Source organism: Protopterus annectens, chromosome 14.part0, assembly GCF_019279795.1.
Source record: "Protopterus annectens isolate FY-2018-M chromosome 14.part0, PAN1.0, whole genome shotgun sequence".
Lineage (NCBI taxonomy): Eukaryota > Metazoa > Chordata > Ceratodontiformes > Protopteridae > Protopterus > Protopterus annectens.
In genome coordinates, this window is record NC_056748.1 from 678322761 (window position 1) to 678466939 (window position 144179).

The following is a 144179-nucleotide window of genomic DNA, read 5'->3' on the forward strand; positions in this document are numbered from 1 at the left end:
TGTGTGCAGTATATTAGTTTTTAACCCAGAAATAGACAATTCATGTTAATATTTAAAAGGTAACTGTTGTTAGCAGTGGATACCATTAGAAGGTCAACAAAAGAAACATCAGCTTTCAAATTGGTAAAAGCAATATGCTCAACCCAATAAATGAATACTTCACTAAGAAATAAAGAAACAAAGAATTATAAAAGCAAAGTTTTCAGCAGGTAAACAAATCTTCCACCTTGTCTACTTACTTTAACTCCAAATTTGTACATAACCAGTAGAGAAAATGTGCTCTTTTTAAAAAGTCATATGAGCTCTTGAGATAAAATTTGCTGAAGGAATGTAACAATTACTTTCCATCATTTAAAAGCCACAATGTTGGGCAATGACTTTCTGCATGGAAACGACTCATAATTATTAATATAATTCTATCCTTAACAGATCACTATTTAATAAGAATTTATATAAATAACATAACTGACAATTATTCTAAAAGTGTATTAGTTCTGGTTTAAGCACTTGGGTTTCAGGCCAGTTATTTTACATTAAGAAGGTTCGTGGCCTGCACTCTTGTGGGAGGAGAGGCTGGACTCTGCCCATCTGAGCTGGGAATTTCTGGTTAAAGGCTTATAGTGCCTGCATATTTGAACTGTTTCTTACTGAAATTGGTACACCTTGTTTGCTGTAGCATAGACTAGATCCAGGCCTGCTGAATTTAGCTTTGTTTGTATGCTTGTTGTTTGTTTGCTTGTTATTTCCCTGAAATGCTAATTCCACTTAAAACGTGACTTTTCAGCACTTCTGTGGATCCCTAGTGATATCTGCATTGCTTACTGTACTTATTTCCTTGTTTCACTTTAAAGAAAGTTACTGTTTGTCGTTTTTGCATTTAAGTTACCTGTAACACATTGCATTTAAGTTACCTGGCACTTGCTCACTAAGTCAGCACTAAAAAATTAAAAGCACTACACCCTCACAAACTCCCCTTGAGTACCTTGTTTCCCATTGGCCCTTTTTTCAATTATAAAGGAATTCCCAGTACTATTCTAGCATGTCCAAAGGTCAGTTGTCAATCTCCTCTCCAGTCCAGCTGGTGAATCTGGGAATCTTGAGGCAATGTTACAACTGCCTCATGTACACAGACAACCCTCTCCTCATTCCAACACATGTGAGAGATGTAACCATATAGCCAAACTGGAGGCTAAGCTCTCTCAACTCAGTACTGGCATAACAAGTCAGGAAGAGAAGGAAACCACACTCACTACAATTCCAGTCTCACATAGACCTATCACGACAGCAAAGCAAACACATAAACACACAAAAACATACTCGGAGGCTCTAAATAAAAATCTGCCTAAGCAGCAGAGACCTCCAAAGCAGACACCCAAGCAAACACTACCGCAAAACAAAACACGTGCAACACATAGCTCACAAAGCCAGTGTGCCGAACAGTCACAGCCCTTAAGGCTAAACAGCACACCTGATACATTTGTAATAGGTGACTCTATCGTCAGGCACACTGACGTCCCGCTCACCAGGCTGAACAAGGAGAAGGTCACGGTGAGCTGCCTGTCGGGCACTAGGATCCGCCACATAACACAAGCACTCAGGTCACTCCAAGGCAAGTACAAATATGACTCAGTCATTGTCCATGCTGGTGTGAATGACCTGAGATGTACCTCCCTGGACTACATGAAAAGAGACATAGAGAAGCTCTATGTAGCCCAGGCCGGTATGACCCTGACCTTAATTAGCATCTTACCCTCACCAAGAATGATGCCACAATATGAAGACAAGATGATCAATTTCAACAATTGGCTTAAGTATTGGTGTCATTCAAAGGGGATCCAATGCCTGTCAGCCTGGAATAATATGCTCAACAAGCCACGATGCTTCGCTAGGGACAGCTTGCACCTGTCACCCCTGTGCTTTTGGATATTGGCAAAGGCTCTTGCTACCCCATAGTGCCTTTTTTAGGCAAGGCTCAAAAGACAAACCCACCTCCATAGGTATCACAAGGGATAAGAAACTAAGAGTAATAACCACAACCACAACTCCTTCACGTCAGAAAAATAGACAAGTTAAACACCTCCGCTAGCTTTACCATAAAGGGTATTCTCCCATACAAATCAGTAATACGAGTCGCCACAAATGCTATAAATGGATATTGCCACAAAAGTATCAGCCTCTCCAAAGGTAAAAATCGATGAATTTAATAAACAACAAAGGACATGTACACAAAACTGGGATTGAGCGCGCTTTCATCTATAATTACAAGACTTCATCAGAATCCCTCTAAGAGTAATGCTACTCAATGCCAGAAGTCTAAACCTCAAGATGCATGCACTCAAAACTCTCCTTAGCATGGACAACATCGATATCTGTGTAGCAATAGAAACCTGGTTCAAGGCTCCCGAGAGCACCCCAGCACTACCAGGTTACACCTCATACCATGCTTTTCGGCCCCAAAACTTGGACCGAACCACAAAAGGAGGGAGAGTATCAATATTCGTCAAAGATACCCACACCTCCAGGTTGGTGGCACAGCACAAAGCAACAGAGACTATCCATGTGCAACTAACAGTGGGTAAAACTGCCTTCCAGTTTATAGCCTGCTACAGTCCACCCCCCAAATCTAGGAATCCCACATGGCCTTCCTGAGAACACTGAAAAATATGAAGGTCTCTCCAAACACCATTATATTGGGCGACTTCAACTACCCAAACATAGACTGGGAGTATTACTCTAGCTCCAACACCCTAGCCCAAAGGTTCCTAGAATTTATAAACTGAAATGCTATTGAACAACTTGTTACCACTCCCACAAGAGGGGAAAACATACTGGACCTGATCATCACCAACATGGGGACTCTATGCTCCAGACCAGAAGTGTATCCCTCACTGGTAAGATCAGACCATAAACTAATCTCACTGGATATTCACATCCCGACCCCACCCCCTGCCCAGAAAATCACAGTGAAAAACTTATCTAAAGCAAATTTCACACTCCTCAAAACCGAGGTGGAATCTTTCAAAGCCCCTGGGCCTGTGGAAAATATAACCCAGACTGCAGAATCCTTTATAAATGCATTCTATGAACACCTTCAGGAATGCATGGATCATGCAATCCCAAATAAAACCAAGACCCAATCCTCTAAAGGCAGACGTCCTGTCTGGTGGACCCCAGCCATAAACAAACTATACAATAGAAGGAGGAAGCTACTACATGATAGAGCAAAATCCCAAAAAGGGAAGGCATCTCTGATCAGTATTATCAAAAAACTACGGGCACTCATAAAATCGTCTAAGGCCAGCTTCGAGAGAAAAATTGCACAGGACACTAAGGATAATCACAAGGCTTTCTTTAGTTATGTTAGGAACCTGGGTGGGAATTCCCAGACATGCTCAGAATTAGTCCAAAATGACAAAAAATACACCGAACCCACAGACATTGCCAACATCCTAGCTGACAGGTTCAGCGCAAACTTCTCCCCCCCTCCCCACCAAAAGGGCAAATATCTATCCCAGCAGAGTGCTTCCCCCCTGACATCTCAGATGCTCAGGTAAGAGCCGCCCTCTCCAAAGCAAAAAACACAGCATCAAAGGGACCAGACGGTTTCCTGGGCTGCGTCCTACATGAACTCCAAGAAGAGCTACACCCAAACATAAAACTACTGTTCAATCTCAGCCTTACTACAGGATATGTACCCAAAGAGTGGTGTACAGCAACAGTGGTCCCTCTCCACAAAGGTCCCAGTTCGGCTTTGTTAAGGGCAGATCCTGCCTCTTAAACCTGGTCGATTTCTTTGAAACAGTCACCAAGGACATTGATGAGGAGAAGGTGGTCCACACAGCCTACCTGGACCTCGCAAAAGCCTTCGATACAATACCCCACTCGGGCATTATAGATAAGCTCACCAGCTTAAATATAAACCCCTATGTCACTAGATGGGTTGCAAACTGGCTCAAGGACAGCACCCACATGGTTAGAATTGCTGGAGCCATGTCAGATTCCAAACCAGTTACAAGTGGCGTCACACAAGGCTCAGTCCTGGGACCTCTCTTGTTCATTATATATTTCTCGGAGGTACAGGCCAACACGGAAGGACTGTGGCTGACCAAGTTCGCAGATGACTGCAAACTGGATCCATAATCGACTCTCCAGCCAACACAAGCATCCTCCAAAAGGGCCTCATAGAAACAGACAACTGGTGCCAGAGCCATGGCCTCAAGCTAAACGCCAAAAAGTGTATAGTCATCCCCTTTGGCAAAAACAAAGTGACCACGAAATACTGCATAGGTGGTAATCCATTAAGTACAGAAGAAGTAATTAGGGACCTGGGGACCCAAGTTGATAGCAATCTCTCATTTGACAACCACATGGCCAAAGTGGTTAGAAAAACATTTTATATAGCCCACCTAATCATGAAGGGATTCACATCTAGATCAGGGGAGGTCATCGTGCCTCTTTACTCATCCCTCATCAGGCCCATAACTGAGTACAATGCCCCTTTTGGGATGTACATTACCAGACACCTGCAGCAACTGGAAAGACCCCAAAAGTACCTCACCAAGAGGATCAAAGGGCTCAAACAGATGCCATATGCTGCCCAGTTAAAGAAACTCCAGCTCTGCTCAGTGGCATACCGCCTGCTCAGACATCTTTATACGTCTGTGCCTGACGTATAAAGCCATGTCCAACCTGGAATTAATGGACATGCTGCACCTCAGAAAATCCAAATCCCACTGAGCTACGCGCTCGAGAGACTTGAAACTCAGCACTGAAATAAATAGGACATGCTGCAGGGACAGAGTCATAACCCAGAGGCTCCCTTCACTCTGGAATAAAATCCCAGTCCAGGTTAGGCAGAGTCCCTCATCAACACTCTTCAAGAGGAATCTTGATGAGTGGATGGGAGATTGTAGGTTTACCCCGGGTATCACTTCTGTGTCACTGTTAGACAGAGGCACAGTATACTAACCTCGAAAAAGGGCATAGCAAAATTAATTTAAAATGGGTGGCGAAAGCCAAACACACTCTGGCTAGGCTTATAAATGCCCTAGGGCAGATAGCCTAGTATGAACCTATGAGAAAAAATTGGTATAGCAACAAAATATACATCATCTGTTTCAAAGAGAGAGAGAGAGAGAGAGAGAGATCTGCTTTTCAAATGCCACACCTACATAATGTAAAACATAATAGTAAGAGCACAAACATGTTGTTTGAAGAGTATATCTGAACTATCAATTCTAATGGAAATCATCAGCCATGCACTGAATCCTCTGTTTATCAGTGTACCTACGAAAAGGAGAACGTCATTGCGATGTTTCATTTTCAGGGTTAGTATGTATGCCTTATTCGGTTTTCCAGTTCTGAGTTGGCTAGTAGCAGTTAAATTCTATGGCTTTTTTGTTTGCTTTTTGAGGTGAGGGGTGAGGACATCGGCCACCATATATTAGCCTCGGTTCTTGTCCTAATAGCCTTGGTAAAGGAGACACATTTCTGATTGCTATAAAGAATCATGTTTCCTCCCTTTCCTCTTTCTTTCCAGAGAAGGTTCCAAAATACCTTTTTAACTTAGATGTGTTATCAATGTACAGTTTATCAAACAGTAAATATAGATGTGCACTTTTCAGTCCTTGGGAAGTACCTTTTCCTTTTCTACATTCCCTACTTCTATTTCAAGTGGTTCCTAATATTGTCCAAGTACCCCCTAAATGCCAGATGACATAAGGCATGTCTACGCTGTAGGTATTTCTTCTTGTCCCCAGATGGTAACATAGAGTCTTCCCATAAATGTCAATTTGAAGGGAGTTTGTAGTTTCATATACGGGGTGTGGGGAAATTGTCTTACCACAGCTAAGTAATAAACTCTCCATAACAAGAGGTGGTGTATCTAAGCTTCTTGATGACTCATTGTCCATAAGCTTAGCAAGAACATATGAACCTATAAGATAACCCTACCCCTTTGTGTAAAAGTAAAAAGCCATAGAATTTAACTGCTACTTGCCAAATGAGAAATGTAAAACCAATTAAGGCATACATAGTAATCCTGAGACTGAAATATCTCACTGACTTCCCCTACTGCCAGGTCCTCTGATGTAGTTAAATTGCAGGATATTTCTAAATTAAATACTCCCATTATCCAGTTTCATGGTTCAAATATGGACTTAACTTTCCATGCCTTAACCTGACATACCTGTATCTTTCAGCTGTTGATTGGTAATCGTGTTACCTTACCTAGTAAGTAAAACTAGGCAAGATGACTTGCCTACTAGGTAAGGCTGTCCCAGTTCACAAAGCTCCTCAGTCCCTAGTAGAATGGAAAACAGTACAGCATATAAATGTGGTAGTGAGATGTTTCTAGCATATGCAAATGAATTTCACAAACATCCCAGCACGTTGCTGTGCAGGAAGCATTACCTAATAAAGTGATTAAAAACTGGAAAACATTAATTTATATGCATCATCGTAAAGACCTGGCTCAAGACCATTTAAAGCAATCCATCAGTGCAAGGTTTCAATGCCTATCACACATTCAGGCCCACTACATAAGATGCAGGCACTAATGGTGGTAGTATCTCCATATTTTTATAAAAAACATTTCACTTCCACACTATTTAAACAAGATGATGAGCTGGATTCTTCCACATCCAGCTTAATATTAACAAAACCCATTATCATAACTAAATGTTAGGATCATTTTTATTCCCCCTTTAGCCCATACCTTTTACCTAAGCCAAAAATCCCTCTACTTCATGAATTTAACTACCCATCCATAATTTGGGAGACTTCTATTTCTTCAAAAAAGTATGCCCTGAAATGTTTGGACTTTATCAAGACATACTCTATGGACAAGTTAATCCATACCCCAAAGAGGACAATATAGTCCTGGGCTTGATCCTTAACAATATGGGGTAGCTATGATTCCCTGCAACTGTAACTTTCTCCTTGGCCAAATCAATCACAAACCAGTCACATTTGGCATAAGAATAAAGCCTGAAGCATATTTCAATACCTTGATATTCAGACATTATGTAAAGGCTAATCTGCTAAAACCGAGTGATGACCTGGATAAATTCAAAAGCCCCTTACACCATGATAACCCAAGTGTTTCTTCACTACCAAACTTTATTCACACGTACATAGCTGCACAAATGCATCCATCCTACTCAGAAATAAATAGAATGCCAAATTCAAAAATAAACACCTTTGGTCTAACCCAAACATAATCAGGCTCTGTAGTAAAAAAGATATATATACCAAACAAATATTCATCTAACTCTCAAGATACCAAAAATGCACTTGCAAACCTAAACAAGGAACTCTGGACCCTGATCAAATCAGCCAAAGCCAGATATGAAGCAAAATAGCCACTCCGGTGAAGGTAACTGCAAAGTCTTCTTTAATTGTGTTGCAAATGTCAGAAACATCAACCAGCACTGTAAGGAGAATTGTAAATCATATCATAGACTCAATCCCACAGGATAGAATGAATTCATTACCAGAAAAAATTATCTCAGACTTCACCCCACACTCTCCTCCAATATTCTCAGATAATATACCCAGACATACACCCCACCATTCAAGCCACCATACAACAAGTTTTCAATGCACTAAGGCCAAGAACAATATGATTACGTACCCAACAAATCAATCTTCCTACTGTTTAGCTTGAAATATGACTTGTCTGATCCCCTACATAAGCAATTCAATATCAGCCTCATAATAGGCCTTTTACTCATTTAAAATAAGACAGCAACAGTCATTACCTTGCAAAAAGGTGAAATTTAATTTGACCTGGTTAATTTTAGACCCATAACCCTGACCAGTCTCATCTGTAAGACTATTGAACAGATCAGGATGGAGTTAATATATAAGGATATAGGTAACCTACAGACTCTCAACCCAACTCAGTTTGGACTCATCTAGGGAAGGTCCTGACTACTATGAGAGCAAATCAGTTCAGGCTGCATATCTAGACCTTAATTAGGTATTCAGCTCCATCCCACATCCTGGTATTATAGATAATCTATCCCAGCTAAATATCAATCCCTATGTAACTCACAGGATAGCAAATTGTCTCCAAGACAAAACCCAGGACATTAGGGTGAACAGCTATGCCTCCCTCAAAAGACTAGTGACTAGTAGTGTACCCAAAGATTCAAACTTGGAACACTCTTCTTTGGCATTTCCTTTGTGGAGGTCAAAGCTAATGGTAAGGCTTTATGGCTGGCCAAGTTCACAGATTAGTGCAAACTTAGTGGCATCATAAACTCCTCTGAAGACAGAAAAATGCTACAACAGGAACTGTCTAAAACATTTATCTTGTATAAAAAACATAGGCTATAATTAAATACCAAAAAGTATAAAATCATATCCTTCTGCAAGCATGACTCCTCTTTCAACTATTACAGTGACAAAACATCCCTTAAAATTGATCCCACTGTCATGAATCTCGGAACCTATGTCAACAATGAACTGTCCTTTGATCATCACACATCCAGTATTGTAAGGACATTCTTTTTCATTGCAGAGCTTATATCTAAAGGAATTGCAATGTCTTTGTATATACATGTCCAAACACTTTTCATAAATGGTCTGACTACAATACTTTCTCAGTAAAAAAAAAAATCATAAAAACTATTCAGACCATCTCAAACCTCATCAGTCTTCTTAATATCATACAAGCTACTGAGAAGCAACTACTGCCTTATATACAGAGCATCACTTGACCCTATTTGCAATTACAGTGGCATCATAAACATCCACTTTAGGAATCTCAATTTCTTTTGCAAAATAAATATAACATGATGGAGGGATGGGTTTCCATCAAATAGAATACTGCTTTAATGGAACAGTCTTCTATGTCACGTAAAGCAAATTATTTCTCTTACGCCATTTAAATGTAATTTGGATGATTGGAAGGGTAACCATAAATTCACTATGGTTTAGCACGCATGTCCTTATGAGTAGAGGAAACACGAAAATATTCCAACATATATCCTTGTGTACCCCATCTAAGGTTATTTGTATGCAAAACTTGAGGGCTAATGGGAATAAATGGTTAGGCTTGTTAGATCCTCACAAATCAATAGCCATTGGCAGCACCTATGAAGTAATACTCATGCCACCTAAGTTTCACTATGACATCCCCTCTCTCTTACAGCATTTCCATCAAGCAAAAATGCCTCTAGCTGTGCAGCACACTGTCACTATACTTCAGGCTTTTAAATCAGATTTGACCATTCCCATTCCAGCTTATACAAGTGTTATGCTGCCTAAAAGCTAAAGATGTCCTGTCGGAGTATCTGTAGCGTCAGTGTATGTAGAACAGCAAAGCCCAAGGCTTAATTGCATCGTGAACAGGAATGTTATAAGCTACCATCTACTAACCTGAAGTCTGACTGCAAATGCAGGATGAGTTTACTGAACAAATCAAGACAACCCCTGATAAACCGAGGCAGTGTTGAAATGACTGTGCCATTCCTGAAACAATGGCCACTCTATTAGTATGCTTTCTGTGACACTGAATTACTACAATATCTCCACAGAGAAATCAGCCAGCATAAATTATATGAATTTATCTGTGTAATTTTACCACAACACATGCGCCACCAGTCTGGACTGCATTTAATCACATTTTAATGGAAATGTTAAATGAGTCTTTGACTTACATCCAGGCCCTTTGTGTATTACATGTTCATTTCTAGTTAGAGCTTACAATTCAGATGCTGATGCATTAGCACCATACACAACACAATAATTCACGTGTCACTCATTTAAACTCATTTGAGTAAAAACCTTCTATGTACTATACTCTAAAATAAGCCAAATTTAAAAAAAAATCAGTTTCAGCTTTATTTTACCCATAACTGTCATTTGTAAGCACGATTTATTTCCATAGTGTAGATTCTTATAAGCCAAAAATTGTTGACACATCTGTGAGAATTTTGAAACTGTATGATGTCTCAAAGAAAATAGCATTCCAATAAAATATGATTGAAATCCCCTGACATGGTGCACTATCAGAATGTCTTACTGTTATGTCTACATATTACAGTAACAAAAGATGTGCCTTCTCCTTTCATCATTTATCAATACAGAACAGTAAATGTGTTTGCTTAATGTACATTTCCTTCAGTCATGTCAGATTTCTGGAGAGAGCGCAGTGTCTGTAATGTTCATTTCTGAAATGTATTACTTTGACATTTCAGCTAAATCTTTGCCTTTTGCTAAGTGTCTTTTTGAAAGGGTTGGGTAAGTTAATTTGCAGCTGAGTAATACTTTTTATTGATCATTTCATTTCTAGAATGGCAGTCTTATGAATTTTGCAAACAGAAAATGGAATTTATAAAACAAGCTCAGGTGGGGCAACATGGATATTTTCAATATTAAAGCCAGAGTCTGAATGACTCACTCTTCAATTTAATTCCAGAAAATTAGCCATACAAAACTGTAGGCCCATATTTTAGAGTTTGCATATTATTTCCCGTAGAATAATATGATCTTGAAAAACAATGAAATCATGACTAAACCAGGACTCAGGGTAAAGTGTTTCATCACTGCTGGCAAATAAAGACAGCAGTAACAAGGGCAGAGAAGTAAGCAAAGGAGAAAAGATAAAGATATGGTAGGTTAGGTGTTGAAGCATCCAGGAATATTAACCATCCTTAGTTTCTTTGAGGGTGGTTGTCATAATGGCTAAGGAGATTGCCTCATAGGGCTTAATTCTCACTTATGGTCGTTGTCTTGTTACTGGCTAGGCATGTGATAGTCTGCAGACTTATTGCCTAGTATAAACCTATGAATTACATGAGCGAGCACACATACACACACACACACACACACACACACACACACACACACACACACATACACATATATATATATTGTGTGTGTTTGTGTGTGCACACATGTTGGAACAGTCACCGTGTACCTTATGTGCACTTCAAAAATTATCTGGTTGCAAAGTAATCAGTAAAGTTGGCAATCAAAAATTATATTTATTATTATAATTATTATTATTGTCATTCTTGTTGCTACCTAGTTCTGCAGTTTTCTGTCCAAAGAGTTCTTGGAAGTTTTACTGCATTGCTGTAACCTACCCCTTGTGGAAGATTACTGTTTGAAGGGAATCTGATCCAAAAGAGTTTGTATGCGTCATTTCATATCAATTTGATTTGTGCAACTATAACACTGGCCTAGTTAACATAGATAGATTATTGCAGTTTTGGGGATTTGGGCTGGGTTCAGTAATAATACTTAGGTTAGTGTTAGATTCTTATCAGAAAAAAAAGGTTTAGGAGACATCTGTTATCTGTATGACAGATGTGGTAGCTTTTTCTTTTCACAAGAGATGTGCACGACTTGTTTTTGATGGAGTATTGTTATAGCAAAGCAGTTTTCATTTATATTGATTTTTTACTATGTTGCCTCTGTTGAAAATAACAGATTTATCTGAGAGGAAATGGACAAGTCTCTTTTCATGTAAAATATTAATTGCAAGGAAAATTAACAGAATTTGAGATTGATTTATTTGTTTATCTTTTGGTTTAGTTACCCCCATTCACATTTTGAATCTATTCCAGATTTGGAAGTCTAAATTCTTCTCTTTGGCAGCCTTTGGTTATTCCGTGCTCAAACTAATTTAGGACACTTCAAAGTCTTCTCTCAAGGCTTTCTCCAGCTCATATGTCCATACACATAAGAGGAGCAAATTATGTTGTTCATTTCTAAATGAAAGATTGTATCATACAATTGTTGCCATTCCAAGCACCTTATCAAAAGACTAATGAAATGGTACAACATGAAAATGGACACAGAAAAGCAGTACTTAAAATGTTGAAGTAGATATTTGCTGATATAGAAAATGGCTGTCCTTATAAACAGTATATTGGGACTTCAGTATATATGACCTTTTTAAATAAGATCAAAAGAAAAGGGGTTGTAATTCAGCACTGCAAAAGACATTGGAATGTTTTTCCTTTACATGTATGTAAAATTTTCAGTGCAAACAATCTGAATAATCTGCAAGAGATCTACATGGAAGGGGTTCCTAATGGAGAGATAAGTCAGCAAGAGAGTTAGGAAACAAGGTAAAAGGAATTGAAAGACCACAAAAAAAAAGAAGAAATAGATGTATTTTGGAGAAGCATTTATGAAGATCCTGTGGAACATAACAAACATGCTAAATGTGAAAGAATAAGACGTTTAAACTTACAGGGTATAAAATGGAATGAAGTAACAACCAGAGAGAAGTTAAGAAAAGCATCTAATTGGAAACCCAAGGCCCAGATGCAGTACCTAACTTTTAGTTAAAAGTACTAATATCGTTTCATGAAGATTTAGCCATGAGTAAGAACTATTTATATGCACACCCTGAACAGACACCAGACTGGGTAACAGCAGGTAAAACAATGCTCCTACTTAAGAGGGAAACCAAAAGCTACTCCAAAAAATTATAGACTGACAACCTGTCTTCCGACGACATATAAACTATACACTGGAATTGATGCCGACAGATTTTATAGTCATTTAGAAGAAAGCTCAATTATAGCAGTAGAACAAAAGGGCAATAAAAGAGAGTCATATGGAACAGAGGATCATTTTTTGTTAAATAAAGTCATAGTGGAGAACTATAAAAAGGGGAAGAATCTAAGTATGGCGTGGATTGACCACAAAAAAGCATTTGATAGTATCCCACATTCATGGATAAAAGTGTGCTTAAAATGTATAAGATATACCCTACAGTGATTAACTATATTGCAGTGACAATAAAACAGTGGCAGACCACTTTGCAATTAAGCCGTGATAAAGGAAAAATTATTATCCCAGGGATAAAAATTCAAAGGGAGATGTTCCAGGGTGACTCTCTGTCACCGGTGCTATTTTGCCTTGCCCTTAACCCATTAAGCTACTTAAAAGCTTAGGCCATGGCTATAATTTGGCTCCTAGAAAATAAAGTCTAAAGACTTGTCATCTTCTCTTTGTTGAAGATTTAAAACTGCATAGCTCATCAGATGAGGAGATGAAAGTACAGCTGCAGGTTGCCAAAACTTTTCAGATGATATTAGAATGTCATCTGGCCTTGACAATGTGCAAAAGCAACCTTTAAAGCAGGAAAACTGCAGTATCAGGAAAACATCAGTTTGGGACAAGCACGTGATATAAAAGGACTTGAGCAAGAGAGAGTATATAAATATTTGGGAATTGATGAAGGATCAGCAACAAAACATGAACAAATGTGAATAAAACTTAGTAAGGAATACTTTTTAAGACATAAATTAATCCTGAAAACAGCATTGACATCTAGGAACAAAGTTCAAGCTATAAACCAATTTGCTCATCCTGTCCTAACTTATAGTTTCGGAGTGATTGACCCCAAAACATGTTGGATAGATTAGACAAGGAAAACAAGAAGAATGCTTCATGCTCACCAAATAATTTATAAAAATCACTGCATGCCAAGTTTATATATCCCCCATTCCGAAGGAAGGACGAGCCTCCTTGAAACTGATTACATGTATAGATCTGTAATTGTGGTACTACATAAATATCTGCTGACCTCACAAGGCCTAAACATAGTGAAAGTTTTGAAACATGAGGAGAATAAATCTAAGATGACTTCCATGCTTAGTCTAGCAGATGCATATTAGCTTCAAGTGGAAACGGAAATCAATGCAGATGTAGATAAAAACTGGGCAGTAACTGAATGTGACAAAAAAACAAAAGAAAGAATATATGGTGATGGATCAGATGAGAAGGCAAGAAATGTGGAAATGCATAAATATAGTTGCAAGTATAGAAAACTCCTGGAACAACCTCATGTTGATCAGGATTGAATGCAGGAATGGTTAAGGACTGGTGAAGTCACATCAAAAATGAAAAGTTAATATTGGCAGCCCAAGATATTAGACTACATACATGTTGATTTGCAAAATCCATTGAACATGTGGGAGAAACAGACAAATGTTTTTGTAAAACAAAACTGGAAACAGTTGCACACCTTGCTGCTGGTTGCAACATACTAATGGCAGAAGGACTGTATACTGAAAGGTATAATAATGTGGCGAGACTGTTGCACTGGGGATTGTGCAAACATTGTAACATTGAAGTAGCTGAAAAATTCTGGAAACATGAGCAAGAAAGCGTCATAGAAAATGATGAAGTCTATATTACCTGGGATCACCCATTACCAACAGTTCAAAAGACAGATGCAAGAAAACCAGATATAGTGGTCGATGAAAAGAGGACAAAATTGATCACTGATCATTCAACTGATCATTGAAATTGCTACATCCAGTGACTACAGTGTCTTACATGGAAGAAAGATACCCAGACAGTTCTGATAGTAGTAGGAGTAATGAGTGTTGTAAAAAAATAATCTATAGTCGTACTTAGATGTGTTACCAATACATGTGACTTTGTAGGAATTGCAGGAGGAGTCATTACTGGACACATTGCGGGTGCTGTAAAGAGCACTTCTGGCTGACATCAAAGATTGAAACAATGCTAATTTCATGAACTTTAATCATACTTTGACTTAGGAATGGGGTCCATTCCTGACATGGTATTAGAAACCAAAACGATTTGGAGAAATTAAAAAGGGGGTCACAATACAACACAGACTCACCGATTCAGGATTCAAGACAAGTCATAAAGCATGGCAACATGCAATAAGTCAAAACATTTCATTTTGTTTCAGGTGAGTGTTGTCATTGTTATTTTATGTTACAGAAGTAGACTTACTAGAACAAATGCAATTATGCCAGGGGAAATGTGACACACAGACTGGTATTCATGGTTATTAAGCAGATATATTAAATGCTAGTCACACTGTCTGAGAATGACGTCACCTAAGCTAAGATTCTTAGAGGCCACTTATGTTAATACACAATGGCTGTGAAAAAGCAAATGAGGTGTTAATGAGATGTAAATGAGGACATATGTGAAACAGAATATGCTAATGTATCATTCTCTCAATTATCAGTGATTCGTAGTGCAGTTTTCCCATTTTTTGCACACCGTCTGCAGATAAATATATAAAGTAATGTCTTGTCAATCTTATTTACTCTGCAATCCACAAAAATGCTGCTACTTGCTAATCTTGCTATTTCTTAGTGTAAGCTGCTTGTCTTGGCAGTGCTAGAATCACTCAGGCTCAACAGCATTTGATGGCCAAGAAGCTGAGATATAGGCTGAGGCTAACTCACTATAACGCTGATAACCAGGAGATACTTGATAGATTCAGAGTGAACAGATACATCATAAGAGTCTCAGTATGTATAACTCCATAGGGTACTGGAGAAAGCACAGATTTCCTATCCTATCCTGTGAGCACCAAGGTATGTATAGCCCTAACTATACTTTTCAAAGAGACCTTTCAGAGACAAACTGGGGACATGTTGGCCATCTCACAGGCTTCTGCCTTGAGGATACTGCAGCAGTTCCTAGATGTACTCTTGGCATGTGTGAATCAGTAGATCTACTTCCTGGTGTTACCTCAGGATTGGGCTTAGACTGTGCATGCCTTTTATGGGGTGGCATGTTTCCCTAAGGTACTTAGTGCAATAGACTGCACCCATATTGCAATTAGGGACCCATCTGGTACACAGGGGAGCAGTACCACAATAGGAAGAGCTACCATTGCATCAATTGCCAGTTAGTGTGTGATGCATGAGGGTGCTTCACCAACAAGTCTGCCCAACATCCTGGCTGTGCACACAATTCCCATATCTGGTACACTAGCATACTCTACCACCTATTCCTGCATGGTAAGATGCCCAGTCCTCATCCTGTTGGTAAGTAGAGAAATATCTCTCTTTTCTATAGTATTTAAGTGGTTATTTATTTTAAAATATATTGCTGAGTATTAAATCACTTTTTCTTTGTTTTCTTCCCCCCTTTCTCTCTCTCAGTCTCTATCTCTCTCATGTGATGATGGATAGCCACTCAAGCCATGGCTCAAGACATCAGTTCTAAATCTAAGTGGAGGTGTAAAAAATACCTGTAATGCATTCCTTTCCCTGACCTGTATTGTCACTGAGAGGGTTCTTTGGCCACCTGTAGAGACATTTTAGGTGCCTGGAATGTGTCTGGGGTGCACTTCAGTGGGATCCAGTTGCTGAATACAGGATGCTCACTGTCTGTTGCATTCTGCATATCATCATGCACTGGTCTGGTGGTGAATTGACCCATGCTTTCACTGCAGCTTCCAGTTCCAGTCCCACTATGGCTAATGTTGATCAACCAACAATAGTAAGGGACCCCATGAGGCAGGCTTGTGCATGGCATATTGCTGCACAGATAAAGAGGTGGCATCTATTTTAGAACTATGGAATACAACATTTTGGTTAATATTTCCTTTCTATTAAAAAAAAAACAGAGTATAATTGATGCATGCAGTGATAACTCTTGGCTAGGCTGAGGGGTGCATAGTCTGTTGCCACTGTTAATCTGAAATTCTGTCTCTTTTTAAAATTATTTATTTATTTTATGTTTTATTATTTAAAACAGTTACTGACATTAATGTTTGTAGAAGTCATGCCTGAGTGCTCACTGACTCCTTGCCAGTGACATAGCTGGCCTTAGGCATAGGCCAACTAGATCACCGCCTAGGGTGCCACTGTAGTAGGAGTGCTTTTCCAGTATTTATTTGGTATAGGTAGACCAGGATGGGGGCACCGGGTGGTGTGTTGGGGGGGTGCCGTGGATCCCTTTTGCCTAGGGCACCAGTTGACCTAAGGCCGCCCCTGGTCAGTGATGCCATAAGAACACATATAGGGAATAATCACAATTAACTGTTTTGCACAATACATTCTATTGAGTTGTTTTACTCAAGCATGAACATACTGAATGTATTTAAGTGATATAATTAGTATATAAAAAAAGAAAAGATAATTCAATGCTTAACATGATTTCATACCTTGGGTTTGAATGAAAAAAAAAAAAAATTATATATATATATATATATATATATATATATATATATATATATGTATATATATATATATATATATATATATATATATTTTTTTTTTTTTTTTTTTTTTTAATTATGCAATGTTTTCTAAGCTTATGTGGTCTGCACACCACATTATTTTAGTTTGTCATACACAATTGGCCAGATTCAATAAAGCCTACATGGTCCATGTACACCATTTGTGCTCATGACATGACACTCACACGGAAGCAAACTGTTTTAGATTCAGTAAGCTGTTTTACATGGTATGTATAGCCACACAAACAAGTAAACACTCTGCCATGCTAATTACAGCATAAGCAGCTGAACTGTCTGCTAATCAACCAATCAAAGATGGAGGAGCTATTCAGAAAGCTATAAAGCAAATGTGAAGACTCAGTTGTGGTTTTCCCTGCAAATTCATAAACATATAGGAATGCAGCCACAGAAATAAGTCTACACAGAAACAATGTTAGGGGCTGCTATTACTTTAATTCATGTGTATGTGCAACAGGATGAAGTCTATGTCTCTGTTGCTGACCACGATCAAGATCAAGAAGAAGAGTTTTCAGACCCTTGTTAACTTACAACAATCTATATAATATAGAAATTGTAGAGCACTACAGGGTGAAAACAGACACTCTACAGGAACTCTGCAAACTCTGTTATCCTCAACTCAGAGCCAGGGAAAAATGAGGGGAATCCATTGGAGACAAAGGTATGTGTAGCACTTAGAATTTTAACTACAGGCAACTTTCAGAGACCAACAGGGTACATGATAGGGGTGTTACCCTGTAGCACACTACCCTGAATTACTGGGTGCCATAGATTGCATACATGTAGAAATTAAGGCACTACCCAGGCAAAAGGGAAGGCTCTACATAAATAGAAAGGGCTTCCATTCTTTTAACTGCCAAGTCAAGTGTAATGCCAAGGGGATTGTCTTGAATGTGCCCGCTAGCAACCCAGGCAGTTACCATGACTCACATATCTGATACATCTCCCAACTGTATCAGATGTTCACTAGGGGGGATGCACTGGAACCTTGGCTGATGACACCCATCAGAAATGCACAGAGACCTGCGGAAGAACATCATAATGAGGCACATACTCAAAACAGAAATATCACAGAGCTTGTGTTTGGGCTGCTGAAGTTGAGTTTCTGGTACCCAAATACATCTGGGGGAGCCCTGCAGTACAGTTCACTTACATGCACTGAAATTTTCTCTGTATGTCCCACGCTACTCATCATCATCCTGAGTAAACAGCTTCACCAGGATCAACAAGAAAAAGAGGCACACATCGTACCACCAATAGCAAGGTCACCACAGTCACACACAAGTTAGAAGTCAGAGGGGGAACCAGCAGCTGCTGTTGGTGTAGGGCAGGCAGATGTAGGCATGATCAATATGCCCTCGCATTGGCTAAGAGACAATGCATAGCACACTCACTGACCAACTAAGGGGCTAAAAGCTTCCTCCTATGCACATACATATAGCAACATTGATGCCAGGCAACACTTAAAACCTTTACCTACCTATGTAATAGCTGTGTACTGCTAGCATCAGACAGAGTCAGCCCTGAACTGGAACTGAAACTGTTGCAACTGCTGTATTTACAAGGTAAGTGTTGAACCTGGAGTGTATTGTGTAATACTATGAATGACTGGAATAACCTTGCATGTTGTTACATGGTAATATAAACAAGTAAAAGGTGGGTAATTTGTACAGAAAGGACCTTAACATGTGACAGCAGAGACTTATTTAACATAAATGCATCCATTATTAAGAAGTAAGCCTCAGGCATCAAAGATTCACAAAGTCATACCTCTCAAAAGTACTGGTCACCACATGCCCTCAGTTTAGCAGCATATGTTTGTACTGGAAAATCATCACAGAGAGAAGTTAGAAAGTAATGAGACATTTCAGTTTCAGACTTAACAACCCTCACAAAATCATTAACAATACTGATGCAAAAAAAGTATGATGCTATCAGCCATTTAACTTTCTTACACCAATATAAGTATACACAATTAACAATTCAACATCACAGATGCAGATATACTAAGTACTACATCAACTATGCACCACAAGCATCAGACAAAAAGCTTGGGTATACCTGAATCCAAAAGATAGCAAAAAGGGATATGGCACTTATCGTCACTTGCACAGGGTGCTGTGTGAGGGGGCACTAAGCCTAGGCTAACATAAAAGGTTGGCAAGTGTGTGTGATTAAGAAAGTGAAGCAGGCAGACATTTGCATAAAGTAACAAATGGCCAGGGAGACAATATGAGTTTTAAGCTTCACTGCTGAACCATGTAACTGCTGTGTGTATGTATGGGTCATCCAGGTGTGTGTGTGTGTGTGTGTGTGTGTGTGTGTGTGTGTGTGTGTGTGTCTGCATGAACATAGGCAAGCTCTGTGCTGGCTGTACATCTGGTATCCTGGACAGGTGGAAGCCATGCATGGTAGAGGTGGCAGTTCATTGTTGTCATACCAAACCACAAGAAATGGCTCTGTCAGGAGTTGCACTGGCATGTCCATTCCCATGGTCAAGTAAACTGCTGCTACCTGAATGCGTCTGATGTCTGCTGGATAAGTACCCCTCACAATGATGCCTAGGACCTCGAGCTCATGGTCTGCCACGTCTGGGTGTGGACAGCTCAACCACTGTCAGAGCAGTGGAAGTACTGCCACTATGGCAGCATGATCAGGCATGGCCATGTTGGCTAACAGCAGATGATGTGGCTCACCTACATTTACAAGGATTCCGTCCCCCTCGCAGCAGATGTTCCATCACAGACACTACCCATTCCAATGTGTCATTCATCCGATCCATTGAATCATCAAGATGGTGCAGGCAGTCATGCATGTCAGCCTATGCCACATGTAAAACCCTAAGCATTTCTTTGGATGACATATAGGAATGTGACTATGCCTCCATGACAGCCCTAAACATATGTGGAGTGGCATGGGAAGAGACACCTGGATCAGGTGGAAAATGGACAGCAGGCTTCCTCCGAGCACCCTTAACAACCCCCCTGCATGGCACCTCACCCGCAATTTGGCTATGGCCAGAGTCAAGAAGCACTGAAGCCACAGTAACCACATTTCCCTGACTGCCTCACCCTCCACCTCTCCAATATCTAAGGGCTTACTGGAATGGTTAGATGTAGGCCTACTTGCTGTGTCCAATGGAATTACAGGGGATGGATGTCAATCTCAGTGTCAGATTCAACACCTGCATCACCACCCCGACTGTGCCTCTGTTTGGCCATCATCAACATCAGAGTCTGCTGATACTCTGACATCAGGCGGCAGATGTCCAACACTTCCACTGTCAGGAACACCTGTAATAATAAGCAACAAACACAGAAAAAAATTAATATCTACACTACTATATTTCAATATATGCTTAAAAACTAATAGTGGTGCCACTATTACAGACAGTACAGCAATACACGTAACAGTCCTGACATGAACATCACACACTAAATATTTCTTTGAACTACTAATCATTGCTGACATAAAAGTGTTTGGCTTACTATGTGCAGATGATAGTCTGCTCGCAATGCTGGATGGTCCAGGAAGAGGTTAAGCAAAAGATAAGGACATCATCACAATTAACAGTAACACGGGGGTAAAACTTTTTGCCCTTTATATGTCCATTAACTATACTTTCAACAAGAACTTGGAAGACAAGCCCAACCTAAGCCACATATGTTATCACTCAGAATGTGTCATTAACTGCAGCAATTTTCAGTCCCCCTCCCCAACAAATATCTTCTTAAACAGAACTAACTTAGTGATGTAAATATTTTACTATACAAGTATATTTAACAATGGAGATACATAAGCCAACCTGGAAGATCCTCCTGGGACATACTTGCTGTCCCTGAAACAGTAGGACTAATGTCAAGGAAATGCTGTTCTGCACTTTCCTGGGAGCTGTCTTGATCTCTAACAGTGGACAGCAACTCTTTATTTGCTGTTAGTAGTGGCTCTGTAGCAGGCCCCACCTCGGTACCCATCCACTCACAGACAACTGCATCTTCTTTCCTTTGTTGAGATGAGATCATGTCAGTTGTCCAATGGTCCACCTTATCATGTATCCTGCTGTGCCCACCTACTGCATTCATATCTGCAAATATTTGCTGCCAAATTTACAATCTGCCTGATGTATCTTTATGTCCCCTCTAAAGCAGAAAGGGACCTTGTTCCCTAAGAGCTTCCACAATGACTTGATTCTCAGGGTCACTGAAGGATGGTTTTGGGGATTTAGATGCCTAGGTGCCATAGTTATAAGTGTCCTAAATACAACAGAAGGATAATACACATAAATATCACATAACTAAAATAATATCTGTTCCCATATAAAACATAAATGGTAACATTTCAGTTTTACCCACTGGAGAAACATAAAACAGTCTAGACATTTGAAATATGAACAGCAAGAATTGTGAGTTTGTAACATATTACATTCACATACAACACAAGGCTGGATGCAAAATAAGGGAGAGTAACAACAGCAACAGATCCTCGTTTGTGCCAAATCATAAATGCAGCTTTGATCCCCCACCCCCAAAGAACAGGCAAATGACTTATTTTGCTAACAAACCATCAGTGAAATGCTAAAAGTTCTATCAAATTAACTGTCCCTGAAACGTGTATAGATTTAGTACAGACCATTCCATGTTAAGCTATTGCCAATAATATATATCTGTGAAATGCCCTGACAAACATGCCCGTGCCATCAGTACACTTCTAAGTAATGCATACAGATAACAGTAATTTGCTAATAAATATATTTATATAAGTATTAAACAGCTTTTCTTAAATGACATTTCAGCATCTGCAGTATTATAGCTGAAAAATTCAAGCATACCTTGTCAAGTTCAGTTGTCTTCTGTGCAGATATAACCCAAAGTAATAGCCTGTTCTGTGTTCTCCACATTAGCAAGCTTCCTCACCATCAATTTCTCTAGCTACATGGCTGCCTTTTTATAATGTAAATTCAGGGTTGTTAGCATGATGAAGATGTAAATGAAATGTGAACTCACTGTAATTGCTGAATCTCAAACTTTTAGCTCTATGTAGCAGATGTAAACATAGTGCAGACACTCCCTCAGTATTCTTTACTAATGGATTGCAACTGTGAATAATTACTGTTAGGGAGAAGGAAAACACAACAGCAATGCAGTCTGCCCTACCTCCAGTGGGTGTGTCATGTCAGACTTACAAAGTGTGTATAACTCATTTTATCAAGGTTGGAAATGTAAGTAAGCAGCACGCAGTTCACAGGCTCTGTTCATTAACATCCAATTTCCCCTTTATTTCTTGACAACTGTATATTATTGCCATTTAATATCCTCACACATTTTAAGGACAAGGATATACAATCCCATACAGACTGGATGCCTCAGATTACTGGTCAGATAAAGGATGAGCAACAAACAGAGAGAGTAAGACAAGAGTTATATTTTTTGCAAGCAACAGTCATAAATGGACGGTGCAGTGCTTTGTGTTATGGCCTCACAGCAAGAGGTTCTCCAGTTTGATTCTTGGCTGTGGTGATTTCTGTGCGGAGTCTGCATATCCTTCCTGCATACTTGTGGGATTCCACCGGGTGCTCGAGTTTTCTCCCACGTTATAAAAACGTGTGTCTGGAGCATTTCTCCCTGTGGCCTCTGCTGAAACTTAGCTCATTCCAAGTCAGACTTTCCCAGTAAACAAATGTTAAATAAATAAAAATAAATGGTTGTGTGATCACTCAGTGCACTACATCTAAAATGTCTACATGTACAAATAACTGTTATGTGGTCTCCTAGTACTGCGGATGATGTTGCAGCTGATTTTACACAGAATGAATTCAGTTTCCTGTTGTAAAGTTGTTTGTGTGGCAAAAAGGGATAAGGCACCCTTACTTTGTTCTGAAAGTTTATTGGAGTGAGAGTTCAAATCCAGACCTATATAGAAATATTTCATGTGTACTAACAAACAATTTCTATTACTTATATCATAGATTGTTTTTATCATTTCAACTACTTTCCCTTTTATTTTAATTTTTTCAGACATTGTTTATGCAGTGCGCAGCTCAGTGCGAACAATGGAAATAGTGAAAATGAATGTCATGTTTCGCTGTGCTTATCTTGTTTGCATGACACTGAGCAATATGCAAAGTAGTCTGCTGGCCCGCACAGTGGAAGCAGACAGAACACCTGTGGACAGGGTATCTGTAAAAGCTTTGAAGGTCAAAAAGAACACATTTTTGCAATTGTTGCCTTCCATCACGAACTGCTAAGCAGTGTTGCATGGTGTATAGCAAGGATCCCTAACAGCTGCAGTTATTGAAAACATGCAAGCAGGGTGCAGACAACCAACAGCTGAAAAAGGATGCATTCAATTCATTCTGTTGGGCACCGAGCAAACATGCAAAGCGGATTTGAGAGTCAGTTAACACAGAGAATTTAAGAAGGAAATGATGGAACTGTCTCAACAGGTGTAAGTGTAGGGCTGGTTCTTTGTTCTAGTACAGGGTGTGCAACCTATTTTTATTGTTGTGACAGTGCAGCATATACCAATGAACTGTAAAATAGGGTATGCAACCTATTTTTATTGTTGTGACAATGCAGTTTATAGCAATGAACTATAAAACAGACCAGTATTATTTTAACATTCTTGTGGAAACAGGTGCAAATACAGTATTGCCATACACACGGTCCTGAGTTCTAATACAGGACATTCCAGACATTTTACTGTTGTTTCATTTCCCATTATACTCACTCTCACTTACAGCATCTCAGATAGTGGAGCTGATATGAATTATATGTATGAGGGATAAGACACCCTTAATGTGTTTTCAGATGTATGACTGAGGTTAGACTGTCTAATATATTTCTGGAAGTATAATTCTGCTATCTGGACTTGTATGACCTTTGCAGTTAAATAAGACACATACACATCTGGATCTATATACAAGTACCTTGTCAGGTCACACACACACACACACAGTTGTGTATCACTTTAAACTGTCAGCTGTACTATGTCTGAGCATCACTTCTTCTTGGCAAAGATGGAAAATCAGTGCTGTGGAAGAAAATGTTTTGTCCCTTATACCTATGTTTAAATTACCCATTTTAAAAATCAATTTTATCATTATATAAATCCAAAACAAATGTGGCAAGTCATGACATTTATGCCCCAGTGCATGTCTGAAAACATAACTCACCTAACAGTTACCTTCCACTTTTCAATACATATTTCCAAGCTACATCACCAGACATTCCTCAAACTAAGGTCAAGTGTCAGATTAACCTTCCCATTTCAAACCTTTATGTCATCCTTGCTTATCACTGCTGTGCTCCACTTAACATCCAGCAAATGCAGTTGGCACTGTTGTTCAGGTTTGCGCACTACCAGTAAATGTGATAAATGGAACTGGTAAGAAAGCATCATTTTCTATTGCTCTAGGTCAGGTGTTAGACATGGTTGGAGTTAGTGGGGAAGCTGCCCAGATTAGGGCGCAGAGCTGGGGTGTCCAGGATATTTATTGGACTCCTGGTAAAGTGCCACATCCAAAGGCTTCTGAAGAGTGACTTCTCTGGCTCACAGTACAAGTCTGAGGGGGGGGGAGTAGTTTGGCTTAGGCTATATCAAGTGCTACTGGCATCATGCAAACTGGAGAACAATGCCGACATCATTTTAATGACCTATACATGCAAAAAGGATACCCTTTACCATAAGTTGACTGAATTTGAGACTGCAGACATCCTACAGTTGTGTAAGTATGTCAATAAGAGTATTTCTAATAATTAGAAAGCTAAACATAGGCAAGACTGGTATGCATAATGCTCTTCTGTTCTTTTCTATTTTTTTCCACAACTAATGCCAACATAAAGTTCAATCGACATGCTCATGCTGCTTGAATGGAGAGACTGAAGGAAGCAAGTGGTATGTATGCAGCACAAGAGATGTATTATTGTATCTTTAAAATTTAAAGATGCATGCATATCCTAAATGTAAAAGCAAGCATGCATGCATTAGTCTGTAACACAAACCAACTTTAGGAGTCAAATATAAGACAGTAGTCAGAGGTTCTGTGTTCAAATACCATGAATCAAAACTATACAGTACTGCATGTCTTTAATAATATTTACATTTAATTAAAATCTATACAAGTGGCATAAATGCCATGCTGTTAATTGTAATCTGTATAACTGGAATACGCATATGTGCAATAAATGCATATTTCAAGGATTACTTTCAGCAGTCTGTAGCTGTAGTGTGAATTTGGTAGGACATATATTTAAATGTAATACTTCAGCTAAAGTAGTTGTATAACTGTGTTAATGCATTGTATGCCACATATGATGGTACAAATTTGATCTTTTTTTTCTCTCACCCCAACCCTTAACTCTCTTATTTTCTATTGTGTGTTGCCAAAATGTCTTCATATAATCAATGTGTGCTAAAACAATAAATGCTGCACAGCACAGCAGGGTAGGCAAGCCACAGTGAATCAGCCTGTCACTGCTCTACAAGCTCCAACACCAATGCCCAGCATGTCTGGGACACAAATTGCTGCAGTGCCTCTGCTGCCCCTGCACAACCTGCACCCTCAGGTAGTATTGCCACAGAAGGTGGTGTAGTGGTACTATGTGGGATTAGTGGCAGAGGTCAAGATTTTATCATCCACTCTTCATGCCAGTGGAGGGTGCATAGGGTTGTGCACAGCACCACTGGTGTATGCCTATGCTGAATAGAGATGCTGCTCTCCATCATGACATGCAGGAGGAGAAGATATCAAGCACTCCAGCTACCTGCAGAATAAGGGAACAGTGATGACTGTCCAGTGGGTGTGGACTCTATTCTCACTGTCTCGTGTTTGATGGCCATGAGAGTGTGTTGGCCCCTCCCTCACTGCAATCATGGTGTCCCCCAACCTTTTGTGTCCCTCATCAGTCTTGTCTCTTGTCTTGTTTGCATATTCTTCCTCACCTACCCAACTTGCCTGACCCAGAAATACCTACATCCCTTACCCAGCATTCCTTTCTTACCGAATTAAAAAAAATGGGCACCTGTCCTACAAAAAAAATATTGTCTCATACATAGCTCTCCATTTTGCACGTGTCATCTCAACAAACTTGATTAGGTCCAGTTGGCTATATAACAAGATTCCATTGTTGTTACCTTCTCTGTGTAGGTGACAGTCCAAATTCTGCTAATATTCTGCACATAGTATCACTTTTTACTGTTGAAGAATTGGATCACAACGGTTCTTCTTTAACTCTCACCAGCACATTTGTGTATTGATTTCTCTTTGTTTTTGACCATGCTTGCTCCCTGTTTCACCACTTTCCTATCTACCCCCATTTTAACACCTATAATCTGGTCAAAATGTACAATCATACACAGCATGCCTAAGTACCAGAATAAGCAATGGATCCCTTCTCTTTTTGGCCCCTATGTTTGAGCGATTTTGGCAATGTGCACCAACATCAAGCAACAGTAAGCAGTTGTTGAATGTTGTGGTTACCTCCATGCAATGGCACTTAACCCTACTCAGCTATGCCAACAAACAGCAACACATGTACTATAGAGAATTCCGATAATTGTATTATCACTGTTTATTTAAAAGTATAAGATACACCTGGATTTGAACCCAGTATCATTTCAAAATAAATGTGTTAATGCATTTATACCTGCTGCCACAGAATCACCTAAGCAGCAGGTGTGTTTCATAGACTCAGTACTAACTCTCAGACTTTTAGCAATGTGGTTCAGTTTTGTGCACTGAAGTGTATATCTCGCATGTGCTAATACTTTGCCAACCATTGTGCAAACCCACTGCTCACTGCTGTGCTATGCTAAGTCACTATTAGTATGTATTAGTGCTGATTACTGTCCATTTACTCTTTATGGCATGAAACTAAATATGGAAACATAACAAATTGAAAGCCCTATCTAACAATATGTCACTTATTTACAATGCATCCATGTGTTGCCTCTCCCCGTGCAATGCAACCCAGGTGTCTCACTACTTTTTCCCATATATATCAACTACACTATGAGTTAATATCAAATGGTGTGTGATATGCTATGCACATCAAGTCTGGTAACATGCAGATCAAGAACTATCTTCAAAGTTGAACATCCATCAGCTGAAACTGGGAACTATTGACATACAAGCCTAACCAGCCTTATCTGCAAGGCTATGGAAATAATCACTATGAAGCCTACCCACAGGATAATAAGTGACCTTCAACACTCTTTACCTGACCCATTCTGGTTTTGTCAAGGGTAGATATTGCTCATGAAACATAGTGGACTTATTTGATAATGTACCCAAAGCTCTGAATGAAGGAAAACAGGATATACTGCCTATGTTTATTAAGACAAGGGTTTTGCCACAATCCCCCATTCAGGTATCATTGAGAAAATATCCAATCTGGGGACTAACCCATACATTACTAGATGGGTAGCTAACTAGCTCACTGACAGAACTCACACTGTCAACATTGGAAAGTCCACCTCCACCAGTAGACCATTTTCCAGTGGAGTACCATAAGGATCTGTGCTGAGCCATCTACTGTTTGCAAACAATTTATCTGAAGTCCAAGTGAATGTAGATGGTCTGTGGCTTACCAAGTTTGCAAATGACTGTCAACTGGGCAGAATTATCTACAGTCCCCCAAAGATGTAAACATATTACAGAAAAGGCTAACACAGACCAATGCTTAGTGCCAAAGTCATGGACTGAAAATTAAAGCAAAAAATACCTTATTGTCACTTTGGCAAAGAAGTACCCATGCTAATTATGATATAATTAGCACATCTCTAAGCTCAAACTTAGTGGTGCAAGACTTGGAAACATAGGTTGTTTGCAAGCTAAACTTTGGTTACTATGTGTCCATAGTGGTAAGACATGCATTCTATATTTCCACAGTTAATGACCGTAACCTTATGTTATGTCATACAGATTTCTTCTATATATACCTAAGGTTTTAAGCAGTACCACTACATGAATGAAATGCATACAGTTAAGTGTTGTAAACCCCTCCCCTTTCCGCTGATTATTCCCTTTCAAGTTAAACATTGACCTGTGTTTGTGAAGGTGAAATTGTGAATAGCATAAATGCCGAACATCTCCTTAATACTGGCTAAGTGATAGTGGAAGTGACTTCGAAGAGGGGATCTCAAGGAACTGGATGGTGAGTTTGTCCAATGTTGTGAACTATTCGATGAAGCTGATCCTACAGACACTAATCTGACTGTGCAGCAGGAACATGATTGGGACGTTGAATGCTAGGTGTAAATCAATGCTTATGTGACCTAAATGAAATCTGATTTTCTTTTCCCTGCCAACAAAGTATAGTAATTTCTTCAGAAACACATGCAGACTCATGTGATCTGCCCCCACATGTACAGAAAGTACCCTGTCTTCTTCCACTTATAAGACTGAACCCAGCTTGGTCTGATAAGTCCTAACCCATATACAAATGGGGGCAGCTATGGTTGTTTGGTGTGCCACCATGCTACCCATCTGTGTAAACATGGCATTATCCCTTCTCTGTGCCATTTCCAAGTAGTGCTGGAAATCCTCACATGTACCCTGGAAGACTCTGACCATTTCCTATGGCAATGTTGTGAGCCATAGCAGTGTCATGGAACAGTTACTGCTGTGCAGCTAATGGCAATGTCATGGCACATTTACTGCCTTGCAGCTAATGATTTCTGTGTTTTCTGAGGTAGCTACACCAAATTTCTGCACCAAGCTCTACTCTGTAAAGGTATAACTGTGGAAACTGTTGCCTCTCAATCTCTGTCATCATCCTAAAAGTGTTCATCTGGGTTTGGAGATACTGCCATAGAGGTGGATGGGTTCCCCTCCTGTACATGCATTCATATAATGTCAACGTGCGCTTGATTTTCTGATACATTGTCACTTCCTGCAGAGTTACTAACATGTTATAAGGTGAGGCATCCTACCATTAAACTCAGGACTTTCTTTTTAGGCAGTGTTCCAAAGACTAAAATTTCACCATAACAGCTACAAACAAATGCCATCTGAGGGTCATACTGCTCAATGTTAGAAGTCTAAATCTCAAGATGATTTTGCTCAAAGCTCTCCTCAAAATGGAGAATGTTGACATCTGTGCTGTAATGGAGACCTGGATTAAGGAGACAGAAAGCACCCCTGCACTTTCAGGCTACAATTCATTCCATACCTTTCAGACACCAGAATATGGTAGGAAGCTCCAAAGGCAGAGGTGTCTCCATATTCATAAAGAATATGCACACCTCTAGACTTGTAGCTCAGCATAATGCATCTGATATATTTCAGATACAACTAACACTGAGTAAGATGGCAATATAAGTCATAGCCTGCTACAGAACCCCAGCCATGTCCCTAGACTCTCACTCCATGTTCCTAAGCACCCTGGAATCTATCAAGGTCCACCCCAATACTCTCATACTGGGTGACGTCAACTACAGTTCCATCAACTGGGAAAACTATTCAAGTACCAATGTTTAGGACCAACACTTCCTGGAATTCATCTATTCCAATGCCCTGGATGAGCTCATTCTGACCCCCACTAGAGGAAGCAACATCCTCAACCTGTTATCGCCAACATGGGAGACTGTTGCTCCGCACCTATAGTCGATTCCTCCCTTGTTAAATCTGACCACAAAGTGATCACCATGGAAATCACCATGTCACCTACACCTCCCACTAAAGTGGCCACCCGGAAAAAAACTTCTCCAAAGCTGACTTTGGCCTCCTGAAAACAGAGCTGGCTAACTTCTCAGCATCCATGCCAATGGAAAATAGCTGCATGACTGTCAAATCATACACCTATGCACAGTATGAGCATATACACAAATACATGGATCTTGCCATACCAAATAGGATCAAGATGCTCTCCTTCAAAATAAAGGAAGCCAATCTGGTGGTCCCTAGCCATCAATAAACACTACAACAGAAGGAAGAAATTGATGCAGAAGAAAATGAAATCACAAAACTGGAAAAAACACCCTTACAGGCCTCAAAAAAAATTTGAGATCCCTTATCAAATTTTCTAAAGCCAGCTATGAAGGAAGAATTACGGCTGACACAAAAAACAACCACAAAGCCTTCTATAGCTATATCAAGAACCTCCAAGGCAATACCCAGAATTGTTCTGAGTTACTGCACAATGGTACCATTTATACTGACCCAACATACTGGCTGACAGATGCAGTGCCAACTTTACCCCCCAAAGGCCCTAACACAATACCAGAAGAAATCCCGGTACCCAACATTTCTGTGGTACAGGTAAAAGCTGCATTGTCCAAAGCCAAGAATACAGCATCCATGGGACCTGATAATATCCCTGGCTGCATCCTACATGAGCTACAAAATGAACTGGCACCATATCTGTATGTCCTGTTCAACCACAGCCTTAGCTCAGGCTTTGTCCTTAATGAATGGCACACTGCTACACTCATCCCTCTCCATAAAGGGGGAGTGACTACAGATCCTGGGTACTATTGCCACATTAGCCTGATGAGTCTGGTATTAAAAGCTGTGCAGGCATCATCATGGACCTGCTTAGCAAAGATATAGGCAATTTCCAAATTCTTGATGCCACACAGTCTGGCTCTGTCAAGGGGAGATCCTGCCTTCTGAACCTGGTTGACTTTTTCTAGGCAGTCACCAAGGCTGTGGATGAGGGTATAGCGGTGCATACAGCCTACCTCAACCTGGCCAAAGGCGTTGATAGCATTCTCCACTCGGGTATCAATGATAAAGTCTCCAAACAAGGCATCAATCCTTATATCACTAGGTGGGTCGCAAACTGGCTCAAAGACAAGACCCAAAGAGTGAAAGTTGCAGATTCAAAGTCAGACTGTCAAACAGTCATGAGTGGAGTCCCACATGGCTCAGTCATGGGCCCTCTCCTGTTTGACATCTACTTATCAGATGTCCAGGCCAACACAGAGGGACTATGGATGACCAAGTTTGCTGATGACTGCAAGGTAGGAGTCATTATCAACTCCCCAAGTGATGCGGACATCCTACAAAAGGGCATCTCTGAGATCAAAGACTGGACTTGGATCCATGGCTTTAAGCTTAATGCCAAAAATGCGTTATCATTCCCTTTGGAAAAAAAATCAGTTCCCATGAATTACCAGATGGGATATGGGATCCCACTGAACACTGAAGGGGCCATAAGAGATCTGGGCACCCAGGTCGACAGCCAACTCATCTTTGACCACCACATTGCCACTGTGGTCAGAAGGTCCGGTGCACATCTTATAACCAAAGGTTTCACATTCAGGAAGCAAGAGGTCATCATCCCTCTCTACTCATCCCTCATTAGACCAATCATTGAATAGAATACTTAGAGGTGATCTCTGCTTGACTTACAAAGCCATGTCCTACCCAGCCCTATTTGAAATGCTACACCTAAACAAATCCCAATCCCCCCCATGCCAGACACTCGAGAGATCACAACCTTATTACCACAACCAACAGAACATGTTGGAAGGATAGGTTCATCTCCCAAAGACTGCCCATACTCTGGAATAAGCTTCCCATTCATATCAAGCAGTGCACCTCGCTGGTCATCTTCAAGAGAAATCTTGACGAATGGATGGGTAACAAAGTTTACCCCATGGATCACTCCAGGTGCCCTAGTGGATAAAGGCACTGTGAGCTAACATCAAGTGGCATGGTTCCATGGCAATTTTTGGGGGACTAGGCTTGTAAAGGCTCCAGGGCCATTAGCCTAGTACACACCTATGAACCTATAAATATGTCACCATCATCAACAGTCATTTTGCTGATGATATACTCAAACTTTATTGATATGGGGAACGGTTTGCTTCTGCTGCTGTCCCTTGAAAAAAGATTTAAAAAGATTGCTAATAAAGAAATAGTATACACTGTTAAATGTTTATTAGGAAGGTATAGGGTACTGCATACTGTCTTCATTGTCATTCTGTACTGATATAGAAAGTTCACCTATTAATATTAAATGCCATATGTTAAGGTAGTCATTCAATGTCAGCATTCACATCTCTACATAAATATATGTTGCTGTTTTAAACCAACTTTCCTGAGCAGATAAGTGTTGCTGCTACAGACGTTGGTAATGGCCAGAGACCACACCACCCTTGATTATTCCAATGATGACATCTTCTGTGTCATAGTCATCCCCACTTATGGACAGGAGGTATTCCTCATCTGGTGTTAATAGGATAATTATTGGAAACACCCCCCAGTAGTGACATGGTAGCACGTCCTGCCATATCCTTTGTCCTCTTTTTGCACTGTATTCATGTACAGTTTCTGCTTGCATTAATGAGCAGGACAACTTGAGTCTAGGCATTTGTCCTCTCAGCCTGTCTGGGCCCCCCTTAATGAAACCAGTGCTTCCTTTATGTCCTAAAGGTTGCCATGATGATACTATTTTACTCATAGCTGAGGCTGTCATTTCTCTGGCTTGATCCCTTGTTTTGCATTATTTACTGCACATGAAAAAAAGCCACCTTCATATATAACATTTTTTATTGTAATTATTAGTCAAAAACACAATGACTACATGTGCCTGTCATCGTCCTATAAAAAAGTTAAGTAACACAAGTCTGATAATTATATGTGCATGCAAATCTCAGTTCAGGCAGGTAAAGTTGTGCTATACTAATAGCTGCAGTATTATAAATATATTCAGAATAGTAACAAAATCATTTTTTTAAAAAGATTCATTCTTTCCCTAGCCCCTATCATTTTCATGTATTCATTATACTCTCGTTTTTTATTCTTCAGTGACACTCAGACATCTTCAAGTAAGGACACATGCATATTCGGCCAACAACACACCATTACTACTTAAATATTTCACAATTAAAATAAACGTATATTCACAACCATTACATAACACCAAAGTAAATGAGTTTACCAGTGATCATAGTCATTTTCCCACTGCTGCTGTGATGATTTTCCACTTACAATATAGTAATAATATTCCATATCAGTAAAATAAACATTTCTTTAAGTACCTCACTATTTTTTTCATCATTCTGAACTGTTTGATTTTGCATTTATACATTGTTATTATTGTTTTCCTTAGTTTAAGAAGTCCCCAGTTTCCTAAAACATGTACTACCTAACTCAAGTAATTGCAAGTTAATATTGTGGTGTTCAACTATTTCATCTAAATTCAAGTCCATTTATACATTTTGTATGCAAATTAGGCCCTTGTACATTTATCTCTATGAAATGCAGGAATGTGAAAAGTGTGTATAGCCTCTTATGAATCTAAGTAACTTTTGGCTGCTCATAAATGTGGTTTTGGGTTTTCATGAGCTTGCTGTAAACAACAGTGGAATCCACAGTAGTCCTCAGTTGTCTTCAGCATGCCACAGGAATGTGCAGAGAGCTGCAGATATGCTCAAATGTGAATATATTTAGAAAAGAAAACAAAATATTGTAATTTGTATTACAATTTGTATAAACAGGAAGTGTAATCTCTGCCCATATGACATCATCTGGCACGCCTTCTGACTAGAGTTACCACCTGTCCCTCTTTGCGAGGGACAGTCTCACTTTTGGCAGTTTTGTCCTGTGAAAAAACCTAAAAAATGGCAAATGTCCTGAGATTTTACGACAAAATGTATTTCTTAAGGTTTCTTTAATAGCTGCATAAACAGTTATTTTTTATCTGAAACACATAAATATTATATGAAATAGCATAAGCACTCAAATCCTACAAAAATAAGCTTTTATTTTGGCAAAAAAAGTGAAGTTCTATCCTTTTTTGTCCTTCAAAATCTCACATTTTTTTATGAAAAATGCCTCACTTTGGGCATTTCAAAAGGTGGCAACCCTACTTCTGACCTAAAACCACTTAATAAAAGTCAGTAACTCACACATAGGTATATCTATTTATGCAGCCCCATACAGTAAGAAAGTAAGTAAATAAATAAATATTAATACTGCAGCAATGCCGGAATAAATGATATTGAAGTGTAATAAGATAGCGAAGGCAATGTACAGCAACAGTAGTAATTATAAGTAATACAAAAGAAAAGTGATGCTTGAATACTGTTTTTATGCACCATAAAAATGAAAAGGGGAATATATTCCTTTAAGAAAAACATTCATCTGACAAAGCTCGATTCAAATTTTTTATTAAACGAAACTGGCTAAGAATAACAGCTCCTGCTCTGATGTCCCTGCTAGTTAACTGAATTTGGTTAAAGTGGAGTCGCACCTCAAAGGGAGTGGTTCTTCATCTTTTGTTGCACATTCTAATTCTGGCATTTTTAGTGATGACAGCACCTGGCCTGTAAAGGCATGAAGCTGCATTCCAAGCTTGTCAGATAAGGAGACCAAAATTATGTTCTACCATCTCAGGGAGTCATATCTGGAAAAGATTGAGGCATGCACAAGAGGTTCAGAAAAAAATGTGTTGTCCCTATTACTGGCTGATCATATCTCATTGGTGTGGGACTTATACTGTGTAAAATCCAGAGAAGAATCATAATGTTAATTGCAATTATTGTATCCACAGTGGCAATATTTTCAAGGATCTTGCACAAGGTTAGAAGAAAATATATGAGGTGAGACGGGTAGGTTTTTGTTTTGGAAGTGGTTTTACTATGCCAAATTTCCAGATATTAGCTGTGGTACTGGTACTGAAAAAGAAGTTAAAAGGTATATTGTGGAGGTTTTCAGTGCAGGCTCAACAGTGATAAATGAACCAAGGATGGAGGTTGTCTACACCAGGATGTCCATCCAGTTGTATTTCTTGTCATAATGGTATAATTCATTTGATAACATCCATCTGAAATGGAAGAGAGGAATATATTTAGGAGGGTGGAGCTATTTGACACACTTGGTGTGGCAAGTGAATTATAGTTTGACATCAGTTGATGATAGCAAAAAGGCAGGATCTTCAAGTGGGATGGTTGCCTCCAGTGAAGTTATTGAGTTCTTATTAAACTTTCCTTGAACTGTACCTAGGAGAGTATAAACCTTAATCCTGGGTTAGCTAGTTTTATCCTTTAATGTTATTTTTTTGGATATGTTCTTTAGATAAATACACTGTTCCCTATTTTATGGGGATGCAGTGGGCTTCCAGAAGTATCAGGATTCATCCCTGAGTTGAGGAGGGATTATAATTCATGAGCTAACCACTTTGTTTTAGTATTGGGGAGTCTAGAAATTGAAGTAAAGTAAAAGTTGTGTTAGGAGTGTCTTTCTTTGGGTTAGAGGTATTTAAAACTGGTGTCCAGCAGTAAGATGTTAGACAAGTAATACATTTGTGTATATTATGTTCATGTTCCTGTACTGATAACATACATTCTACAGTCTTGAGGAACAATCTATCTGATAATGTATTAAACTGTTGTCCATATGCCTATGTTGTTGGCAGTTTATGTGATTACAAAATATCCAGTTTAAATTACTGGAAAAATAATATGGGAATTCCCTCTTGTCTTGAATTTTCCCTAATCCATGGAAAAAACACCTTGTCATTCCATTGGAAATATGCCACAGTCCTATTATGACTAACCATTTCTAGTGAATAAGTAAACAAATAACTCCAGCATCTTTAACCAACTGGAAAATAAGTAGATTATAGACATTTAAACATGTAGTACCATGCAGCACAACAATGCCGCTGATGTCACTGGTCCAAACATAACTACATTACGGGTGTTAGTCTTTTCAACAGTTGATTTTTATTTTTCATTTTAAAATCTCTTTTTACATAGAAGACGTAGCTACATAGTTACCACAAATGAAATAACAACATACAATCTCAACATAGTAGCAGATCATACCTAGTGAAGTAAAACAGTTTTATTTGCGGAGGTTATACTAAATACAATAATCTGACTAATGCCCAGACATGATTTATGTGTCCTCTTCATTACTGATTAAATTAAATTCTACAGCACTTTATAACTATCCTCTTTTTAAAACAGCAAATAATTAGACAACAATAATACTCTTTAGGATAGTAGAGGCTTTGTTTATGATCAGTTAATTATAGGAAAGAATATTAGCTTGATATATTTCATCAAAACTGCATTTTCTCAAAAAGAATAAAAACACACACTATGAGATGAATTTGATTATATGGTAACAATAGTTGGCTAATTCCTGCACAGATGTGACTAGAGTGAATTATCTAAGTAAAAATCATTTTTTATACAAAGACGTACTGAACATGAAATCATTTATAGTTTAAATTAAATTTATCAAGTAACTGCTTTGACACGAGTTTGTCAACCATCATACAAATTAATTTGCTTTTGCTATTTATTTTAGAACTGCTTGAGTATTGCTGTACACTTTCTTCTGCTCTGATATGCTGTAAGTAATGCAAAACATTTTATATTTACAACTGAATGCAGATGCATGTATTTACATTTAAAGCACAGGAACTTTACATATTTTTGAACGTTTAAAGAAAATGCAAGTTTATTTGTGTCATTAAAATAACATCCAAACAAAATTATTCCACCCTCAAGAAACTGAATGATGACCAAGGACTGCTACTGATAATCTCAAAAAGAATATTACCTGGGATATAACAACAGATGATACGATTATTAAAAATATATTCCATAAAGCAAAAGAGATGTAGTATTAGTGTGGAATGGATGAGCATATTAAAGTTGGAGGCACATTACTTTAGGTTCAGACACACTATGTGAGAACAGTAGCCACTCAGGGGATATGGTAAATGTAAATTATAAGTACAGCCTTGACAGACAGTCTCAAAAACCAGATCCATTGAACATTTTATGGAAAATATCAGAAAGTATGTGGAAACTTTGGGACTGTACCTGGCATCTTGCAAACTCTTTGAAATGGTCTATTTTTCTTCATTAAGTAGTGTATCTGTAAATCTCTTTTATTTTCACTGCTATTGTCTAAACATATAAAACTGTAATGCTCACTGTGAAGGTCAGTAGACTATACAATTTTTAATTGAGCTTATTATTTACACCTTATATGTCTACAAAAATCCAGATGGCTAACTGCTTGATAGCCTACCTGTATACAAAACGTATACGGGAATTCTCCATATTCACCTTGAATCTGACCTACTCACCTGGCATATAGAAAGCCACCATTAAAAGGAGACCCTCCCCTACAAGATTAAGTTAACGTATGTGCTTAGAAAACAATTTACTGTTACCTTGCTATGCTACCTTTTAGTCTGACCTCCTTGTGTGTGTGCCAGCACCCCACCGCTGACCGGTTTCCCCCCTCCCCATTCCAGTACTCCTATTTGTACTCAAACCTATAATGGGTTTGGTTATCTTTGCTACTTAACCTTTCTACCACTAGGTGGCAGTATCTACCTATGTAACTCCCAGCCTTGCAATAGGTTTTTAATTTTCCACTAAGAGCTGGCTGAGATTTAACATAGGTTCATAGAATGGTACTAGGCTATCAGCCCTAGGGCCTATACATGCCTAGCCATAACAATTCCCTGGCTATTTCTTCCCACACTATTTACTTCCCTGGACCCCTGTCTAGCAGAACAACTGACGTGATCCCTGGGGTGAATTTCTTTTCTCCCATCCAATCGTCAAGGTTCCTTTTTAAGAGGGCCAAAGAGGCACTCTGCTTGACATGTATGGGTTCATAGGTTCATAGGTTGGTACTAGGCTATCAGCCCTAGGGCCTATACAATCCTAGCCATAACAATTCCCTGGCTATTTCTTGCCACACTATTTACTTCCCTGGACCCCTGTCTAGCAGGGTGACTGACATGATCCCCAGGGTGAATTTCCTTTCTCCCATCCAATCCTCAAGGTTCTTTTTGAAGAGGGCCAAAGAGACACTCTGCTTGACATGTATGGGTAATCTATTCCAGAGTCTGGGGAGTCTCTGGGTCAGGAACCTATCTCTCCAGCATGTTTTGTTTATTGCGATGACAAGGTTTAGATCCCTGGAGCATGTGGCTCTGAGGGATTGGGATTTCTTTAAGTGTAGCATGTCCAACAGCTCTGGGTTTGACATGGCCTTGTATGTTAAGCAGAGATCGCCTCTGAGTAGACGATATGTGACAGAGTATAGCTGGAGTTTTTTAAGGCAGTCAGCGTAGGACATCTGCTTTAGGCCTGTGATTCTTTTAGTGAGGTATTTCTGTGGTCTTTCAAGTTGTTGCAGATGTCTTGAGAGGTACATACCAAATGGGGCATTGTATTCCATAATGGGTCTAATGAGGGATGAGTGCAGTGGGACAATGACCTCCTTTTTTCTGGATGAAAAGCCCTTAGTGATGAGGTGTGCCACATAGAAGAATTTCCTGACTATTGTGGCAATGTGGTCTGCCACCTGTGTCCCTAAGTCTCTTATCACACTTTCAGTGTTTAGTGTACTGTCACCTATATGGTAATTCATGGGTACATGTGTTTTCCCAAAGGGGATAACTATATATTTCTTGGCATTGAGCTTGAGCCCATGGCTCTGGCACCAAGCATCTGATTCTGTAAGGCCCTTTTGTAGAGCATCCACATCATTTGGGGATTCAATAATGGCTCCCAGTTTGTAGTAATCTGTGAACTTTGTTAGCCAGTCCCTTAGTGTTGGCCTGTACTTCAGAGAAGTAGATGCCAAATAAGAGCGGTCCCAGGACTGAACCCTGAGGTACTCCAGTTGTCACTTGTCTGGTGCTGGATTTGGAGTTGGCTACTTTTATAGTGTGGGTTCTATCAGTAAGCCAGTTAGCAACCCATTGGGTGATGTAGGGATTAATGCTCAGCTTAGTAAGTTTATCTATGACTCCAGAGTGGGGGATGGTGTCAAAGGCTTTAGCAAGGTCTAGATAGGCTGTGTGAACCACCTTACCCTTGTCCATGACTCTGGAGACAGATTCGAAGAAGTCAATCAGGTTCAGGAGACAAGATCCGCCCTTCACGAACCCAAACTGGGTGGGGTCCAGTGTTTGAAGGTTGCCAATGTCTTTGTTTATAAGTTCCATGATAATACGCTACATGGCCTTGCAGATAAGGCTCGTCAGACTGATGGGACGGTAGTTTCCAGGATCCAAGGTGGATTCCCCCCTTGTGGAGTAGGATAACTGTAGCTCTGCACCACTCAGTGGGCACGAAACCTGAGGTGAGGCTATGATTATTTTATTTTATTTTATTTTTTATTTTACATTTGTTGACCGGGCTAGTCTAGCTGGATATATGTCCATTTTCAGTAGAGGCCCGGGGAGAAAAGCTCCACTAGTTGAAACAGGTATCATCATAAAAAAGGCATTTAATGTTACATTATAAACATAAAAAAATTATAACAAGTTAAACAGATAATATTCAGAGATCAAGAAAATAATGTTTTTTTTTTTGTGCAGTGAAAGTTAACAAGGGAAAGGGTGAAGGAAAGAAAAAATAAGGTTAATCTGGATTAAACATGACACTTAGGTGAGGTGCCAGTTCATTTTGTAGTTCATGTAGTACACAGCCCGGGATGTCATCTGGTCCCATGTATGCTATATTCTTAGATTTGGAGAGTGTGTTTTTTACCTGTGTGACCATTATTACCAGAGTTTGGCAATCTTCCGATATTGAGATGGGCTATTTAGGGGGTGAGAGGGGGGTGACGTTGGCACTGAATCGATCTGCCAGGATACTGGCAATATCCTTTGGATCAGTATATTTAATGCCATTCTGTTTTAGCTCAGAGCAGATCTGAGCATTGCCATTTAGATTCTTGACATAGTTATAGAATGCCTTGTGGTTGTCTTTGGAATCTTTGGCAATTTTATTTTTGTAGCTAGCTTTGGAGGATTTTATGAGGGATCTCATTTTCTTACTGAGGCTGGTAAGAGAGTTTTTTGCATCCTGGGATTTTCCTCTTTTCTGCAACAGTTTCTTCCTTTTGTTGTAAAGTTTGTTTATGGCAGGGGAACACCAGATTGGCTTCCTTTATTTGGATGAGAGCATCTTGGTTCTATTTGGGATGGCACGATTCATGCATTAGTGGATGTGCTCGTACAGTGCCTTAGAGTAGGATTCAGCAGTTAAACTTTCAGTTCCCGTCTGCATGGGTGTCATGAAGCTTGTCACTTCTGACTTGAGTAGCATGAAGTTGGCTTTGGAGAAGTTTTTTATAGAGGTTTCCTTACTGGGGGGGGGGGCAGAGGTGGGATGTGGATGTTAAGGGTGATTAGTTTATGGTCAGCCCTGACTAATGAGGGGGTGACCATAGGTGTGGAGCATTGATTTCCCATGTTGGTAATGACCAGGTCTAGGATACTGGAGCCTCTGGTGGGACTATGGATTAGTTGATCCAGGGTGTTGGAATTTATGAATTCCAAGAATCGTTGGGTAAAGGTCTTGGTACATGAGTAGTTTTCCCAGATAATGGCAGGGTAGTTAAAATCACCCAGTAATAGGGTGTTTGGATCTATCTTAATATTTTCTAGTATGTTTAGAAAGGTGTAGTGAGAATCTTGGGGCATGGTGGTGGGTCTGTAGCAAGCTACAATTTGGATTGCAGTCTTACCTAGTGTTAGTTGCACCTGGAGAATTTCAGATGCATTGTGTTGGGCAATTATCCTGGTGGTGTGAATATCCTTGGAGAATATTGACACTCCTCCACCTTTAGTGTTTCGGTCCTGGTTTGGTGACCAAAACGTATGGTAAGAGTTGCAGCCTGGTATTGCAGGGGTGCTCTCTGGAGCCTTGAACCAGGTCTCAGTTACTGCACAGATATCGATGTTCTCCATTTTTAGGAGTGCCTCGAGAGAGTGCATTTTGAGGTTTAGACTTCTAGCATTGAGTAGCATTACCTTCAGATTTTGCATGCTTGTACCTGTTACCTGTTAACATCCTAAAACTGCAATTATCTTCTCTCACCTTGCCCAAACTTTCTAGAAAAGTCAACCTACTCAACCTTGCCTAACAATAGTAGTACAAAACTTTCTACAATAGCTATTAAACTACACTTTGCTGATACTTTTTCTGCTGCACTCACCTTCTTTTGCTCTTCCTGCTCCGTTCACCCTGCGGGCTCACTCCGCTCCCCTACCCTATCCCCAAATCTTACCCACCCCAACTGTCTGTACTTTTATCTATCCCTAACTCCTCCCACTACTCACCCTACCCAACAATCATTTATCTCACCCTAATCACACCACACCCCCTCACACATACTTAACTACATCATGACACTCTCCTCCCAACACCTTTCATACCTAGGATTACTAACCTACCTAATCACCCTCTCATAGCTAACTCAACTCTGACATCCTGCCTATAACCCACCCTTACACTGTACATCCATAACCCAACAACTCCCCCTACCCTCTTTCCCTTCAATACCTCCCAAACTCTATCCCATCTTCATCACCTTATTCTTTAAACTAAAAATCCTCCCATCCCTTGCCACATCTATTTATCACCACCACTCACAAAATAACAAATACATCTTCCACCCATACCCTACACCTCATTCTATCACTACACATATACGTCATCAACTAGGCCTACTTTTCCTTTCTCTGTTTAGTGATATTCATTCCAACCCCAGCCCCAACAACTCCACAACTAACCATATACCCACACATATCCTTCACTCCTCATTCTATCCACTTCACCACATTAAATGCTCAAAGTTTATGTAACAGAATCCACATTCTCCCTGCTTGACTCTTACATAATCACCCTGATATCATAGCTGTCTCTGAAACCTGGCTTAAGCCTAACATAAAAGACTCAGAAATACTGCCCCCTGGCTATCAAATTATATGCAATGATATAGAAACAAAAAAGAAGGTGGTGTAGCCATCATCTACTCCTCTTCTTACAGTTACTCCTTTTACTAACCCCACTCCAAATTTTTCCACATCAGAAATAACAATAGTCCACCTAAAGATCAATAACCATAAATCCATATGGATAGCAGCCATATATATATATATATATATATATATATATATATATATATATATATATATATATCACTCCCAGCAAAAACTATATTCCAATACTAGAAGATATTCTTTCTTGGTTCTCTTCCAATATTAAAAATTAAAACCTTTATTCTCGGTGACATAAATATCAACTGGGCAAATATAATTTCTCAATCCCCTTCCCAAGCAATCAACCTCTTTAATTTCTGCCAAATCATCCAATCTCCCACTAGGCCTAACAAAAATGAATACTCGGGTACCATCCACGACTGGATTTTAGTATCTCACCCTAATAACATCTTTTCTTGAGGCTATCCTTCCAGACCCTATTAGTGACCACATGCCCGCCTTCGCCATCCGCCACCCATCTCATACCCATAAACAGCACCACTACATTCAAACTCGTAACCTCTCTAATTTCAACCCACACTATTTCACCAACTGTCTAGACCAAACAGACTGGTCTGTCCTAAGAACCCTACCCCTTGACAATACTATCACCCATTTTAACAAAACCTTCCTAAACTTACTAAATAGCCTCGCTCCACTCAGAACCAAAATGGTCAAGTCACATATTTGTCCCTGGTTATCAAAAGAGACCAAACAAATAATGCTCCAACAAGATAAAAAATGGAAACAATACCATAAATGTAAACTACCTAATATTCTAATAGAATTTAAACAACTTCGGAATATCGTAAAAAAAACTAATAGCCAAAGATCGGAAATCATACTATATCAAGTTTCAATATGAGCACCCCAGCAACTCAAAAAGGTTCTGGAATACAGTCTCCTCTCTCCTTAATCCTGGAGACAAAGCTAACCCTTGCCCTAACCCTGACCTCTCTGACCCTGACATTGCTTCCTCTTTCAGCACCTTCTTTGTAAACTGTATAGCTAAACTTACCACCTCTTTTGCTCACCCACCTAACTCTCCTCCACAAGCACCCCTCCTTTCCACCAGTACTGAGCTTCCCACCTTAAATCTCCACCCCATCCCTACAAGCACCATAAAAAACTATTACTCCAGCTAAAACCGTGTAGTACTGCCCCTGATAATCTACCACCTCTATACCTCAAACTAGCAGCTAACAGCATAGCCCTGCCAGTTTCCATACTCATCAATAGATGCATCCAAGAGTCCCATGTCCCTTCTATATGGAAACACGCATTCATCATTCCTCTCCACAAAGGTGGCAAGAACAATGACACCAATAATTTTAGGCCCATCATGATCCTCTCCCCATTATCAAAAATCCTGGAAAAATGCATCCACATACAACTAATGACACATCTAACACACAATAACCTCCTTACCCCAACTCAACATGGCTTCCATCCCAGCCATAGGACAATCACTGCCCTTCTATCTTTCCTAGAATGAATTAACCAGACCCGTGACTCTGGCAAGTTAGTATCTACCCTTTTCCTGGATCGATCAAAAGCTTTTGACACCATATCCCACCCTATCCTCCTATCTCAATTATCCTCTCTCAACCTGTCCACCTCCTCTGTAGCCTGGTTCTCTAGCTACCTCTCCAATAGATACCAAGCCATCAAATGGAAATAGTCTATTTCCACCTTCCTTCCTTACCCCCACAGGCATCCCCCAGGGATCTGTTCTTGGCCCCCTACTCTTTAACATATTTATCAACAACTATCACCATTCTATCCCTGATACCTCTCTAATTCAGTATGTAGATGATTCCACAATCATCTTCACTGCTGACTCCCCTTCAGACTTACAGTTAAAAACCCAGTCATCTTTTACCAAAACAGAAACCTGGATGCAAAGTCATCACCTAGCCTTAAATACTACCAAAACTAAGCTAATGATTTTTGCTCCATCCAAAGCCACCACATTCACCAAAGCCTCTTTATACTAAGTCAAGATAGTACCCCTATTGAAATAGTATTATATACTAAGTTACTAGGTGTCATCATTGATGAACACTTAAAATTTGACATCCATATTAATACTGCCATAAAACAAAACATCAAAAATTAGGTCTCCTATACCGTCATCACCATTTCCTCACCCCAACCACCAGAAAAGTCCTTGCCTCCTCTTACCTCCTCCCATCCCTGCTATATGGTGCCCCTCTGTACAAGAACATTCATCTTGGATTACAGCCCAAATCAGAAGCCTGCTATAATAAAATAAGCAAATTCACCACACACTCCAAAACCTCATCTTATCATTGCCTCTCTCTCTTCAACCCCTAAATTGGTTAGAACTGCCTAACTACCTAAAATTCATAAAGCTAACTACTGCTCACAAACTCATTTTTAAGCCTTCTAGCTGCCCTTCCCTCTCCACCTCTTTAACCACTTATATCCCAAATCGCCTACTAAGATCAAAAAGCTAAAACCACCTTCAAGTATATAAACCATTACGACCTCCCAGCCAGTTCCTGCTTTCATACTCCCTATCCAAACTTTGGAACTCACTTCCATCCCATCTTTGAACTGTCTCACATCTCCCTAACTTTAAATCCTTCTTACACTCCTACCTGTCCACTAAATGGATGTGTTTCTGCTTCTTCCCTACTTGAACCCCAAACTCTTCCCCAACTCGCCATACTATTCCTTACAACTTCCATCTGAGCTCTACTACCACTACCTGACTGTTCTCTACCCCACTTATTGTACTATATTTATCTCTTTCTGAACTCCAGCCTTTGAAACATATCATCCACAACTGCACACTTCTACTAAAACTTTTCCCACCTTCAGAATGTTCCATTGCCTAATGAATATTTTACCCATTTCTGCTACATTTGATGTAAATACTACCATTTTTACTTTGCCTCTAACTTCACCTTTGTCTTATTATCTCAGTTTAATATATATGAGCTACCTTTTATAGTCTATACTGTAATTTATATATTGTAATTTGCTTGTTTTCTACTGTACTGTTTTACATTGTAATTTGCTTAGTTATGGAGATTTTCTCCCCGGGCCTCCACTGAAAATGGGTTCTTCTGGCCCAGTGGAATTCCCCAGTTATCAAACTGAAAATAAATAAAAAATGAATAAATATTCACTGGCTGACTTGCATACTGCTAGCATCTTAAGGGTCTACTTCGTATTCCCAAAATCCAACAAGTACGAAGACGAAAATCTCAAGATGACAATCATGAAACAAGAAATACTGAAAACTATATGTTTACATAGGGCAAGTAAACACAACATTAAGACAAACTGCACTATTTAAAATACACCTAGGTGGGGGGCTATGCCTCCCACACCCCCCCTAACGATATATACCAATTCTGGGATTGCACTACAGTGGAAAGAAGGCATAAGCCCCTACGTTGGACAAGTGTTCACTTGCCCTAGATAAACGTACATGGTTTGGCATTTCCTGGTTAGAAATTGTAATCTCGGAATGTTTGTCTTTGTGCTTGTGGTATTTCAGGAATACGAAGCAGACCCCATTTTAAAAATATAATGCTAATCCTACAGTAGTGCAAAACTACAGTTATATTGTTACCAGTGTGCTTGTGTGTGTGCGAGCGCATGTGTGTGCGTGTGTGTGTGTGTGTGTGTGTGTGTGTGTGTGTGTATGTGTGTGTGTGTGTGTGTGTGTGTGTGTGGTTAGCAAGTGACTGCTTTAAATTTTAATAAATACTACTTATAATATCTGTTTGAGATTTATTAGAACTGGATAAAGCAGTTACTCTGCTTTGCTGCTTTGTACTTCATTTTTATGTGCTGTTAGTGAAATGGTACAATTTTAAAGTCTCCTGTAAGTAACAGAAAGGAAAGAGAGGAACTTCCCCTCAAGATCCAAATTGAGGCAAATACTATGAGCAATGGCAGGGAAACAGCAGAATTCATGCATCTCAAGACAACTTAAATCATCCTCAACACAGACAAGAATGTATTTATGGGATAATCATTAGAAAGTCTGACAGAACACTTACTATCAGTTATAATGTGGCCAAAGGAAATAACAAAACAGATATTTAAGTTAACTAATATATTACCATGGACTCTTTCTTCTACTGAGTTATCTTTTCATCATAAACTTTTGAATTTTAGGCATTCAAAATATTTTAATGTGAATGGGGTTGTGAATTCCCTGAAATTAACGTAGGAAAATTTTGTGACAACTATTTTAAACAAATATCAGGGGTTGCAATTGTGGCCCCTGTGACCTAGTTTTCCCAATATGGGCAAGGGCAAATGGAGAATAAATATTGATGGAATTCAATTTACATGGATCAGTTGGTTAATTATATGAATTTTATTAACAATATATATTTTTATCTGGAAAAACAATTTTAAAATATAAATAAATGAGATGAGTGGTGAAACTGAATTAATATTTACTTCAAGTATGCCACAAGGGAAGTTACATTTTTAGATGGGAAGTTATACAAGAGGAATAACAAACTGTTTACTAGAGATTATACAAAAGAATACCATAGTAACAATTAGCTCCATTTTTTCTAGTTTAAATCCTAAAGGTATGAAATATAATCGAGTAAATAATTAATACAGTATTGTAGACTAACCAGTGAAGATGAAGTGTTAAAGAATGAAAACCTAAAGACTTATGCATTTTATGTGAAGCAAGAGGTTATCCCAGAAAGATGGCTCAAAAAAGTAAAAAATTTTGAAAAGGAGAAACATTTTTCTATTGTGAGTGATGCTGTCATTAAATCAGACGATATATTAACAGAGAATGCATATGTAGCTAGAATGGGCTTGGAGCTTTGTTTGGACAATAGTGAATTACACCAAGTTTTTATGATACTCAGAAAATGTTTATGCAGTAGTAGCACTATTCAGAAAGTACTTTCTTAACAAAAATTACAAATATAATAATCTATTAGAAAAAAGTTATTGAGAGAACCACTGATATAAGAATAATTATTAGAAAGTGACATCTGCCTGTAGTTTTGCAGAAAATGAAGGTTCATTTCTAAAAGTCCATTTGTAGACCCTATTACAGATTGGGTTTATAGAGCATGTCAACATTTTAATTATAATCTAGATTTCAAACACATGCTGCAGCAAATGAGACCCGACATTTCTATTATATATTGAAAACTACTTATGTTAAAAAGAGTAATGAATCACTTAAAAGCTATTGAAAGAATAAAAAAAAATATTGCATTGTACAGACATTACATTTTTATCATTTACTGAAGATACACTTTGTTTTCATCTAATAAACAGTACACTATAACAATGGCTGGTGATCATGAAATGCTCCAGAATATTTTATTGGGAGCTAATAGTCCCCTCTTCATGACTGAATGATGCTATTGGTATCAAATGTGAACTGAAAGCTAGGAGGGTGAAATGATATTAAAAACATAACTACTTAACTAAATATGTTTTATGGTGATTGGATTTTTTTATTTATCATGTGGCTGTTTTCAATTTTTTGTAAGTAACATTAATTATGTACATTGATGTATATCTGAAATGTCTAGTGGAGACCTTGTGCATGTTAAGGAATGAAAGTGCTAACACACAAAAAAAGTAATTTTGTTTTTTTCACTCTACTATGCATGTTTGTGTATGTTTGAGTATACATATCTGTATCTATCTATATCTAACTAAATGAATCTTAATATATTAAGACTATTCAAATTCCAGTCACTCAATCTCTCCAATACCACATGTCATACTGAAACACACTCACATACACAGCTTTCTCATACATGAAGCCCAATATCCACACAAAGAATCATTCACTAAAATAACTCAGATCTTTCCATGGTCATTGTAGACCTCCCGGGATTTCTTGGTGTCACAACTAGTGATTTCAGAGTTATGATACCTGATGTGACAAGTATTACGCCCGCTATAGTCCATTAAAAATCAAAGCAAGTTCATCAAAAGAGCCCCATTTCAGAGTCAGGAGAGTCAGGATGATACTCTTTTTATCAGCAATGCTAAATGTTTTACTCTGATTCACGTTAAACTACAAGAATCTCATGTTTCATCTCCCTTGAATATCTATAAGATGGAAAGTAAATAGCTACTCCAAAATCAGTTACATTGTACAAAAAATAACATGTATGGTAAATTATTCCACATTTTCATGTTGGCATGGAAACATAATTAGCATACCTTCTCTTCCTTATAAAATGCATTTTGCAGTGTGCTTTATTTTTATGGATTTATTTATATTGCCTTTCTTCACCAAGGTAGTCTGAATGGAATTAACTTATTTTTATTTTTGTATTTATTTATTTTGCCTTTGTTTGTGGGAATGTCAGAAATGGGTTTAGCATGATCCCCTTTTCAGCAGAGACCTGAGTAGAAAAGCTCCTTATATTGCACAATCATTAAAACAATCATGAAAGTTTAAACAAAAATTGAATAAATTCATAAAGTGCAAGATTATTCATAAAAGAAATATTAAGCAATAACAAATCAAACATTAGATACAATACAATAATGTGCATCTAAATTATACATCACATACATATAAGAAGGGGAGATTTATACAGAGAAACAATTTACGAGCAGCAATGAAATTACGTTATGGTAATAAATTAGTCCCTACTGTCGCTCTTCTTATTTGTATTAAGATGAAGTTGAGGCTTGGGTAGTCATTTAAGTAGTTTATTGTATACAAATACATCAGGATGGATTTGCAGGAACATTAAACTTAAAAAAAACTAACTGACTACATACTTGCATGCTCTCACTCTGGCTGCTCACTCAAAATGGCACTCTAGCTTGCACATCTTGTGACATAATAGTTAGGCCTAGTTTAGCAACAGAGGCAATCACTGGGAAATGTTCTGCTTGAGTTTCAGAGAATTTCTCAGGAGCAGGGATTGCTGATGGAATGTCCTCTGGAACAGGAACATTGGGCAAGTCACTCTGAGAACTACAGTCTTTGTCACAGGCAAGATGCTGTAACATTGATTTGGACACTGGAAACAATGCTTCAGATTTCATCTGAATTCCACTCCTTGTAATTCTACAATATATAATCTCATCTCTTAACAAACTTTATACAAATCCGATGCGATCAAAACCTTTTGACTTCTGCATCCTCACTATCTTCCCTTTTTGTAAAGAATGGAGCAGTTTGCTAGTTTTAGTATAGTAAGACTTCTAGGACAAATGCTTTTTCAACAGTTGGGCTTTCAAGGCTTTGTTGTTCTTATCACAGGGAGCCAATAAATTACTGCAAATTGGTAGTGCGGATCTGGTTTCGCTCAACATAAGTTTCTGGACAAGAGAACCAAGAAGTGAACCAAAAAAAAATATATAAAAAAAACTTGTTTTCCCACCTTTCTAAGCTAGTATAGTCCAGTTTTTAGGTTAGTGCTGAATTCAGGGCTGTGTTACAAGTTTCTGTGTTTGCCCATACCTTACTTGGATAGAAGGAAGTTTCTCTGTTCACTCTGACAGAGAGAGCTTTGAGCAGTCTATCTTTCCCTGGAGGAGTGGTTTTAGCCCAGAAATTAGTAGTTTATTGGCCATTTTGGGCTAATTTCTCTCTCTCATTTCTCTGCTATAAAACTCGTATTTGCAAGGTTTTTGTGCTAGTATACAGCTCAGGAAGCTTCTGCCTGGTGCCATGCAGAGTTCTACAGCATCAGAGAGAAAAAAGAGAGAATTTGGAGTGATTAAGAATAATTTTTCTGCGTTTGCTTGCTTCCTTTAGCCAATTCCACTCAAAACATCGATTTTCTAGAGTTTCTGTGATTTAAAAAGCTTGTTTCAGCTACATATTGTACTTATTTTACTGCCTGCACTTTAACAAAGTTGTTTTTGTACTTAAATTACCTGTTTAACTGTTGTAGGCTATACACTCAAGTGTGATAGCCATTTCTGTGCATTTAAAGTGTTTTTTTGATTGTATCTGCTTTATTTTCTGGAAAAAAAAAAAATATATATATATATATACTTGTTTTCCCGCCTTTCTAAGTTAGTATAGTCCAGTTTTCAGGTTAGTGTTGAATTCAGGGCTGTGTTACAAGTTTCTGTGTTTGCCCATACCTTACTTGGATAGAAGGAAGTTTGTCTGTTCACTGTGAGAGAGGGAGCTTTGAGCAGCCTATCTGTCCCTGGAGGAGTGATTTCAGCCCAGAAATTAGTGGTTTATTGGCCATTTTGGGCTAATTTCTATCTCATTCATTTCCCTGCTATAAAACCCGCATTTGCACTGTTTTGCACGCCGGGCAGTGCCGGTTAGCAAGGGTATAACTATTCCCGGCTCTACAAAGTCTACTCTTCAATTTTTCCCTTGGAACTAGACACACATTCAACTTAAGCACTCAAACCATTCAATTCTCATACCAGCACTTGCTCAAAACTCATAGCAAGCAGTAATAAACCTTAGCACTAGACCCCTCTATACTGTAGAAAAGGACAAGGCTCTCTATATGATTTTACCAGCCAATCAGTAAAACAGTTCACTGTACCTATCCAGGCATGTCCAAAGGGCAGTTTCAGGTGTACTCTCCAGTCCAACTGGTGAATCTGGGAATTTTGAGACAATGTTACAATTGCCTCATGTACACAGACAACACTCTCCTCCTTCCACCAAACACTAATACATGTGAGAGATGCAATTATACAGCCAAACTGGAGGCTAGGCTCTCTCAGCCCAAGACTGGACCAGGCAGTCAAGAGGAGAAGGGAATTACTTGCATCACACCACCAGTCTCACATAGACCTTTGAAACCAGCACTGACAAAAAACACACATAAATACACAAAAACATACTCGGAGGCTCTAAATAAAAATCTGCAGAAGCAACAGCGACTTCCAAAGCAGACATCCAAACAACCTCCACCGCCCCCAACACAAACCATGAAACACAAACTTCACAAACCAGTGTGCCACACAATCACAGCCCTTAAGGCTAAATAACATACCCAACACACTAGTAATAGGTGACTCTATAGTCAGGCACACTAACATCCCACTCACTAGGTTGAACAAGGAGAAGGTTACTGTTAGCTGCCTGTCAGGTGCCAAGATCTGCCACATAACACAAGCACTCAGGTCAGTCCAGAGCAAGTACAAATATGACTCTGTCATTGTCCATGTTGGTGTGAATGACCTGAGCTGTACCTCCCTAGACTACATGAAAAGAGACATGGAGGAGCTCTCTGACCCTGAGTAGTATCCTGCCCTCACCAAGAATGATACCACAGTATAGAGAACAAAATTATCAATTTCAACAATTGGCTAAGCAACTGGTATCATTCAAAGGGGATACAGTGTCTGTCAGCCTGGGATGACATGTTCGACAAGCCACGCTGCTTCGCTAGAGATGGTTTGCACCTGTCACCCTTAGGCTTTCGAATACTGGCCAAGGCTCTTGCCACCCCAATACTGGCTTTTTTAGGCAAGGCTCAAAAGGCAAACCCACCACCATAAATAGCACAAGTAACAAAAAACAGAGGGTAATGCTACTCAATGCCAGAAGTCTAAACCTCAAAATGCACCCACTCGAGGCACGCCTCAGTATGGAGAAAATCAATATATGTACAGTAACAGAAACCTGGTTTAAGGCTCCAGAGAGCACCCCAGCACTACCAGGCTACAACTCATACCATACATTTCCGCCACAAAACCCGGACCGAAATACAAAAGGCGGGGGAGTATCCATATTCATCAAGAATACCCACACCTCCAGGTTAGTGGCACAGCATGATGCTTCAGAGATCATCCATGTGCAACTAACAATGGGCAGAACTGCTATTCAAATTATAGCTTGCTACAGATCACCCACCATGTCCCAGGACCCCCACTCCGCATTTCTGGAAACACTGGGAAACATAAAGGTCCAACCAAACACCCTGATATTGGGTGATTTCAATTACCCAGACATTAACTGGGAGAACTACTCAAGTACAATCTCCCTTGCCCAAAATTTCCTAGAATTTATAAACTCAAATGCCATGGATCAACTGGTCAACACCTCCCCCCCCAGAGGTGACAATATACTGGACCTGGTCATCACCAACATGGACGACTGGAACCCCTCGCTGTTTAGATCTGATCATAAACTAATCACTCTAGATATCCACATTCTGCCAACACCCCCAGTCAAGGAAACCACTGTGAAAAACATTTCAAAAGCAAACTTCACGTTACATAAGACCAAGGTGGGAAGTTTCAAAGCCCTCATGCTAAAGGATAATGCTGTCCAAGCTGCAAAATCCTTTACTAATGCACTCTATGGGCACCTACAAGAATGCATGCATCGTGCTATCCCAAACAAATCCAAGACTCACTCCTCCAACAAAAGGAAACCAGTCTGGTGTACCCCTGCCATAAACAAGCTATACAATAGAAGGATGAAACTAGTACAGAAAAGAGTAAAATCCCAAGAAGGGAAGACATCCCTGATTAGTATCAGCAAAAAACTACATTCCCTCATAAAATCATCCAAGGCTAGCTTCGAAAGAAAAATTGCCATGGACTCCAAAGATAACCACAAGGCATTCTTTAGCTATGTCAAGAATCTAAGTGGCAATTCTCAGATCTACTCGGAGTTAGTGCAGAATGGCACAAAATCATTGTACCGATTGACATAGCCAACATCCTGGCAGACAGGTTCAGTGCAAACTTCACCCCCAAAAGGGCCCATAACTATACCAGAAGAATGTAGTGCCCCTGAAATCACAGACACTCAGGTTAAAACAGCCCTCTCCAAAGCCAAAAACACAGCATCAATGGGACCGGATGGTGTCCCAGCCTGCTTCCTACATGAGCTCAAAGATGAACTAACCCATCTCATAAACAGACTGTTTAAACTAAGCCTCTCCACAGGCTACATGCCCACAGAGTGGCACATAGCAACGGTTATTCCACTCCACAAAGGTGGAGCCACAACAGACCCTGGGAACTATCACCCTATAAGCCTGACTAGCTTGGTCTGCAAAGCTACGGAGTGCATCATCATGGATCTCATTAACAGAGACATTGAAAACCTCCAAACACTGGACCCTACCCAGTTTGACTTTGTTAAGGCAGATCATGCCTCCTAAACCTGGTGGATTTCTTTGAGACAGTTACCAAGGCTATAGACAAGGGGAAAGGTGGTCCGCACAGCCTACCTAGACCTTGCAAAGGCCTTTGACACAATTTCTCACTCAGGTATTATAGACAAGCTCACCAGCCTGAACATAAACCCCTACATCACGAGATGGGTTTCCAACTGGCTCATCGACAGAACCCACATGGTAAGAGTTGCAGGAGCTAGGTCTGACTCTAAACCGGTTACAAGTGGCGTTCCCCTGGGCTCAGTCCTAGGACCCCTCCTGTTTGGCATATACTTCTCAGAGATACATGGCAAGCACAGGAGGACTATGGCTGACCAAGTTTGCAGACGACTACAAACTAGAGGCTATAATTGACTCTCCAGCTGACACAGACATCCTCCAAAAGGGTCTCACTGAGACAGATACCTGGTATCAAAACCATGGCCTCAAGCTAAATGCCAAAAAGTGCATAGTCATCCCCTTTGGAAAAAAACAAAGTACCCACAAACTACCACATAGGTGGTAGCCCTCTAAATACAGAAGATGTAATAAGGGATCTGGGGACCCAAGTAGATAGTAACCTCTCCTTTGATAATCACATTGCCAAAGTGGTTAGAAAATCCTTCTATGTGGCCCACCTAATCACAAAAGGGTTTGCATCCAGATTGAAAGAGGTCATTGGGCCCCTCTATGCATCTATCGTCAGACCCATCATAGAGTGCAATGCCCCATTTGAGATGTACCTTACAAGACACCTACAACAACTGGAAAGATCACAGAAGTACCTCACCAAGAGGATCACTGGCCTCAAGCGGATGTCCTATGCAGCTCGACTGAAGAAACTCCAGCTGTACTCGGATGCATACCGCCTACTCAGAGGTGATCTCTGCCTGACATACAAGGCCATGTCCAGCCCAGAATTGATGGACATGCTCCACCTAAAGAAAACCATATCCTCTCGAGCCACACGCTCCAGGGATCTAAACCTCACCACAACAATAAATAGGACATGCTGGAGGGATAGATTCCTGTCCCAGTGACTTCCCATGCTCTGGAACAAGATTCCAATCTACATTAGGCAGAGCTCCTCGCTAACCCTCTTCTAGAGAAACCTTGATGAGTGGATGGGAAACAGAAAGTTTACCCCGGGATCACTTCAATGGCTCTGCCGGAAAGAGGCACAGGGAACTAATCTAAGGGGGCGGCGAATGCCAACACATTCTGGCTAGGCTTATAAATGCCTTCAGTCAGATAGCCTAGTACCTGCCTAAGAACCTATAAGATGTATATCATGAGGAATGTTTTTGAGATTTAACATGTTGAGGAAAACATTAGTATTTTCATGTCTGGATTTCTCTAACAACTGTTTTGAACTTTGAACTGCATGTTCAGCCAGTCCGTTTGACTGAGGGCATTCAAGACTACTCAAAATATGAACAAAGTCCTACTCTTCTGCAAATTTCTTGAACTGATTACTTGCATATTGTGCACCATTATCAGAAATAACTCTATGTGGACTACCATGGAGAGAAAAATGCTGCTTCAATTTACTAATGACAGTATTGGAAGTTAGGTTGGGAAGTATGTCAATCTCAAACCACTTTGAATAAAAGTCTACTAACACCAAATAATTTTGACCCTTCCACTCAAAGATATCTGTGGCTACTGTCAACCTAGGTAGTTCATGAATCTTGCTTAACTGAAGTGGTTCTTTCTGTTGATGTGGCTTTGTACTATTACATACCAAACAAGATGAAAGTACTTTCTCAATATCTCTTGACATAGAATGCCAAAATACTAGACCTCTCGCCCTTCTTTTGGTAGAATCAGTTCCTGGGCAGCCACAATGCAAGATCTTAATATACTTTTGTTGCAGGGACTTGGGAACAATCACTTTAGGACCTTTCATGATGATAACATTGTGTGACAAGATCTTATCTCTGTATGTAAAATAAGGTTGCACTTCTACTGGCAAACAAGATTGCTTTGAAGGCCATCTTCAATTGATGAAGAGGTTTACCTTCTGAAGAATTGGCACTGAAGCTGCGTAAGTTCTGAGCTCATCAAGATGTGTGGAAGAAAAATTTCTCATTTCAATGACCTCAAAATCAAGTTGCTCATTGTTATGCTGTTGTGTGGATTGCAGCCACAATGCAAGATCTTAATATACTTTTGTTGCAGGGAATTGGGAACAATCACTTTAGGACCTTTCATGATGATAACATTGTGTGACAAGATCTTATCTCTGTATGGAAAATAAGGTTGCACTTCTACTGGCAAACAAGATTGCTTTGAAGGCCATCTTCGATTGATGAAGAGGTTTACCTTCTGAAGAATTGGCACTGAAGCTGCGTAAGTTCTGAGCTCATCAAGATGTGTGGAAGAAAAATTTCTCATTTCAATGACCTCAAAATCAAGTTGCTCATTGTTATGCTGTTGTGTGGATTTTCTGGGTGATCTGGATAAAGTAACAGCAAGATAAAGAAGTTTGCCTTTGTGTAAACAAGAGTGAAATTGTACTTTTGCAATTTGAGCATCATACTTTGTAGTCTAGCTGGCGCTGTATGCATAGGCTTTCTCAAAACATTAACTACAGGTCAGTGATCAGTTTCGATCTGGATAGGTTGACCACAAATATAATCATGGGAATTTGAACATGCAAACACAATTGCTAAAAGCTCTTTCAAAATTTGGGCATACTGTATCTTGGTCTGGGTAAGAATTCTCTTTGCATAGGCTACTGGTTTACCCTTTTGAAGAATGACTGCAACTACACCAAACTTAGAAGCATCACAGGAAAGAGTAACTAGCTTGTGAACATCATAGCAGCTGAGAGATGGCATGTTAGCAATTTTCTGTTTCAGGGCATCAAATACTCCTTGGTGCTGTTTGGACTATGATCAAATTACATCTTTGTGTGTCAGCTCTCTGAGCAGTGCTAAAAGTTGGCTTAAATCTGGAAGGAACTTGTCTAGATAGATGACCATACCAAGAAAACATTGTAGGCTTGAACATTGTCTGGAGCTGGAATCTCAAGAACTATTTGGTTGGAAGGATATGGTTGTAAGTCTGAATTGTTAAACAACTGACCCACAAAAGCAACTTCTCATAGCCTGAATTTGCACTTCTGAGGATTCAACTTAAGACTGACCATGTGCTTTTTCCAGAACTCTCCTGAGGTTACTGCCATGTTCGACTTTACCATTGTCTCCTTCTAGAATATCATCTATTATAATTGCACAGGGATATTTAAAAAAAAATTGTTCCATCGCACTTCACTGGCAGAATTTATCCAAAATGGAATTCTCAAAAATCTGTACCTTCCAAATGGCATACCAAATGTGGTTAGCCATGAAGATTTTTGGTCAAGCAAAATTTGCCAAAATGAACTATTTGCATCTAAGAGAAAACTGTGGCATTTGGCATGTAGGCAGCAAGTTCTTTGACTGTGCACATTGGATGATGAGTTGTTTTTTATGCTTTGTTGATCTCTTGGATCAATGCATATTCTGATATCAACTGAGCTTTTCTAATGAGCTACTACCATGGAGAATACCCATTCAGTAAGTTCTTCTACTGGACAAATTACTCCTAGCTGCACCATTTTACTAGCTTGCCTTTAACTCAGCTCTGCATAGCTACTGGGACTTTCTGTGCTGTTCTGATAACTGGGCTGACCTCTGGGTCTAACTTCGTAGAGTACACAGCTGGTAGTTTTCCTAGTTTGACTGCAGAAATGTCAGCATACTCAAAAAAATAGTTTGGGTGAAATTTGAGCTGTTGTGATGCAGGCTTGCATGGTGAACTTTATTAAAAGAAAGCAGCCCCAATTACAAATGGCCTCTGTGGCCTAATAATGACTCCACGTGTCTCTTGACTATGAAACATTGCAAGTCATAGCTGTTCCCAAGAGAGTAACATGAAAGCACTACTGAGCCTTCGGTTTGAATTTCTTCACCATAAGCAACAAGCTTCACACACTTTGTCAAATCAAGTTGTTCTGCCGCTTTTTCTCTAGCAAATGTTTCTGCTCACATAACATTGCACTTTAAGCCAGTATCTACTTTGAGCTGTACGGGACTCCCATTAATCCAAACAGTGCAAAAGATCTCATTCTTTGCCCACAAATCTATTGCACTGACTGTTTCACAAAGCACAGACACATCATCAGCATAAAAAGTAGGGTCACAGCTTTCTAATTGAGGAACTGCCTCTTGGAATGCTTTCTTTTAATAAAAGAATGTGGCTTATTTGATATACAAAATCTTTTGAAATGATTCCAATTATTGCAAGAATTACACTGCTGACCAAAAGCTAAGCACTTTTCTCTTTTGGATTAGTGATTTCCACTATAATTATGACTATGAAGCTAGGTGCGAGCACATTTTTTGATTTTGTTGACACCCTTGTTCTTCACTGAGCATGCTCTGGAATTTGCTGGAAAGACTTGGGGGTTGCCAGGGACTGCTACAGGACCTGCAGTATCTGCCATGTGCTTGGGCTGGTTTCTTTTAATCATGTGCTGCATACTATCTACATTAGCTTTGTTACTGTGCCTTTTACAGCTATTCTCTTTTGTGAGCACACTTGTGCACTTTTCTGTAAGCTTTTATATCTGAAGAAAAAAACTCAGTGGCCTTATTTAAAGTTAAATCACTGTCTCCAAGCAAAATATTTGTCACTATGTCATTATTAAAACCACACATAAGCTTATTCTTTAGCAAATTATCCCTCAAATCACCAAATCTGCACATTTTAGCCTTATTTCTCAAGTCAGTTAACTATGCTGCAAATGCTTCACCAGGCTTTTGATCCTTTGTGTAAAATAAGTGCTTCCCCATTGTAATATTTATTTGGGAGTTAAACATTTCTCTAAATTTACATTTTTAGTACTCAGGGTCTTCCCTTGTTTCAGCCAGTACCACTATATGGTGGTCTTCCCCCTCCCCTGAAAACACAGCAGGTGCATACACAAATGAAGACTCTCTTTCAGTGGCCTCTGAACCAGCTAAATTAAGCAGAATAAGTTTTTGTACATGCATCTTTTTCAGAAAAAGCAGCCAGTATGGAAATAATTTCCAGATGAAACATTCTCCAATTTTCTGCAATACTGTTATCAAACACAAGTGGAGCTGGTCTGTAAAAACCTTCTTCTATGCCCACAGATTATAGTAAAACACAATCCAAAATAGCCCTTGTAATTTTGTACAAACATTCACATACACCAGGTACTTAATAATATTCAAATGCACAATAAGCTCTTCAAAATACTGTACTCTGTGAAATATGTCTTGAAATAACTGTCCCCCAGATTCAGCACTAGTCCAGTGCAGGAGCTCCAGAAGGCAATATGTCTGCTGTGCGATGCAGGGATAAGCTGTAGAGATGTGCACGAGTGCTCCTGCACTAGTCCTGCACGGACTCAGCCCCTGTATACAAATTATCCCATTTGCAGGTGAAATCCATGCAGATGAGGTGAATTTGTGATCCAGGAAGCTGGAAGCCAGATGCACAGGACTAGTGTAATCTGCAGAAATGTACTCGACCAGTAACCGAGTATATTTCTGCAAACTACAAGACAGAGCCACGACAGCTCCAAATAAAGGGTGGATATTATGTAGAAAGCATGCAAATGGCCAAATATAAGGCCATTGGCATGGAAAACAGTTGCAAAAATAAAAAAAAAATCAACTTTTATTTTTTTTAGCCAATCTCGACTTAAGCGTAGGGCAGCAGCGCACAAACGGAATTGGGCGAAAAATAAAAAAAGAAACCTAAAATAAGCATTCTAACCAAAATCACTATTTTGCCCTTATACTCAATGGCAGGCAGAAGACAACATGGCCAGTGAATAGTGGTTGCTAAGGGGTGAAACTCAGTGTGGGACCTGTAACTATGCATCAGCAGGCAATCCTATGCAAATGAGGGGAATGATACTGAATCCCAGATCTCCCCTGCATGCTAGTGAGCAGCCAACAGTGTAAGAGCAGGAATAGCTTGGTGCAAGCCTAGGAGTTAGCTGACATCATAGGGGTGTGTGTCAGGCATACTGTAAGCAGATTGGAGCCCCGTGGCTTGGGTTTGCCCTTAGCTTAGCAGACCTAAGCAAGGGGGTGTGTCTGAGGCTGCCTAGCACTCTTTACATTGCCTAAGCGGGTGTGCGAGCCGAGCACCGGGTTTTAAAGAAAAAAAAAAAAGTAAACCAGGAAATAGCAGCTTTCTGAACATTTGAGCACTGTGTTTGTGTGGCGCACCCCTGGGCTTGAACAGGAAGGGAATGGGAAGGGAATACAGCAGTAGGAAGGTAATCAAGGAGAACTAGCATAGCTGGCAGGTGAAATGTATCAGAATCAGCCAATTACACAGGCAGCAGCTCAGTCCAGCCCAGAACACTACTATAAACTATGCAAACACCTTTCCCTCTGGTTTTCCCACATACTCTACACAACCAGTGTATACAAGTGGGGGAATTTTAAAAAACAAAAATAACAAAATGATAGGGGCTGCAATAGCTATCATACAACAACATGTGTAAGAGGCTGACAGTGGTGAGGATGAAAATGCTGTTGAACAACCCACAGTGAGGAGATGGAGAAGAGTGTACAGACCCATGGTAACCTACCAGAGGCTACATGAGCTGGAGATAGTGGAGCGCTATAGGGTGGACAAGGACCTCCTACAGGAAATTGTTGAGCTGTGTCAGCCACGCCTCACACACAGAACTAACAGAGGTGATCCCATCCCATTGGATACCAAGGTATGTGTAGGCCTACGAATACTAGCTACAGGTACTTTCTAAAGGCCAACTGGGGTATCATGGGGATCTCACAGGAATCAGCATCCAGGGTACTCCACCAGTTCCTGGATGCCATGTCAGCACATCTTGGTAAGCATGTATATTTCCCCAAAACCCAATATGCATCTCCTCCACCAAATAGCAGAATACCCTGAGGTAGTGGGTGCTATAGACAGCACACACATACACATCAAAGCACCCCCCGGTGAGTGGGGTAGGATCTACATCAACCGCAAGGGCTTCCCCTCCATCAACTGCCAGGTCGTGCATGATGTCCAGGGCATTATAATGAATGTGTGTGCTGGTTGCCCTGGAAGCTATCACGATTCCCATACCTGGCATCTGACACAGCTGTACCAAAGATTTGCCAATGGAGACATCCCTTATGGTCACCTAGTGGGGGATGCTGGTTACACACTGCAGCCATGGCTGATGACACCCATCAGAAATGCACACACACCCGAACAAAAACTCCATAAATAGGCACACGCACAGACTAGAATTATAATAGAATATGTGTTTGGGATGCTCAAGTCATGGTTCCGGTGCCTGGACACATCCGGTGGAGCCTTGCAGTACTCACCAGCTACATGCACTCAAATTGTCATTGTATGTGCCATGCTACACAATATGATCCTGCGGAAACAGCTGCAGTCGGAACAGCACGGAGCAGGGCCACACAGCCCCCCCACCATTGCCAAGGCCTTGACAGGCACAGAGTGACTCAGAGGGGGAACAATCTAAGCCTGGCCCAGTAGGCAGAAGGAGGCATGCCCAGTATACCCTGGCCTTGGCGAAGAGACAACTTATAGCATATAGACTGACACAGGAAGGACCCAGGGAATGATACCTCTCTCTCTGACTTGCATATACAGTAAAAGGGATGCCAAACATGACACTACCTGTGCTCAACCATGTGTAGAGAGTGTACTATGTGCATCCGACATAGGCAACCCTCTAGCACCATCCTCAATACTGGCACACCCACAAGGTAAGTCACTCTCCTTACCAATTGCCGAATGGAGTACTATGTGTTTTTACCTGTATCTATGGTATGGATGTGAGCATGCAAGGGAATCAGGTGGCTGAATGGGGTGCCAGCAGATAGTAGACACCTATAGTGGCAGCATGAGATCTGTAACAAATACTGATGTCACCATAGTAGCCAGTACTTCACATGGTGACAAAACCAACTGCAGGAAATGTGCTAGGCCACATGTTTGTCCATATGACACACACATGCCAGTCAGGGAGGGTCACAATTCCAACAACAGTCTCAGCCAGTAGGATAGGTGTAGACAAACACAAGCAAAGGCTGTGCTAAGGCCTTTGAATGATGCCTATGGGTAACCCCCCCAGGCTTACACAGACAGACTACATCAGGTCAAGCAATGGGATATTAGTTCTGAAGGGTATGAAGTCAGAAACTAATATGTAGGTCAATCAAATCTAAGACCTGTAGTACACTGACATGCCTCTACTCTGCATGATAGGTTAGAAAACAGAATGAAATGGAACACCTGACATACCAGTATGTCACAGTAAATGTGTACAAGTGTCAGGTGTGCCCCCTCAATCCTGTGTAGCAATGTAGAAATAGTCATGTGCCCCCCCAAAAAAATTCTACGTACACATGTAGTAACAGTCAGGTGTACCCCCCCCCCAATCCTGTGTAGAAATTTAGCTACAGTCAGGTGTGCCCCCCAATCCTGTGTAGCAATGTAGAAATAGTCAGGTGTGCCCCCCCAAAATCCTACGTAGACATGTAGTAACAGTCAGGTGTGCCCCATCCCAATCCTATGTAGAAAAGAAGAAATGGTCTGGTGTTCCCCCCAATCCAATGTACACACGTAACAGTCAGGTGAGCACTCCCCAAATCCGATGTAGAAATGTAGTAACAGTTAGGTGTGCCCCCTCCCCCCAGTTCGATGTAGACATGTAGTAACATGTATGTGTAGGTATAATACCAGTGGAGCACAGATGCTCAGAGGTGGCCAAGGTAGCAGGATAGATTGTATCATTTGTACAATATGTGTGTGTTTCATATTGTGTGAGAGTGGTCAGTATGTATGCATGTTGAGGTTTGACCTGGTGGCCATTGTCCACTACTGCCGATATCAGGGCCAAGTCTTCACAACTGCAGTGCCAAAGACAATTCCCCCAGTATAACACATGCTAGCAGTAAGCCATTGTAAATGTATGGTGGTAATATGTGTCACCATCTGAAAGATGGACATAGCATGGCTGTTGGGCTAGATATACAATATATAATGTGTAACCATGAAAGGGACATGCCTTTGGAATTGTGCATACAGGTATGCATCCCATTATCTGGGCCTGTAGTAGGGAATACCGGTGTCGTCTGGCCGAACACTTGCCCATCACAAAGGTGATAGGACTGATGTATTGGGAAATAGCTGTTGTACCTGCACAAGCCAGCATAACTGGAATGCCCCATGCATATCTGTGAGTTAGATGCAAGAAATGTTCATAGCACACATGCACCCAACTCACCCAAACACCACCCAAAGGTACCTCTCTGGTCGTATCCCTGCTGTTGGGAATGGGTACAATATGACCCCCACCTGTGTATGGCAATAGCAAAAGAATGCGGCATGCAGTGCAGATGTCACATGCAGGTGTGTCCCTAGCTGTAAGTAGCACTCTGCCGGCATCCACACGACCTGATCAATGCTGATAGAAAGTATTGGCATGAACACCTACCACACCTACCCTGTCACCTCAGGGGAATATACTATATGGCGGTCTGGGACTATAGGACTGACAGAATGCAACAGCCTGCTACAGCTAGTGTGCATATCCACCAAATAGCATACAGGCGTCTGCCAAAGGCCTGTGTTTCACACACACTGCCAATGCATGTTATGTCATGGACACCCAAATAACAACATAACACACTCCACATAAGCCATATGCAAGGCAATGTGGACAAACCACAGTAACATGTCCCACTGCATGAACTATGGACCAACACCAAAACACAGCTGTGATGAGGTGATAACCTCAGGGAAAGTATCAGAGACTGTATGCATAATGTATGGAAGAGGATATAATAATAGAGGGGGTTTGGGAGCATGGGCAGCATGGAATGTGCAAGGTCTGACACAGCCGTGTGCACATACTATCCATGGCTGCAAACACATAGATGGGTGGCGACAAACCTGCCAATACACCACAATAGGGGTAATATACTGACGTATGACCCCTGCCTCTGGGTAACCTGTGTGAATCTGTACAGCTGTGAGGCATTGCCACAGCAAGATAAGGCTATACTGTCATGTTGATGGATGTACAAGTATGGGATCCTCTGCCAGCACTGTACCAAGGTGCAAAGTAAAAAAACTGTACACTATGCCAAAGTCCCGGTAAGCTTCAAAGCACAAACAACTCCAAATGAAAAGCAACAGGACACTGCTGTGTTGATAAAATGTAGATAAAATTTAATCCAACATAGACAGATAAAACACCAGGTAAGCACTTTCGGGTTACACCCTTCATCAGACAAAGATACATTCTTCAAACAACATTTTTAAAAGATGAGACAACCAATAGCATCTAGTGAAAAACTCGCCTATTTTGGAGGGTGGGTTTAACTGGAATGACATCATTTAATCCTGGTATCCTGTGTGCCATAAACTCTATGATCCATCTTGATTCAGCCAAAGCTGTCTGATGTTTTACATCACCCCCCCCCTATTGTTTGGTTTGATGTTAACAATAGCCCTAAATTTGAAGCTATGTGTAGGGTTGCCACTGATATGCCTATATAAGGTATTACTTGGGTCACTATTCCTGATGCTACTCAAGTGCTACAAGATTCTAACCTTAAACATATTGTTGGTCATTCCAACATAGAAACAAGGACATTCAACACATTCAACTAAGTACACTATGTTCATGGTCCTACATGTGGCCCTCCCTTTTAAATGAAACACCTTCTTAGTTACTGGATATATAAATGTGGTTTCCTTATTAATATGACTACAGGCCTTACATATCCCACAGGGAAGTGTTCCTGCAGTGAACTTCAGAGATCCACCTTGACCACTCATCTTCTCCTTACACAATAGATCTTTAAGATTCCTATTTCTCCTATATCGGAATCTGGGACTATTGTCAACAATCTCCCTTAGTCCAACATCACTGGTTAAAATATTCCAATTGTTTTGTACAATCCTATTAATGTCTTTTATATTGCTGCCATATGTGAACATCAGTTTGGGACCCATTTGCACGCATGCATTATTATGTATTGACGATTCCCCTCCATAAGTTCTCTTTAACCAGGGCTTATATTTAGTCCGTCTTAATTTAACACTATCATCAATAACACGATGTACCAGTCTTTCATTGTAGCCTCTATCCTTAAAACATTTGTCTAATTTATCCAACGCTTCATCAAATTGTGTATCCATAGCACTCACCCTGGATATACGACTGACCTGCCCCTTTACAATATTTGGAAAAATATGTCGGGGGTGCATGCTGTCGTAAGACAGCAAAGTGTTTTGCCAACACTCTTTCCTATACAAACTGGAAACAAAACCTTCCTGCGTCTGTTCTACACAAACATCCAAAAACTCTATATGAGTGTAGGATGTTGTGGCAGTAAATTTCAAGAATGTGGTGGTGGAGTGGATGTAAGAAAGAAAGCGGTCAAATAAATTACAGGGGGTGCCCATGGCTACCCCCTGTGCTTGTCTGTATATCGAACCTGCTCCTATAAACACATTATTTTCCAAGACAAGTGTCAGCAAATCCTTCACTAACTCAATTTTATATGAATCCACATCTTGCTTAGCAAGAAGCTCACCCACTGCTGTTGTACCGCAAGATGTGGATTCATATAAAATTGAGTTAGTGAAGGATTTGCTGACACTTGTCTTGGAAAATAATGTGTTTATAGGAGCAGGTCTGAATACAGACACAGGGTAGGTAGCCATGGGCACCCCCTGTGCCAACACCTACGCCAATCTGGTTCTCTCCAATTGGGAATCCTCCACAATTCTGAACAACGAAGTATGAAAGGGCTACATAAGTATGTATGCCCATTTTGTGGACGATATTTTTATTTTATGGAATGGAGACTGTAATTTATTTGACCGCTTTCTTTCTTACATCCACTCCACCACCACATTCTTGAAATTTACTGCCACAACATCCTACAAATGTTTTAAGGATAGAGGCTACAATGAAAGACTGGTACATCGTGTTATTGATGATAGTGTTAAATTAAGACGGACTAGATATAAGCCCTGGTTAAAGAGAACATATGGAGGGGAATCGTCAATACATAATAATGCATACGTGCAAATGGGTCCCAAACTGATGTTCACATATGGCAGCAATATAAAAGACATTAATAGGATTGTACAAAACAATTGGAATATTTTAACCAGTGATATTGGACTAAGGGAGATTGTTGACAATAGTCCCAGATTCCGATATAGGAGAAATAGGAATCTTAAAGATCTATTGTGTAAGGAGAAGATGAGTGGTCAAGGTGGATCTCTGAAGTTCACTGCAGGAACACTTCCCTGTGGGATATGTAAGGCCAGTAGTCATATTAATAAAAAAACCACATTTATACATCCAGTAATTAAGAAGGTGTTTCATTTAAAAGGGAGGGCCACATGTAGGACCATGAACATAGTGTACTTAGTTGAATGTCCTTGTTTCTATGTTGGAATGACCAGCAATATGTTTAAGGTTAGAATCTTGCAGCACTTGAGTAGCATCAGGAATAGTGACCCAAGTAATACCTTATATAGGCATATCAGTGGCAACCCTACACATAGCTTCAAATTTAGGGCTATTGTCAACATCAAACCAAACAATAGGGGGGGTGATGTAAAACATCAGACAGCTTTGGCTGAATCAAGATGGATCATAGAGTTTATGGCACACAGGATACCAGGATTAAATGATGTCATTCCAGTTAAACCCACCCTCCAAAACAGGCGGGTTTTTCACTAGATGCTATTGGTTGTCTCATCTTTTAAAAATGTTGTTTGAAGAATGTATCTTTGTCTGATGAAGGGTGTAACCCGAAAGCGCTTACCTGGTGTTTTATCTGTTTATGTTGGATTAAATTTTATCTACATTTTATCAACACAGCAGTGTCCTGTTGCTTTTCATTTGGAACTGTACCAAGGTGCTGAACTGGATACACAGACCCAGCAGCAAGTGTCTGCAGCTCCCCCTCCAGAATGGCATAACTCTCCATGAATATGTAGGCATTTGCCCACAATACTGGACAAAGCTGCATTCACCCTTGTTCCCCAGGACATTACTGTGAGCAAGAATGTCCACCTGACAGTACTTGAGGACATAAAACATCACAGTGTATAACAGTACACATGTCAGAATATCTCTGCTAACACTAGTACCATGCAGCAGAAGCATACAGACACAATCACCTACAGTACACACATTCCCTTGCAGAGTTTGACCCCATATTGTCAACCGATCTACAAATATCCTGCAGAAACAGTTTGCTACTTGTAGGTGTTGAACAAAAAGATCTGCACTGGAGTACAAACTACCAGGAATGGATCCACACATTCAATACAGAAGAGCATACTGGGCATTTTCACACACTTCGAGAAATGAAGGCAATGTCAGACAACAACATACTAAAAGGTCATACTGGGCATGCTCACACACTTAGACAAATGAAGCCCATGTCTGCAAACAACATACCATACATATCTGAAAGTTGCAGATGTTAGTGCATACACTCCTCATTTTGCACCAGTCATGCTTTGCACACACATTGGATAGGAATACAGACATATATCCAAGGACAACAAACTATAATATGCCAAAAGTAGACATACATAGATGTGTGAAAGAGTGTGACAGTGACAAAGAGCCTTCCATCATGAGGCCTGTCCCACCCAGCACACAGACAAATGGCTGCAACCACATGATGTGTAAATGTCACTCACTGTAGAAATTAGCCACTGGTATCCGTCAGCAGTACAGACTCTGTGGTGCAAGTGCTAGCTGTGCAGCATGACTGTACAAGGCAGTAGTCATCTAGCAGTTCTATACACGTACTTGTGGAATATAAACCTGTGTGTGCCTGCAATTTTTTTGGTCAACCTCTAGATGAATGGGTTATGGCCCATGCACACACACTGCCCTCCCCATAACCCTATTATGACAAGCCTGTAATCTCATCCACATTGAAATACACCTTTAGGAATGGAGTAACCCAGTAATCTCTGTGGCATGTCCTAAAACTGCATAATGCTGTAGTATGATAAACTAGCTAGGTAGGAGTTCTAATCCCAGACATGGCAACTGTGTGTGTGTGTGTGTGTGTGTGTGTGTGTGTGTGTGTGTGTGTGTGTGTGTGTGTGTGTGTGTGTGAGTGAGTGTGTGTGTGTGTGCGTGTGTGTGTGTGTGTGTGTGTGTGTGTGTGTCTCTGTCTGTGTAGGAGGCAATGCTTTTTAGGCTAGTCACACTCACTACAATTCAAATGTCCTACTTTGGCAAGGCTACTGATGTAATTCACTGTGAAATAGACCTTTGGGAAAGAAGTAGCCCATTAATCTCTGTGGTGCCTTTTATAACAGGGTAATGTTGTAGTGTGATATAGTACTTTGGTAGGGGTTCTATTCCCATACATGGCAAGTGTGGATGTTTGTGTTTGTGTTTCTTTGTCTGTGTAGGGTGCAATGCTTATGAGGCCATTCACAGTCACTACAACATCAAATGACCTTATTTGGCATGCCTGCTGATGTCATACCCAGTGAAATACACCTTTGTGGAAGGAGTACTCCAGTAATCTCCATGGAGCGTCCTATAACTGCGTAATTCTGTAGTGTAATAAACTAGTTAGGAAGGAGTTCTAATCCCAGACATGGCAAGTGTGTGTGTGTGTGTGTGTGTGTGTGTGTGTGTGTGTGTGTGTTTGTCATTCGTATCCTTTGTGGAGGTGGCTGTGAGTGTGTAACAATTGGACTCATTGTGGAGCGGGTTTTGCAAATTTCTTATATGGTGGCCCTAATATATGTAACAATGTCCACCTTACAAGAATAACAGATGTGAAATAACCGAGAGGATGGGGTGGCAATCCATACCCCTACATGTGACAACAAGGTCTGGCGAACAAAGTTAGCAACCCTTGTATTACACAGATAACACTCTCAACCCATGTCTTATACACAAACACACTTGCCTAGGCAACAACCGTTATGTTGGTAGTACTCTGCATATTGCCCACAGATAGTAAACGTGGTGTGATTCCAGTGGACTACAGAGGGCATGGCACCCTGTCCATCAGTACAATATGCACGTACATGCAGAGTGTGTGCCTTCATTATGTTCCCCACTGGACACCTACAACACCTGTGGTGCCATCAAATATGACCCTCAAAGGACATACCATGCCTTATACACATGCCCTGTATGGAAAGATGCCACTGGCACCAGGGAATACCTGTATCCTGCTATCAATGTGAATGCAGGGTCAACCTGCTGTCCATTACCTGTTCCCTGCACATGAGGCCAGGACAGGCACATCTGATGATAATCTGTGTACACAACATGGGCCAGACACTCCAGGTACAGTTCCACATGTCACTGTAGAGGCATGTGGGATGTGTGCACATCCCAGACAGCATTCATGTCATAGATTTAAGAACACATACATGGCAAGCATTGCACAGCAATGGCCACACACATTAGTTACCCAGGTGACTGGTTGGTGAATACAATACCCATCTGTATGGACCAATCCAGACACTACATCCCTGAGCCACACTGCAGACTATAGTCATGTGGCCTGATGCCAAGGTATACACTTCACCTAGCCTTGTATAGCCTTCTGGCACAGTCAACCACTACACATCCGTGAAACAATGGAAGCATGCATGTCAGTACTGGCACCCTGTGTCTGTGTGTGTGGTGTATGATACTTTTGACCACATTCACACTCACTACAACCCCAATTGGCATACTGAAGCATGCTGTCTGATGTCAGACGCATTCACATACCCTTTGCCCATATAACCTCCGGATAACCCTTCTGGTGCATGTGATACCTGCACAGTACTCTATTGTGGCAAACTAGTTAGGAAGTGTATTCCTGACCCTGCTAAGTGTGTCAATGTGTGAGAGTCCCTGAGAGAGTGTGGCTGTGTTGACAGTGACACCTGTTTATGTGGACAGGCACGTGTACTACACCTACCATATTGCTACCATATCACTGTTGCAGATGTCACTCCCCATCACATATACATTTGCATAGCTCCTCAACATGTAAGCTATGTGGTGCATGCAGTAACTGCATAGACATGTGATAGCAATGCATAGTCAGTCAGGGCTTTTATACCCTGCACTGGTAGGTGTGTGACACAAACATGCTTAGGTTTTACTCTCCCACCCCCTCCCTGACTTACTTTGTCTTTGTCTGCCTCTCTCACTCCCTCTCTGGTGGATGTGGAGAACTGCACCTGCTTTGCTTAGGCAGCAGCATGTGTTTTGTAAGTTATGCTCATGATCAGCTGATGGCCTCTGCACAAATTGCAGCCCTCCTCTAGCTGATTGCATGTGGACCAGCTGTGGTAACATTCCCGTAGCCAATTGCAAGGAAACACACTCCAGTATCTAGGAACATCATGTTGGTGTTGGGCTTTTCATTCACTGTGAGCAGGACCTAGATCTGGTGTTTGGTAAACAGCATCACAGATGGATTGGGGATTTACCTCTAACAACATACACTGTGGAAACAGGCTAACACAACATAGGGGGATATGCCTGACATGATTACAGAATGTAAGTGTTGCTATTCTGCATTTGGAGTAATGCTGGTTTAACAGTGTGTGTGTGGCTATGGCAGGGCTACATGTTTTAATACCTGTCATGACAGTGCTATGTTTTTGAGGAAACCCCCATCTGTAGGGTCATCTGCAGACTCAGCAGTGTGTAGTGCCTTTTGTTTCTTGTGTTACTCACAGAGCACCTATCTGAGAAATGCAGAATCATAGTCTGAGGATTGCAGTCAGTACACGGTGACAGCCATGAGAGTTACTGACTTCATATCCCTCATAGGATATATGTCACAACAAACACTATTACAACAGTAAATGTATGCAGTTACACAGCAACATGTCAGTATTGGCCCTGTGTTTGTGCTTCCAGCCACAGCTCTGTCAACCTTTGTACATATGTCATGCAGTAAGAGGTGCATATGTTCACATCATATCTGATAAGACAGTGAGATATCAGACTGCTACATGTTATGTATAGTAGGGGTTATATTTGAGGACATAACCTGGGCATTCTGCGGTTGTGTGTACAGTACTGAGGTCTGTGTACTTATGGTGATTGTCAACAGTGTGTGTATTGTGAAGATGTACCTTGGCCTGTGTATAGACTGTGGTAGATGTCATTGTTCGTGGCCCTGTTCAATCTAATGTTAAATGCTGCTCCATTGTATGTTACCCTATCAGCTTACATGTTTGTAGGGCCAAACACACACATGTCCCATACAACAGACAGGCATTGGACCACATTGTGTAGTGGCCCAGTATATGTAGGGTTAGTGTGTGAGTGGCACATGTGAGGATGGTGTTGATCAGATAGTCCATATACTGCAATATTAAGCTAGATTACCATATGTGGCTGTGGCTGTGTTCACACTGGTTGTGGTTATGCACTTTCACACAAGTGTCTGTTACTCTGTGCTGTGACATGCTTGTAGAGCTTGCTATATATGCAGGTACATGTGTATTCCCCCATAAGAAATGTAGGCCAGTGTTGTGGCTGTCTGCCTGTAGCCTGCAAGTGCTTTTTTACATGCCTAGTGGCTTAGTGTACTTACCCAGTGTGATGTTATGTCCAGATACTTTCCATATGTACTGCTGCCAGCCTACCATAACAGTCATGTATTTCTGACAAAGCAGTGGGATGCTGTACAGATGTATGTTACTAGTGGGTAGCATGTGGCCATGTCACCTCTGTACTAGAGGTTATGTGTCAGGACAGACAGGGGTGTGTGAATGCATAACCTATGAGGGCAAATGTATACCAGTATTTATGTGATATACCTATCTACATGGCTGTTAACATCCACATTGTTAGACTTGGTCCACGTGTCTTTCTTGCACTAAGGGGTTCTATGTATACCTCTGGACTGACCAGTGTCTGTCAGACTGTCTACATTTATTGGCAATATCTCTGCTATAATCTACGGGATCATTACTGTGCTAGCAGTGATACTGTACTATGATGTCATTAGGATGTCTGTCAGTAACCAGTGGTGCACGTGTTACAAGCAGATGTGACCTCCCACACATGTCTGTTAGATCAAGCCCTATTACAGTAGCAACAGTCTACATATATACCTGCAATACATACCTGACATCTCCTTGCACTAAGAGGTTAGGATTATTGGGGCTGAGGTAGGACTCCACTCCATGTTCTGGACATATGGTGAACATATATGTACATATAATTATCCATATATCTATATAGATATATACACATATACATATCAACATACATAGATGGATATGTATATGTACATATATATATATATATATATATATACATATAAACATTCAGATATATACATATACAGAGCAATATATATCTAGACATATAGAGATAGAGATACATATGCACATATACTTATGGATATCTACATATATATTGACAGTAATGGGTATATCAGAATAGATATGTATGCACATACAGTTATAGATATCTACATATATATCTACATAAATAGGCATATATGTACACATAGGCTGTGCATACATTTATAGCTATATATATATATATATATATATATATATATATATATATATATGAAGAGATCTACACATGGCCATATATATGATGCACTATACAGATGGATATGTAGACATATATCAACATATTATGTGTATATATCCATATTCCTGTCATGTGTAAACCTCAAGGTTGTGTATACCCTCGCAGATGTATCTCACAGTACATATCTGGTATGTGTACATTATGATAAAACAACATATGTGATGCAACAGTCGTATTAATGACAAGTACTACACAATTGTGGAAATAAAGACAATTGTTCAATACTAATCAATATGTGAATTGACAAATATATTGGAAAAACAACAGCTGTCTTCACAGTGGTCATGGCGTAGTGGTTTCATGTTGTGACTATACTGTACAGGGTCCTGGGTTCAAGACCTGCAAGGGCTGTTCATTTTGTTGCTGGATACAGAGTGCTTAAGGCAGTTTTGAGCAACTTTAAGTGTGTTTGCACGGATTTGCATGATGGTAACTACTGCTAAGCTACTGATAAATGCACAGGTGCTTACACAGTGTAGGCTTCACTTACCAGTGCTCAAATCAGCTTAGCTGTTACATTGGAGCAATGTTGATACCTGGTAGCCATGGCTTAGTCCTGGTAACCAGGTCACACTACCCAGTCTGATAACATAGCAGGGTAATGACATCTGTAAAAAGTGTATGTAATGTCATGTACAATACATGCGCCTATGTGCTGTCATTACATTAGCAAGGGGAGTGAGTGTCATATCTGGGACACAGATGTATATTTGCCCTGTACAGCAATGTTATCCATGTGAATGTGTTACATACAGGGGTAGTAGCCCAGGGTATGTTCTGTCACACTGGCATGTAGTGTATCATGGCAGTACTACTGTTGACAGTGCTTTTCCAGGCAAGAGTAGAGTGCTAAATGTAGTACTAACAACATGCACACCTGCAGGCATAGCTGGACTCTGAGGCCTCCCTGTTGTATCCCTGGTGTGTGAGCTGTGTCACAGTATATATCCACTACTGGATAATGATCCGACATGTGGAATGTAACTGTAGACTACTGTCTGTACAGCACATGTTAGTGAGGGCTTCCAGCATGTAGTTATGGCATAAATATTGTTGTCAAACATCTGTCAACACATTCATCCTACTGCATAGCTACTTGCCAAGCTGATGACTTTCAGTCCCTGTACAGATGTGCAGATGGCAGGTATCTGGCTGGGATATGTACAAGCAACCTATGCTTGATTGACACTTACATGTCTGCCCAGCTGTGTAGGAACTGGCACATATAGGAGACAATACCCTGTATGCACCACATGCCATGGGTACCTTGACTACACTGCCACAGTCAACAGAACATGCTTGGGTACAGGTCTCCATCACAGACACTAACCGTGTGTTATAATATATGTTGCATACATGCCAACTTGATCACCTCAGTGGCCATGTGCAGGAGGCACCCAGAGGATTGGCTGATGCATGTCACTCTCACCCTGAGGGTCACCACAGTGGTGTCTGTTAATAGATTGCCTGCTGCCACATGGCAGGTGGCAGGATACCACTGTACACACATTCCCTACACAACCCATCTCTCCATGGACAATAGCTAGGTACACAACTATGACCACCTGCAGTGATGCATCCCAGTACTGACACATGTACGTATGCATTACTGAGATTAGCAGTATATGTGTGTTAGCATACCTGTACTTGGGAATTCCATGAGGGCCTTCACAACCAGCACAACACCCATTGCCATAGTCAGTTGTGACTGCTGCTGTATGGTACATTACATGTACCTTGTTACACTACTCGTTATACCGGCTACATGAGCCTTGCAGTACCAGCACAACAGTGTTGTACAAATGGGTCAATAGGCATGGGATACCCATTGAGTTCTGGCAAGTGTGTGTATGTGTGCATGTCAGTATATCTGCAGGGTATAGCATTCCAAGGCCACATACTCCTATTACACTACCCATTGCCACACAATAGGGCAGATAGTCTTGTTGCTGCCCATAGGTGAGGCATGACAATGCAACACCCTACTATGCCTGTGGCATGTGCATTAGATGCCTATCCCTGTAGTACTACTGTTGGGATATACAATGGGTTGTATCACAGCAGAAGGCAATGTGTGATGGTGGATATGTCAGAGTGTTATCATGGGTTTCAGGTAGTACAATATCCATTGGGGATGTGGGTGCTGTGCACACTGTCATTACACCAAGGTACACCTGGTATATGTCCCATGTATCACTTTATGGTTACCACTGTCACCATCAACCATACACATAACTGATAACACAATCCAGCTCAGTTATGCATGTGCTCTGTGCAGCCTACCTGTAATGCATTGGACACACGGTCAAGTTAGTGAGCAGTGATAGGCACAGGTCTCTCGGACATGTGTCTACCTGTCATGTGTCCTTTAATGTGTATATGAAGGCATGTCACACTATGTATTGTCCATATACACCCATTACATCCCCCATTAGCATACTGTACATGTCTGGGGATGTTCTGCATGTAACCTGGAACACACCTCACCTTAAACTCTGTGTGGTGTGTGCAATGAAAACCGCACACTTCAGTAGCACTACATACTTAGGTAGGGGTCTAGTCCCAGTGTTGCCAAGTAAGACTGGTAAGACTGTGCATGGATGAGTCTACATTAGGTTGAAAATTATATACGTCCCAGTGGGTCACGTGTCCACACATTTACAGACCTTGCACACATTCAGCGTTACACTTATGCAAACATCACATAGCAGCTATTGCATTAAGTACATGTGTGAGTGCATAGTGTCATAGGTAGGTAATATGCTATTGGCCCTAGGGCCTATGGCAGCCTATTGGCAAAGGCAAAAACTGTTATACAAACCTGTGACGTGTTCAACTGTACCCCAGATATGTCACAGCCATGGTGCCACCACAGTGCCATACCCTGTTGTGGAATATGACTGCAGACCATCATCGTGCTGACACATGTACCCCTATAACACAAATGGATAACATTATCGAGACCACAATCAACAAGTATTACTGACAGTTATAATGCATCATTGCTGGATGGCTACACTACTTGACATGTATGCATTAAACTTTACTCCTGACATGTTATACTGCAGTACTTTGGTACACTGTAGTACATTCACTGTGTGCATCAGAACCATATTAGCCTGTCCCTGCATTGATGTTATGGATGACACGGATGTGACACAGGCATCATCATATGCACAGGGTGTGTTGATGGTTAGCTAGAGGCCAAGGGTGGGCCATACATTTGCCACCATGTGTGTGGGTGAGGAGTGTAGTGAGGTGAACTGGGCATGGTGATGTGGTGTGTGTAGGTATGGGGTTGCCCTAGGTGTGTTTGTATAGTGTGTTGGTATATGCAGGCACACCATTTTGCCATGTGGCTGCCCTACACAGGTGTTTATCGACAGCTGCAGACCATACCTGGCAGGGTGGTCAGTTCACTGCTCTGGCCATGGACATGTGGACTGTGCCAGCCAGGGGTTCCATGAGCACGTCCAGGTACAGGCCTCGATGTGCTGCTCTACCCTGATGTTGACAGATGTCCACTGAAACCAGGTCCCTCCTGGGACTGGCCAGGACCACATGCTCGTGGCCTGCAGTGGTGTGGTGTGGACAACACCCTCCCACAGTGCCAGGGCTGGTACTGCAACTACAGGATCCCCTTGGGGTCCTAGCATGTCCATGTTGACCGCCAGCTGTTGGCACTGCTGGTCTATATCCATGCGTCATCGCCAGACTTCCACCACATGTTTAAGCATGGACAAACCATGGTCGATGAGGGCCATCATCTCACCAGACCATCTATCCATGAGCTCAGTATAAGCATGGATGGCACCAGACAGTTCACGGACGTTGTCAATTGCAGATGTGACAGCAGCCCTCTGCAGCCTCAGGTCCTATCTGGTGTATCGTTCCATACGTGCCTGTGCCAGCATGACAGCCTGAAACATGCACCTGGTAGTACCAGTTGTGGTGCATCAGCCAGGGGCATGATAACCAGCAGCCCTACCATGAGCATCCTAGGACATCTGCCTATGTGGTGCCCTGCCAGACATCTGGTTACACATGCTGTGACCAGTCCCAATAGGCATAGTTACCACACTCTCCTGTGCACTGCCATCAAAGCCAGGTGTCCCTTCATTATGGCCACTGGTGATGGGGTATGTATAGGCACTGAAACTGTGTACGAGGTTGGGGTGGCTAAAAGTGGGATGTCAAATGATGGTGCTGTTTCGGCCCCTGACAACTCCACCTGTGCCTCAACAGTAGTATCATCATCTTTGGTAACTGTATGGACATCAACATCAGACTGCATTGCAGAAGGAACCCTGACCCACCTTGCCACCTGTGGTGGAAAACAATAAACACACTTTAGGACCTGTACAGCACTGCATTAAATGTACACACACACACACACACACACACACACACACACACACACACCACCTTAATACCTACCTGTCCATGACTTTACAGACAGTCCCATGTATATTCCCATGCATTCTCCATCCTGCATCACACTTGGTAACCATACACTAATTAATACCACTCATTAACATATAATTCCTCTAAATGCCTAGACAAGTGATTACAACACAAGACCTGTCACTCCATTACCTCCCTGACCTGAGTGAAGTAGTTTTACATGGCCACACTGTTGTCATTCAGTGCTCACCCTGTGTATGTCTGGACATCATGAACATGGCCCCTATATGTGGGGGGCTACTATGTTCACTCCATAATTTCATGCACTGGAGTGTGTATGTATTGCTCAGTACATGCCAAATATGCTGCTCAATTAGCCTATCATGTGACAACTGTAATATATGGATACACTCCCTGTTGTTGTCTAGTAATTCCCTAATGCATCTGTAGTGCTGCATACATGGGTTGTCAGTCACCTCTGTGCTCAATGTGATATTAAGGGTATACCTGGTGTCTACCTTCTCTCCCAATGCCTATTGCATGCTACAGACCTTATTATACTATCAGCTGTCCTGTGATTACATACATGACAAGTATTCCTGGTGTGTCACGTGTCAGTCCATGCCCATGTACTGCACAATCCCAAAGGGAAGTACTGCTGTATGAACAACCCCACAATCACACATGTGCATACATGGACACCCACAAAAACACACCCACATGCACTCATGTATCCTACATGCATCAACCTCTCTCCACTTCACCAGAGTGACCCTACAGACAAACCACCCACCGAGACACACACACACACACACACACACACACACACACACACACACACACACATAGGTGAGGTTGCATAATGATAGTATACACAGTCCTCCTATTAGCCATCTGTCAACGTGCATAACATATGGTACACAACAGCATGCAGTACAGCTACAGTCAATCCATGATAGCAACAGAATACATGTGTGTGATGCATGTGCTGTGTTATTAGGTAATCCCCTTCCCCTGGATACCACTGCATCTATGTACACAGTATTGCTGTGCACCTTTTCTGCTCCCTGCCATGTTCTGTGCACCACACCTCACAGGTGTACAACCCATTGATGAATGTGTAATACTGTCAGTTATGTCAGCTTTAATGCTCACAGCCCCTACGTTTTTCAGCAACACATACCTAGGAAGATATGTGGACAGATGTCATTTGTGAATACCTAATGTCTGGTTTACAGCTCTGAACATCAGCGGACCATGTATGACCAACCCAATATTATTACACTGACAACCGTCAGAGCATACCATGGCCATGGGGAGTGTACACACCCTTATTGGTATGACTCATCCTTCCTTGATCTGCCATGGGACCACATCACTGAATATATTAACAGTACATGAGCCAGATATGTGACATATGTCTTGTATATTCATATGTAGCGTCTACGGAATGTGTTAGGTGTGTGGATGCTGACCATGATGCATACACTCCGTGTGTGCGTATGTGTGCACACCCTTATCATGATGGTTTGTTGCACCTATTGTTATGTGTACTACAGCAGTCACTACTTCTGGCAGGGGTATACTAGCATGGGCCATCTACATTTGCCAGTGTATGTTCAGTCTACCCTACACATGTTCCCCTAATCTGCATGATTGCAAGGTCTACTCATGTGCACATCCCTTGATGTTCACACACTGCCGTCACTATTGCCGTGGGGGTGGGGTAATGTCTGCCACAGTTCTTGAACCTGACTGTGTGCAGATACAACCATTTTTAGCATCCTTAGGATTCCTGCCGCAGTGCACTGGTGTGTCATGCTGACACCCCACACCTTCAGCCTTTTTGTAGATGATTGACAAGTAAGATCTACACGTGTCAGTTTGCAGTGTCCCATACACTGAGCACCACATGTTATAGCCTAGTCTCAGCAGATAATGTGGACCACAGTAATACATTATGCCATAGTGTATCTCTGCAACAGTTGCCATTATACTACTGGTATATACACTGGTGTTGCACTGTATACGGGTGATGTTTCAAACATGTCCCTACTGTAGGCCATGTCTCCCACCATTATGTTACTCCCTCTGGACACATTCCACAATGACAGGATGTTAGTTATCTTGCAGGTGTCTGACATACCCTTCCAATACCACATCATGGTCACCACTGTCATGCTGTGCATTTAACAGCAATCATACGTGCACATGTACATGTGGGTAGGTGTGTTAGATGTGTGCATGGAATATACCATAGCCATTACATGCCTGGTGCATTGGCAAGCTTCAACATAAACCATACTCACCAGCTACAGGCTGCTGCATTGCTGGTATACCGAAGGGACCTACATAAGAGGGTGACAGATGCAAAGTTAGTGGCCATACCTGTGGCATTGCTACAGGGTGAGTGCAGCATTATAATACATCAACAGTACATGTCCACAATACTACCACATATGCACATTTGTTTATCACTATCATGCAGCAACAAACTATATCTATGACATGTCAGATATGCATGATCTACCTGTACAGATGCAGATGCATATGCAACAGTGGTCTATTGATATTCCCTGTGGCCTTACCTGCATGCTTCTCAGGCAGTGTGTGGGTAGCACCCACCTCCACACTGGTGTCTGGCAGTTGCTGGCTATGCGGACGGGCAGGTGCTACAAGGATGGCTGGGAGCTCCTCAACACATGTTGGGGGGATGGATGCCATGCCCCCCCGTTGCAAGGTGATCCCCCCAAACTGCAGTAGCACGCCGACAGGCATTGTGAAGCAGGTCAGAACAATGATGCCGGACCTACACATAACTGCGGTTTTGTTGTCCAATATCATTGACCCTGTAGACCAAGTCCTTCCACAGGGTGGTCCACTCCTGCTGCTCATGGGTGGCCCAGTCAAACAAGACAGGGTAGTGCTGGATTAGGTGGTTTACCACAATTTCATTCTCAGCAGCTGAGTAAGCTGGGAGCCTTCCATGTGAAGTCTTGCCTGAAAGACATAAAGATATAAACAGGGGTGAGCAAATCATACAGCAAGGTTACCACAGTTCTTAATACACATCACTGTCACACCCCTACCATATCAGAGACAACAAACTGTACACACAACTCAATAGGTATGGCTACAGCTTACCTACCTGTGGGACAGATATTGTATTGTACCACACTTTGTGCAATGTATTTGTATCCATTTTCCCTGCAAGGAGACTATCATTGCTGGCCTGTTACAGACTATTCACCTGCATGCCATTGTCAAAGCCGCTATGTTTCCATATATGCCTGTGGTATGTTTTCTATGTGATTGCTGCACATCTGACATTCTGCGTTATTGGGGATATCTATGCATGCTGATGGACATATTCCAAAATTGTGTAGACTATTACTACCCATATATGTTATGTAACAGTGACAATAGCATGTTTATGGACTATTGGCCAGCAGAACCACCGCTACAAACTCATCTGCCCATGTTACCAGGCCACATCACATGTGGGACCTACCCTGGGGCCTTCTCATTTACTGGTCCAGCAATACCTTCGGGTGGAACCAACTCAAGGGATGTTGGTCCCCAGGGCATGCACAGACATGATCTTGTCCCCTGAGGTCAGGTCCAGGGTCTGTTCCATAGCGGGCTCCACAGACACATGTGGGATGTGCTACATCACCTTGAGGCACCCAGTACACATTCACAGGGTCCACATGCTCCTCCTGCTCAGCCTCTAGGCCAGGCACCTTCAGGATGTAGACTGCTGTTGTGAGTAGCAGTGGATGTGAGGCTTGTTCTCATTGTGTCCATATTGGGGCCCATGGGGCTTCCACATCACAGACCACACACACCATCCAGGGTGTTTACCCACCACATGTGTCACATACCACCTCTGTAGGCTGTCCTCTATATCTACCAACCCTGACCACCTCCACAACTATACCTGCCATACTTCCCCATATTCCCATTCCATACTTCACAGACAAAGGCAATATGGTCCCAACAAGGGGGTCACATGTGACATACCCATCCATGTTGCACACACTGACAGCTGTAGATATCTGTGTGTATCTATGTGTGTTGTTCCCTCACACATAGCATGCAGCATTTTGGTTGTAATATAGGGGACATGTATTTACATACATCTATGTTTGTGTGTGTGTTTGTATATATGTAGACATGTGCATATAGGTATATATCTATATATGCGTAGATATATATGATGTATATATGTGTTTATATATATATATATATATATATATATATATATATATGTCTACACATGGGTATCTGTATATTTGTGGACATATATATATATATATATATATATATATATATATATATATATATATACATATATGTACACATATACATACCTATATGTGGGTACATTCAGACATCAGGTCCACAATCTCACAACACCTTTCTGCACAGCTGCACTGTTCTGCCTTGCTACAACACAGACAGGTGCCATATATGGACACAGCCTGACATTGGGGGGGTATATGTAGGGCCAGATTGCAGGTAACCTTATTATGCACCTATGGCATTCCAGCATGCTACAATACAGGTTAACCTGGGTATCCTGCAAGTGGTAGACTATGGAACCCATGTGTCTATCATTATGGCATTACTTCCACCACCAGTTATTGCCACAGTAATATACATGCTTCCCATTAGACAACACACACTATGATGGCTTACATCTTTTCAGTCAGTGCTGCTCTGTACAGTTGACAGTTATGGCCCACTACCCACAGGGACATATTCTATTGTCCTTAGCAGTTGTTCAACTGAACATCATTACAACACCTGATGGCACATATAAATCATTCCACATTATCTATCCCATTATTATGAACCAAGTATTACAGTCAATTACATGCATATATACTTCACATACCTGTTGTGGGAATGATGTATGTCCTGGATAGTTTGCTGGATGGATGTTTTTTCTTTTCTGCTGTTTTTTTTTTGGTTTGTTTGTGGGGTTTTTTCACTCTCTCTCTCTCTTTCTCTGTCTCTCTCCAGTAAATGGGTTGAGCTGCTTTAGATAGATTGCAGCATGGCTTTTGTAGGTGATGCACGTGATCAGGTGATGGCCTCTGCAGCAATCTGTGACCTCCACTTGCTACCTGCATGCAGCATTCTGTGTAGTACTTCCAATTACCACTGTCATGGCAACCCACTACTATAAATCCCTACATCATGTGGGTGTGGTCCCTTTACCTTTCCTGTATGGTGGACATCCTTCCTGTGTGTGGGCATCAGTGTTACAGACAGCAGGTAGCAATACCTCTTACAAGAGAACTTGCACACTTAGGCCAGCTACATATTTGTATGGGGTTCTAGAAATACAGACAGAGTGTGAGTAGTGCTGTTTTATGCATTGTATAGCACTGGTATTACAGGGTTTGTGTGTACATACTAGTTTCACATGGAATGCAATCTGTCTGCATAGCTCTCAACTGTTGGTCTATCCACTTGATGGCCAGGTGTACCTGTTATGTCTTGTCTGTCCACCACACATATCTTGTTTTAGATATATCACTGGCAGTGTGTGTGTTGAGTGCTATAAGTACATGGCTACATCCATTTGTGTTTCTAACTTCATCTGCCTGACTAAGGGTATGTTGCAGCCTATCCTGTAACACCAGTGACTTGCTTAGTGCATGACAACAGCATTTCACATATGGGCCTGTGTTCCAGCCTCTGTCCACCACCTGAATACCAGGCTTTGTCCATATGACATGCTGTCAGGGGTTATGTAGTGGGCTGTGAGTATGTCATGCTGCCATTTCTGCCATCAGTCCACTGTTGTTGTAGCCCCCACATATATTGTGGGGTTGAGTCCATATATGTGTGGCCTTCATCTACACAATACATGTGTGCCCTTATGCACTCCACAGGGCAGTGTATGTAACAGTGGTATATGGCCCTGTATGTCAGTCTATGGGGGGGATGCACCATAACTAACCTAGGCTATTACAACATCTGGGGGTATCAGGGGTAAGCTGCCTTAAGGTGTCTGGATGTACATTATCATACAATGCACCTTGGGTAAATGCAGGACTACTGCTTCCTACCGTACAGACCGTTCTGTTTGTCAGTGTGATTGTGATGGTGTCAGTTATGCCTTATGTAACAGATAAATCCAATTGTGTCACCTGAGGTCCTTACCCCCTTGGGATTATGTACAGAGTGTAGATAGAGTCTGCGGGACTATAAATCTGCATTACTTACTGTTGATTGATTGTTATCCTGTGGCCCAGTCAGTCTTTACTACTGTACTACTTGAAGGCCTCGGCCTGGACAGCAACATATGTAAACCTTTCCAGAGTACTGTATTAACAAAACTGTTTCACAGTAGCATTAGTCTGTTTATATATATATATATATATATGCCAGAGTCTAAACAGCTATATGACATGGCATATACAACTGTAATAGTACACAAATAAAGCTTTCCCATGTAGGCAAACCTGTGTGTGGTGTTATATCCTTTGACCTCCCTGTGGGTAAATGTTGCAGGCAACAACTGTCATTTGTATGGGTGGCTCATACAGTGTCCAGTTGGTAAGGTGGCAACTGCAGGCATAGTGGGTATTCCATATTGTGTGCACCTTCTACATATATATCTTCCTATACATATCTCTGTGTGTATATGTATCTGCATATATGTGTCTGTGTATATGTATCTTAGGAATGTTGATTGCTTCCACATTGTACACTCCCTATGGTAGCCAGACTGTACTGCATGATATGTTACTTATACCAGCCTGACATCATACAGGTGGGATGGAGTACTGTTAACATATTGTGCCCATGTTGTGTCAGGTCCTGGTTATGGGATTTGCAACAACTGGTGTTGTATTGCAGGGCTGATGTGTTTGGCTGTGGGGGAGGGATATCTATAAGGACAAGACGTATGTTGTTTGGGCCCCCTCATCCCCATTAACAGTGCATGTGGACATATATGTTTTTGTTATGTTCTCTTATATATCTATAGATATATGTCTGTATATACACATATAGATATATATTTATGCTTATATATATATATATATATATTGCTGTATATATATATATATATATATATATATATATATATATATATATATATATATATATATATATATACACATATAGATGTAGACATGTATATCTATAGATGTATGCATATGTATATATATATATATATATATATATATATATATATATATATATATATATATATATATATATAGATATATTATATCTATTTAGATATAAATATATATATACAGACACACATACATCTACATGTTTAAATACATTTCCTGTACTGATGAATGACTGTGCTGGATGATATGTTTGTGAAAACATCAGGGTTATGTATATCTGACATGGCTTAGTGGTAAATCACTTTGGCTATGGTGTCCAGGGTCCTGGATTTGAGCCTTGCAGAGGCTGTTTATTTTGTTACTTTCTTATTTTGAGACACAACTGCCTTTGGAGCTTCGGTCCATTTTCTGGAACCAAAAGGTGTGTAATGAGTTATAGCCTGGTACCACAGGGGTGCTTTCTGCTGCTTTAAACCAGGTCTCCATTACAGCACAAATGTCAATGTTCTCCAGTTTGAGGAGTGCTTCGAGTGAGTGCATCTTGAGATTTAGACTTCTAGCGTTGAACAGCATGACCATCAGATTGCATTTATTTATAGCTGTTACGGTGGTCTTTGGAACACAGCCTAAAATAGGCACTATAGGGTTGCCAAGAGCCTTAGCCAGTACCTGGAAACCTAGGGGTTACAGATGCAAGCCATCTCTGACAAAGCATGAAGGTCTGTCTATCAAGTCATCCCAAGCGGACAAATACTGGATCCCCTTACAATGACACCAGAAACTTAGCCAATTGTTGAAGTCAATCATTTTCTCTTTGTACTGTGGTATCATTCTGAGTGATGGTAGGATGCTGCTCAGAGCTAAAGTCATACCTGCCTGAGCTACATAATCTGAGAACTCCACGATGTCTCTTTTCATGTAGTCTAGAGAGGTGTATCTTACATCATTCACACCCACATGGACAATGACAGAGTCTTACCTGTACTTGCTGTGGAGTGACCTGAGGGCATGTGTTATGTGTCAGATCTGGTATCAAGTGTTATTACAAATAAGACAGTTTTATCTCTTAATAGAGATCAATGTGAACACACTACAAAAGAAGATTTGATTTATTCTATATATTTATGGATAACTTATTGGTTATGTCCTCTCTTTCAGGGATACATATGAGTGACTTAGTGCATGTTGCAATAAAGGGAACAGAGAGTCATTGCACTAACAAATCTGATTATTTTAATCCTTCAAAATATAAAAAACTACATGGTGGAAAATTATGACAGTATACATTCAGTTATTGGGGAAAATGTGGTTATAAGATTTAACACTGGTTTAACTGATATCAGGAATAAGAAAATAAACATATCAAAGAGAAGATCAATTAAGTAAAGATATGACAGATGAAGGGTATAGCTCAAAACATAAGAGGTTTACACCACTGGAGGGCTGCCTAGCTCCTAATGCTAAGAATGTACTAAATGAGGGTGAAACTGAACATAGTTTGGCTAATGCTAGTAAACATCAATATTTGATTCATTCTAGTAAACAGGATGTTGTTTTTGGTTACAGAAAGTTTGGAGGAATTTTTTTCTCCTACTTTAACTGGTAATATTTCAGATAACCCTCGCTTGGAAGATATTAGTAATTGTTTTAATGGGCAAAATGAAGGATGGCAAGAAATCTGGCATGTAACAATACTTAATAAAAAGCTTTGGGTGGCTTAATCAATGTAGATAAAGATATTAATGAATACAGTAAATAATCTATTTTTATTTCCATTACATATAGTGGACAGGCATGTTATTCAGAACTACTGATAATTGGGGGGCTCAAATGTAAAATGCATTATTAGTCAAATAACACTATTGCTCTTTTATAGGACTGAGGTCAAATGATTATTTGGATTAGTTACCAAGGTTAAATAGGGTTAAACAGCCTATACTAAATTTATTTTGCAGGGAGGCACTAATGGTTTAAGGTATACACTATTAAATACGATGAAAATGCATTTCTTGACATAGCTGAGTATTTTGGAAGTTTAAATCTAGAATTTGCATTGTGTAAAATCCTTCTTAGCTTGTGCTGGTTAGACTACCAGTAGTCAAAATGAAAAATTATTTAATAATTGGCTATGACAACATTTTTTGTATACATATTAATACAACTTTGGGAAAATTCTACTGGTGATTTAAAAAGGTTTTGAAGAGATGAAGTTCATCTTAATTACTATGGATCTACAGTTCTTTCAAGTTTGGTTAGGAATTTGTACAATAGAATAAAATATCTTTATTTTTTTCTATTATAATACACAACCCATGGGGTACAAAGGAAAGAAATTCAAATTTGTTACACTTTCTGAGAGATATGTGTTTACTGCTTTTACCGAGACATGGAATTCATTTGACTTATAAATACCAGGCTATAACAAATATGAATACTTAGAAATAAGAGAGGTGGAGGTGTATCTTTATGGGTTAAAAATTCAACTCCTTGTAAACTTGGAAAAACTATTGATGAGTTGGAGTTTATAATAGTCCAAGCTTATAAAATATTACTGCACAATACTATAACAATGATAATGTATTCCTGCAAAGGATTTAGATACTCACTAAAATTATTTGACTACAGCAAAAACAGAACTCTGGTACTGATAGGTGAATATTTATCTTACCATTGATTTGAAAATAAATGATTGAGGAAATAACTATGAAAGATCATTTTTTTGAGATTTTTAAATACTATCTTATTACATGATTGATTTTGGAACTAACTCAGGGTAGTAATATATTGGACCACTTAAGTACAGATAATCCAATTTTACTGAAAAATATTCAGAATTTTCCTCCTCTTGAATTATCTGATCATTTGTTCTTATTTGAAAGAGGGTAAACCGAGAGAATAGACCAAACATAATTATGGTCTAACTGATTATCATGTGTTACAAAATAAATTACTATCTTTGGATTGGGTAGATATGGCTTACTGAGTTATGGGGGGCTCATGATAATAAATAGTATCCATTGCATAACAGTGTAGCTGCAACAACCTGATATAAAAAAGTAAATTCCAAAACTAAATTCACAGTATTGTGGATTTATAATTTGAACAGATTATATAATATAAAAAGTAGGCTTACTGTGTTTGCCATACATTTCCAAGTACATTTAATAAAAACAAATTAAGATTGAAAAAACAAGGAACTATCATAAGGTATAAGGAATGAAAAATAACACATGAAAATTCATTGGGAAATGATCACACAGACGTCAGAACATTCGATAAATATATTAATGCATTTAGTAATGAAACAGATCATATTAATTCCATTTTTGTAGACCAGTTAATGATTAGTGATCCCAAATTGAAGATAATACATTTAATATATATTGTACCTGTTTTTGGCATGGATACAAGTGACCGTTATTCTTAATTTATGGAAAAAAGACGTGTTAGGATGACAAAATGTCCTAATACTATTGAAGAGATGTTATTAAAAGTATAAGATAAAATGAAATCTGATAATTGAATATACCAGATTGTATTCTTGGAATTGTGTTGGTTAATATAAAAGATTATTTAGTGAGTATATTAGCTAGGCCATTTCATTCATAGCAGTATTCTGAATTCCTGTTATGTTACTGTTATGTTTCTTTCACATTGCTATAACACTGCACAAAGAAATATGGCTAATCAAAAAAGTGCAGCAGATCTTTACTGACGGCAGTGTCCTTACTTTTCAAATTTTAATGTGATTCCCTTTGAACAGTAGCATAAAAGATATTAATGAATTATATCAGATGAACGATATACAGTACGACAATACTTCTACTCTGTATCCTGTTATGTTCTACAAAATATAAACTTTAACAATCACTAATTGGTAGATACTTCAGCACAAGGCTTTTTTCAAGATATCATGTGGTAAAATTTATGATAGTCTCTGATTAGCAGATTTTATATAGTATACAACATTGCTAACCTTGATTAACTGAAGTCTTGGCCTGCAATCTATCTCAGTTATTGTCTCTTGTTTTCTAAAGCTACCATGTAACCTGCTGTGTGCCCTATGAATCCTTAGTAACCACCTATGCACCGCACTCTCTAACTACATCACTTACTGTGCTGGTGGACAGAATGGTGTAGAGAGTTATGCACATAGCACCAACTAACAGACATCCATTTGTGTTTCTGGATCAGCTACCTGCCCACAAGGAGTAATAATCTCATTTAATGTGATATAGTTTTCACAGTGCAGATGGAGACCCAGGTAAATCTCCTGCATAATTATTAGCAACAAACATTTTACAATGTTTCTGCAGCTGTTATCCATTCAGAAAACAGTGTCTCTTTTCTCCAATATCTATATACCATGCCATTTCCTTTCAATGTATTTATCAGTGAGTCAAAGGTACACGAATGGTGATCTTATACACCAATTAGTTTTCCCTTATGTAAATGCAGGTACACCTTTGCATATTAGTTTATGAATATATGGCTCAGAATGAAACATACTGTTTCTTATACAAAGGACAAAATAATTAAATATATTTATTTTGCTTTTTACAAAATCCATATTTTTCTCAAAGCATGTTTGTATTTTTTTCTTTATTTTAAGTGGCGGCATTAAGGGTGTAATTCTGTGTGTGTAGCTTAGGGTTAGAATAAGGACTAGGAAAGGGGATATGTTTAGTTTCATGCATGTATTTATCTTAGTGCACTATGTGAGAGCATCTTGTGTCGTGGTATTTTTAAAGAAATATTTTTTTCAGAAAGTAAGGTGCAGGGGTGGGGCTAGGATTATGGTTAGCACATGTGAGTAAGATGGTGCAGGGCTTTTTTATCACAAAAATGTAACTTTTTTTTTAATGTTCAATTCCATGTGTGGAGAATTTTGTTAATGGGGAAAGTAGGCTTCAGGATTTTGCCATTTGGGAAGCTGTATTTCACGATTACATAAATATATATACGTGCTATCAAGTATGAGACCATTTGATAATGTTTGAGGTAACGAGTGTATACATTCTGAAGCAAATTAAGCAAACTGAGGTGCCTATGTATACTATGAGAGATGACCCAGTTAAGAATATTTAACAAAAGCAGCATACAACACTGGCTTTTATGTAACTAATTATTTATCCTTATGATTTATAAAAAATATCTATATATCTATACATATAATATACACACACATATATATATATATATATATATATATATATATATATATATATATATATATATATATATCCCCATGCTATATATATATATATATATATATATATATATTTATATACGGTTCCCATTCAGAAGCCTGAAACATCATAAGCCTGAAAATCAAAATCCTGAAACCAAAAGCCTGAAAATTCAGAATCCTGAAAACTCAAAATCCTGAAAGCCCAAAATCCTGAAAGACCAAAATCCTGAAACTCAAAATCCTGAAAACACAAAATAGACATACTGATGTCATTGTGGCTTTGCTATTGTTAGCCCTGTGGTGTTAGGTCATGCGTTGGGGTCAGGTAAGTGTGCGGTTGGTTTTATTTTAGGGTTAGGGGCGGTTTAAGTGAGTTAGGGTTAGGCAGGTTAGGCATGTATGCAATAGTGACAAATATTGGGGTTAGGCGGTTTAAGTGAGTTAGGGTTAGGGCGCTGGTCAGGTGAGTGTGCGATAGTGACGGACCTTAGGGTTAGGGTTAGGGTCAGGGTCAGTTGGTAGATATTAGTGTCTTTATAGTGACATATTAGCATTATTTGTGTTTTCAGGATTTTGAGTTTCAGGATTTTGGTCTTTCAGGATTTTGGGCTTTCAGGATTTTGAGTTTTCAGGATTCTGAATTTTCAGGCTTTTGGTTTCAGGATTTTGATTTTCAGGCTTATGATGTTTCAGGCTTCTGAATGGGAACCTTATATACATATATATATATATATAAATAAATGTATTTATGAATGCACATGAAGCAAATGACTTGGGAAATATTCAGAATATATGTTTTTTTTAATGTCTGGTACACAGACTGACTCCTGCATTATTATAACAAAAATGACTCATGGAAAATTAATTAGATGTAGTAAAGGTCATCATTGGAATATATTGCCATAAGAACCTGAGAAATTATATGGTAAGGAACAGCTTTGAAGTTTCTGAAGGATTTTCTAATAAACCACTAGATTTCAGCCCTTAAACAGATCTTATTAACATCTGGCATTCTTAAGGATTCTTTTGCAATACAATTGAATGCAAGAGACCAGAGTTTGAATGTGTAATGTATCAAAGTCTGTGAATAAGAAAATGTATTTCCTGAATGCTAGCACACTACATACAGTTAACTGTTATAGAAGCAAATGTGAATGTTATAAGGGACTGAATGCATTATTTCATTAAAGATAATTAAATAGCAAGGGGAGATTTTCTTAGTTTTTTCTGAATGTGTCAAGTTCATATAGTGTTTTGCAATTATTGTAACTCTTTGTAACATATATCTAGGCTTCATCTCACTACCAAATCCCATCAACCCTGTATAAATTATAGTATCTTTGATATATTTTATATTCAGTCATTCATTTTTGGTATTAACTTATTCAGTTCTATGCAGTGTCAGACCACATTTATTTGCAGCAAGCATTTTGCATAGGGCAGGCAAACCATGCCAGACGGAAAGCTGTTCCATCTAAAGATAAAGACTAATCTGTACCAACATCCATGACTAAGGCAATTTATAAAGCAATACTCCTACTGCCACCCACAAGATTGTCACATGAAAGTAAACCAACTAGGTGAAAATCCACTTTTACAAAAACAGAACATGAAAAGCCATAGAGAAGGCATGCACGCAAAGCAACAACCTGAGTACTGTGGGGGTTGCAATACTAGGCAATGTGCCTCTTTTCTACATTATTCCTTGTATATGCCTTTCCTTGAACACTTCTTTATTTAATACTTTCTGATGTGCCACTGAGAGAAATACTCAAAATATCTTTAAAAATCAATGTTCATTCATTAGAGAATATCAGCAGATGGCTAGGTAAATAAAGGGCTAAATTCTACAATATTTTAAAATAGAGTGAAAGGGACACCATAGCACTTCTGCCATTATTAGACATTCACAATTCCACAAGAACTGTACAAGGCTAAGAATGTTAAAGAAAACAAAACCACAATCACAGCATTTTGAGGACTATAAACTATTCCATACATCTTAACCTACTGCATGTGCCCATATAAACCCTTTCTTTCTTTTACAGCTTATTTTAAGACAGTATTGAATACCTTAACACATGTATTTTGTTCATGGTATAGGAACCCCCATCATGTCACAACCACATTTACAAAATCATACACTATTCATAGGTTTATAGATTAGTACTAGGCTAAGTGCCCTTTTGGGCCATTTTAAGTCTAGCCAATTACCCCATTTTGGAATCAAACCCTGCATCTTGTGTCTGTAAGGTAAATACCTTAACCATTATGCCAACCTCCCACCCTTTAACTGTTTCTATTTATTCAGTTTTCATCCTACTTCTAAAAACTGATTTATTATTTATAATTTAACTGCTCTATTCTTCTCTAATACCAAATCATCTGCATATGAAGTCAATATTGCCAACTTCACTTCTTTTCTTGTTAACCTCCTGACTTCCTCCACCTTACATATTTTTGATTATAATCTACCGAGCATTTTGTCCACAGCTTGGAAACAGAAGGGCCATTGTACATGGTCTCACCGTAATAACCTCAGTTCATTTGTAGAATCCTAAGGCCCAAGGTACATGGTCTCACCGTAATAACCTCAGTTAATTTGAAGAATCCTAAGGGTCATTGTACATGGTCTCACAATAATAACTTTAGTTATTATGTAGAATCCTAAGGCCTATTGTGCATGGTCTCACAATAATAACTTTAGTTCATTTGTAGAATCCTAAGGCCTATTGTACATGATCTCACAATAATAACTTTAGTTCATTTGTAGAATCCTAAGGCCCGTTGTACATGGTCTCACAATAATAACTTTAGTTCTTTTGCAGAATCCTAAGGCCCATTGTACATGGTCTCACAATAATAACTTTAGTTCATTTGTAGAATCCTAAGGCCTGTTGTACATGGTCTCACAGTAAGAACTTTAGTTCATTTGCAGAATTCCATTTGAAATTGTCTGCTATGTCAACTGTTCATTCTTTTCCAATCCTTTCTTTCCTATGCCTTATATCCACTTATACACAACCTCACCATATGGCCTAAATAATTAACAGTTCCTTTTCCTCCTTGCACTGCCTTCATGTGTTCAGATGAAATAAAACAGTCTCTCTGTATCCTTAGGTTACTCTTTTCATATGTATCTGGACATTATTTACCCAAAGTTAATCATCCATATCTTATAATTTCTCTAATTACAACAGCAGCCTTATTATTTTTTTCTGTCACCATCTTTAGATTGCAGTCCTTGTCTCCATCTAGTACTATATTCATATTTGTACATATGTATTTTATTTCCTCAAACATGTTCCTCTCACTACATTTGTAAATGCATATATTGCAGCCAACCTCAATATTCTTGAACTAATCCTGACTTTAGATATCACCAGTTTTCAACATCTGATACTATTATACAGGAAATTGTGATGTGGCTTTTTATTAGTATTGCTATTTCAGAACACATATTCTACACAATGGTTCATGATGAATCTTTCTCCCCTAACTTTAATTTTGGCTACTCACATAAATCTAGAATTAAATAAATCTATCATTCCTTCCCCAGTCAAACACTAATGATCAGCCAGTATCAGACTCTATATTATTCATACTTGCTAAGAACATATTAAACATTAAACTTTTTATTTTGTTATATCTCTGTCCCTCACATTTTTATATTTCTCTTCCATACTCTTACAATATCGCCTACTGAACTTACATATTTTTCTGAGCTGGTGTTCAAGTCTCTTCATCTCCTTCCGTTTCTAAAACAGCATGGATATTTTCCTCGCCGTTATCCCAAAGAGGGTAATTACCGGTGCTGAACTCTTGATTCCATTCACCCCCTCCTACTGTTGTTCTTAGCAATCAATACCTACTTCCTCTGCCTCATTCCTACATTCATCCTAATCCTCCTGCAAAATCAAGCAATTGAACACCAACTGACCACCTTGTCAGAATTTTGTACACAATACTTTATAGTTTTTTTAATTGTCCATTCATACTCCTCAAAACAGCCACATATTCTTCCATGAACTGCATTAAATATTGCATGCAAAAATCATGCTTTTCAAGTCTATAATTTCACATTACCAGAATTTCTAGTTAGCATAATAATGTTAGACAAATTATGTACTTTATTTTCATCAGAGAAACATAACCCCCCATTCTCCCATCCATAGACGTTTCATCATAATGTAATTTACTTTAATAAACATTTTGACAATGTCAAGAAAAAACTCAGTTCATCTTGTAGCTTTTGCTTTCTTAAATTACATTGCTATTAAACATCATGATCAGCTTCTGAAAAATGTATCCATGCCATAGTGGGCTAAATGTTTTCTTTATACATACTTATTAAAATTAAGTCTGCTACTCTTAGGGATGTATTATCAATGCTACAATTTTCAGAGGAAGTCTTTTCAAAGAATGCTATTATGCATTTCTTGGCACTGAGTTTTAGATCATGGCTCTGGCACCAGTTATTAGTCTATGGCAAGCCTTTTTGGATGGTATTTATGTCTTTGGGGATTCTAGGACTGTGACTAGTTTGTAGTCATCTCTGCTAACATCATCAGCCAGAGGTCCTTGATGTTGGCCTTCACTTCAGAGAACTAGATGAAAAAAAAGCACCACACATTGAGGAACTCCACTAGCTGACCTCTTTGTTGAGGTAGACTACCCATTCTAAGTTGTTAGTTTTATCTGTGAACCAGCTGGTTATCCAGTGGGCAGTGTAGGGGGTTTATATTAAATTTTGTGAGTTTGTCAACAATGCCTGAGTGGGATATTGCAGTGAATACCTTGGACAGGTCAAGGCAGGCAATATGCACCATTTTTCCTTATCAATTGATTTGGTGACTTTCTTGATTACCTCCACCAGGTTCTTTAGACATGACACCCTCTTGACAAAACCAAACTGGTTCACATCCAGTGTCTGAAAGTGTCATTGTTTATCATTTCCATAATAATTGTTTCCATGGCTTTGCATATGAGACTAGTCTGACTTAAAGGTCCATAGTTCCCCAGGTCTGTATATGGCCTACCCTTTTGCAGAGGGATGACAAGTGAAATCCTCCATTCTCTTGACATGAAGCCTGTCTGGAGATTACAGTTACATAGTGATTCTAATGCTCCTAACAGGTTGTGTTTCATGCTATTAAAGGGATATCCTGGGATATTAGTGAGGACCATCACTGCTGTGTTCTTGGCCTTGGATAGTGCAGTGAAGACCAATTCCCTAGAGGTTGTTGAGTGAGTTTTGGTGTGAGGACATTTCCTGAGAGGTGTCATAGGGGGAGTGGGGGTGTATTGGAGCTAAATTTGTCAGCCGCTAGATTTGCTAAAACTTCGGTTTGATATATATGTGAATCCATTAACAATTAGCTCTGCACATTGTTGTGTATTTCCTTTAAAGTTACAGGCATAGATGCAGAATGCCTAGTCATTGCCCTTAGCTATTTTTAACTCACATTTCATTTTGATAGACTTGATTAGGTTCTGTGGATATGAGAAACTGCTGGATGAACATTTACCAGGAGAACATTTTCTTAAGAACATGGTTTAAGGGGTGTTTTTTTTGTGAATGCATCTGTTTTTGTTCAATGCTGGAATTCACACCTCACCCCTCTTTTTGTTTCTCAAAGTAGTGCCTTCCTCCAAACTTGTGCTATAGAGATTGCTGATTTGTGTTTCTACATGCATTCTGGGGGCCTACTGCACATTATTTTAAATCAGCCAGTTGGAATTATTCTATGAATCATCCCATTATGGATTTGTTGGGTTCAGTAAGCAGTTTGGCTGCTGATAAAGACGACATCCACATTTTTAAGGAAGTGGAGAATCTTCCTGTTTTAAATTCAGGTACTGTGCATAAGCTTTCAATTACTTGTGTAGAAGCTTTTAAAAAGTTATCTGTTGCTATTAAGAATGTACAAACAAATCTTTGGCACCTTAAACTGTTTAAAGCTTATAATTTAAGGGGTTGTTGCCATGGGGGCTAAGAGTTTGTATACAACCTCTGGTTAAACAAAAAGATGAAAAATTGATGGCTGAATGGTATCAGCCCCAACAGGCAGCCTGTATGAGCTTTGTGAAGGTGTTATTGTCCTTTTATAAGAGAACAGTAGATAAATCAATGGCAGAGGTATCTAAGCTTTGTGAAGAGGTGAGGCAGTTACAAATGTATGATTAATTCCAGGAACATCTAAGTTAACTAAAGATTTAATGGCTCTGGAAAAGGAAGTCAAAAAACATAAACTTAAAAAATTCCAAAGGGATGCTAGACAATGTTCGTAACAGACCATTTATCATCCAAAAATCAGTTAAATTTTCTGTGAATGTTAATAGAACCCGGGCCAACAGGAAGAGTAATAGAACCAAGTCCATTCATAAAAAATCTGACAGCACACTGGAAACAGGCTGAGGATTCTTCTTCAGCCAGGGAAACTGTTTTTGAGGCTGTAAATAATTCCCTGTTGGATATAAAGAGGAATGTGGCTAACCCTTTGGAATTAGGAGATGTGCTGACTGTAGACATTCCAAAAGATATAGACACTTTATTATGGCTGATAGTCCTGAACTAGGATGCAGTTCGAATGTGCACAATATGTCTTCTTTTCAGTTGTCTCAGTCATAAGTTGATTTATTAAATAAAGGTTGAAATTTTGTTCCTACTTCTTCTGTTCCAAAAGACATTTTTGTTAAGGATGTCCTGATGTTTTGTAGACCACTTAATTTAAAGATGTTTTTAGTATAATAAGGGTGTATGTTTAAATCTTCTAATTTTGCACCCCCCCATGAATAAACATGTGCCAGTTTTTCAATAAAGTGTTTTAAAAGATTTACATTTTAATGTCCATAACAGCAGGGCTGTACAATATAATCTACCCAAGGCTGAACAACAGGCCTTAATAAATCTTAAGGACAATAAAAATGTGGTTATTAATACACCAGACAAATGTGGGGCTGTGGTGGTTTGGGACTGAACCATGTATTTGTCAGAAGCATATAAACAACTTTCTGACAATCGCTTTTATCAAACATTGGTCCTAGACCCCACTTTGAAGTTTAAACATGACATTGATTGTTTTTTGAAGCTAGCCTTGGATGGAGGGATCATTTCTAAGCAAGTTGTTTTTCAACTCACAATCTGGGATCTCTCTCCACAATATTTTTGTCTGCTCCCCAAAAAACATAAACCTTGCTCTTGGTCATGGCTATTTGACTGAACCTTTGTCTGCCTTTCTTACTTACTATCTATGCCCTTTGTAAATGGTGTACATTTGCATATACAATATACCACCCAGTTTTTAATCAAGATATGCAGTTGGAGATGAATTGTTATCTGTGCACTTTGGCTGTTGCATCTTTGTACAGAACATTCCACATTGGGATGGGATAATGGCACTGGATTATTGGTGAAACCGTTCAGCATTTTATAGCCCTAGGTTCAATACCTTTTTAATCTGCCTTGCAGAACATGTTCTCACTAAAAATGTCTTACTTTAATGGAGAATGTTTTTACAGCTAAAGGGTACTGCCATGGGAGCATCTTTTGCCTGCATTTATGCTGATTTATTTATGGGTTTTCATGAAGAGCAGATTATTTATGATGCTATTTTTTGGAGTCCATAGATATATAGAGTATATACCTGGATGATTGCTAGCTTGTATAGTAGTCTGATTTAACTTATTTGGATGAGTTCATAGAATATCTTAATGAAAATAAATGGGGTATACAATTTAGTGTTCAATATGATCTCTCACACATCACTACTTTTCTGGATGTTGTCATCTTGAAAAACAATGATGACACTTTAAACACTACTGTGCATAGGAAAAAAAAACAGAGTTTAACACATTTTTACATGCCATTTGCTGCTATCCATCCCACATTGTCCACAATAACCCCAAATCACAGTTTTTGAGAGTTCATAGAATATGTTCCTCAGATGTTGAATGTAAGAAACATGAACTTGATTTGGTTAGAAAATTTTGTGGCAGGGGTATAATTATAAGGAAGTTATGACCACTCGAGACTCTGTCCAAGAAGTTGATAGAACAGAGTCGTTGTATAAAAACAGAAATTTAGGGATGATGTTTTCAGACTGGTGACTAATAATGGTAGTAATATATGGTTTTTCAAGCATCTTATCCACAAACACTGGGGCATCCTTAGGGCAGATAAACTATCTGAGTTAATTCCTGGACATTTTTTATTTTCTTACAAAAGAGCAAAAACTATTGGTAATTACTTTAATCATTATAAGAAAAGTGTTAGACATAAAATGGACATACAGAGAACAATAGATTGCATCCCTGTGGTGGGTTGCCAACCACATGGGCACTGTTCTACATGTATGTATGTTTTAAAAACAAAACAATTTACACCTAAGAATACCCCTGAAGTTTTTGATATCCTTTGTTTCGTTACTAGCTGTTCTGACTGGATAGTTTATTTAGCTACTTGCACATGTTTAGCTTTTTATGAAGGACAGACATCCAGACAACTTAAAACTTGGATTCTTGAGCATATGAGTGACAATGGAAGCAGCCTCCTGTCTAATGCATTATATAGACATGCCCAGAAACATCTTTCTGCTATGTTTAATTTCTCTGTTATTGACAGGATTAACCTAGCTTCGTGTAATAAGTTAGGTTGGCATGGTCTCCTGAATAATAAGGAATATTCCTGGATAGTGAGATTGGGGGCTTTATTTATTTAAACCAGAGCTCAATGAATGAGGCTGTCTTTTTAAATGGGTGGTGATTCTATAAAGGATTTTTTACTACTTGCCCCTAGATGTTACTGTGTGACTGCTTGTTTGCCCGCTCAACTCTCAGGATGTGCATTTGAATTTTTTTGCAAACCATCTCTGGGTTCAACAGCCTTACCTCTACTTTTACTTGAGCATTGCTATTGTCCTTATCTGCAGGTGCTCCCTCCCCAACAAGCTATACAGTGGTCTGACCAGTTCCTCCATCTCTCAGGACATGCACCTGAATTTTTTGCAAACCATCTCTGGATTCAACAGCCTTACCTCTACTGTTATTTGAGTGTATGTTAAGCTCCTGCTCCTTGGTTGTTACTGTATAACTATTTTTGCCTATGCAAACTGTATGCACACAGGTTGTTTAAAGGCGGTCTCTCACCCCGTACTCCCCCCCCCCTCTGCTGACTTTTTCCTCCCTGCATGCATTTTCTTTCTTCTCAGTATTAACTTCACATAGTAAAGCCACTAGTTGGCAATACACCCCCATTCCCACTTTTAACAATATATAGTGCATTACTGTCCTGCTCCCTGTTTTTCTCAGCATTTTTATTCTAAGTGTTTCAGTCTTCTTCTGCAGTTTAATTACCCTGTTAGCCCCAACCTAATAGCTCTCAGCACTCACTCCAGGCTTACCTGCAGGTCTGTCCTCCCAATTTTGGCTGTATTTCACTGACAGTTTTCAGCAGACATTCTCATCTCATACATCCCTTCCTTTTGGCTCTAAGGCCTTTGATACAATTTCCCATAGCCTACTTCTATCTAAGCTCTCCCATTTTAATCTCTTTCCCTCCTCCTTGAATTGGTTTTCCAGTTATCTCTCTGACAGCAAGCCATCAAATTGAATAACCGCACCTCCCCCTACCTTAACACTGTGACTGGCATCCACCAAGGATCTATCCTGGGCCCACTTCTATTTAATGTCTTCATAAATGACTTAAACTGATGCATCCCTAATACCAAACTCGTCCACTTTGCTGATGACTCAACCATTATTTGTTCTGCAGAATCCCTCCCTAAACTCATGCAAATAACACAAACTACCTTCTGAGATTTGGATGCAAATAATCACTTAGCTCTTAATGCATCCAAAACCAAACTCATGATCTTTACCCCTTCTAAAAATACCAAAATAGACTCAAACTCCTTCTATATAGTAAGCCAAAATACAACTCCCACTGAAATAGTCTCATAAACTAAGCTTCTAGGTGTCATTATCAATGAACAATTAAAATTTGACATTCACCTCCAAACCAACATAAAAAAAAAACACCAGAAACTAAGAATGTTTTACCAGCACAATCACTACCTCACTTTTTCAACTAAGCTTACCCTGTCTACAACATACCTCATTCCCTCCTTCATAAACGGTGCTGCTCTCCTTACCAACTTTCAAGCAACCCTCAAAGCTAAACGGGCATCCTGTTACAATAAAATCTACAAATATGCTACTATCTCAAAATCCTCATCCCACCATTTTGACTCCCTACACTCCCTAAACTGGTTGGAACTCCCTATCTATCCTATATTCAACTCATTTTCAACCCTTCTCAATGCCCCTCCCTCTCCTCTATCCTTACTATGCACCTTCCTCACCGACCTCCTCAGATCTAATAATCAAAAACTCTTTGAGATATACAACCCATCATCTACCCCTGGGAAACTTCTTCTTTCTCCCTTGCAAGAAAATGGAACTCACTTCCTCCCCACATTCGTACTACACAAAATCTTTCCTATTTTAAGTCCTTGCTCCATTCATATCTCTCCACTAACAGGGAATGTTCCTGCTCCCACCCCTCCTAACTTCCTTCCTACTACTCCTACTGGCTTACCCTAGCTTAAGTAGGCAATCTGCCTGCTACACAAGATAAAATGTTTATTCTCTCTTTAGGGTTCTATACTACTTGTGTAACTCAACTCAACTGCACAACATTATATATTAAGTACTGCCTCTTTGCTTTTGGAACATACTGTATTAGCTCTTGGTATTACTTCTTGTTGATTTCTTGTATGTGCATATGATGGAGCTGTTACTGTATTAACTCTTGGTATCAATTCTTGCTGATTTTTTGTACATATATACTGTGGAGCTTTTCTCCCCGAGCCTCCACTGAAAAAGGGCTCATCTTGGCCCAATAGACTTTCCTGGCTAATAAACTGCAAATAAATAAAAAATAAATTACTTGTATATTTAAATCAGGGAAAGCAGCAGGCTCAGATGAGGTCACAGCAGATATGATAAAGATGCTGGGTGAGCTAGGGGAGAAATGGCTCCTGAGGGTACTAATTGCAGTGTGGAGAGAAAGGCGTATTCCAGATGACTGGAGAATAAGCATACTCATGCCAGTGTACAAGAACAAAGGGGACATCCATAACTGTGGGCAGTACAGAGGCATCAAACTCCTACCACATTGCATGAAAGTTCTGGAGAGGGTGATTGATAAACGGATACGCAGAATAGTAGAATGTAAGATGGGAGATGAACAGTTTGGATTCAGATCAGGATGCAGCACAATTGACCCGATGTTTGCATTGAGACAGATACTTGAGAAGAGACTTGAGAAGAGGAGAGAGTCAAACTGGGCTTTCCTAGACTTGTAGAAAGCATATGACAAGGCCCCAAGAAAGCTGATCTGGGCAGTACTGCGGTGGTTTGAAGTCCCAGAAACATTGGTAGAATTAGTACAGGCTATGTACAAGGACCCAGTGACTCAAGTACGAACAGTGTTTGACCTCGCTGAGGGGTTCCCAGTGGGAGTGGGTGTACACCAGAGTTCAGCTCTGAGCCCACTACTGTTCATACTGGTAATGGACTACATCAGCAAACAGGTTGGAGGGGTCAGAGCAACAAAGCTCCTGTATGCAGACAATGTGGCATTACAGGCAGACTCTGATCTAGAACTTCAGCATAGGATAGGAGAATGGAATGCAAATCTGAAGGCACATGGGATGAAACTAAGCACAGATAAGACAGTGGTAATGGCAGCAGACTGGGGAAATCAGAAGAAGATGAGAATAGAGATAGATGGGAAGATAGTGGAACAGGTAAACAGCTTCAAGTATCTGGGAGGGGTGGTTGAGGAGAAGGGTAGTCTGAATGAAGAGGTCAAAGCTAGAATCAGAGGGGCTGCAGCCAACTGGCATAGAGTATCAGGCATAGTATATGACAGAAGAATGCCAAAGAAGCTGAAAAGTAAGGTGTACAAGACAGTGGTGCGACCAGTACTACTGTATGGTACAGAAACTTGGGCAGTAGAGGCAGAACAGTTGAAGAAGCTAGAGGTGATGGAATTGAAGTGCCTGAGAAAGGTGGTAGGATGCACACTGCGGGACAGGTGAAGAAATGAGGACATAAGAGCAGAAGCCAAAGTAGCTCCAATTGCAGAAAAGATCAAAGAAAACAGATTACGATGGTATGGGCACATGTGTAGAAAAGCAGAAGACAATTTGGTGAGGGAGATTTGGGACAGACAGGAAGAAGGTAAGAAGAAGCGAGGGCATCCAGCAAAGAGGTGGATGGATTGTGTGAAAGAAGATCTGTGACAGTCAGGCATGAGTGTTGAAGAAGGCAGGAGAGTGGCACTGAATCGAGAGAGTTGACGACAGTTAATAAGATACCCCGACCCCATGTAAATGGGAAAAAAGGGGATGATGATGATGATGATTTAAACGTGGCATTGTTATTTGCAACTTTAACACTGATGAAGGCATGGAGTTGCCAAAACCGGTCTGTTCCTTAATGAAATAATATTAAAAAAATAACATTAAATAAATGGTTTTGCTAATTTGAAGTGCTGGCTGCTGCTGCTTAGACTAGATTAGCCCCAATAGTTGATTGTTTAGACTGATGAGGGAAAGTTTACTTTGCTGGGCATTGCACTTCCTAAATTTTTGCAATAATTTTCTTTCTTTTGTTAAACAACGTATTGATGTTGGGATCCCATTGGTGTGTCTTGGCATTTGATTTTTTTCTTGTGCTTATTCAAGATAGATAAAGCTGTCTATGTGCAGCAATGACATGATTGTACAGGGTTTCCATTAACAATCCACATAAGCAGTAGCAGCAGTGTTCTCAGAGTTTCGGTGGGCTTGTGTGGAACCATCGTTTGTTGTTTTGCAGTTTTTGCTCTAAGGTTTTTCTTTTTTGTTTGTTTTGTTTTTAAGGCTACAACAATCCATGTTTTCCTGCAAGACATTTGCTACAAATTCACCTTTGGTCTTACTGTGACCATTATTCTAATAATCATGATTATATTTAGTATTGCTGTCGCCATCTTTATTACTCACCTTTGATCTTACTTTAAGGAATACATCAGGAATCAGAATTCCATATAACAATACTGTAATGATCTTTATTATTAACATAGTGTGTTTCCACAGAAAGCTTTACTTGATTATGCTCCACAGGCTTTAGGTTTCAAAGCTGGCAAGATTATTACCTGCAGGGTTTTCTTCTCAATATGGGACAATGGGATCTTGAACAAAGCAGATATTGTCATACATTTAATAAAAATAAAACAGGACTTAACCATCCTGGAGCTCTGTGCAGAAATCACTTAATTAAAGTAGATAGGTTTTAGTATACTGAACTGGAAAATATTAACCTGTCACTCACAATCAGCCTAAGTTAAAAGGTTCACATTTGAATGAATTCATGCCTTCTAAATCAGATGGGAAAATACTTAAGAGTCATATAATTCAAAGATCCTGCTTGAGGTAGCAGGCTTCAGCAAGACGAATTTACAAAGTTTTGACCTTTTCCTGCTATTTATCAATAAGGCTAATGACAGACACACTTTAATGTTCTAAAAGCAACTCACTGCATTTGTCCATTTTCTGCAAGAAATAAATGTCAGCCCTTTAGTTACAGAACAGTTAATATATAAGATATGTGACAAATATTGGGTAGATTTCATAAAAGCTGTGTTAGTCTAAAGACAGTCCCCTCTGGAGAAATACAAACATCTGATTTTATAAATATTCATATCTGATAGGTATTTTTTTATCATTATGAGTAAAGACCTTTCAGCAATGTACCAAATTAATGTTTATAGGAGAATTCAAATACTGCCCAATCAGTTTTTTGTACTGCAAATGATATGACCTGACATTATACTTTAGGATATAATTTCAATTGTCAAGCGGTGATAGAAAAATGGGCGGTTTTCTTACTGAATGTACTGTTTATGAGCACTAGAGTAAACTAATCGATGCCCCTGAATTTAATATAGTCAATGTAACCTGCAAGATGCATTACAAGCAATTTGTAATATTAGACTTGTTCAATATTAACTTGGAAATAGCTGAATATGACAGACAGAAACAGGATGACAAAGTATTATAAATTTTACTATTTTTTTTTTTGTTTGATATGAGTGATAAATAGTGCGTCTTACAAAAAGCATGAATTCTTCCCTAAAAATTAAATATACACTCAATTTTCAAAATAGAATACTTGAAACTACCAATGTTAAGTTTTCAGGGGAAATAAAATATTCTGAATGTGAAGATGCAGTCTGTCATGCCAACCTGAAAAACATGCACACTCGTTTTAATACAAACTTCGTGAGCACAATCAATTTTGATCTGCTCTGATTATTTTTGTAAGATCAAGTAGCAGGTTATACACCAATGATAGGCTGCTGCTTAGAATAACCAAATCCAAAAATGCAGCAGAGGATTCAGTGTATTCTAACTGCATCATGAAACAGTGGAATTCACTTCTAACATCCTTCAGACAAATTCGAAACCTAAAATCTTTCAAAATGGAAATGAAACGCATTCATGAACATACATGGATCTGTTCTGGTACTTCCCCAGGTTAAGGCATACCACCCAGTGCCATATCCTGCCTTACTGCCGAGTCATCCAACAATGTGCAACCTCACTCCTGTTTAATATAGTAATCAGCTTGTTATAACACCCCACTATGAGCAAGTAAATAAACTCTCTTTTTTATCAGAAAACTTGTCACCTGCTCTTTCCTCCCCCACCATGTTAAACAAAATAACCCGTTAATGTCAGTTGGCAAACAAGCTGTCCTTTCACCATCATTTTCTAATTTATAACACTTAGATTATTTCGTATGTGTACACCATGAACATCAGCTTACGCCTACCAAAGCAATCCGTTCATAATGCATTTTTATGTCTATTAATGCTCTATTCATTTACGACTGAAATGCTCTGTTTCAATATACTTAATTAATACACCATTTAGTTGCTGCAGAGTAGTGATTTACTTCAGACTATGTCAATTGCATTCTTATCTTTGAATGTATATACTGTTTGGTGAAACTTGCATTGTTTATCTTTGAAGGTTTCTTCCTCTGCCAATTTGGACTTTGAAAAAAAATGCAATGAATAAATCAATTAATAAAAGCATTTTTGCATCTTCCCTACATCTCAATACCTCTACTACCTATAGATACTAATTCCAGGATCAGTGTGCCTCAGGGGAGACAGAAAATTCTGAGATAAAGCAATTTTTTCACTGGTGTGTGTGTGTGTGTGTGTGCGTGTGTGTGTGTGTGTGTGTGTGTGTGTGTGTGTGTGTGTGTGTGTGTGTGTGGCTTCACTTCAGAATTCTGAAATATCACAATCCTGAACCCAAAATCCTGAAAATTCAAAATCCTGAAAACTCAAAATCCTGAATCACAAAATACTGAAAATATACAGGACACAAAGAATGACATTATTCCAGTACAAGGACAGAGAGAAACACATACAAGACAAAGGATAGCACTTTTCACCAAGTATGGGCAGGGCAGCATGCCCCCATGTGGGGGTCGGCACCCCCCCCACACACACCTGCTCATTAAATATATAAACTCCAAGATTGCACTCCACAGAAAAAAATGGCAAACATACCATCACATGTATTCATGACTGCCTGTTGTATCCTTAGTAATATTCCCTTTTAACTTGCTATACTACAACATAACTCATGATAGTGTAGTGAAGTGCAGTCTTGGAGTCAATACATTTACATAGCAGGGGGTGTGGGGGTGCACCCCCCCACATGAGGGGTGCAGGGGGGCATTTGGTGGAATGTAATCTTTTTTGTGTTCTCTATAGTCAGTATATGTATCGAGTGTTTTCAGTCTTTTGCGATTCAGGATTTTGAATTTTCAGGATTTTGGGCTTCCAGATTATGAAGTTTTCTGAAATTCAGGATTGTGGTATTTCAGGATTCTGAAGTGAAACCATATGTATATGTATGTATACATATAAGTGTGGGTCAATGTCAGAAGATCAAAGGTTCAAAAGACTAAAAATCAAACTATCTAAAACTCAAAATAGTAAAAATATTTTTAATGCAGGGGGCAAGCCTGGCTGCACCTCCATACTCACTAATTATATGTACCAACTTGAAAGATTGCACAATACTGGAGAAAGGGCACATTACCTTTTCAATAGTCTTTTAAGCTTTTGATTTTCTTAAGGTGATATATATATATATATATATACACACACACACACACACCCACACACACACACACACACACACACTTGTAATCACAGCTCAAAGGATCACATGGTCTTCAAGCATGCAATGGGAACCTTTGCAACAGATCCACTAACAAGAATTAGTACAAAAGATGTAGACATTTGATCTGACTGCACGAGTGGTTGATATATGGTAGCTAAAACTGAACACAAAACAAAAAAAAACCACACACATTTTATATATATATATATATATATATATATATATATATATATATATATATATATATGTATAGGAGCACTACAAAATCCTGAAAGCTCAAAATCCTGAAGACCAAACTCCAGAGACCAATATCCTGAAAGTTCAAAATCCTGAAAACGCACAGGATACCAACACTTACTATATTCCAGCACAAGTAAATACAGAAACAAATAAAACACAAACTATATTACTGTTCTCCAAGTATAATCAGGAGGGCAAGCCCCCCTGCAACCCCCATGAGGAGGGCTGTTCCCCCCACACCCTCTGCTGCTTAAATATATCAACTCCAAGATTACACTTAGTGTAGTGAAGTGCAATCTCAGAGTTTATATATTTAAGTAGCAGAGGTGTGGGGGGTGCAGGGGGGCTTGCCCCCTGCATATAGCTCAAGAGTAATATGTTCCTGTATGTACTTGTGCTCGAATATAGTAAGAGCTGATACCCTGTGTGTTTTCAGGATTTTGAACTTTCAGGATTCTGTAGCTCTCCTACATATATATATATATATATATATATATATCATTAGGCACAAAAGTATCAGGATAGGAGTAACCAGATGAAGAGTAAAATAATGACATGAGCAGACAAGGAAAATAACTTAATGTTAATTCAATCATCAGTATGTCAGGGTAGCATGTGAGCTCCTGATTACTAAGACACAGCCATTGTCTAAGTATGCACAAAACACAGCCATTAATTATCCATGGACCTCTGAGCTTGTGGACTAATTAAATAACATTTTACTGTTGTGCTTTCAGTTTTTTCCTGTCTCTACTGTGCTTTCAGTTTTGTGCTGTCTTGTAACTACAAGTTTGAAATGTAGCAAATGTATTTAACATCAAAGGGACTACTAACATGTTTTAAAGTTTTAAAAAAGTCCTGCTAGCAGTACACAAGTAATGCAAGTTAATATGACCTATTTATGTAGCTAGCAGTCAATTTAGGAATAAATACAGCTTAAGCACCTGCAATTTACCAGAATCTAGGCATTTAAACTAATACATCAAATGATAAATTCAGCAAATAAATCCATATGTATAAATATTACTGGTGATGAAAGAAAATTCCTATATAGAAACAAACATTACTTCACCAAAAATACTTAAGCTACCATTGCCCAATCCCACTTAATCTCAACTCTCCTATATGCAGCCCCCACACTCACAAACCTAAAGAAATCTGAGCTTGCAAAACTTGAATCCTGCTATAACAAAATTGCCAGATTCACTTCAAACATACCAGCTACAGCCCACCATTGTGTTGCTCTCAAACAACTCAATTGGCTTGAGATCCCACACCTCCTTCATTACAACCAGTTAACTATGGCCCACAAAATACCATATGAACCTTTAAAAAATTCCTGCCCTACAAACCTTATTTCAACCCTATACAACCAGTAGAATATTAAGATCCACTAACAAACACCATATAAAAATCAGCATAAGCAAAAAACAAGCAGGGGACTCCCTCTTCTCAGATTATATTGGAAAAATTTGGAATGCTCTACCAGAAAATGTTACATCTACTACATCTATTGTCCACTTTAAACCAACCCTAAAAACACAAATTAAACAAATGGCCATGCCTTTGTTCTGCCCCTGACTAATCCCTCTCTTATCACAACTAGCCTGCTCTGAACTAACCACAACAACTAGTAATATCTATTACATAGCCCTAGCATGCTAACACCACTCAAACTGCTGGATTTAAAAGCCAAGGACATTCAGAATAAACTTAACCACTTATTCTCGTCAGCTATTGCCTAGGGAAGACATTATGTAGTAAAAATACTAATGTTGTTGTACTGCTTATTCCTATGAAAAATGTGTTGTAATATTGTGATTCTTTTACGAAGGTATTAATTACAAATGTTAGTGTTGTAGACTGTATATAATCTGATCTTGCAAAGATACTATCCAGAAAGACTAAATACTAACTGTATGTAAACTATCTGTATTTAAAATAATTGTATGCAATGCAGTGATATATGTTACCTCTGTTCATCTTTTGTTTCATGTGGAGCTTTTCTACCAGGGCCTCCGCTGAAAATGGACGTGTGTCCAGTCAGACTTTCCCAGTAAACAAATGTAAAATAAAATAAAAAAAAAGAATTAAACTATATCCAGCCAGTTATATAAATTAAAGCATGGGCCCTATGTCCAGTAAACTGTGCAAATTAAAGTAGCATGGATATTACACATTCAGTCTGAAGCAAAAGCACCTGAACCTCATTTGACTAATACAACTTAAGAATGCCAATTTTTATAGTGGGAGTAAATGAGTGCTTTGCTTGGCTTTACCAGCAATACTTCATTGTTTTCCTTTGATAAGGAAGCATAGTTAAATAGGTTGCTTTTTGAATAACCTAAGAAGTTAATAGCTGTTGAAAACATGAAACCTCTGTCTGCTGGCAATCCTTGGGCTGCTGAATAACTGGGTTATGAGCTGACAAAGGCTTAGTATAATTCAATATGTAAGCAATGGACATGACAACAGGTTGATATAACCTCCATTCATTTTTCATGATCTGTCCCTACACACATGCACATATGAATTATCCTTTGCCACAAACTGTTTACTTTAGTCACTCAACATTTAACCTTATCTCTACCTAGAATTTATCAAGTTATACAACAAAGCTCTCGCTGACCATTTCCCATTATTTATGAAATATCAAAGGGTGACATACATCCAGCCTGATGCAATGGCTTCCTCCAAATCAAACATATACATTTCTGATTTCTTTCAAATATCCTATTCAAAAATATTTAAAGGTGATCTGCTTTATTCTGCCTGTCTCTAAACTACATTTCATGACATCATGGGCAGCAATACGTTTTCTTCATTAGACATAAAATGTAACCTCAACACTAAACAAAATGGCACTTTTACGAATATAACACATTATTATGTTTAATGAATATTGATAATCATTAAAAATTAACTTTTTTATTTTTTTCAAATGCACCTATAAAATATAAACCAATAAAAGCAGCACACCTTTTTTACAAGTCAGGTCTGCTCACATTTGTGAAAGTATAATCAAAAATCAAAGAAATGTTTTGAAAATGGAACAATGAAAATATAAAATAACACTGTTTCAGTAACTATGAAACTAGAAGCAGTCAAAATATCCTTCATCCGGGGGAAAAAAAAACATTGATTCAGGCAAGTCCACATTAATAGTACTGAAATAAAGATTCATTACAGAATATCTTTTGAAAAGCAGTACAGTCATTTTTACAAAGAGTTGAAAATATGAAAAGTTAAATCATTACAGGTGCCTGTGCCACTCATAAATATTTGTGTAACAGAACATTTTAAATAAAAATAAGATTATTGCAGTGTTTTCTTTTTTTTTTTTAATTGCCAGATTTCTCATGGTTTTGCTTTTTATTGATGACCAGCCATTAAATACTATTGCTTCAATTAAACTGACCTGCAAGACACCGATCAGTACTGACAAATATTAAGTTCTCCATATTCCAGCATGCTTTATATAAATATTTATAGTTTATTCTACTCCTTAGCTATCCTAAGCCTAAATGTATTCATTTGTATTGTTCCTTCTTAATTTACTTTATTTATTTTACTCAACCTCTGTTGATGGGGTTATTTATCAACTACTCTACTAGGAAAAAATTTGGCCAGGATATCTGGGAACTTTCTCTATTTTTGGTAATAGAAAGAAGAATTTTTGTGTGACACAGCAGACTGTTCCAGGCGTGGAGGTGGCCTGGAGAAACATGAGGAAAACATGGCTTTTGCTGAAACTCGAATGAACGTTGCTTTACTTGTAGTTGAAATGGTAGAATTGCTACCAATTTTTTTTCTGATGATGTGGGTGCAGAAAAAACAGTGACATTGGAGGAAAAGGAGATTGTAGATGAAACAGATCTGTATTCAGAGGAAAACTTTCAGAGGTGATTGTTTGAAGGAGCCTTAACTGTGTAGTTCTGAGCTACCCATTCAGATCAGGTAACCCCATATCTTAGAAATACATATCTCTGTAACATCAAGTGCCATTGCTATAAACAAACTGAGCAGTAATCAAAATCTAATAAATCTTTTGTAAAGAAATGCTATCATCAAGGAGGGCCAGAGGAATATTTTTTCTGCCCCAATTGTTTTAGTCTTTTTAACATCTCTGTTTATCCACTTCCTTGCACATGTTATGGAAGTGAATTGTTAAAAAAAATAATGCAGCACATGCCTGTACAAAAGCAGATACTTATAGTGTACAGTCATGCGTTCCTTATCCCATTAAGCCTGACATTAATATCTAACTACATAGATATAATTAACCATTTTTTTCTGTAAACTTTGTTCTTTCCTAATTCTTTCGTTTTTTTTGAAACAGATAAGGTAAAAATATAATCAACAGTAATGGATGCAGTGATTCTCTAACAAAGTAAATCTGTGCTCTGAAAGAATCATCCTTCAGTAAACATAAACAAGGAAAGTTCACTAAGATAAGGAAAGCATACCGTATGACAGAATATATGTCAGTTTTTGGAAATTCATTAGGAACTTGTTAACATCTTCTTCCTTTCTTTAGATGGCATCAAGATGATCACCTGGCATATTAAATTACAAACATCAAGCTTGGCAGGAGTACCATTCCAGCTATCTGTGTTGGGTGACTGCATAGCATCAAATAGAAAACAGCAGGCAAAGGAAAACAGTCCACAGATGGTTTATTCAAACAAGTAAACATGAAGTGCTTTTCGGGTAGTTTAATGTCTTATATTTTTTCAGATAAAAAAAAAAAAACTCAAAAAAAGACAGTTTAAAAACCTAGTTACAATATTATGTGATCTAATTAACATAAATAATTCATTACAAAAGAAACCTTAACTCTTCGCTAGCTACCCCTGTATAACCGAGCATAAGTCAAGTTCTCAAATATTCAAAGGACACACATTAATTTCCTCATCATCTATACACATTTAAAAACTAAAAGTATAAGTATGAATATACACCAATATATGTGCATACTTATAAAAATAAAATAATAAAAAATTATCCTTAATAACAACTATTATAACCTTTTAAAACTAAACTGTGTTCATATCTTATCTATTTAAACTTTTTAGTTTCAAGTGACACAGAATTGAACAAGCTTCGTTTAAACCTGGATTTTGACGAGCATCAACATGAAATTGCCATAAAATTCAAGTTCATCTAACAGAGTAGAACTTGAGCCCACTCTAGTATCCAAAGCTATCTGAAACTTAAACTGATGGGTTGGAAACATTACTGTGACTCTAGCTAAGGCATTTTCTAATTTACCTCTGTTAGTACAATATAAGTGTTCATAAACAAACTCTGTAAGCTTCCTATTGGTTTTACCGATATAGAAAGCAGGGCACAATAAGCACTGAGGTAAGTACACTACCATTCTAGTATTACAATTGAATTTTTTCCAAGTTAAATAGGGAATGTTCCAGATAGCATAGCATCCCTAAAAAACAATGTGCACCAAGCACCAGGAACAAGTGCAGTTTAAATTTAAGTAAAAGAAAAAAAAAAGAAAAGAAAAAAAGATACAAAACTGAATTATGTATAAGGACTTAAGAAACTACAGCTATACATATTGCTTGTAGATCTTAAATGAGAAAGAAAGACTAATATCTAAATACAATAGTGTCAGTGTTGCAACAGATAGAACACTTGCCTTAGGTGCAGAAGGCTGAGTTCTATTCCCACAACAGAAAGATCATGTCCTGATGCTGCAGTGCAGTATAAGGGAGGTGTTGTTCTCCTGAATATATTATTCTTTGGGTGAGATATTAAACTGAGATCTCATATGCTTGAGTTAATGGTAGATCAGATTACATCAATGATCCAATGACACCAATTGAAAAGAATAGGAATCCTTTATTTACATCTTTTTACATAAATTATATACATATTTGCATTCTTAAATACTAACACACACACACACATTTAACAAATTAAACTATTATTTGAGTAATTTCATTTTCATTTTTATACATGTCATTTACTTGTTCTTATATACATACTTATTAATTTGACCCCCACTCTTTTTTCCATAACAGTTATTCATTTTTTCAATATTATTGACAATATCTATCTTCCATTAACCATCATTTCATTAATTATCTCATTCTACAACACCCAAACTACATAAAGCACTTTATCAAACTTCAATTTTGATTCTTTACTTCTATTCTTACAATATACATATTCAATGATATTCATATTTATACTATTACTGTTCTTGAAATCTCTAAAAAAATTCTGCACATAGTATGTCCCACATTTTTTACTCTCTGTTTTAAAGATTCAGCTTCTTCTATACCGCAATATAAGCATATTCTTCCACTTTTCATTTTCTATGGCATATTAGCTTTTAGAGCTATTTTTTAATTCCAATCTCCATAAAAAAAGCTTGACATTGAACTCTATCATTACACCATTCATTTCTTTAACTGCTTTAATCTTTTCCTCTGGTACATTTCCTATGGATTAACGCAATAATAATTGTCTCATGATATTTTTATACCACATGTTTCTACCTTTCATCATCAATCTTTATATGCTACATGTTTATCATTTTTGATACTTCTCTATTTCTTCCTTGTAACATTATTTTATTTATTTTTTTCTTCTAGTTGCTTTCCAAAAATCTTCATGGTTATATTTAAATAATTGTGTTATTAAATGTTTTTTTTTCATTTATATATGCAATGCCTTACACAAATTTAATGACACAGTGTACACTATTGGATTTAACAAAGCTAGTTATCTTTCTTCCTTGTTCATATCTAATGCTTTCCCTTTAACAAGATTTAATCTAGAATTCTAAAAAATGCTTCTCATATATTACTGAAATCATAACAACACTTGATAAAAATATTATTTCATATTTTAATACTTAATCAATTTACTCTTATAAGCTAATCTGGAAGTTTTTCATAAAATCTGTCAATTCTTTTAATTTTGTTTCCCATTGCTTTCTATCCGCTTCAAAATGTATTTGTAATACAGAAATGTCATTCTTTGAGAAATGTATACCTGTAATTATTTTATCTATTGTTCCTTTACTTGTATCTTTATTTAAAGAAATACGAATTTCAATCAATCAACTAAATAATAAAATAGATCTTCTGTTATCAATTCTCTGTTGTAGTTGTTATAATATCATCTACATATGACATCATAACAGGAACTTAAACTTCTGTATACATTACATATTTTGCATTCTACATTTTATAGTTAATAGCATTGACTACCATATTCACAACTATAGCAAATAAAGTACTACTCATAGAACAACCTAGTCTTATACTCTTACTAAAAATCTACTTCTTTACTTAACCACCATTCACTAAACCTCTTACTTTATTACTGTTATACATTGCCATAGACACTTCCTTTATTTTATAACTAACATTGTACATTTCCATTATTTCCCACAGCATGTCACACTGTATTGAATCAAATGCTTAAATATCACCTACCATCAGTTTTTATAGCCTCTCTGTCCTTTTTAAAATATCATCCACTATTTATCTCAGTATCATTAATAACTCTTGAAAACCTTTTCCTGTCATATCATACACAGTTTCCTGTATTACACATTGTATCTTATTCTCAATTATTTTCTGAATTATTTTCATCTGATAATTTTTATTTAAAATATTGGTCTCCAATTCTGCCTGTCTTCTTTTCATATGAATTTTAATGTTACACTACATAGTTCCTAATGATTTAAACTTTCATTTAACCACTCAGCAAAACACTGAACTATTACTTTTTCTACCATGTTTTCTAAATATTTATACATTTAAAATCCAATTCCACCTAGGCTAGCTGCAAAATTTATATTTAACTGTTTAGACACATTATCTAATTCATATACAGTAAACTCTTTTTTTTTTTGGCTTCCCATGTTTTTATACTTTCTCTCTTTTTCTTTCTAAACATATCTTCTGTATAACTTAACAATAATATCCCTAATCTGGTGTTAACTTTTCTTTAAATTTCTTTATTTATATTTCATTATTCTCATTGCACAACTGTCCTTCTTCACTATCTTACTTAAATATGCCAATACCACTTCCTTTTCACCTTGTAAAAATATCTCTATTTATGCAATAGTTCCTTGATTGTTTTATAGTTTCTTTTGTAAAGATTTTTTTTTTTTGTTATATTCTCATTTTTCTCCAAGTTCTGTAATGTGTCTTTATATATTTTAACATATTCCTGCTTTTATTTTCTTTCTTACTCTACCAATGTAAACATCTCCTTTTATATTTTCTTTAAAAAGCAATCCACCTTTCACTCCAACAATCATAAAATGCTTTCAAAGTGATATCATCCTTCCATAATTGTATAATTAATTTCCATTTTTATCACATTCTTTTTCACTTATTCTATTTATACCCTTGGCTATTTTAATATATTGTCTGCTATCATTTACTTCTACCCATATTGCTGAATGATCTGAAAAATGTTGCAATAGCGTCTTCTGTTATACTTATTCCTTCTCATTTTGTAAAGTAATCAATTTCAGATTTTAATGTACCCCTTCTATATGTCCAGGATTTTCTAATCCATATAATCAATTTCCCATATGTCATAACATCTGCCATTTTACAAATGCCTTTATCTCTTTTCTTGTTATTCCTGAAGTCACAATTAAAATATCTTATTATAATATGAATACTTACAACTACATAATATGCTTTGAAATAAATTATCCCTTTCTTTAAAAATCACATAAGTATAAGATAGCTATAATTCTATAATCCCTCCCTTGTACCCTTAAATCTACAATTGTTAGTCTTTCCATTCTAGCTAACATGACACCTAAGATCTTCACTATTCTTCTACATAATATTGCTATCCCTGAGCATTGCGTATTTCTCATATCCCATACTATTTCTCCATCCCATATTTTTTCTGTATACAATCTATCTTAATATATCAGAAACCTTATATGATCCATGATAATTATATTTGCATCACATGTACTACACCATTCTAAAATCTATGACTTGTATTTTTCATATTGTTTACATTAACTGAAATACATATTAAATTATTCCTTCTCTGCTCCTTAATTTAAAGGATATCATTTTCTTCTACCAAGTTCTCTTTCATGTTTTAATTAATATCTGGCATGCATTTATTTTCTTTCCTTTCACATTAACACATTTACACTTCCTTTTTCTATTGTTTAGTCTTTTATCAATAGATATTTCCTCTTACCACTTTACGGCTTATATATTCTTCATCACTAACTTCCAATTCTATTCCTATTTCTTCCTCCTCTTCTTTTAATTTGCTATCTCCCTTTTATTTTTTAAACTTTAATCTATTTCTTTTTCTGATTTGTTCTTTATCATTTTCCCTTATTTACAATATTCACTTCATTCTCTTCTTCTTTCCATTCCTTCTGTGTATATCAATTTTTTTACATTTGTAACAATTGAGTTCACATTCTCTTTGCATCATATCCTGTTTTCCCATATATATAACATTTATTTTTATCACAAGTATTCACTAAATGCCCTTCTTTGCCCACACACACAACCACACACAAAAAAAAAAAACTGTTTTGGTTGTCCCAAATATTTTACAACAATCTTGTTAGCTTCAACATTTATAATACTTGGAATGTGAGCAATTTTATCTGTTTCCATTTTAAAGTATTAAAAGCCCATCCCCCAGTGCATAAACCCTAGTCATAGATTCACAGATTCATAGACTGTTATTAAGCTAATGACCTGGGGGGGCCTTTCTAAGCCCAACCAAGTTTTTTCCAAAACAATATTGATGTCCTGTATCCAAATAGGACACTGAGGGCCAGGCATTTATAAGCTACCTATGTCCATAAGGGACATGGGTGTCATTATCATAGATTTTTAGTCTTTACAAATATTTTTTAAAATATCGTCAAAGTCTCTCTCCAGTTCTGTTCAAAATTGTATGTGTACTTTCTTCTTTGCCTTTTGAAAAGATACTTTAAACACATACTAATTCCATGGATTGTCATTCTGTTTTCATACTCCTAGAAAAACTTTCATGCCTTATGCATTCTCAAAAAATGTCACACAATGTATTTTTATTGATTAAAATCAAACCTCTTACCTGTTATTTTTCACACCCATAGGTAAAAGTATTGTGCCATACCACATATCTGTTCAACTCCTGATGACTTTTACTTTGTATTCTCAGCACTTTTTTTAAATGTCATCTTTCTTCTTTTCTTTCTGCCCCCATGGTTAATCACGAATATCTCAGCATAGAGTTTTTTTTATCTGTGTACTTCCCCATTTCAAAGTCATTTTTGCTACCTCTTCCCATATTTTTCCATAATATATCCCCATGATACGTCATGTTTTGGCTCATTCTTCTTGATTGTCTTTTATTAAATCCTCCTGCAACCCTCCCGACTAAAGAGTTGTAACAAGAAATTCTTCTCTGACCAGGCCCTTCATTTCAATGAATTGCTGTTTTTGAAACAACATGTCAAAATCTTCTGTTACATTATTCACACATTTATTGAGCTGCATTGACTTGACCTCTCCTCCCTTCATTGTATTTTCCATCTTTGGCCAGACCTCACAGCCACCACTGTGCTAGGAATGGTTTGTGCACACATACTAGCATCTTACACTTTGGTGAGTACAGATCATGAGTAGTGATTGTTATTGATATATACATTATATATTATGTACATATTTATATCTATTTACAAATCTCCATACATTATACACTTCAATATAAGCCCCCCACCTCTTTTATCCAAAACCAAAACATTATTTTCTCCAGAATCTTTGTCAAAGTCCATTTTACATTCTATTTGATTTCATTTATTCTCTAGTTCCATATAGTCCATGAAACATAAAATATTACTCTGCCCAATGTTTTCACTTCTTCCTGTTTTCATGCACTATAATAACCAAATTCTGTTATATCCATATCTATTTGTTCAAATTTTAACAAACTGCACATCTTATTATGTTTACATATTTCTTTCCACAAATTAGTAACTCTTTCACATTTCAAAAACAAATGCTTAATAGTCTAAAACTCTCCACATTTATTACATGCTCTGTCTTGCTTTTCCTTGTATGGCATATTTTCCTTAACTGGTAATTTTCTAATAGACAATCTCCTTAAAAAACATTACATTCTTTAATCTTTTTATAGTTATTATATCTCATTATGGCTTTTTTCTTAAAGCAGTAAAATGCTTTAATAATATTTAAGTACTATCCCTTTCTTTTTTTCCTCAGGTATATTCTTTTTTTATATATTCCATTAATTAATTTTGTTTTGCTATTCTTTCATTTCTTCATTCACAATGCTTTTACTTCTTTTTTAACTTATATTACTTCCCATAGTTCTTAGTATTTATAATATAGTATAATTGCTATCAAGTTTTTTATTTTTCTTCATAATTTCTTTTAATACCTTATATAAAATGAATGATGCTGCATGTACTATTGGGTTTATTAAACCCAAGCCTCCTTGCTTGAACCCCTCTCTTGGCTGTATTCAGTCTAGAGCCCCATATAAAAGAAAATATAATCATCATTAGTTCCTTTTCATACTTAATAGGAATCCTATAGATGTTAGCAACATAAGCATTTTTCCTATTACCATGGTGTTCAGCAAGTATGCTTTTTTCTATATGAAAATCTTTATGATTTCCCAAAAAATTGTCATATCCGTCAATTATTTGAGTATATTATCCTGTTATTGTTGTCTTTACTCATTCCTTCCAAATATTATTCCTAAAATATCTATATATTTTTCATTGAACTCAATACCTCCTATCATACCTTCCAAACCAAATCCTTTATTTTTCTCTTAATTTATACTTAAACCATTTTAAAAAAAAAAATACTTACATTTTCATTTACTTCTTCCATCCATACTTTATGTTTAACAGTAAGTATATCATTGTCATATTTATACATTATTCCTTCATAATTTTGTATCCACTACTACTTGACATTTTATTAATTTCTTTCACTACTACATTTATAACTAATGAGAAAAGGACACAACTAGCTGGGCAGCCCTGCATTATTCTACGTTCTATTTTTATTTCTTTCCCAATCCAAACATTTGAATTTAGTTTCACATAGTTCCATTCATAAGCAGATTTTATTACTTTTAACATTTATGTTTTTATGCTTACATAATATTCCTGCACAATTCCCCATCATGATTTATATTAAATATTATTATAGGCTTTACTTATATTACCTATCATAACCTTGGCCTCTACATTTTTATTTATATCATCAATTATTTCTCTTAATATCCATAGTAACTCTTGACTTCCTTTTCCTTTTCTTCCGAATACATTTTGGTCATATATTCTATCAATTTTTTGTAATCTTTTTGTTATTATTCTCATAAAAGTTTTAAAATATATATTATTCAATGTCATAAGTCTACAATTTTTACTCTCCTCCATTTCTTTTTTAAATATAAATTTTATAACTCCTGTACATATCTCTTTCTCTTTTAAATCCAGTTTCTTAACACTGATTCATAACTTCTATAAAAATTATATTTTACCTCTCCATATTTTTAGACATGCCATATTCAATCCCATCCAGTCCTGTTGCAAAATTCATGTTAATATCTTTTAGAATTTCATTCAATTATTTCATAATTATTTTTTGTTCTTCTTCTTTATTTAATTTTTCACCTTTATAATTTTGTCTTATGCTTTCTTCTCTTTTAACAAATAATTCTAATACACGTTCTTTAATTATTTCATATAATCCTTCTTGCTGTCTTTATTTGCTTGCCTTCATTATTCTTGAATTCTCTTATTTTTCCTTATTTTATTTTATTAAATATGGTACTACTACCTTCTTTCCTTGTAAACAATATTTTTGTTTATATAACAAGTTAATTTTAATTTGATTCATTTTATACAGTTCTCTATCTTTTTCATAAAAGTTTTTTTCTTCCCTAATAAGACTCTGAATGTTGCTTGACATAATATCTTACATCTCTCTCTCTTTTATTCTTTTTTCCTTATACATTCTAAAAATATATTTTTTTAATTTGGCTTTAAAATTAAGCCACCAATTAAATTCTCACAAAACTCTATCATATTCATATGATTTTTCCATAATTACATATGTTTTTTCTCTCTTCTAAATCTAATTCATTTTCATTAATTCTCTTTATTCCTCTTCCTATTCTTATATATTCTTCATTTTCGTGTATTTAACCGGTATAGCCACATGATCCAAAAATCCAGCATATTTACTTTCTTTTTTTAGCATTTAAACTATGAGACATTAAAAAATAACCAGTTTCAGTTCAAATTTCATTCCTTTTGTAGGTCTAGTGGTTATACACCCATTCACTCACTTAACATTCCACTTCTCATAATTTCATTAACAATTTTAAATCACAATTGTTTTTATTTTTTTCTTAAATTACAATTAAAATCACCCACCGCTATAATATTCATATTTAAACATTTTTTGCTACATATGCATATAAAGCAATAATTCTATACACATTTTTTTTCCATTTCAAGTCTATTACCATAATTTGTCTTAATTTCACTATGGTTACATATAATATTTTAATGCTTTCCAGATATAACATGCATATGTCCAAGCACATTTCTTTACTGATGTTCCAAACTACCACACAACTCCCAAGTTTTTCAGTTTTTCTTTTTTCCTCTGTTAATAATTTCATATCTTCAAAACAATAATACGTGACTCTACTGCAGCACACCATTGTAATATACCTATTCTCCTCTTAAGACTTTTTCATACTGTTAACATTTTAAAGGTAATACTTTCAGCTTTTAAGAGCAGTTAGTATAATAAAATTTGTATCCCTTTCCTTTTTTTATTTTCCTTAAGCATTATATTTTTTTAAATTCTCATTTCTTTTAATTCTTTTCCCTGTCAAATTCTTTATTTCTTAATGTACACCAGACAGCTTCTTCCTCCCTTGTCTTCTCTGTTTGTTTTTCCTGGTTACTTTCTTTGACTTCATTTACAACCTCTATCAGTCATATCATTTTTGTACATTTTCTTATATAACACATTATTCTCATTTTCTTGCACATTCATTTTACATTCTAGCCATAAATGATCAACATTACCACATTTTTTGCACTTTAAATTAAATTGTTTGCATTAGGCCCTGTTTTACCACAAAATAACATATTTATCACATTTATTGATTAAATGATCATTTTTTCTACAAAAAATAACAAATCTTTGGTTGACCTCTATATTTCACAAAATCCATATTTCCATAAACATTATTAATAATTGGTACATGTGTAACATTATCATTTTCGGTATTACTCCACATTCCCAACCCCCAGTCCATAGTCCTCTTGCATCATAGATTTTTGTAGTGTCCATTACTTCTTTACATATAGTTAACAAATGTTCTTTCAGTTCTTTTGCTTCAACATCAGTTCTGAACTGGATCATTATTCTTTTTTTCCTGTTTGTCTGTAAAAAGTTTTCACCACATATTCTGACCATAATTTTTTTTTTGTTCATGTGCACCCAAAAATATTTTCCATGTTGTGCCCATTCTCAAATATCAAGTCATAAAAGGTCTCTTGAATAATTAAAATGAATGTTCTTACATATTTTGCTTTGACACCCGGAGGTGCCATGGCAGAGTTCCAAACTTCATACCTGTCCAAACTTTCTTTTTTTTTTTACTCAAACACAAACTGTATACTTCTTTTTTTGTTTATTTTATATCTTTTTTCTTCTTTCTCCAACAGACTGTGCATAAGGTACAGACAATATGGGTCTAGAATTTACTGGAGAAAACTGGAAAAGGAATCAAGGTATTGGAAGTAAATAATTAGAGAAAGAAATGTAATAGAATGGAAATAAGCCAAGAATTCATTTGAACTGCAGGCTAAAGATTGCCTTCCCTATCAAAGACTGTTATCAGACTATAGACAGAGAGAAAGAAATAGGGGGATCATAACTAAAAGACCGGTACTGGTACAGCTTTTAGTAAAATTTGGAACAGATGCTGCTGTTAGAAAAGGGATAATTAGTAGTGCATATAAAATATTGCATGATAACTATAAGAACCAATCAGAAGAGGCTAGAGAGGATTGGGATGAGATACTGGATATGCAATTCACAAAGAAACAATTGGTGGATATATGTCTCCCAAATATGCAAAAAAAGTCTAGAAGATTTAGGATCTTTGCTTGGAAGTGTTTACACTGGTATATTTACACTTCAAGCAGACTCCAAAAATACTCCTCAGGTAGACTGCAAATGTTGTAGGTGTGATGAGCCAGAAAGAGATAATTGGGAACATATTTTTTGGGGAGTGTAATGAGTTGGCAGACTTTAGAAATTCCCTGAAGACTACTCTGTCAGAAATACTGGGTGAGCAAATTGGTATAGCTAAGGACATTATTTTTTAGCTGTGTTACAGAATTGGAATTGCAAAGACATAATAAGGCCTTGCTGAGTTTAAAACTGGTGGCTGCCAAAAAAGAAATTATTAGAAAATGGAAATCACAGTCTAATCCTACTGTACTGAAGTTGTGAATATAGAAACAGTGATAAAGGAAATGGAAGTAGGATTTTTAAAAAGGGTAGGGGCAAATGAGAATTTGGGGAACAATACATGCAGAAAATGTTTGGAGGATGGATGAAGTTTAAGGGAAGGCAGGAAATGAATGTGATATGTAATGTTTGACTGACATTGACTTTATAGAAGATTCTATGTGATTTATAATGTTTTGCAACTGAAAATATGTCAATATAGTTTGTTTCCATTTATATAAGTGTATGATTGCTTATGCCATAAGTGATAATTCAATAAAGATCTTTCTTGTAAAAAAAAAAAAGATTTTTGAATACACAAGCAATGAAATAGCATTTCAGCATTCTACTGACTGCCTCAAGTATTCAATGTTTCTATACCACATAGTCATCATAGCTAAAATCATTGAAGTTTATTCCTGATTTCTGGATACTGCACATGTGAAGGTTACATGCTAGTCCAGGTGTGCATGAATTTTCTGTCAATACTATTTCATCTCTCATCCCAAAAATATGATAGTTAACTAACTAGGTTAATTTGCCCATACTATTGCATTTACCCTTGTATTTGTGGCCTGGCATCTAAGAAGCACAAACATAAGTAGGTTTAAATGTGTCTGCATGGGAGAGAGAATATATCTTCAGTTACTGCACCATGTATTGATGCAGTAAACTAATAAAGACAAGCATTTTTTCCATATCATTTTATTTACTACTAAAATACCATGTTGTCAAAAGTATCACTGTAGCCTAAATGTGCAATTGACACAATGTCACTTTTGTGTATTCCCATCTCCCAGTATTTCAAAACATGTGGCTATTCACATGCACATGTCAGCAGTCTGACTTATAATGAATAAGAAGCATCATTTTAATATATTCAGCAGTTCTCACACACTGAACAGCATCTTGTTTACAATGTATGACTGTGCCTCAAAGCAAAATGTTTAAACAAGCAGGAAATATTAATTTTTCCAAAGCAACACATTGTGTGTTATTTATCCCAGGTGCACGATTATTGTTGTAATTGAAAAAAAGAAATCATCATTACTTTGGAAGAACAATCGCAACTGCAGTCGACAACAAAGAAATAAAATAATAATAATAAAATAAATAATTAATCATACTGCAGAAATGAACAGATTGACTGTGTCTGGAGTCACATAAAAACTATGGGTTACAATTATGAAGGTCTGCCTTGTAAAGAGAAGAAGGCATGAATTTTAAACTAATTGTGCAGATAGGCCAAAATGTTTTGTTTGAGGTAATATTACTTGGATTCCAAGGAAAACATAATTAAATTACTGCATATACAAAATTGGATGTCTTGTACTTAATGCCAAAATAAACTGAGTATTGAAAGCATACTGTAGGGTGATTAAATTTGACCATTTCTCTAAATCTGCATAAGTCACATAAAGATGCAAGTGAATTGCTGTGTAGGCACTGCTGATATACAAGCAAATGTGAACAGAATTTGTGATGTGCACACATTTGTACATTCCATAATGTTGTAAAAAAGTGAGATCCTAACCATACTGATGTCCTAAAGTGGCTGCTAACAAGGTACAGTAAGGTAGCTGGAGCCACTGGAAGATGATTTTTTTGGCCATGGAAAGAAACAATCATTAAAGTTCTGTGCAGTTTGGACAGGCAAGAGTTCAACTGATTCTTGTTCTATTAACAAATCTTGAAGAAGTGGAAAAAATATTTTTTTTATTTGGCTGATGGAAACACAAATATGCATGCACACACATATGTATGTACATAGATTACTTGTTCCCTGATTGGCTAATATTTTTATCAGTGGATACACCTGATCCTTTGCAATGCTTTACTCATTTGGATTGTCTCAAATCCATTCTTATGACCTGTAATTAAAAACACATACGTATATATGAAATCAGTCTCCAGCTACCAAGATAAACTGCTTTCTAAACACTTCTAATTTCCTACCAGGAGACAGAACTATTTCATGCTTGCAGATGGCCGCGGTGGTGCAGCTGTTAGCATTGTCACCTCACAGCAAGAGGTTCTCCTGTTCGATTCTCGGCAGGAGTGCCTTCTGTGTGGAGTCTGCATGTCCTCCCCGCGGTCGAGTGATGTTAAAGATATGCAGGTAGGAGCGTGTGTGAATGGGCGTGCCTTCTTTGAAGGCTGGGCGTCGGGCTGGCAACTCGGCACCGTAAAAATCCACTGCCATTCATTAGGGGACTGGAGTTCCGCTGTGGCGACCCCTAACCGGGAAAAGCCGAAAGACATTACTACCTGTCAAATCATTTTTCTAAACAATCCATGCACTAATAAAAATAAAATTTATGTATTTTTTGCACATGGCCACCTTAATATTAATATAGTTGCTGTGATTAATGCATACAAATATGTAAATATCAAAAAGTGAGAAGAATAAGCACATCAAAGTTCATGCTGATTGTTTTCTAAGGTTACAGAGGAAAGAATCTTAAGCTATGACCTGCACAAAACAGACAGAAAATTAAAACGGAAGAGAAAATTCTTCAAGAAATGTTTTAGTCAGCAGGCATTCTGTACTAAATATGTCAAAAACATGTTATGTTTCTGCAAATTCGACTTTGAATGCATAACTGATGTAATTAAAAGTACCACTTTCTTTAAAATGCAGTTGGATCCACTCAGTTTATAGGAAATCAGTGGAACTGGTATAAGGGTGTTCAGCTGCTCATTTACTGTAGTGGTAGTTAATACTTTACTCCATTATAGTATACCCTTTGTAGAGTGTCCTCAAGGTTGACTGTTTAATATAGGGTGTAGGAGCATCAAAGCCACCCATTAGTAACCAGTAGGATATTTTGATCTTTTACCAATGACAAATTTTCTTACTTCAAACCATCTCCAAGACATACAAAGTATTGGTTCTGACTATTCCGCAAAGGATTCTGTTTTACTAATCATCCCAATTTGCACAGAATTAAGTTTGGAAAATATGGGAGGAAGCAGCTGGGGTAGATTTTCCATACCCAAGGGGACAGTCTCAGCATAAGTATAGGCATAGGAACAACACTAGGGGAAGTGTCTTTACTGCACTTCCATGTATCAGAGGAGTAACTTTCTATGTAGCTAAGCATCATAAGTGTGCAAAAATATGTTTTTCTAGACAGGAAGACTTTGCACAATTAAAACTATATAATTTCATTTGAAACCACTCATCTACAGAAACAGCTTAAAAACGATCAGGTTATTCCCAGGATCCAGAAATATTTCAAGCTAATATTTGCAAATCAACTAACCATTTGATATCACTGGCACAGTAAGAGTGAAACATGGAGTTGCATGAAAAAAATCCACGATCCTCCATTTCAAAAATGTTTTTTTTTTTTTTTTGTTTTTTTGTTAATCAGAGATTTTGAATCAAAGTACAATATTTTGATAAACAGCATCATAAATCCTAACATGTAGTATTGTCTTAGGTATGCAGGAGGCTATAAACATTTAAAATTGGGATGAATAGCGCATATATATATATATATATATATATATATATATATATATATATATATATATACAGGCATTACATTTAAAAGAAGGAAGATTTATACTAAAGCAGAATACTTGACTGTGACTAAGGATGGTGTAACAGAGTGAGAAATTAATACAAAAGAGCCAAAATACTTCATTCATACATACACCTTTAATTATTAGTGCTTAACTTTTAGGCTTGGGGGCTGGAACACAGGGCAAAAATTCCAATATCATACAGGAGTTAAGGTGGTACCTTGCTACATTAATATATCGGGAGTTTGTTTTTTTTATGAATGCAACACACAACCAGTCATTTTGAGCATACACACTTGCATTCATACTACTCCTTAATGACAATGAGCCTTATTAGAGCATACAGACTTCAATAACATTGCATGTTACATATCTAATACAGAATAATATATTTCTACAATGTCTGACACACACTCAGTGCAGTCACCTTCCTCATTTAGCAGGTAATGTGCTTGTTCAAGCATTGCAGCCATTCTATGGTCAGACAACATCATGTAGCTGCATCATAAGTTACATAATTTTTCACTGAATGACAATGTCTAAAATGGTCTTAAGAATGTCTACAATTAAGCACCAATAAACCAAAGTGATATGCCATTATTTCAAGTAATGCAACTTGCTGGAAAATACCAGCATAGATAAAATATAACAGCAAGGTTAAATGCAATTTTAGTAGGATAGGAGGAGAGGTATTAAAAGTGCATGGGACAAAATATGATTTTAAAAAGCAGAGGCTGAACAAAAGTGCAGAATGAGGTTATAGAAAAAAGGTAAACATTACGACCTATAAATCATAAAATCACAAATGCCAAAGCGATATAGTGTAATGTAATGAGCACAGCTGATGAAAGACAAGAAACACACTGTGTAGTACACTTCTGTATAGTTGTATGTCTGGTTCAGCTGCTGGAGTAAAAGAATTCATGGCTAAATTTTGACATACATGTATTAGAATATGTCTTCCTTTCAGGGCTGGTCCTTGCAAGAAGTTATTAATACTACTGATTCAGAAATAATATTTTAGTGCACATATTTATACAAGTAATTTCTTTGATCATGTTTTTGATAATGTGACTTGCATATTTTGCCCTGGCTGACTGTTCTGTGCATGTCTTTCAGAAAAGACTGAATGATACTAGGATGATGCATGCACTACCACCATAAATAAAAACTGTGAATGTCTGAGTAGGTGCATACGTGAAGGTGAATTTCAGATTCATGGTTGAAAAAAACAGGATGGAAATAATGAGGCTAGGTCTGGATCACCCAAGATTCCTCAATGGATAAAGGGAGAAAGCTATGCCTTAGTGGTTGATGTCTAAAGCACTGCAGTATCATGTGAGCATCACTCTAACAAACTACAGATACTGCCAAATACAATTTCGGTTGCCAAAGCTCTTTAAAGGACAGTAATAGGCTTAACACAGTGCTACTTATAGAAAATGTTTGTACTTATTCACCTTAGGTATAGAAACTATAACAGTATAAAGAATTCCTGCACAATTTGATATAAAGAACCACAAATCAAAACATGTATGCAGTCATACGATAATATCATTTTCTATCAAGTTTATTTTTTACTGTTAAAAGCAATGAAAATTTTTAGTTATGACTTGTCTATGTGGTATAACATTGAATGTGCAAGGTTATGGGTCAGATTCTGTACAGTTGTATATTTTATTTAATAAAAAAATAAAACATTTAGGTTTTATTTTTCATAATGAACAAGTAATTATTTTGGTGTTTCATTAACTTACAGGTATGTAGCATTTATTACTTTTATATTTATGCATAGTTATTTATATGACATTAGTAATTCTTTATGAATTTATCATTAACAATGCTGTTATTAACAAAGCTAATTAGTTATAACACATTGCATTCTAAATAGTTTTAATCAAATTAATAATTTTATGGTAACCCCCCCCCCTCCTCTTTTTTCCTCTGTATCTCAGAAATAGCATCTTGGTATTTTTTTTCCCCAAAACATGTTATTACTACAAGAGCTAAAACAGATGAGGAGCTATATAGCAGAGAATGCACAGTTATTGTTTGAGGAATGGCCAGCTAATTGATTGTAGCAAGTGACAAAGCTGTTACAAAACACATCATAGGGGGCTGTAGCAAGTAGCTAATGCATAAACAGATGAAGGAACTGCTCTGAAGAGAATGACTCAGAGGAATGAATGAGGAGCCAATGACATCCACTGAAAAGGTGGTAGGTATGGGCAGCTCCGTCAGGAATGGAGTCAGCTGGGGATATTCAACCTGTGGGAAGGGAGTTTCATCAGACAGAGCAATACCTTCAGCCATTTACAGATGCCTTGAACAAGGATAGTAGAGGTTTAAACAGAACCAGTCATAACATAAATGTTGGTTTTATTTGTGCTAGCATTTTTGCAGAATTGTATTTATGTATGAAGAGCACACACAGTGGTAACCCACAGCAGTCAGTATGACATTTAAAAAATCACTTTTGGTTATACAAAATCTTACTGTTAGAAACCATGGGGCAGCAATTACTTTACATATTACTCAGTCAATGATACCAAGAAAAAAATTGTTAAGTGAAGTATATTCAAAAATTGAGTTTCTTGAATTAGATAGGTTGCAGATTCAGAAAAACTAGAGGAAGAAAGACCCAGATGATGCACTGGCTAAGCTGGGCAGATGCCAGACCAAAAATGTCAGGACTATGTCCTGATATGATTGGGTTTTACATTTTATTTACTTCATGGCAATAATCACTGATAAGGAACCTGAGCAAATACAACCATTATTAAGATACTTTCTTATTGCAGAGCTATTCTGCTTAGCAGGATTTTATTTGTTCTTAGGCCAATGTTTTGCAAGGTGGTTTAAAAAAAAATAATAAAAAAAAAATCGTAGACACTGGATCTCAGATTACTAGGAGAGTGAGATCAGATTTGCACTTACAGTCAATTTACCTGTCAGACTTTAATGGCCAGTCATTTGGGCAAGATTAACTGGCTCCTGCTAACTCTCTGCAGCTATCTACAAATACAGAATAGGGAGTTGGAAAGGAGCTTATTTTAATTGTTACTGATTTTCTGCAGCATGGCCTTAACACTGGTCTCATGAGATGAAAAATGACATCATGTCTTTGAATACATGCTTATTTGGGTGACAGTACTTTTGTGTGGCAAGATCAATTACAAACAAGAAGGTGATTCTTGTTACAGATAATAAATGACAACTGCTCATATTATAGTTAAGTCATCCTCAGAGGGACTGTGGATCCATTCCATTTTTAAGACTGAGATTGAGTATTAATCTAGAGTTTTCTGCAGAACACAACCAAACAATGTCTTGTCTGATATTTTCTCTCTCTCTCTTGCTCACTCTCTCTCTCTCTTATATGCAGGTGTCCAAATTCAAGTATCTGACCCCAGTCTGCTCTTTTACCCATTCTTATCCCAGACGAAGTTTGGTTGACTGGAGAAGAATTTGAGGTTTGTTGTGGTTGAACATGTGAGTGCCAATGACCAGGAATACACACAAAGCAACTATCAAACAATTTAGTCAATTCTGAGGGTCTCTTCCTACCGAAGAGAGGATTTGATCTTTCCAATAAATGTTTTATTACTTGTTATACTGGTGTTAAGAAGGAAATGTTGTGTAAGATCTAACCATAACAGTAGATGACCTACTTCTCACCGCTGCAGTATTCTTTACTCCTGGTATTATCTTGAAAAGGATAGGTTAAAGTCCAGCTAGCATACCAAAGCCTTTATATTTTCCAGGCACCGCACATACTACATGCAAGGTACATATGTAATGTACGAGTGTCTAAACTGAAGTGCTACAAAACTACTAGACCAACCCTAGAGGAAGGCAATATCACATACTTCCAGGAAAGGAAAAAGAAGAAGAGGTTAAAAGAAAGACCTTGTGGCTTGAAGGAAAACAGAAAGTAACATGGAGTAGGAGGGAAGGACAGAATACTGCAACAGTGACAAGTAGGACATCCGCTGTTATGATTGGATCTTACAAATGTACTATGTCCTTCCTTATCATTGCTTTAGTATTCTTTACTCCTGGGAGAGTAAAAAAGCTACAGTAAAGTAATGGAGGAGCAATTCACAGAAGAGGCATACAAAAAGCCATGAAGGATGGTCCTGATAAATTCCACCTTTTATTTATTTTTACTTATTTGACATTTGTTAACCGGGTTAATCCAAGTGGGTAGATACCCTTTTTTCAGTGTAGACCCAAGGAGAAAAGCTCCAGACAATACAATATGGAAATAAATATTAACAATTTGAAAGTTAACAAAGGGAATATATGCAATATAATAGTGGTCCAAACAAAATAATCAGACAGCTTACAGTAAAGTAATGAACATATTTGCAAAAGTTTTTTTTTTTTTTTGTGAGCACAGATATGCAGTTATAAATAACATATACAAGTATAAATTAAATGTTACATATTGTTAAGCTCTGAGATGTAAAGATGAGACAGCCGAAAAAAAAAACATTGTATATTGCAATGATAATAATTAGAGTGCAGACAGTTATTGAGAAAGGCTATAGGATGACAAAGTTCTTGTTATCTAAAGGTGCAACTGGGGGGGGGGGGGACCAGTAGGAGAAAAAAGATGGCAGGAAGGTACGGTTATGACAGGAAGGCAAGGTTATGAAATGACATCCAACTTGTAATGTTTGGTGAATGTCTGAACAGAAGACAAAGTAGCAGTTTTTAAGATGGAACTAGTATCAATACCATTGAAGAAACACAAGAAGAGACCACTGTCCTAGTAGAACAAACATGAACACTAGAGAAAAGCACCTTGATATAAAAAGAATGGCAAAAAGAAATGGCCTAGTAAATTCAGGAGGAAACGGTTTGCTTAGATACTGCCAAACTCAGTTTCATGGCATTTAGTGAAACAAAAGGCTACTCAGATTTCCTGATATAAATTGTCTTGTCCAAGTTATTATATCTGAGCTGTTTCTGTAAATCCAAGTGTGAAGAATCCTCTCACTAGGATTTTGTGAATAAGGAAAAAAATTAAGTTGAATGGACTGATTCAAGGACAAATCATTAACCACACTGGGCATGAAAGAAGGACTGGTACAAAGAGACAACTTGTCCCAGCGAAAAATCTAAAAAGTCAGAACCACCGTTAGTACTTGAAGTTCAGAGACCCTCTTGGCAGAAGTAGGAGTCAATAACAACACAGTCCTCCCAAGTTTAACATCGTAGGGAAGAAGAAACTGCAGGATCAGAAGGGGACTGGATTAATTTCTAAAGCAAAAAGTTAAGGTCCCAAGAAAGAGGAATGGGCTTTTCTGGAGACCAAATATGAAGGACACCTTCCAAAAATCATTTGACTTAAAAAGTGGAAGCCATAGGTGGATTCAGAAGCAAACTAGTAGAAATGGCTGACAAATGTATTTTAACAGATGAATATGCCAGGTCAGAATTCAGCAACTCAAACAAATAAGAAAGCACTGTAGAACCCCCACAAAAAAAGGGTCTAGGTCATGCCTGACACACAAAATAGAAAGTCTCTTCCATTTAATCACATTTGATTTTCTAGCCTGTCTTGCACCCTACAAATCTTGAAGCGTATCCTCTGAAAATTGTTGCCAAAAATTAATCAAAACCTGTTCACCCAAAGTGTCAGTTGAAGGGTGGATGAGTGATGGTGAATAAAAGCTCCCCTGTCTTGCGTGATAAGATCCTTTCTGTGAGGTAACCTGTGATGATGCTCTATGGATAGATGAAGCAGAAATAATGGTCAATGATGGTCTCAAAAGAGAATCATCAGCAAGATTTTGGGTGTGTCCCACATAATCTTTTGCCTGTCCTTTGCCCAAGGAAGAGAGTGATAGGCATACAGAAACATCACCTTCCAAGAAAAAGTCATAGTATCCACTTTCCAAGCCAGAGGACTTGCACTATGGAACATTTAGGCTGTTTGAAGAGGCTCCCCAACCAAGATCAGAAGCATCCAAATAGAGTTCCTTACTTAAGAGGGAGATGAACCTGAAAATGTAGTCCTGGATTTAGGAAAATCTGGTGAATCAACTAGTGGAGCTGGAACTTGAGACAAGGTAAGAGATGAACCAGGTACTCAGTAGGGAGGTAGTACTGGAGTCAAACTATCTGAGATACCACTGAAATTTCCTCAAGGGAGTCTGGCAAAGGGAACCATGGGAATGGTAGATGTTATGTACCCCAGGCTTCAGAGAAATTCCCTTGCAGGTAGACTGGAAGAGGACACTGGAAATAAGCAGTCAAACAGTGGACCTTGGGAGATGGGAGACAAGTCAACATTGGAATGGTCTGACTACTGCAATGCAGACACATGAGCAAAGGAAGGCTTAGAGGAATAATTTCAGTGAAACTTGGGAACAGGAAACAAAGATTTGTTTCAAATCCTTCATAACTTTACCCTTTTCCTAAGGAGTCTTAAATAATGCACCTGTAGTAGTGCCAAAGAGATTCTGGATGTCTAAGGGATAATCCAATAATTTGGCATTGATCCCATCAAGCATTGAATAACTCCTCATAATAGATTCAGAGGCAGCTGTGCTCAAGGTGACATCAGCACCATCATAATTACATTTAATAGAATGATGAGCCATCTGAAAAGCAGAGCTCAAAAGGGAAATGCCAGAAGTTTTACCCTTTGAGTCAAGCAAATCAGCCAGAATGACCTCAAGTTGGGAGACACCAGCCAGACATACCTAGTCAAATATGCCTGATAATTAGTAGCCCTGAAAGCTAACGTAGCAGAGGTATATACATTTTTATAATACCTGTCATTGGCATGGCTGTCCTGACCAGAAGATAAAAGCTAGGTAAGACAGCAACTTGGATGTTTTTTCATTGGCTATAGAAATAAACGAAGAATGAGAGAAAAGAATTTCATTTAAAAGCTGCTTAGCTTTAGGAAGTTTATAAAACCTAGCAGGATTTTTATGGGCAAGAGACTGAGAGTTAGGGGCCTGTACAGTTCTAGTGAAACTAGCCTGGAGGGCAGCTAGCACTGGAGTTACTGGAGAAGGCTGAGGAAAGAAATTTTGCAACAGCTCATAGTATCTTTTTTGATCATCAGAAACTTGTGATTAGTCCCAGTTAAAGTGTTCCATAATATGAACCTCCATATCCTGAAAAGTCAATTCCTCCATAGCAGAGTCAGTTGAAAGTGAATCCTCTTCCTCAGACCCCAGGGCAAGAGGAGAGTGGATCAGAATCCCTATGGTGTTTTGAAGGAGAGGAAGACCAAGGAACAGAAGCAGGAACAGATAATCCTTGAGAAGTCTTAAGTGCCATAAGAGCAATGAAAAGCCCCTGAGCAAAATCCTACCATTCTTTGTGTGGACCCTGAGCCACTGGGGTCGTGTGCTTAGTCTTCTGTTACTTTTAAAATGAACATCAGATTTAACAAAAAAAGGAAGTGCAGACAGTTGCTTATATTTAATGAAGGCATCAGGCACCTCTTCCCTAATAAGTATTTGGGGAATCCACCTAGGTACCTCTGAAACAATCAGGTGTAATTCACCCTCCACATTTACACCAGACATAGTCGCAGCCTCAGAGGACATGTGAGAAGGCAGATCCGTGTCAGACTGCAACTGGATGGGGTAGAGGGAGCTGACAGTGGCACTTGATGGTCCTTGGGCTTTTCATGCAACCTAACATAAACATCTGGTGGAGGCTGGGCAGCAACAGGATCAACCTGCACCTTTTTGGCTTTCTTTTTTAAGTGGCAGCTGAATGTAAGGGTGGGTGGATTCAGCCATGTCATCCTGAGTCAAAAGATTCAATCACTAGTTCTTCAAGTAAATGGAAAGAGAAGACAGAAGACTGCAGAGTGACATAAGTAAAAACACTTGAGCAATCTCACACTGTGTATGGTCATGGATAGCATCCAAACAAAAAAGGCACTGCTTGTGTCTATCCTTATAGGGAATCTGCCTCCCGCACTCACATTTTTTCCTTCCTCGATAACATGTAAACTAATGTAATAGTAAGAAAAAAAGAAAGGAAGAGAATCCAATGGGGCGTTCATCTGCAGAAGGCTTGGTAGTAGAACTAGCTCAGTTACAAGCTTGAAGACCGAATTCAAACATAATGTTCAGACTGGTGGAAATGATTTCTGAGGAACAGATGCTTGTACATCACATATATGCCTTACGCCTTTCATGTGGTACATATATCTGATGTACAGCGCCTGGAAGATATAAAGGGTTTGTTATGCTGGGCAGATGTTCACCTATCCTTGGCAGTATATCCCCAGGAGTAAACAATACTACAACAGTGATGAAGAAGGATAAAGTGAAGCTGTCTCTACTATTGGAATACAATTAGCTACACAAGTTAATTTGCAAATGTTTTTAACCTTCAGGACATAACTAAAACCTTGAGGGATGGTCAGAATATTGAATGGTTTTGACAGAATAAGAGTGAATCGTTCAGTTTCTTGCTGTCCTATAGGGTGCTACTTACTGAAATTCATTTTCTTTGGTGCTCATTTAGTTTCAGTTAATTTTCAGATTTACGTACACTACATTATTTACTTGGATGTACTGGGGAGCATTCTGTATCATAGAGTTACTGGGCTTTGAGATGGAAGCATGTTTTCTTCGTTGATGACACTCTGACTCATAAGCCAAAGACTGGTCAGTCAGGCAGCAATCAAGTTATTTTAGGCAGAGCATTAGTTCTGTGGTAACTCCAAAGAACATTGACACATGCTTCTGAAGTGCTTCATCTCTTTAAAGTCTTCCATTATATGCATAAGCATCTCTCTCATTTATAGTGGAGCAGACTTCAGATTGTGCTCAGTAGGAACAGCCTATGGTTGTTGTTGTTGTTTTCATTGTTTGTCTTTCGGCTTTTCCCAGTTAGGAGTCACCACAGTGGAACTCGGTCCGCTAATGATTGGCAGTTGTTTTTTATGGTGTCGAGTTGCCAGTCCGATGCCCAACCTTCAACGAAGGCATGCCCATTCAACGTATGTCTTTCGAATGCCCACTCGACCCCGGGGAGGACATGCAGACTCCACACAGAAGGCACTCTCAACCCAAGCCGAGAATCGAACGGGAGAACCTCTTGCTGTGAGGCAACAATGCTACTGCTGCACCACTGTGGAAAATCAGGAACAGCCTATGGTAATCAAAAAAAAAAAAAAAAAAAAATAGGACACTGTCCTGCAAGTCTGATTTGACATACATTCGTTAAGTCTCCTAGTTTTTTTTTTTTTTTTTTTTTTTTTTTTTTTTTATAGTTTTGCATTTCCTTCCTTTCAGAGCAATTGTGTATCATTATTTTCGAGCATACCTTTATTTGCCAAGTTGCTGAGAGAGAGGGAAAAGGTTTACAAAGGAGTTGTGAATTTGAGAATGGATCTTCACTGGCAGAAATTTTTGAAAAAATCCTCTAGGATTGAAATGAGATCAATTTCTAATAATATTTTCCACATTATTAATGAAACAGGTCAAGTTCAGCTCTTTAAAGCTCATCAGGGGATGACTTAGAAATTATTGTACTGCATGCTGAGACACTATCGTATAATGTTTATTTCCTAGTATGATGAGGACCTGGAGGTGATATGATCTCCACAGTTTTAGAAAAGAGAAGAAGATCTGTAAATCATAGGATGATCCACACTGCTCTACTGATAGCAACTGGTGTAACTAAGCACTGGCATTTTAACAATAAAGACCGTATCTGGTTTTCTTAGGATGGGATTCATCTTTCTGTGTTTAGTCTGGATCTGTTTAATCGTAATATCTCACTGTTTCTACAAGCGTTGAAATTTTGATTTTGTGGTTGAGCAAAAAAATAATAATAATAGTAATATGACTAGTTAAAAGTAGAAGTTGTATGCATATACATTCTGGTTATTAACAAAAACAGAGAGGTACATTATGGGATGATATCATGGCCAGGACAGTAGGGAGACAGGCCGTTTATTGCAGTCTGATGGGTGTTCACTGTGCAAGCCACCCCCATTTATCTCCCTTCCTTTTCAAAATATGTCCGACAGTTGGAATGGTTTTTTGCCTATGGCCAGTTTGCTGTTGGGGCTAGGTGGTACACCATTTTGCTGCAAGAACAGGCCTAACCAGAATAGTTTTCTGTTATAGCACCAGGACAATTGTACCTGTAAGTAAATGTGTGAGTATATGATGTGCAGATATTATATGGTTGAGGAAATTATGTGTTTATTTAGTGCAAGATGTGATATTGTAATAACTTAAAAAATGTTGATTGATTTTTGTCAAAGTGTTATACTCAAATAAAGCAAATGATTACAATATCAAGAAATAGACTGGTGTTATTTCTGGACACAGGGATACTGACAGAAATAGTTTGTGATACAAATGTTTTTGTCTGCTCATGTGCCGCTCAAGAGGATCTCTACTTAAACTGACTTCACTGGCTGCTACTCCATATTTTGGTAGAAGATCTGTGTCTCCCTGTCTCCCTTTCCCTAAATTGGGTGGTCACTCTGCAATCTTTCCTCTTCCCTTTCCTAGGTCAGTGCAAGACCCAAATATTTTAGAGCTAGTAACAGTGCTGCATTTTGCCAGTTCACCAAGGGGGCAGTTTTGTATGCAACTGAGGTGCAAGAACAGGCATAACTGGCAGTTTTTTTTTTTTTTTTTTTTTGCATCATGAGAGCTATTAGGCCTGTGAATAAATGAGTGATTATAATGAGCAAAAAGTTTATGGATAATGGTTGAGAAAATTCTGAGCATATGTGGTATAAGTTGTTATAATGTAATCAATTACAATTGCTTTTTTATGTCAAAGTGTTATACCAAATAAAGCAAACTGAAACAATGGTAAGGATACGTTATTTTTGGGATATGGGCAATCATTTTGTTTTCATTTTATCTTTAATATTAACAAATCTAACATCCATACTTGTTTGCCTAATATGTAACTATAAATTCAAAACATTAAGCATTCAGGAATATATTTGTTAAATGCCTCAAAACATTTCAAGAAATGGCTTCTTTATTAAGGGTTAAGTAGATAAAAAAAATATATATATATATATATATATATATATATATATATATATCACTAGATATTATTAAATCAAAGATCACATTCTGTTTTCCTTGTAAGACATTTTTATTCTTTGGCTATTAAAAGAGCTGTCTGCAGAGAAAGTTGCAGTTTAGACCTTTCTGCCTAAAAAATAATATATCAGGTGAGTTTGTATTGACCATACTTCCCTAGGCTGATTTAAGTGTATAAGCTTATGTAAAAGTTGTCCTTATGAGGCACTGCTTATCAAATTGCTCTTTAAATCATGCTCCTTCAATGTTAAACATTTATCCAGAATTTTCAGGCCTTCATATACTTCAAATGTATTAAGTTACTCAAGAAAGAAACAACATACAATAAATAAATACAATATGTTTTTAATTTTCAACAAACAAGTAACAGAAGTTAAGGAAAATATAAAAGTACAATGAAAAAAAAAACAGTTAAGAAGCAGCACCATGATGAATGAAACAACTTATGAAGAGCAAAAAAAAAAAAACAATTAGAAAAAACCCAATAATGGAATTAAGCACAAAAAACACTAATAGAATAGAAATTATACTGAACTGACAAAACAGGAAAATTGTTTAGGTGTAAACAACATTGTGCAATAAATTATATGAATTATTCCAGTGAAGTTTCTGCTATCTGAATTTAGGTTTAGTGAAGAAGCTTGTGTATGTACTATATATCCAGTGGATATAAAAATATACACACCCCTGTTAAATGCCAGGTTTTTGTGATATATAAAAAATGAGACCACAATAAATCATTTCAAAACTTTTCCCACCTTTAGTGTGACCTATAACCTGTACAATTCAATTGAAAAAACAAACAAATCTGATAGGGGAATAAATATAAAAAAATAAAAAATGTACAATAAACTGCTTGCATAAGTGTGCACACCCTTAAACTAATACTTTGTTGAAGCACCTTTTGATTTAATTACAACATTTAGTCTTCTTGGGTACATTCCTGCCATCAATTAAAGAGACTCTGATTAATCCCCAAATAAAGTTCAGCTGTCCTAGAAGGATTTTTTTGACATTTACTCAGTTGCCTGCTACAGCAAAAGCCATGGTTCGCAGAGAGCTTACAAAGCATCAAAGGGATCTCATTGTTGAAAGGTATCAGTCAGGAGAAGCGTGCAAAAACATTTCCAGAGCATTGGATATACCATGGAACAAAGTGAAGAGAGTCATCAAAAAGTGGAGAAAATATGTGGCAACAGTGCTGTTGCAAGAAACTGGATATCCCTCCAAAATTGATTTAGAAAGACAAGACAAAATCTGGTTAGGGAAGCTGCCAAGAAAACTAGAGCAATACCGAAGGAGTTGCAGGAATTTCTGGCAAGTCCTGGTTGTGTACTACATGTGACAACAATCTCCCATATTTTCCATATGTTTGGGCTATGGGGTAGGGTTACAAGATGGAAGCCTTTTCTTACACAGAAAAACATCCAGGCCCAGCTAAAATTTGCAAAACAATACATCAAGTCTCCCAAAAGCATGCAGGAAAATGTGTTATGGTCTAATGAGACCAATGTTGAACTTTCTGGCCACAATTCCAAAAGGTACGTTTGGTACAAAAACAACACTGCACATCACCAAAGGAACATCAGACCCATGGTGAAGTATGGTGGTGGTAGAATCATGGTTTAGGGTTGCTTTTTTTTCAGCTGGAACTAGGGCTTTAGTCAAGGTGGAGGGAATTATAATCAGTTCCAAATACCAGTCACATTTGGCCCAAAACCTTCAGGCATCTGCTAGAAAGCTGAGGATGAAGAGGAATTATACCTTTCAACACAACAATGACCCCAAGCATACATCCAAATCAACAAAAGAATGGCTTCACCAGGAGAAAATTAAAGTTTTGGAATGGCCCAGCCAGAGCCCAGACCTAAACCCAACAGAAAATCTGAAGGGTGACTTGAAGAAGGCTGTGCACAAGAGATACCCTCGCAAACTGAGAGATTTGGAGTGCTTTTGCAAGGAAGAATTGGCAAATATAGCCAAGTCAAGATGTGCCATGCTGATAGGCTCCTATCCAAGAAGACTGAATGCTGTAATTAAACCAAAGGGTGCTTCAACAAAGTATTAGTATAAGGGTGGGAACACTTCTGCAACCAGCTTATTGTAGATTTTTTATTTTTTATATTTTTCCCCAACAGATTTGTTTTTCAATTGAATTGTACAGGCTATATTCAGGGTGGGAAAAGTTTTGAAATGATTTAGTGTGGTCTCATTTTTTATCTCACTAAGATCTAGCATTTTAACAGGGGTGTGTACACTTTTTATATCCACTGAAAAAATAAAAGTAAACAGCACTCCCATAAACACACACACATACACAAACTGAATATTTGTAAACATTGCCAGCATCTTCCAAACAATTTCTCAAAACAGTCATTAAATTAGTAGACAAATTATCAATGCATAAAAGTATAAATGGCAGCAAATACAATATATAAAGCAGTGTCCTCAAAGCATCAACATTAAACATCAACAAATATCACGGATTCAGGCATCAATAGTCAAAATATCTATACCATGTCAGTATAAAATAAATTAACCTGCACACAAAAGACGAGAGTTGGCAAAAGCAGATGAAGTTCACACCTGCCAAAACTGAATGGTGTCCACTGATAGTGAAGAACTGGCAAAGCAGCAAATAGTCACTGACAAATGTCAGGGGATAATAAAGAAGTGGTCGGATGCAACTTGTTCCAGTAGTAGTGTCACTTGGTGATTATAACAAAAACGGATGGACACGCAAACAGATGTGACAACTTGGATTCACTCATAACGTCAAAATAGCGACTGCAGGAAAATACCTCAAGAGAGGACATGAAGACAGAATGTAACCACAACTCCAGTGCCACAGCCACCAAAGATGTGGGCAACTACATCCCAAAAAAGGTAGTCAATGAAACAACAATGAAAAATATAGAAACAACAAACACATAAAAATATAGTAAACTAGAGTAAATAAAACATGCATCAGAAAATATCCCAACTAATGTTATAACATATGGGATATGCAGCCAATTAGCAGTAGCATGCCCTGTAAATCCTGCACTCTTATTTATTATTTATTTTATTTATTGCATTTGTTTACTGGGAAAATCCACTGGGCCTAAAATAGCCCATTTTCAGTGGAGACCCAGGGAGAAAAGCTCCAACAAAAATATAGGTATAGAAAATATTAAACATTAATTGGTACAAAAGTAGATTCAGTGTTACAGATAGTGGTTACAGTAATATATACAGAATATATACATAAAATCAGGAATTTTGTTGGCTCCCAAATGAATTCAATCAGAGTGGTGTAAACAGAGATATATTAATCAGCATTATTGTACCATTATCAACAAGTGACAAAAAATAATAATTATGGAGAAAATATCATCAGTCAGCATTATCAAAAGGCACAGGAGTTTAGTTATAATATATGGAGAAGGAAGAGGTTAGGTTATAGAGTAGGTACATATCCAGGAAGAGGTGAGATGATTTTTCAGTATTTGTTTGAAGGTGGTGGTGCTGCCTGTGTTTCTTATAGAAGGTGGAAGTGAGTTCCATAGTTTGGCGATGGCGAAGGAATAGAGGAGTTGACCAGCAGGTAAGGTGGACTTTTCTACTTTTAGAAGTCGGTTATTTTCAGATCTTAGTTGCCTGCTGTGCATTGGGTGAGATGTGTTGAAAGTGCAGGACAGTCTGTGGATTTTTTATTTTATTGTGTTCTGTAGTTAATTGGGTGAATGAAAGATGGTGGGGGAGTTCTACCCAGCCTAATTGTTTCAATGAGTTACAGTGGTGGGATGAGAATTTGGCCTTGGTGGCAAATTTAGCTATTCTATTGTAACACGTTTCAAGTTTGGATTTTGCAGAATTATGGATATTAGTGAGGAGAGGGGCACCATAAAGGAGAGAGGGTAATAAACAGGTGGTTGCAAGGGTTTGTCTAGGATAGATTCTAAGAAGAGGGGCACCATACAGGTGAGATGGTAATAAAAAGGTGGTTGCAAGGGTTTGTCTAGTACAGATGCTAAGAATGTGTTGGTACCTGTAGAGCATGTCAAGCTTTTGGTGTATTTTTATGATATTATTGTTTATGTGTAGGTCAAAGTTAAGGTTTTCATCTATAGTAATGCTTAGTAGTTTAGTGTATGGGATGACTTTGATAGTGGTATTCTCTTGGGCTTGTATAGTGTATAGTGATGATTTTTTTTTTAATATAGGAGAGTGGTTTTCTTAGGGGTAAAAAGTACTAGTTTATTTATTTATTTTTTCGATTTAGGGCAAGATGATTGTTTAACATCCAAGATTCAGTAGAGGTGAGGGTATTCTGGGTGATTTGCTGGAGTTTAGAGCTGGAATTTGCAATGCATATTACTGTAGAGTCATCAGCATACAGACTTACTGAGCATTGTGGGAGAGTAAAGTGAAAGTTGTTAATAAAGATGCTAAATAAGAAAGGACCAGGTATTGAGCTTTGGAGTACCACTGTGTAAGTATTGCTACTGTTGCCATTTGGTAGATTGCTGCCTACTGGAGAGATAGCTATTGAACCATTGTAGGGCAGGTAGGGAAATGTGGTGGGTGGATATTTTGGAGAGGAAGATGGTGTGGGAAATGGTATCAAAAGCTTTGGAGAGGTCTAGGAAAAGAGAAGTAATTATTTTGCCAGAATCCCATGGCTGGTTAATTGTATCTAGGAAGGAGAAGAGGACAGTAGTGGTGCTGTGTCCTGGTCTAAAACCATTCTACATGGGTGATAGAATTTGTTTTCAAGCACGTGGTTGAAGAGTTGAGCATGGATGCATTTTTCCAGTATTTTAGAGAGGGGATGAGAGAATTGCTATGGGCCAAAATTTTGTGTCTGTGTTGATGGTGACTTTATGTAAGGGGACAATTTATTATTTTTTCCAGATGTCTGGGATTAGGGATTCTGTAATCAACCTGTTAATGAGTATGTTGATGGGATAAGCTATAGAGTTTGCAGCTAGCTCCAGGAAGTGTGGGGGTAGAATGTCTGAGGCCAGAGTACAGGGTTTTAGCTTAACTAATTTTTTTTTTTTTTTTTTTTTTTTGTGGTGATGGGTATGAGGGAGAAATTTAGGTTGGAGTCAAGGGTAGGATTGTTTTCTGGCATTACATGGTGAGCAGCTTTCTTGGAGGTTGTGGTGCTACCTGTAGGAAAGGTGGTGATTAGGTTGACTAATGTGTTGATGAAGTAGGAATTGGAGGATGGCAAGTTCTGCTGGGGGTTTTCTGGGTCAGGGGGATGGGTTGATTTGGGACCCCTTGGTGTAATAGCTGGTTAATGGAGGACCAGAATTTTTGTGATTATCTTTATGTTGGCTTTGGAGATGTAGGTAGTGTGAATTTACATCTCTGTTTATTAGTCATTTTGAATGGTTACAGAGTTGCTTGTATTATAGCAGAGTTGAGGGGTCTTTGTTACTCCTCTTACTGTGGCAGAAATCCTAAGGAATGGAAAGCTGTTGGCATGCTACCAATGCATAAAAATGACTCTTCCAACCATTAACAATGCTACTCTTGTGCCAATATCTACCTAACTGCAAAAATAAATGATACACTGTCTGCAGTTTATCTCATAGGTCCATAGGTACATAGTAAGCTAATTATCACCCGTGACTGTATAAGCCAAGCCGTGCAACCAAACCTAATTGTGTCCCTATGTATCATGGGTATTTATTAAGAGGGGTGGTTAGGAGGTTTCTAAAGGTTATGTGAGATAGGAAGTATGTTACTTTGGGAAGAGTTACTGTCTACTTCTATCAGAGACATGGGGGACAGACCCCAGGGTGTATTTCTGATTTACCATCCACTGGTCAAGATTATGTTTGTTTGAGATAGGGATTAATGCTCTTCACATGGATGAAGAGCCTGTTCTAGAGTGTGGGGATCCCATGAGACACATAAATGTCTCACCAATATGGCCTGTTTATGCCGCAAGCAAAAGTTAAATCTTTGGTTAGTTAGTAATGTTGAATAACTTCTGATGCCATTTGTTTTATGTGCAAAAGGTCCATCAGAGCTGGATCATAGGATACCTTATATGCAGATACAGATTGCCTCTCAGTAACTCGTAATAGACAGAGTACAGAGTAAGGGCTTTAAGAAAAGCCATATAGGACAATGTGTTTATAGCATGGATTCTCCTGGTGAGCAACCTTGTGGGCACTTCAGCTGTTAAATATGTCTGGTCAGGTACTTGTCAAAAGGGCATAATACTCAATGATGAGTCTTATAAGGACCAAATAAAGTGGCACTAAGTATTCTTTGGACCAGGATGTCATGCTCTTACTTACAAGCTGCACAGCATAGAATGATGTTCTTCTTCATGTATTTATTACACTGTTCCTTTAAGAAGGCCTGTGTATAAGAAGTGATGTATTCAACATTTTTAGATTCTGATGAAGTTCCGGGTAGGAATGAAACCCCTAAACCCCAAATAAAGCATCTGTTTTTCTCTGCTTCTTTTGTTTTTTCATACTTGGTGGATTTACCTGCAGTCATTTTGGCTTCCCTCAGAGGTTGATGGCATTTTTCATTTGGCTGCAACGACACGTTTGTTTTTAGTATTAGCTATCCAATTAATTAGATCCAGTATGAGTAATTTTGATGTATGCACTGTATATATTTCATTATTTTAGGTGAGACCATTGATATGGAAGCATGACAAGTGTGTTTTAAATATCTGGCTATACTCCTGAAATAATGACACTAGAGATTGGGGACAGGAAGATTAAGCATTGTGTTTGCATTTACTCTTACTTAAAAAGACTAAACTGTCTGTCTGCATGTGTGTGCCATGAATGGACATTTAATGCACCTGTCATAAGTGTCATGAGTACTACAAAGGGTATTAAACTCACTCTTTCAACATGTCGTAAAGTTTACTACTGGCCGTGGCCTGCTTTCCTGTTCATTTGCAGAGCAATGCTCAGACATCCAAGATATCTGATGCTTTTTTTTTTCTTAATTACTTTCCAGTCCCAAAGACCTTTTGATTTTCAGGCATTAGGATAAAAAAAGAAAGACCATTTAATGGAAAGATGTTCCATGTTATCTAAAAGAATGCACACCATGAAATAGGAAATGAAGCGGCATGCAGACAAATTCGGCACACAGTGGAAAATCTAACTCTTCATTTATGTAAACGTCACTTGGCATTTTTTTGTTAGAGGAACAATTTTATCTTCTTGTCATCCCGCCATGCAAAACAAGGATATCATGTTACTATATTATTCCTCATATTTGTTGTAATATAACAAATTAATATTATTTTCATGATTATTATTTTGCCTTGGGGACATTTCATAAGCATATTCTGATCAAAGCAGCAAGTACTTTAAAAAACCTTATGCATCGCTGGAAACACTGAACTACATCTTCAGAAAGTGGGATACAGTTTTTCTCAAGCTTGTACACTACTGTTATGAAGATACATAGCCTAAGGGTATCGCATGCATGTTAGCTGACTCAAGAATCTTGTACAGATAATATTTGCTTGTATAAGCTACACTGACAAAGAATTCCTTTGTACCATATTACAGAAAGATGAAAACAGATATGAAAGGACAAAAAAAATGCAGGTCCTTACTCCTACTATCCAGTTATGTTTAGTCTCAGAGGGAAAGCTAATTTAATATAAATGACAGCAGGCACGGTTTGAAAGCTCACACAGCAGGCTGCAGAGGTAGTTCTCAGATATCATTCCACTGTAGATTTCGGATCTGAATATGTTTTTTTTTTTGTTTTTTGTACAGGGCAACACGTACATGAAAAGTTAATGCAAAATCTCAAATATGATGCTTGAACTTCTTATGTCACACCTGGAACAAGTTAAAAACTGCAAATTTGATCACTGTAGGTCTGTTACATTAAACACTGCTCTTTGTTAATCTTTACTATAAGACTTTTTTTTCCCATTTTATCTTCGTTTTCATTATAAAAAGTTAGACAGGCGGCATGTTGTTGCATTCATATCTGATATTCAGAATACATAAAACATTTATATATGTAACATCTGCTTGAGGAATTTTGAAACCATATTTGGCACCTATGGACCAGAAAAGAATGTGTTATCAGTACCTTTAGAATTTGAATAATTCATGCAGTCATCAAAAGTTTTAGTTTTTACTTTGCATAAAGGAGGCATCGATATTCTGTGCAACATTAATAATTAATATGTGCATTTCCTGACAGACATGTTTTCCAGATATAATAATTCTCTAGTCAAGTATGTGATTTAGTGAACATGAAGCTTATACTTCAGATCATAATGCAGACATGAAATACGCTCAAAGCCGCAAGCCTGAATCATATTTCAAGAAAATCCTCTGCACTTAACAGTTTGTGCATGTTCATTCCAGATAGATGTGTAATCATGCTCTGAAATTATTTGAGACTTAGGCAAACTTATGGCACAGCCTCCAGGGTAAGCAACAAATTAGTGAAGGAAGGGATATTTTACCTGGGATCAAATAAGACATTTTGATTCTTTATATAATTTACAGCTGATTATGGAACTTTTAATTGAAGGGATTAACTTAAGTTGCAAAGCATACATTATTCTTTTATGTACATTGCAGACTATTTTGTATTAGAATTTTGAAATATTATTTAGCTTCGTCAAGATTCCAATATTAATGCACAAATCTTTTTTCAGCTTTACAGTTCTCTGTGATGAGGATTAATTGGTTGTATAATTTTACTGAATTTTGTTTAAAAATTTTGTAATACACTGGAGCTTTTATAGGTTCATAGGTAGGTACTAGGCTATCAGCCCTGGGGCCTATATAAGCCTAGCCAAAAAGGTTCCCTGGCTTTCGTCACCCAAGAAAATAAATTTCCTGCGCTCCTGTCAAGCAGTGCCACAGAAGTGATCCCCGGGGAGAATTTTTTATTTCCCATCCAGTTGTCAAGATTTTTCTTAAAGAGGGACAATGAGGAGCTTTGCTTGACATGAATGGGTAGTTTGTTCCAGAGTATGGGAAGTCTCTGGGATAAGAATCTATCCATCCAGCATGTTCTGTTTACTGTGGTGACAAAGTTTAGGTCCCTGGAGCATGTGGTTCAGAGAGATTGGAATTTCTTTAAGTGTAGCATGTCCAACAGCTCTGGGTTTGACATAGCTTTGTATGTTAGGCAGAGATCACCTCTGAGTAGGAGGATGGAGAAGAGCTGGAGTGTTTTTAGACGGTCTGCGTATGGCATCTGTTTGAGGCCGGTAATCCTCTTAGTGAGGTATTTCTGTGGCCTTTCCTATTGTTGTAGGTGTCTTGTGAGATACATGCCAAATGGTGCATTGC